Here is a 144179-nt window from a genome sequence, read left to right as displayed (position 1 = left end):
CAAATTAATATGAGCAAACTTGATAAAAGACCACCCAAGAATGCTACAGACAAAGTTTGGTGATCATCCATCCATTAGTTCTGTAGATGAAGATGTTTAAAGGTTTTTCTCTTTTTTTAGCTCTGCTGACCCCTAAAAGGGGCCAATTGGAATGACATGAGCAAATTCAAGTGTGACTGTCACAAGGATGCTACAGACCAAATTTGAAGTAAAACTGCTTAGTAGTTTCAGAGAAGAAGACGATTGTTGACGCATGACGACGGAGCATCCCCCTTTGATACTAATAGCTCACCCTGAGCCTTCGGCTCTGGTGAGCTAAAAAAAAAATCATTGGTGAAAAAGAGTTTTATGATTACTCTCTAAGCACAGCTGTTTCGCAGATTTTATTAAAGACAATCTTTAAATTGCATGAAAATAATACACTGCAAGGCGCCGAGGTAAAAATATAACGCTAGAATTATTTTAGGACAATATGTCGCTCACAAATTTTTTTATATAAATAAGGTTCAAGTCGGTATCTTAGTTTCTCCTTTAAAATAAATATAAATACAAAGACACATTCAAGTCCGTATTGCATAATCGCGATTGCAATTAGTGACTTAAGATTCAAACACAATCATTCATTAACTTTTAAATGTTCGCATTCATTATGTCACCATTTAGCAATTTCTTGACTACTTGACTACACCGCAAAATATAAACTTTATCAAATCTTAGGATTAAACAAGCTAGTGTCGTATGTAGATCATTTTCCATGTACGTGTAAGAAACTGTAATGCTCATTTTATTTTACTTTTAACAACAGAGAACACAGTTTTTAATAATAATTTCTTTCAGATTTGTCTATCTAGAAATAATTTTTTTTACAAAATATAACAAAATGTTCTACGATTACAACAGAGGTTTGTGTTGAACCATCTAATATTTTTGATAATTGAAGACCTTACTTATAAAAAACAAATTTATTCTTACATTATTTGAATTAGTAACAAATCAGCATCTAAAAGACGCCAGTTAGTTTGATGTGTGGTAGTGGTAATTTTTGTGATCAAATACAGACTATAGTAATAACCAGTCAACCTTACGCAGCAATTCTAATAGCGCAGCAAAGCAAATTATGCAGCAAGTCTTAGAAGTGCAGCAAGTCCAAAAGCACAAAAAGTTCAAACAGTGCGGCAAGTCCAAATATTGTAGTCAGTCTTCGAAGCACAGCAAGAAATATATTAGTCTCTCTTTCAAATTTAATAGTCACCTTGAGATTAGTATGGTTCAGTTGTCTTTAGCGCATTTATTTGTTAGTAGATCGGTAATTGTAACATATAATTTCTTTAATTGATATTTATGTTAACCTTTACAAACTCAAGGATTTTGTTAAAAATATGCACCTTTAAAGTAGCATTTCAATATTTTCATTGTCATCATTAGCTGAATATCTAATATACTTTTCCAGGAATGACTATTTAAATGGTCATTGACCAATAATTGATAATTCATTGGAATAATATACATTGTATATAAAAACTGTCTAAAATTAAAAAAGACTGCCTCGCCCATTTTATCAAGTGAACATAACTGCTTACTGAAAAAGGCTATTTTCCGGGATGTAACATTAATTACTGATTAATTGTTAAAGTCAAACATAGAAAGAATATACTACTTATAGGAAAAGGAGAACATATTTAAACTATTACCTCACACATGCCATTGACACTGAGGAAGGTCAGTCAGGTCTGTATTTAAAAAAAATATGATATTTTATCTCTGATTGACTGCTTTATCTTCTACGCAAATTAAAAAACTTAAGAAACTATGAATAAAAAAATAGATTATTGTTGTTGATGTATATTGACAGTTGACTAAATTAAGTGATAAAAATGTCAGCAAGGTTCAATTTCAAGTCAATTTAGCGCTCCGAGAGTATTCCTTAATCTTTACTAGAAATTCCAATTGATAACATGGTGTTATTGATGGGCAACTTCAAAGTGTTATAAAAAAACATCATCTGCTCGTTATCATGAAGCACTACAGCAATGATAAATTATAATGAATAGATTTCAGTGCGTTAGAAATTAGAAATATTACAATTCGAGGGGGCGTTCATTTATTTTGCCACATGCAACAATAGTTTAATTTATGTTGCTAGTCGTGAAATTGGTTCTTTAGAAATGCAGAAGAATACTCTTGCTTTTGAACACGCAGTTAGAAATTATTATGTGCCAGCTTCTTAATTTTGTAAAATTTTCAGTAAAACTTTTCGCCATTTTGATCTGGTGTTTTTATAATAAAAAAAAAATCTAGAAATATGAACTGAAATGTTTCCCCGACCTTTTATTTATTCTGACAAGGACTTGCCTTTACAAAATCAAAGCTTATAAATAACGTGCTTAAAGGGTTAGAATCTACCTTCAAAAGGCGGATACGATTGCGCACCGCTTAAGCCGGTGCTAGGGGCTTGAGGGATGTTGCACCTTTTCATTATCCCTCATGTACAGACTCAATCAAACCGAGTCTGCAATTTTCATGTAATTTTGCTATTTTTAATGCTTTCGAGGGATAATTTTCTCCAGATATTTGTCTTAGAGGAATAGGTTAAGACAGATAACTATATCATTTACAGGAGACAACACGGAATTATACGTTACACTGGGTAGCGTGCGTTTGAATCTAATTTAAGTAAGTAGAAAACATTTTCACAAAAGGAAAAGACGTTATAGGTTATTTCTGGTTGTTTGGATAATTACTATTTTTATTAAATGTCTTCAATTTTGTTCAACACCTTTAGAAGTGATATACGTAAAAATGTGTTTATTATTAAAGTATTATAAATTTAAGGGATTTAGTCTCTGACATCGTCCTGCAACGTAAAATTTACCTTGGTAGAATTTGGATGAAAATTTATTTATTTTTGCCATGAAGCCAGCTTATCCGAAGACATATAATTTCATTGTTGATAAACGGATGTTTATTGATATTTTTCTTTTTCATGAATTTAAAATAACAAGCTTTCATATACACGATCAACAGCAAAAAAGAATCGTTGATTTATTAGCAAAATTGGTTAACACTTTTCACTCACAGTTTGATGAGGAACTTACTTTCCACTCTAATTTGATCTAAAAAGATCTGTTTTATTACAATATTTGACATAAACAAGATAGTAACGCTAATGACAAATCATCAAATTGATTAAATCCATTGAAGCTAATGTATTAACAAGGAATTAAAACAGTTTTTATATACTAAATAAGCACATAAAGGCAATTGTTCATAACTGTGTTTAATATGTTATCGATGTTTTAGGAAAACTCTTTTTATGCCTTTCTTAAATGTTTTGTATTTTGTTTTAATCTATTAATTTGTTGAGTACTTAAAATTAAAAAATCATACAAAAAATGCACACCTAAGATAGGTTCTGTATGTTTTGTTTATGTCTTGTATACATATGTTGTTAACACAAACATGTATTTAGAACGTTGATTATTTCTTTAAAGTTTACTTTCATTACAATTATTACTGGATTAACATAATTTCAAATTATCGTAAAAACATAGTTTATCACAATGAGTGCAACAATCCATTGATATTGAATTGTTGAATCAAGTAATTTCACAAACATGAAGATTTTGTTTAGCAAAAATGAGGTGTATTTGGGAGCATTTTTATAAAATATCAATGTAATTGTATGCCTGTATTTAAAGACACACCATGTCTCAAAAATTCATTTCTTAAATGATTTAGACATGTCAAACATGTGTTTAAGATTGATGTAATAATAAATATAGATCATGTTAGGTATTCAACAACTGAAGGACGTAGTGCTTAACTTGCCTTTCCTTGTTGATCTTGTTTATCATATTTTATTGCAGCTAAGTGTGAGGATTTAGGGTGGCTAATGATTAAAAATTTATAATTACCAACTTTTTATTGACATTCAAGACAATATAAGAACAAAGATGAATATGGTTAAGCCACGTCGAATTAATGCAGTGCTAGACACTAGCCTGCCGGCATGACCATCGGTAAGGTACATGTACTCATCAAGGCCCCAAGCACATTTTTTTCGTAGGGAAGAGGCGTACAAATAACTGTTACAAAACAGATAAATACAGAATCCCTAAAGAAAGCCCAACACGACAAAACAAAAAATGATGGTTAAAATGAAGCAGACACGGCGGATAATATATATTTACAACATATTTGCGCTGATTTAAAGTCGCAGATAATTAGTTACAGAGTTAACAATTGAAAAGAAGTGTCATTTATGGAAGAATTTAGTACGTAGACGATCTAATTTCCGTTTTCTCTTTTGATACATTACTCTGTGAGGTTGGCAAAACCTGATTAAGGTCAGGACAATTTGAAGAGTATTTCACAAGAGTACCATGGGGAACGGAACTTGATTGCATAGTATTGTTTGCACCGGAATTCACATTGTATTTAATTAGAGGTATTTTGGTCTTTTAATTTACATTTATAAATCATTTAATATATTGAATAGGCTAGGGGGTCATTGATTTTCCCTATATGAATATAATAAAAACTTAAAAATCTTCCTTTTAAGAACCCATAGAGCTAGAGCTAAGATATTTAGCATGAAACATGTTCTAATGGATGTCTACAAAGTTTGTTCAAATAAGAGCCCTGGGGTCAAAATTGGCCCTGCCCCAGGGGTGTCATTGTTTTTAAATATATGTGTAAGTAATATCTAGAGTTTAGATAATAAGCATGAAACATCTTCTAGTAAGTGTCTACAAAGATTGTTCAAATAAAAGCCCTGGGGTCAAAACTGGCCCTGCCCCAGGGGTGTCATTGTTTTTAAATATATGTGTAAGTAAAAAACTGAAAAAATCTTCTTTTAAAAAATTTAACCCAACGAGCTAGACTTTTGATGTTTAGCATGAAACATCTTCTAATGGGTGTTTACCAAGTTTGTTCAAATAAAAGCCCTTGGGTTTAAACTGGCCCCGCTCCGGGGGACCTATATACAGGTGAGCGACTTCAGGGCCATCATGGCCCTCTTGTTGATATTTATGAAACCATTGTACATACTTTCTTGTTTTTGATGTACAGAGACTTGAAATTTGGACCTGTAATGTAATTTCTGATGTGAAACGAATTAAGATATCAACTGACTACTGAATGGGTTTAATATCTGGTCCTGAATTGATATGAATTTTGATATGAACTGGCCTACTTCTGATAAATTTGATATCGCTTTATCTACTTTTTTAGTCTTTTATGTACAGACTTGAAATTTGGACCAGGTGTGTAATTTTTGATGTTGAACTCAATTTTGATACCAGCTGACCTACTTTAGGTATTATTGACACCAATTGACCTACTTTCTTGTATGTTGACATTCAGATTTTAAATTTGGACCTGGTTTGTAAAATTCTGATGCCGTAATGAATTTTGATATCAACCGACCTACTTTAGATATTTTTGATATAATTTGACCTTCATTCTTTTCATTCTTGTGTTTTATGACATACAGACTTAAAATTTGGACTAGGGGTGTAATTTCTGATGCTGAATTGAATTTTGATATCAACTGGCCTACTTTTCATATTTCACAATGTTTGACCTATTGTCTTTTTTTGAGGTACAGTTATGTTACCATACAGAATGTATAAAAAATTTGTTGTCCCAAACTGTAAACTTCAAACATCCACACCTTACATGTTTTGCATGTGACATTTTGTGTTTTCATTCAAAAAAGTTATAAAAAAAAATGTCCAGTCGAAATTAATCCTGCTCTAGTGGTCATTTATTCTGTATTTATTCTACATAGTCTCATACGAACACACTTGCAACATTCATATTTTTAACAAAGCCTTTCCAAAATATTACTTTAGGGCAAAATATTTCAATTTATATTGTGAATAATTAAATGATGGGTTAGATGAGTGCTCTAGGGCCATCTTAGTGGCCCTAATGTTTTTATGGAGAAAAAAAGCTAAAACAATCAGTGTTGTGAAAGTATATTACTAGAGGGGCAAGTTAAAGTTGAGTTTAACTTGCCGAAAGAGCTGGACTTGCTTTTCAGCAACTTCTTTTGAAAAATAATTTCCAACACTGAACAGCAGTTGTTTCTGGTGAGCGACTCAGGGCTATCATGGCCCTCTTGTTTTCTTTGGGGTCAAATGACAATTGCAATTGTAACTCCTTAGTGCCAAATGTGTACTGAGAAATAACATGGAGTTTCACATGAATTCTCTGTAAACATTTAACATAAACACTATCAAGCAGATTCGAAATAATCTGCATAAATATATAATGCAAATGAATTATCCGATGAGCAAACGATAAATCTATTAGAAATAACTAAAGATGAACTGAGAAAGAAAGAAAGAAAGGAAGGAAGGAAGGAAGGAAGGAAGGAAGGAAGGAAGGAAGGAAGGAAGGAAGGAAGGAAGGAAGGAAGGAAGGAAGGAAGGAAGGAATGAAGAAGTTAGTTATTCTATAACATAATTGCAAAATTATTTTAAATGTGCCAAATGAGAGACAAATAATTATTTGTTTGGAGAGCAGATTGTTGGCGATAATAAAAGTCATCAGGAATAATATATAATTGATCATCAAATACACATGAGAAAACGCATGGTAGTCCTACTGATACATCAAAACATCTTATTAATAACTGAATACAATATTTCTTGTTTTGACACTCACAATCGTAATTAAAACATTAAGAATCATGCCAATGTGTGTTTTACCTATATAATTAATCTTTGATTAAATTGAAACATTATTATGGCTGGAGACGGTCATGATGAAAACATTTGTGTTGCATTTGAAGCAATATTTTTCATGCAAACTTGAATATAATAATTAATTATATAACCTATGACAGAAGACGGCCGTTTTTATGCATATAAACATTGACAATATTGAATATAATGTGAAATTTTGTGTCCAAAAAGAAAAACCTTTTTATTCCGCTTGAAACTACTTTGTAATCAACTAGTATCTATTATATTAGTGTTTAGTAGATAACATACCATTCATTTTGATAGTTGTTACATGGACAACGACTTATTTTTGGCAACAAACTATTATTATGAATGACTTTTTATTGTCAATTAAATGTAATTATACCTTTTTCTCTCACAAATACTTCCACTATATGAAAATTTTTTCAAAAGATGTTAATGACATAAAGTAGTGCAACATTCAAATATGTAATGCCTTCAGTAAAGTAACGGCGTTTGTTTTGTCCATAATGCTTTGCATAATTGAGCCTCATTTTCAGAATTCTGGAACATAAGTCAGTGCAACATGTTACCTTTTTCTTAATTTATGGTTAACTACCTATCTAAATCATATACGTATCATAAACTGTATGTGTAGTTTGTATATTTTCATTGATTTGTAAATTTTTGTTTTACACTTCACATAGTTTTTGTTCATAAGCAACTAATTATAAGTGTCATAAAATCTTAATAAACAATACATTTTTTAGAAAGGCATGGTAACCTCTTTAACTACATTTGATGGAAATAGTAATAATGTTAATGATAAAATATTCATATTAATACCACATAATAAATTTTATAATGTGGAGAGGCTTAAGCAATAAAGGATATAAATATATTGCAATTTTTTTTGTTGTTGTTCTAAACCAAAGTATAGAAACTGAGATGACTACGAGACTTTAAATGAAATAGATTGAATTTTATTATGATTTATTTTTAAAATTATGATCATCAATTTATTTTGTTTATTTATTTTACAAACAAAATATTAATACGGACTTAGATGATAGTTCGTAGCATTTTCGTCCTAAACTGCAATATTTGAATTTTTATCTGTCAAGTACAATTATTATCAACATAAATCATGGTTGAATAATACATTAGCCTTATAAAAGAAATTATTGAACAGCAGAAAGCAGATAGTCCAAGATAATAACATTCATTAGAAATCATATATAATTCATAACCCAGTACACCTGAGGAAACATGATAGCAGATAAATATAGCCGTTTAACGTATGGATATGTAAATATTTTAACTGTTTAAATTGCCACAAGATAATGATCTACAAAATTTATGAAAGCTTTTTACAGCACAAATAAGTGTTTCTTATTGCAAAATGGCAAATTGCTTCCCTTAAAAAGTTTAGTTTATACGAAATTATTTTAGCTCAATTTTGTTAAAGCTATATGCTTATTGAAACACTCTCAAATCAATTTCTGGATTCACAAACAACTATTTCTGAAGCGTTTTTAATGCTACGTTATGAATAAATTAAGTTAATATATATTTAACTGAAACAATGCCAGTTTCTTTGTTATACCATTGATCACTTGCATTCTTAACTTCTTTTGTAACAAATTGAAACATAATTTAATGTACTATATTCATAATATTACAAATAGAAACGAAATTTAATGTACTAAATTCATAATATTAATTATGACTAAGCCTATCAATTTTCGAGAAATTGATTATTACATTATTATAAGGTAAAATAAACGTTTTGAAAATTAAAATAATGATGATATTCTAATTATTTGTTAATTTTAATGTAAGACCGCGACTGGCATTTAATTGATATATGAAAGAGTAATTGACATTTAATCTGCCTTCTTTTGCCTTGTTGTCAGGAAACGACACATACCAGACCCCAACTGACATGCGAAACTTAATAAATAACGGACTGTATGTAATATACTACATGTCTGTAATGAAATTAATTTCGATTGCTAATACAGAAGACCCCAATCATAACATTGGTATGGACTGTTTTTAGGGTAATGCGCAATTTTGTAAAAAAAAAAAAAGAACTGATTGTCAACTCTTGAAATTTTGAATGTGATAAGAAACAATTCATTTAAATTTCTTTTCTGATTAACATTCGAATTTACTAAGAAAGCAAATATGTTCATTTTGGGCAAATATAAACTAAAAGTTTTCTATGCACTAATTATAGTGGTTTGCAGACAGTTTACTGTAAATGCTAGTTTAAACAACAAATAAATAACAAAAAATAGATGGTTCAACGTGGTCCAATTCATAAGGATGCTTATCACATAGGAGAAATAGTATCCATTATAGAACACAGAACCAAAATGTGTCTTTATCAGTTGTAACTTCCCTACAAAACACTGAAGGGAAATAGAGTGTGTCGTTACAGCTGTCACACGGCACTTGACACCTGTTGTATTAAACCCCTGTCACACTAGGACGGCGTTCTCACGGCGTCCAAAGAAAATTCAGAACGCCGAGGTGAGCGCAGTAAGATCGCAAACATCGCCACAGCATCGCCGTAGCATCGCAGTGGCATCGCATAGAACGCCGACCAACGGCGCGCATTTTGAACATGCTCAAAACAAACGCCGTCGCTCGGCGTTCTAAAATGAGCGCAGTAGCATCGCAGTAAGGACGCCGTAGCAACTCAGTAGCATCTCCTACAACGCAACAGGAGCGCAAAAAGGAACGCCGAATGAACGCCGTGGTTATCCACGGCGCTTGTTCGGAGACTGTGCGACGTCTTTACCGCGCTTAAACTGCGTGTGTACGGCGCTTTCACGGAGCTTTACGATTTCAACGCAGTGTGAGCGCCGCGAGAGCGCCGTAAATGCGCAGTGAAAGCGCAAAGAACGTCATAGAAGCGCAGTCCGAACGTAGACAATCGCCAACTAAAACGCTATCGAAGCTCCGTAGCATCGCCATGATCGCCGTGAGCACGCCGTGAAGACGCCGTGCAGTCTTCATGACATCAACAATATTACATTTTTTATTGCGACCTCGCGGCGCTTTGTTAAATTTAACAACGCCGTGCGAACGCAGTGAAATCGCATTCTAGTGTGACAGGGCCTTAATAATAAGGAAATGGGTATGTGCAAAACATAAAAAAATATTAAATTGATACATATATGTAAACCTTTATTTTCTTTATTGATTTACAGCACCTTGTTAAGAGCGAGTGTAGAGTCCAGTACATCCTATATAAAGGAGTCTTGCTTGAGATTTTCAAGAAGATTCAAAAAACGTTTGCAATGGTATACGCCATTGTCAATTACTGTGGTCATAGCATGAAATCAAGTTTATTCACGTGATTGTCATTGAGTGAAAATTTATTTGTCAAATGTAATAAGCTTTCATTATGATCTTGCTATCCCTAAAATCCTTGAATGTCTATGATGTAAGTATGTAAACATGACAGTATAGTAAGTACTTAACCAAGAGCATCTGATGAAACAAATAGTGGATTTATAGATGTGATATTGCTTTTATAGGATATCAATATCAGGATAAAGTTTTAATAAGACACAAATTCGAGATTATAATACTGTTTGGTATTCGTAACTGGTTCTTTTATTTGTCTGATTGAATTACTAAACTAATCACTAACTGTACTCAGATAACCACGATAGATAAATAATGTAATCATTTAACGTCAACAAATGACAGTGTAAACAACTTATGGCTTTAATGGCTGTCCTAATGGGGTTCTTTGCTGTTGGCCTCTGTTGCAGAGTTTTGTTGTGGGATGCGTTTACTGAATGCCACCTTCTTTGTTGATTTTGATATTCAAATGGTTCAATAGTCGGTATTTCAGTTTTTTCAATTCATTTTGTTTTCTAATATCATTTTGCCCCTTCCATTCTACTTTTCAGATATGGAAGTGTATAAGATTTTGTTGGTGCTTTTATTTTAATTCAATGCTAGTTCAGGTCTGTTTTGATGTAAGCACTTTTGCCAAATTAATATATTGTTCGTTTTCAATAAGGTCACTATGTATCTAAAACAAATTTAGGATACTTTTGTATTCAGATTTCTTTAATACTTGTGAGATAATTGTGTGTCGTTAGCATACAAATGTTGATTTCAGTTACAATTGCAGCTCTTCATTGCGTTAAAATGCAAATGTGAAATATTAAAACAAAAATTATAGACAACTCACTTGGTGTACAACGGAATGAATCGTTTGGAAGTAAATTTATTATATGAAATAATACAACATGACCGACGCCCGCATATTATATTAATTTATTTATTCTCTATTTGTATACCTTCAGTTGAAATAATCTTGATATCAGAATATTATCAAATTTGCATTGCAATAACGTGTTAAAGATAAGAATGCAATACTTCGCCTAACTTTCAAGATTTATTTCAATTCTGCTGCAATACAATTTGGAGTAGTTTCATATATAAAACTTAATGTAACTCTCGGAAAAAAATATTGTATATTGAATCTACTGCATGAGACATATTGGTGCATATTTTATATAATACCGAAACGATATCCTCATAAAATATTTATCAATTTATAACTTCAGGTTTAATTGTTTTGCTTTTGCTATCAGAGAAGTAATAATGCGTACCATTGCATTGATAATTTGGCAAAGTTTTCTTCTCCATATTTTAATAGTACGTTGTTGTATATTTTTATATATAAGAAGAAACACATTGTTTTAAATGTATTCTAAAATATATAAACATTCGCGTGTTATATAGTAACAGGTTGCTTCGTATAATATTAAGACTCCAGAAACACGAGTGTACCGCATTATTATACATTTCACCACGCTATAATCTTATGATGCTTTTATTGACACATATATGTGTTATACAATTATTTATAATATAAGACCAGTTTCATTTAAATTTTATATGCATTACTCTCGTCATGTTAACATTTTTGTACTGTGTGATTTCAAAACTTTTAATATTTATAATATAGCTTCTCTTTTCAGATTACTTTGAATTTTCAAGTACTTTGATCATTTAACAAAATGATATCAAGACTGGTGAAATTCAACTAAATAAATATATCACAGAAACATGTAATGATAGTCTCATTTAATGAACTTTATGACGTCAAGAAATCTCTAGGTCTTTCATGCGCAAAGGCAATGATAGATGTTAATAGATTTTTTTTCCCAAGACAAATATACATTGCTTATTTTATTTCAAAATTATCCTCCAAGGGAAAGATATTCTAACCCTAAAAATAAGTACAGTTTACAGTGCCGATGCTTTTCGCTAGCGGCAAATTAGGGAAATGTTCCTGGTGCGTACAACATAATTAGATATTATCTGTGTATTATATGGTTATGTTCTCTTTTCATGATTGTTGTTAGTAGTAAAAAACATAATTTTGGTGCTTTTACATTTTGTTTTTTCTTTGAAATGGAATTGATTGTAAATTACTTTGTTAGCAATTGTTATAAGGAAACATTCGATATAATTCTTTTAACAATTTGATATTCTATTATAACTTATGTATTAAGGTACTTATTTAGTAAATTCATTCGTTTACAATTCGATTAATTATGGTGTTGTTACTACACGTACACTAGCCCTATGAACACAATGTGTAAAAAATTAAAATATAAACTGCATTGAATATTATAAGCAATGATACATATGTCATACATAACGTAAACAACTTTCAGAAAATAAAAAGTGGCCATTATTTGTTACTATTGCATGTTACGATAATAATTTATCCATTTGATGTATAACGTCTATTTGCAACATAAATGAATAGGGATGCATTAAGTAAATAACGCTCACCCTTTTTAGCTCACCTGTCACAAAGTGACAGGGTGAGCTTTTGTGATCGCTTTTCGTCCGGCGTCCGTCCGTAAACATTTACTTTAAATGACATCTACTCATAAACCACTTAGCCAATTTCATCTAAACTTCACAGGAATGTTCCTTTGGTTGTCACCTTTAAAAATTGTTCAAAGAATTTAATTCCATGCAGAACTCTGGTTTCCATGGCAACCGAAAGAAAAAACTTTAAATATCTTCCTTAAAAAACCAAAGAGCTAGAGCTAAGTTTTTGGCATGAAACATCTTCTAGTGAGTGTCTACCAAGTTTGTTCAAATCAAAGCCCTGGGGTCAAAATTGGCCCCGCCACAGGGGGTCATTGATTTTCCCTATATGCATATACTAGTAAAAACCTAAAAAATCTTCTTTTAAAGAACCCAAAGAGCTAGAGCTTAGATATTAAGCATAAAACATCTTCTAATAAGTGTCTACCAAGTTTGTTCAAATAAAAGCCCTGGGGTCAAAATTGGCCCCGCCCCAGGGGTCATTGATTTTCCCTATATGAATATAGTAAAAACTTAAAAAATCTTCTTTTAAAGAACCAAAAGAGCTAGAGCTAAGATATTTAGCATGAAACATGTTCTAATGGGTGTCTACAAAGTTTGTTCAAATAAAAGCCCTGGGGTCAAAATTGGCCCCACCCCGGGGGTCATTGATTTTACTTATGTGTGTATATCAAAAACTTAAAAAATCTTCTTTGAAAAAATCCAAATAGCTAGAGTTTAGATATTAAGCATAAAAAATCTTCTAGTGACTGTCTACAAAGTTTGTTCAAATAAAAGCCCTGGGGTCAAAATTGGCCCCGCCCCGGGGGGTCATTGATTTTCCTTATATGTGTAAGGCAAAAACTTAAAAATCTTCTATGAAAAAACCCAAATAGCTAGAGTTTATATATTAAGCATGGAACATCTTCTAGTAAGTGTCTACAAAGTTTTTCAAATATAAGTCCTGGGGTCAAAACTGGCCTCGCCCCAGAGGTGTCATTGTTTTTTTGACTATATGTGTATAGTAAAAACTTAAAAAATCTACTTTTAAAAAACCCAATGAGCTAGAGGTTAGATGTTCAGCATGAAACATCTTCTTGTGGGTGTCTACCAAGTTTGTTCAAATAAAAGCCCTTGGGTTAAAATTGGCCCTTCGGGGGGGGGGGCAGAGGTCATTGTTTTTCATGTTTAAACTGGCCCCGCTCCGGGGGCCTATATACAGGTGAGCGACCTCAGGGCCATCATGGCCCTCTTGTTTATATTTCCTTTAATTTTTTATTTTATTTTTTTAAATGATTTATGCCCTGATACTTTTATCATATTTTTATCATAAGATGGGAGTGGATGGAAAAGAAAGTATATAATGAACAAATGAAAAAAGTAAATGAGTATATGAGACAATCAAGATATAAAAAAAGTTTATTAAGAATCTATTTGCTTACCAAACATACCTTAAGTTGAAATTTAAAAAAAAGAGAAAATTTACGGAGAACAGTCATGTTTGAATTGTATCAGTTCTTTTTCAGCTCTTTAAAATATGCTTACATTTACTTGATAAAACACCCTGTTTATCTGTTTGATGTCAAAGAATATTGATAATTGTTAATTATCTTGTCTAACACCTGTTTGTTTTGATAGATTTGGTACTTAAGCTTAAATGATTTTATATGACTCCTAAAATGTTATTTCACCTGATCAAGCAATACATGTGATTTAAATTGCGTTATAGCATGTTTTGTTCTTTGACAATTTCATAATTAGATACAACGTCGATAGATCATTTCCTGTGACTTAAACTTTATTGAATTGGAAAACTAAGACCGGTCACATAAGTGCATTTATGTGCATGACTAAATTAATATGAAACTAGTACAAAATGACTGGATAGTCTACGTTTATTTGTTATGCAATGTTTAATGATTCTGACCTGCTTTAGCTGTAGGTCAATGAAAGCGTTCAAGTTTACCAAATACAATGTTTTTTGATTGTAGTGAGATTAAAAAGTATTTTTGTCGCAGTTTCAGTATAGTTGATAAGAAAACCTAAACATAAACTTAAAGTTTAATTTATTCATGACAGAAACGAATTAAAGTTTGAAAATTGTTAAAACCTAATCTAAAAATTCTAAACGTTCACATTAAGTTTAACATCATTTAGCATTTCTTATCAAATTGAATAAATGCGTATCTTCGTCCGATTTCAACTTCAAGTGTTTATGTATCATGATGAACTGCTATATCGTTAAAATGCTGTTTAAACTTCATTAGCACCTATTAGTAAGTGAAAAACGGTAAATACTTATCTTGGTGCTTTTAAGTCATTTTGTTTGCCTTCATGTATTTTGCAAAAAAAAAACAGTTCTTCGCTTTTTTGTTTTCGACCTTAACTTTTCTCGGTCGATTCTCTTGTACAGATAACAATTTGTTTTGATGCAAGCATTTTTTGCTCATTTTCAAAACTGTTGTTTTCTTAAGGTTACAGTACATCCATCTGGTAGAATGCAAATTCAAGATTCTTTTTTATTTGGTTTCCTATACTATTTGTTACAGGCATTATTGCTGAATTTACTGTTTGTCGTCATCATTTAAATGCTGTATTCCAAAACCGTTCGTGATTTCTTTTCATTGCATTATAAATCAGTTGTGAAATATGTATGAAGATAACAATTATATGACTGACGCCCGTGTCTCTCCTTATTTCTCTTTTTACATTTCAATAGTTGAAATAATTTTCAGCAAATTATCATATTTGCATTTCAATAGAGTAACTGATGCAATACATTGCTAAATTTTAAGGTTTTATGCTAAAGTTGAAAGATATATGCTCTGTTGCAATTCAATTTGTAGTAATTTATGTGTAAATAAAACAGCCCTTAGAAACCGAGATCAAGTGTATTGTTTAGTTTATCACTCTTTTACAGTTTCTGTATATTGATTTAACATTTAAGCACACATATTTAACCGAAATTTTATTAAAACTCTTTAGCATTACAAAACAATCTTTTAATTTAAAAAATTTGAAAAGAACAGACAAATGTATGAACACTTGGCTAAAAAGTTTATTATTCTTATAATAAAAATTATTATTATTATTATGAGATCTGATCATTTAGATTTAAACATTTAAACAAACAAACAAAAAAAGGAGTTCAATACACTGGAAACAATGTTAATATCTACTTCTCTAGATGTATAATTAATATTCAATACATGTTTACATTTGTGTGCTGTGGTTTCAAAACTAGTATAGTTAAGTTTATGTTTATCATAAATGTAATAAAATGTACATACATGATATGTATATGCAAGTTGGAGACTTTTGTCAAGCAAAATTTCATATGTTTCAAATTCAAACTGTTATTATAGCAAAAGAGTGTTTTATATTTTTAAAACTTATTTGATGGTTTTTTTACTTAAAGTTGATTAGATAACCTGTATATGGTCACTGGTTTGAGTTGTTTTTAAAGATGTGTCATTCTTAATTTAAAGTTATAATATAAATATGAATAAGGAAAATTTGACAAAATTCAATCTGAAACAAAATGGTTCAACACGGCTATCATAGCTAGGTATTTCAGATTGCTTTCATCTTTCAAATAATCTGATCATTTAGCAAAATGATATCAACTTTGGTAAAATTCAACTAAATGAATACAGGAACTTATTTTGTAAACCTTATGACGTCAAGGAATCTCCCAGTTTCTCATGTGCAAATACAATGTACATCAACAAATGATCTTTTTCCCCAAGACAAATAAACATCCGCTTATCTAATTTCAAAATTATCCTCCAGGGGGATGATATTCCAATCCTTAATAAGGCAAAACATTATACGGTGCCGTTACATTCACTAGCGGCAAATTAGGAAATCATTTCTGATGCTAAAAACCTTAAATACATGTATAACCTATGCTCATATATGTTTATGATCTCATTTTATTAACTGAGAGTCATTGGTTCCGTAAATAATTAATTTGCAGCTTAGTACTATCATTCATCTTTAAATGAAATTATAATAAAATCTATTTTAAATTATTGCTTTAGCAATTGCTATAAAGAATAATACAATATGTTTATTTTTTTATTTTTGTTCTCAAGCGAAGGTAGCCCTTTTAAGAAATTAGTTCATAACAATTCAATTAATAATGGTGTTCTTATCAAGTATGAATACTACACTATGAATACAAAGTGCAAAACATTAATTATTTTACATATCATTTTATGTTAGACCTTTTGACATTTAACTTTTTTTCAAAAATCGGTTTAAGCGCATGATAGATTCTTCAAACTAATGTTAAGTAATAATATAAGTATCAATTAAGTATATTTTACAAAAGTCAATCTGACACAAAATTTTTCATTGTTGTCATCTTTCGAATAATGTGATCATTTAACAATGAAATCAACTCTTGTCAAATTCAACTTTTACAAGCTTTTGATAAAAAACCGATTTTGACTAAGATATTTAAGGTATATGCTATTGACTAGAATTAGCAGACGCTTCACTTTATCTTATATAATATAAAAGACGTTTTGGAAAGAAAATCCTTACTGAACCGATTAAATTTACAATAGAATAGAGAAAAACAGAATCCCTAAAGAAAGTCCAACACAACAAAATTGAAAATGTTGCAGGCTCGGTTTGATTGAGCCTGTTCATGGACGGTACTGGAAAGTGCAAGTTACCGTCCACGCCCCCCTAGCACCGGCTTAAGCAGAATTCAACATTTAACACGAAAATGGTGAAATTTTGAATTTAGAAACATCCGCAGATGTTTTCATACGACGGTTATCATGGAACCTTCAATGTGACACAGTAGTGCCATTCCATGAAAAGCGGCGTATGGTCCCCAAGTAAAAGAATGCTTTTGCCCTAAACGAGAAAACAATGGGCGGAACTAAATAAAATGGAATTTAGATAGGGGATCTGAGGTTATGATGCCTGCATATCACAGATAAGACGTCAAAAGACAAATTTAAAAAGCAGGCAACATATCCCAAGGGTGATTATACAATATTCAAGTAGGAATACTGGAACCACCCAAGTTGAAAATGGCCAAATAGAAGAAACTAAAAATACCACACAACAATAATGTCGTGCTGAACGATCTTCAAGGATCGAAAATATAACATCATTAATTAAATGTACGAGGAGACTTTTTACAGCCGCCACACGGCACAAATAACACGGATGTGACAATAAAATAGAGAAAAACAGAATTCAGCCCGCGCACATCACTATATGTCACATGGTATACCGAATTTGAACTACATGTATTAACCGTCAGTTGAACGCGTTTATTTTCATGATTCATTAATTTTTCATTTTTTCAAAAATTTAAAATGTTTAATGTTACATTACTCTTAAATAAAAGAACCTTTTAACTGAAACACCTAGTTCAGGTTCATAATAGTTTTCAATTATTATCAAAGGCAATGAGTTATGTTTATAATGTGAGTAAAAATGTCTCTTTGCAGTAGCAATATGTTTAATTCGAATATTATTTGAGTATAACGCTTAGCATTTACGACTGATCATTATAAATGTTGATACTTGTAACATATTATAAACTTTATAGAATTGTATCAATTAAATGTACAAACTTTAAATTTATTTGTTTAAATTTATTTTTAAATTGTATTTTTCTTATCAATCTGAATAATCAGTATTTTTTCAGCATCAAGCATCAGGTTGCTGTACCATGATGAACCAGAACATCTTTAAAATTTAATGGTTTTTTTATATTTCATAATTACCTAGGTGGATAACAGTGAGCACTTTTTCAGTTTTTTTCCTCTGACAATTTATATGATTATTACTTTATGATTTTTTTAAAATACGTTTTTGGCTTCTTGTTAATATGTTTTGCTAAAAATAAAGTCACGAATTACCACATTTGAGTAACCAATGTTTCAAATTTTACGCACTAAACTATCTCATTTATTCTTAAATATTTCAACAGAGGACAATAAAAGTATGGAACATAAATGATTTTGATCTTCTATAGTTTTACTATGCCATTGAAAAATGAATTGATCAAAGAAATCATTTGCAATACCTTTCTTCGTATTTGTAAATGAAACGATGTGTTGCGTGTTAGAAAATGACATTGTGCATGTTCATCTTTTATAATGTAGAAAATTAAATAAGATACGGAAGTGTGTAATTATAGGTAAAAATAAGTTATCGTCATGTTTTGATAAAAAGAAAACAAATATCGCTTCACATCTTTAATTGAAAAGTAATGTATTTGGCAACAGTGCATTCTTCATCCTTTTTTTTAAATAAAGAATCGAATTATATCCCCTACTCTTCGAATGCATATCAGAAGTAATTTGATGTTTTAATTGCAAATGAGTGTTGAAAGTATGGCACATTGTTAATTTTGAATGAAGGAAGAAACACTTACACGCTCATTTGCATGTTTCTTATATTCATAAAGAAGTATGATTGATATACCATTTCAAATCTTCATAACATTATCTGATTAAAGGAAAAAGAAGCTTTGATCGTGTTTATAAACTATAGTAAAAAATATTTACTGAAAAGACTTAATAACAGACTTCATTTCTTATGAAGAAATGGAAATGATGAAGCCATGATAAAACTAAGTCTCTAAAGAACAATATGTTTTAATTGTCTGTACACATGTTTAGTTTTACACCTTTCCGATCTTTTTCATAATTGATATACATAGCTAGCTGAAGCTCTCATATGTATACTTTTATCAATGTTTATGATCTGTTCGAGATGAAACCCTAAAGAAATAATAACTGGACAATGGTGCAAATATATGTAGAATAAGCGTTACCAGCGCTTTAATATTATTTTGAGGAATTGTTACTATTGTTATATTTAAATCTGTCTTTCTATGGCTTTAATTAATGTTGTTTTCTTTTCTTTCAGGACTGTCACTCATAAAGGAACGAAGGAACCCGTCCTATAACTACTCGTATACTATGATATCAATTGCAGTATAAACTTTGATTTTGTTTTTGACATTAAAAAAAGTATGTTGTAACATCCATTTTCATATTTTTGTGATCTACACGAATATAATATTCTTTTTATAAATAATGTTTTTAAACTGAAGTATGTATGTGTTTGATTCCATACTCATCAATTTCGTCCACGATGCTGTTGTAATTAATATTGCTGTGGCTTTATTTATTAAAAGAAAAATATTGCGTGTATACAAAATTGAATTTTCTTATAAACTTGTTCAGAATATTAATGTTTTATCACCAATATTTTTCAAAAGAGTATTCAAAATATTACTTTTCATGTCGATATTGAATAAGAATAAGGTTGTCCTTGCTTTCACTTTTTATATTATTTGTCACTAAACATATAATTATTAATGTTTCAACAGATAAATTTATATTCATTTATCCAAGAACCGAAAGTGTGTGTTATTATGATTGACGTTCTATATTCAGACGTGTGGTGTGACCATTATACACGCGACGTAACAACATAAAATGTGACGCAATGAAAATGAGAACGGTAACAAATCAGGCGCAATTTAGCTTAATATCAGGTACGGCAGCATTTATTTATTGATGTCGTATTAGAATCGAAATAATATATCCAAATCGGTGATTTTATCACTTGATAAAATCACTGTTTGTCGTTCAGATGCGCATCATTATATCACTCGGGCTAGGCCCTCGTGATATAATTCCTCGCTACCGAACTCTAAACAGTGATTTCATTGAGCGATAAAATCACAGTTTGTGATATATTATTTCTTAAATATCAGTTAGACGTCGGTGCGTAATGAAGGCTTTTGTAAGCGACTCTTTACACGTGCTTAATCATAAGAATTCAGAGCTAAGAAACGTTATTTAATTACAGAAATGTTTTCTTCCAAGCGATGTACTGTAAGTATTGTTGATTAGAATTTAGAATATCAGAAATGATGAAGCTTGCGTAACACAGCAGGTTAAAACCAGAACAGAACATTTTACCGCAATTTTGTCCGTCATACCGAACGTCATATATGACGAGTGTTTTGACTGGTTTTAATTTCCTCATAAAATCGAGAGGCAACCAATGAAAAAAAAAACTATGTTTGACATACCTCTACTCGTCTCTACATCGGCCAAACATCCTACGGCTGATCAATCGGTCGTGGGTCTCGGACGATGTCACAACTAGAACTAACTGCAGAAAAACATTTCAAAATATATTTTTGCTTTTAACGTATTATATGGTTTATACGTCTATATATATTTAATTGACATACATTGATTTACATTACCAATTGATAATATTATTTCTGATAACCTAAAAGACGAGAATAAATATCAACAAGGCAAAGACAACGTTCATAGGACACAGCCCTTCACATACCCACGCTACCACAGCAGGACACTAAGATATAATTCTATATCATTTATTTATTTTGTGAAGCAATACATCAATTAAACGGAGTAAATTTAAATATAAAGCATAATGAAAATCTCTTGTTATCACAAAATGAAACATAACATTACTGTTGTTGCTAATATATCATTTACTATTGATGTCAAACCACGGATCAAGAGATAAATATTACATACAAAAGGGTTCTGGTCAAACATATATATTATTGATTAATAGCCATAGTCGTATATTAAATCACAATAATCACAGAGAAATAATCAAATGCCTGTATGCCAACGTACTTTCTGACTCTTCATTGTACCGACGTGATAACAACGCATTTTCTTCTTTAAGTACAAACACTTTTGACGTCATCGAAGAAGCTTCCAAATTATATCTAACCTCAACTTCCCAATTGGAAGTACTTACATGCATTTTATAGACACAATAAAATAAATATCTTATTATGTTCTACACATTCTTACATCTTATTTTGTTTTGTTTATTTTTCGACCGATTTGCGAAAATATAAGTTTGTTAATCTTTGGGAGCGGTTTTTCCCGCCATTGAATCAAGATAGTTATAGCATCGCAACACTAAGTTCTCCTAGAGTTATTTCCTTACCTTAGCGCATTACAGTGCAATTTGTTCATGCAATTAAAGATTTGACTAAAATAAGTCAGCCGTAAATTGTGTACTGGAAAAACAATCGGAAGAGACCGTTTTCACCATCGAATGTCTATCTTACACATTTACAGAGTTTTCTTGTTATTTTAGAAGTTAAACATATTTCAGGTGTTGTCACTTCGTCGCATCGGAATTCTATCAAAGTCAATTTAAGATGCAAAACGCTCGGGGCGCTTTGAATTGGAATTAAATTTTCACACATTGACCTGTTTCTCCGCCCTTTTTGTTGATAGATTAAATACATAAATTTGATTTTCTTTTAGAACGAAAAGGTCTCAAAAATATTTATTGTTGATTTTAAACTTACTTGCCAGAAATGTGTGTCTATAATATGAAAAATGTGTTCCTATTAATTATTGTTAAGAAACAAATAATAACATTCAGCTAACAAATGGTTTTTATACTCAAAAGTTATATAATGTGTAAACGTAAAAGTGTTACCCTACCCTTCACATTTTCAACATGTGTTTGACTATTTTCCTACTTAGTAAGCCTGCTATTTTTTTTTAATGTGAGGCTGTTTTCAAAGTTTCTCGAATTTATTTGAAGGGTATATCGGTTGATATTGGTTAATATATAAATTAATAAAACATATTTTTACCGTGTGGATTTGATTTTATTTGATTTTATTAGACTTTGAGAGTATCAGGTACTATATTTGTTATAACATTTAGCATTATTAAGCCAATAAATACTTAAACTATAAATAATCATATAATTAAAATTAAACACTTTTACATGTAACAATCATTCCTAGCCAATTTGAATACTCGTCAAAGCGGAGGTAATGTATAAGTTTAGTCAAACCTGCTAAAATCAACACGAAACTCTAAGGCTTGCCTTTTTATTTTTTGATAGGTTTTGTTTGAACTCTAATTACATGTTTTTCGGCCGAAGACCGTCTGATTTCACCTTGACTTCCGCTAAAATTAACAGTAAAGAAATGAATATAGGCAGAATTTTCATTGGTCATTTTAACACTAATAGCCTGTTCGATTGATACTTTAGAAGAGCTTCCGTTATAGGTAGAGGTCTGTTCGATTGCGCGATGGCAAGAAGTGTTGGAAAAAGATACAAGTCAGAATAAATATTAAAACACAATAATGATATTTTCTAGCTGTTTCTGACAGCTTTTCAATAAATATATGATATTAAATACGACAGATCGCCTTTTTGATACTTTTGCGTCCGATAATTTCTTCTCGAACCGGGCATAAGACGATTGGAACGAACTTCGACTAATTTGCAAAATTCTCCGTTGAATTAGTGTACAGTATCTACTTAATCTTTGTTTTACTATAAATTCCTATAAAAAAACATTGCGGGTAAAAATGAACTGAAATATTAATAAAATTATTGAGGACGAATAGAATGTTCTGTTTGCGAATAGCATGATTAGTAGTAGCTTATCCTATGCAAGTTAACAAGTTTGACTTTGGCCGAGTATCTTTTTAAAGATACTTCTTGTTTAAACATTCCTTTTATACGTTTTCAATGAAATTCAAGAAGCCGAAAATTATATAAATTTAAAACGGAATACAAATACCCAACTTGGCACACTATGGGTAACCATATCTAAAAAAAAACAATTCCTAAGGTCGCCTACGAGGGATGTTCAAATATGAATGCAACTGGATCATTTTTTAGAATTGCTTAAAAAACATTGCCAAACTAGTTATCTCAATCTTTCAAAAGACTCATCACCATATGATATACAAATGTTTAGTCTTTTAATCAAAAATCTTTAATGCGTTTTCATAAACTTATGAGGTATACAGTTCAGACACTGGCAAATAGCCAAACCGAGATTTTTTCGCGTTTTGACTTTTTTCTTCAAGCAATGTGTTTTTAAGGCTCGAAAATAGGAAAAAGGTCACAAGGGGCAAGATATGGCGAATAAGGAGGGTGAAAAATCTCGACAACCTTTCCCTGTTTCAGATATTTTCGTAAAATGGCCACTATGTGTGAATATAGCTTAGTTTGTGTTAAGGAAAACAGGCGCAGCAGATGCTTATTTTACAACAGACTTGCGTTGATTTTAAATGGCAGATAATTAATTACATAGTTAACAATAGAAAGGAAGTGTCATCATAGAAGAACTTAGTCGGTGTACGATCAAATTTCCGTTTGCTCTTTTGAAATTCAGGTCATTTGGTGAAGTAATTCACCAGAGTACCATTGGGAACGGAACCCGATTGCTTACTATTGTTTGCACCGGAATTCACATTTTATTTAAATAGAGATAAATTGATCTTTTTAAATTACATTTACAGATCGTATAGAATCATATAGTATATTGAATGGGCTAATATTTGAAAGTGAAATACTCTTTTCGAGAATATAGTTATAAAAAAAGAATTCCCGTCGCTCTTACGAAAAATAAATCATCACATGATATGTTTTAATGCAGCATTCCTACATTAAAACCCATTATTCCTCAGAAATGCTTTTATTTTTGCTTCTTAAAAGCGTTTTTATTTTAGTGTACTTTCAAAGTATGCAAAATGTTACTCTTTGACCAATTACCTGAAACATCACTTTCATCTGTAGCCTTTTTGGCAATAAGCACATTTATAGTGAATTAGTATTTTGTATAGAAGTCAAAATACTACTTTGTTTACGTTTTGCTACCTTTATAATATAGTCATAGTGGTCATATACATTTAAATTGTAAAATGAATGTCTGCTGCAAAAATAAACCTATGCATACAAATAATCTAGAGTTCATTCATAATTTGTTTTACTTTAAGTTAGCAAAACTGATCAGTATCAGATACTAGCTTAATGTTTTATTTACAGTTAAGTTGCTTGAATTAAAACGTATCTTATTTAGAGCACAGAACGTTTTATTCATACATACATTAATTAAATGTTGTTGTTTATTACGTAAGGTAAGATTGATTACACATCAATCTGCAACGACAAATTATTGGACTTAATCTATTTTCAGCCTGAATACGCAATAACAATTTGGTAAGAGGAAATGAATTGTTCAAACTTCCTTTACGAAGACTAATTGTGCATTTTCAAAAACCTTTTTTAACCAGAAAAGATCATTAATTAAATTTATTGTATTCTTCACAAGGGAGAACAAAATTAATTAATATTTTCAATTAGCTCCTAATTTTCAAACTAAAAATTTGCCAATTAGAAAACGACAAAGCCTTTCTTCAAACAGAAAAATAAGGTCTCTTATGCAACCTCACTCGACTTCGTCTCGTGAGGTCAAGGCATAAGAAAGGTCACGTGATTATGGTATAATTTACGCAAACCCAGAAATCGTCAACGCAGCAATGGTATATCTATATCTTGCACAGTGCGTTAACTGGAGCGCAGGTATTTCCAAGTTCTGGAAACAAAGTGATCCATCGGTAGCATTAATCAAAACAAAATAACGTAAAAATTGCAGACTCGGTTTGATTAAGTCTGTACATGAGGATAATGAAAATGTGCAACATCCCTCACGCCCCCTAGCACCGGCGTCAGCGGTACTCAATTCTCAACACTTAATAGTGCTGGCAACAATGATCCAAAATATAACAACACTGAATTGAAGTATCAAAACTCCAGTATCCGCATTATGTTTCGGGCATTAAGAATAATTGACGGCTTTATATTGCTCTATTTAAGATACTTCAAAATCATGAAGTAACAAGAAAATGATAGTTATTGGGGCTTTTTGTGACAGTAAAAAAAGAGTTTTTTGATTAAAATGCTGACTAGTTTCAATTTAAACTAAAATAAAGCGCTTCAATATTTTTCAGTCGTTAGCAGGAATTATATCTGATTTCATACATAGCCCTATTAGTGGAAAACGGTCAAGTGTTATTAAAATGTTTATTTAAAAGAATTTTATTTAAATTAGTTATTTTACATTATTTTATACCCATATATGGTTATAAGTTACGTCTTTAACGATATTTATTGCATTAAGTCTCATGTAAGTTTGGCTTGCCAAATTCTTTCAAAATAATTCCCTTATGAAAAACGTTCAATATTGTCGAAAATAATTTATGTGTAATAGTTCAAGTGGTAGGACCTAAATCATGTAACTCGGTGACTAATGACGGCAAATTTATCGTAAATATGTACGAGTTAGTTTATAAATATCAACAGGGAAGGGTATTGTCTTGAAATATATTTATAACGTATATGACCAGTACTATACCTAGCCATATATTCGTATTCAATAGGTACAATAAGAAAGACGGAAGAACATGTTGCAAAAACGTTTTTGAATGAATGCCTATGACGGTGTCTTTTTTCCTCGCGTCAATCTGCACCAATTCCATTTAAATTTTGAGCTTCGGTAGTGTCTGTTAAAAAGATTATACTTTTAATTGTTGCAATGAAGATGACGTCAAAATAATGGAGTATGCATATAACAAGAGTGAAATCATTGTTCCTTTTCTTTCTTCTTGAAGGGAGGAGACTATGGGGTTCATATTATTCACTTTTCTTAAAAGCTAAGTCGATTTTGTTCTTAATCTTAACGAAACATTGGCATGCCCATGTGCGCTACAGTCAGACAGAAACAAGACTGCAAAGAAAAAACAACAGCAATTTCTTTAATAATTGGTCATACTAAAAGATGAGGACAAATTGTTTATGAGACTGTATATTTGTTTAACCATGCATATGATGTAAGTCAGAGGTCATTGTTCCTCTACTGGGCCCTTCTTGGGGGCATATGCAGTTTCAAGAGAATTATTGTGTTGTGGTTGTTTGTGTTTAGGTTTTAGTTTTGTTTGTGTTGTTGTTGTTGTTGGTGGTGGTGGTGGATTTTTTGTGTGTTTTATTTGTGTGGGATTGTTTTTGTTTTGTTGTTGTTGTTGTTTTTTGTTTGTTTTTTTTTCGTTGCCTTTGTTTGTTGTTTTTTTGTTGTTTTTTTTTGGCGGACAGATTTAGTAACCTCAATTAAGAAACAAGTTTACACAAAATGATTAAGTGTCTAAAACTACGTTCATTATCTTATAGTACTAAATAAATCAGAAAATTCGAACAAAGATGAAATACGCCAAAATTAAAATATGAATTGTATCCCTCTCCTGCTCCATGCAAAATTTCGTTTGGTAAGTAGGTAGATATTTTTGTATGTCTTTCTTAATTTGAAAGCACACATTTATAGATCGGGGTGTTTACTTTAATGTTGTCAGATGAATAGCTTTGTTAGTATTTTCATCTGTAATCCACCTTCCCATTGGCTGTTAGTCACCCTCTGTAGTATGCTTATCTTCATAGTAACGTAGCTGCATGGTGAGTGGATTGTTTTGCTTATTGATAAGAATCCAATGTCATAATCACTTTAGGTTTTATATAAATTTAACAAACTTGAATTGAATAAACTTATTTTAAAGATTCAAGTAGCATAATCACACAACATTTTTTTTAGAAACAATCTTATTAACTAAATTACAAAACATCATGTAAATGTCTGCAGGACATAAAAACACTTTTTTGAAGTTTAAAGTTCTAAACATGTATAGGAATTTTACTAGGCATTGTTTTGTTTGCACGTTTACTACCTCCTCACAGTGGTAACACACCTTTGTACTGTGCTAGTATACTTCTCCTGACTATGCAAAGAAGACACAGACATCACGCTGTCCAACACTTGATGCATAAGATAAAAACCTCACGTGACTGTCACATGGCACCTCGAATGCATCTCCTAAAACCACAAATTAACATACTGCAAGTATAATGGAAAAACAGGCTTGCTAAAAGTTTGGTTGTAAGTAATTTTATACAGTTTAAACTACAATATAATAAAGCGTACTTATACATGTCTTATATTCCAGTACATTGTCTAGTATCATTCCTTTCTAAATGCATTACCTGCAAAGTGTTGTTTTACTATAAAAATAGAGGCTATATTTGCAATTAATGGATTTTATAAGACAAACATGAAGTTATAAAGTACCTTTATCCGATTAATGCCCAAAACGTTACCTAATATACGTTTAATCATTTTCATCCTTTCAACTCTATATATCTTCAATGGACTCGTTCAATTTTTTTCTCTGTACAAAACCGTTTACAATTTCATGGAGCATTCCAAAATAAGTTCTGACTGGCAAACCGTCCGGCCGTGAGTGTATTCAATTGTCGCCACCAGGATTAAAATAAAAATCAAATGAACAGAACATGAAGGTTAATCACTTGTTGACATGTTGAAGGATTTGTTATCAATAGTCAATCAAAACGCGCGAAAAAGTACTTTTTTCTGCTTAGTTACTTCATACGGTTCTGCTGAGGTATTATATTATTTTGATTGTACACAGCAGACTGGCTGTAGAATTTCTATTAAAACACTCAATGTGATGATGTGTCATTTCTTCTTAATCTCACGAGTAATTTATTAATTAAACACAACTCTCGTACAATGCAGATGTCTATAGAGAATTCTGAAATTCAATAAAATATAGCTTGGCGTAAGCAGAACAACTCGCTTTTATTAATTTTTCATTATCAAAAGATCTTGTCACATGTAATACGAATAATGCTTAAACCCTTAATGTAAATGTTTATATATTTATTCCGTCTTATTTTGTTGTATATGAGCAGTTATTATCAGAATTGTATTTTTCTGTATAACATTACAAATTTAAAAATATATTATGCGTTATTGTTTATCTTTTATAAATTGATTTTAATTCATCTTCAACCTCCTATAAATATCATATTCGAACCAGATGCTTATAAATTGTTTATTATGTTAATTTGTTTTTGAATGACACCAACAATAAAAGAGTTCAAGAGTAAAACATATTACTGCAATAAAGAAGGTAAATAACTTTTTTTTCAAATGCGAATATGAAGCGAATAGAAACAAAATACATAAATCATAATTAATTTCAAGCAATACAATTTCAGGCTATAAACAATAAAACGATAGTTAAAGAGTACAACACTTTATTGCAATAACGAGAGTGAATAACCTATTGACATTCAAATGCATATGATTATAAATCTCGTTTTAATGCAGAAAGTAATCACTCGGGCCTATGACCTTATGACCAATTCCTTCGCAACATAACGTCACCCCGTTTTAGATAGCTGACAAATATTATTCTATTTTTATAATAATTGTAAAAGATAGAGATAAAATTCAAATGGCGCCGCATTAGTTTCTACTTTTTTCATATGATATAAAAAAGTATTATGATAAAAAAGTGTTATGAGCAGAAAACATTGGAACAAAATGCTTAATTAGTTATAAAGTTCCTCAACGTTTTTAAAAACTTAGCTATATACTAGTGCCGAGCACAAAGACATTTACAATCTTGACGTTTTGGGTGTTCTTTAAGAATTTCAATACTTATTGTTTCAATAAAATATGTCGTTTTTATGTAAGACGATCTTATTCTACAAAATAATATATGAGATAGTTTGGTATATGTAGTTTCATAACTTTCATAACTTCATAAAAACTACAGGTTCTTCAAATAATCTGTTAGAGTTCTTGTTTGACAAGATATACACTTCATCTTAATATATATCTTTATTTCTTTTATTCGGGAATGATTTTCTCATTTGTAAAAAACTCAAGTTATTTCGCTCTGTATTTTTCAGCTTCTCAACTTTTTGTACTTTACATCATTTGGTTTCTGCCTAGTTATGAACTGAGGTGCGGAGATTTTATTCCCTGTTCATGTTTCTTTAGAAGATTCTGCAGACTCAGCTGGAAACAAGTTTTTCTTTTTCGCCTTATAACACTTATCGTTGTGTTAAGAGTCTGTGCTTTACATGTCTCTTTCTCTGCATCCATCACGACCTAAATTCTTATCCTTCACGATATATTTTCAGTAATATGCAATTTCTTCAAGGCGTGATTTTCGAACACGAACGTTTATAAAGTTGTATATACATTTGGGGAATTCAGCATTAATCGGAAATGGGCAATACTTACGGAAGCATTTGACACGTCTTTAAAGAAGTCAACAAGTTTAACCTTTATGTAAACAAACAAATTTAACAACGCAAGTCAACATTTCGAGATGGCTAAATAAACTTGTATAAATTAGCTGTAAAAATGAGTGACATAGTTGTTAATTATAATAACAGACCATATAGAAGTATACTGACCACTATATAATCCGTTAATCTTTCAAATTAAATACAAAAATGTATAACTGATATTACATTGATTCCCTTTCCGGTTATTACCTGCATTATCATAAAAACACATTTAGAAATGTTTATTTTATGCTTTTCAGTGGATTACTGATTCATCCGTGAAAATTATATTTGATGATTTCACAGTGAAAATTATCAAAATACAATTTCACACTTTTCAATGACGAGACTACTTTTTAAGATTTTTCCCCACGTGGTACCTCTATTTTATTTTTGCTGACAATTCTCGCATTGTCGGGGCTGTTTAGAGAAAAGCAAATGTGAATTTGATAAATAACTAAATTTTCAAAGTAATAAAAAGAAGAAAACTTACTTCAATTCATTCAAATAACCAATCAACAAATATCGTCTCTAAATTTTTTGTTTCATTTTTACAGTCCGAAAAATACGATTTTCTTCCACATGCAATAGAGAGAAATAAGAATTCCTAAAGAAAGCCCAATACGGCAAAATTAAAAATGTTGCAAGGTCGGTTTAATTGAGCCTGTTCATGGACGGTACTGGGAAATGCATTGTTACAACCAGTTTTGCAATAAAAACGAGTTTTGCAATAATTTTATTGCAAAACTCGTTGCGTTGACATGATTTTATTGCAATTTGATCACAACCGGTTTTGCAATAAAATCGAGTTTTGGAATAAAATATTTTTTCTATCGGATTTTATTGAGATTATACAAAAGGCATTATAAAATTTATCTATGTATGGATTGACATGCACGGATTATATTCGGGAATAATGAATATATAATGCTCAAACAATAATGTACATTCTAAATTTCATTAGTTTTTTTTTTTATTTTTAATATAAATATGATGAAAGAATGATTATCATGAAATATCAGGACATGTACATTTATAACAACAACTGTAGTTTTGGAAACTCTTGTGCTCAAATCTCTGTGATATACATACATGACCTTTTAATTCAATAACGGAAGGTCATGTATGTTTATCACTGAGATTTGAGCACACGAGTGTCAAAAACTACAGTTGTTATTGTAAATGTACATGTCCTAATATTTCATGATGATCATTCTTTCATCATATATATTAAAAGAAGAAAAAACTCTAAATGAAATTTAGAATGTAAATTATTGTTTGAGCATTATACAGTCATTATTTCCGAATCTAATCACTGCATGTCAATCCTAATATACATAGATAAATTTGTTGTTCTTTCTTCAAAGTACTGATAGTTAAGACCTTATTAAAAGGTCATGTAAGTATATCACAGATATTTGAGCACAAGAATTTCCAAAACTACAGTTGTTGTTATCAATGAACATGTCCTGATATTTCATGATAATCATTTTTTCATTATAAATATATTAAAAATAAAAAATTATGAAATTTAGAATGTAAATTATTGTTTGAGCATAATATATTCATAATTTCCGAAAATAATCCGTGCATGTCAATCCTTATATACATAGATAAATTTTGTAATGCCTTTTGTATAATCTCAATAAAATCCGATAGAAAAAATATTTTATTGCAAAACTCGTTTTTATTGCAAAACCGGTTGTGATCAAATTGCAATAAAATCATGTCAACGCAACGAGTTTTGCAATAAAATTATTGCGAAACTCGTTTTTTTGTTCTTTCTTCAAAGAACTGGTAAGTTAAAACATTATTAAAACGTCATGTATGTTTATCACAGAAATTTGAGCACAAGAATTTCCAAAACTACAGTTGTTGTTATAAATGTACATGTCCTGATATTTCATGATGATCATTTTTTCATCATATATATATTAAAAATTTAAAAAACTTATGAAATGTAGAATGTTAATTATTGTTTGAGCATTATATATTCATTATTCCAGAATAATCCCTGCATGTCAATCCTTATATACATAGATAAATTTTATAATGCCTTTTGTATAATCTCAATAAAATCCGATAGAAAAAATATTTTATTGCAAAACTCGTTTTTATTGCAAAACCGGTTGTGATCAAATTGCAATAAAATCATGTCAACGCAACGAGTTTTGCAATAAAATTATTGCGAAACTCGTTTTTTGTTCTTTCTTCAAAGAACTGGTAAGTTAAAACATTATTAAAACGTCATGTATGTTTATCACAGAAATTTGAGCACAAGAATTTCCAAAAATACAGTTGTTGTTATAAATGTACATGTCCTGATATTTCATGATGATCATTCTTTCATCATATATATATTAAAAATTAAAAAAAAAACTTATGAAATGTAGAATGTTAATTATTGTTTGAGCATTATATATTCATTATTCCCGAAAATAATCCCTGCATGTCAATCTTAATATACATAGATAAATTTTATAATGCCTTTTTGTATTATCTCAATAAAATACGATAGAAAAATATTTTATTGCAAAACTCGTTTTTATTGCAAAACCGGTTGTGATCAAATTGCAATAAAATCATGTCAACGCAACGAGTTTTGCAATAAAATTATTGCGAAACTCGTTTTTATTGCAAAACTGGTTGTAACAGTGCATACTACCGTCCACGCCTCCTACCACCGGCTTAAGCAGTTTTAAACATTTAACATGAACTGGTAAAATTTGGAATTGAAACATCCGCAGATGTGTTCATATGGCGGTGATCATGGAACCTTAATGTGACCATTCGTATTTTTTGTATAAAATAAATAATATCACCGCCATTAAACGTTGATTGTCGAACTTATTTTTCAGCTCAAGACTTTTTGTACTTTATGAGAAATTCGACTCGAATGAGGCTACAAGTGGGGAAAGCATATTATGATATCAAAGTTGAAATTAAGGAAATTTCATTAAAACTTGTTTTGAAGCATAAAATAAAATGAAAATTTGTTTGTTTGTTTCGAAGATGTAATTTTATTTCATCTCGTGAGAATACTGTTTTTAAAGCTCAATCGATGAAATAAAATTTCATCTTACACACAAACAAACAAATAACCTCTATATTCAATGTATTATGAATATAACATCACTCTTTACTTCGATAATAAATTACATATTTAGTAACACATTTAACATTACGTTCAGTATAATACAAAGCAGCAAATGTCAAATAATAATAAACGTTTGTTATATTTAAGTAAAATGTAGAATGTGTTTATTAATTTGCATGTCTAGTCTTGTTATATTTTGCGAAATATAATTGATCTAAGTGTATTGTTTGCATGTATTGTATGTAATATTTCATGAACGTTTCGTGAAAAAATCAGCATGAGGCGGAAATTCTTGAAATAAGGGGGAATAGTAACGAAAGCCTTTTGCATGTCCTAATACAAGCAAACAGGGTCAACATACTATACAAACAAACAATTTAACAAAAACGCGTGTATATTTTTTTAATGTCATTAATCATTTTGACATTTGTTCCTTTTATCTATTGATGAGATAATTTGTATCAGAATGAGATGATTAGTAACACAATATAACATATTTAAACACGAAAGCAAACTATTTACTAAGAGGATGTTTTGATTGACGTGTAATATAGTTTTAGATAGGAAATGGCGAAATATAATCCACCTCATCAATGTAACGAATGTATCACAACAAAGAGTGAACGCTTTCTTGGTAGAAGTCTGGTTTTCTTGACATTTTTAACAGTTTTTAGCAGCCATGTTTTAAACATAGAATAAAAAGTCATCATAAAAAAATCATTATAACGACCTCACGTTTTAGTGAAGATGTGTGTTCGCTTTTCTACGTATAGCTATTATTTTGATTGATAATCATCACTCACCTTTATTATAATGCTCTGTTTAAAATATTGACGCTGCGTCTTCGCCAATATATGATACTACCAAGTCCTCCAATAAACTCATCAAGCCATCGTTGGCAATATATAAATACGTAACATAACACATATTTGTTTGGTTTCCGTGCTCTGCCTTGCGCCCTGTCCCGTTTTTGTTTGGGGGCCTCCTAGGCTCGTTGCCGATCGTTCTTGTTGCTGGGTCGTGTAGGGTTTTCGTTCTTTGAACGCCGCCTTTCCTTGTTGATCTTCATTATAATATTTTACAGTCAACACACTATCCCGTGGATAATACCGTTACCCAAGCTAAGATCTGTGAAATCTGACCACGTCTAGAATATGTTTTTTTAACAAGGTGCAATTACGATTTCCTACGTCTGAAAAGTGTTGTTGATCTATCCACAACACTCTTCGTGTTTTTTATCATCCTTTGAGTTCTTTATCATCCTTTGTTTCATGCGTAACTCATCTATTTTGATGATTGTATATCCTCGTGCAAAACTTCCGAATCGAGGGGAAATGGCGGCCATTTAATTTTTTAGCTTTAGAAAATAAACTACATTACCAGATTTTGGCCCATAAAATGTACTGTTACAAAGGAAATAGTACAAATTTCTTAGTCACATTGTACATTAGAATTAACAGTAAGAATAACTCCTATTGGCCTATGGGAAATCAACAGTACAAAAAAGTGAGGGGTAATAATGAAAGATGGAAATTAGAATTCAATTTACATTGAACTATGCGTATGTTAACAGAAAACAGATACCTTTATGTTTTTATGTAAAGTGAAATCTGAAATCTGAAATTTCTGACTGTTTATGCCCCTAATTTTATTACACAAACAAATTATTGATACCGCACTTTCCGCAAAAAGCACTGGAATGCTCTACCCTTTGTCCCGTAAAAGTAAAAACGAAATGTTGAAAAAAAGAAAGAACAGTCCGCACCACTAACACTACAAAATGTCAAGTAGTTAAATACCGTGTTTCCGTCTAGATAGTATATTTTTCAACACGTTTTTTCTCAACAGTGTGATTGTAGGACTGAACTATTCTGAAAGAGATAATTTTGTTTGGTTTCATGCGCGATAAAATTTGAATACAGCTCTTGAAACGTTTCTCATGCTCAAACAACTGCTTATTATATCATTTGTCTTATAACTAGTTTCATTTAAAAATAATTTGTCTTTTTCAGAGAAGATAAATCAATGAGCATTAAGCACCTTTTCTGTTTAAGTTCAATAAAAATATTAAAAATCTTATATACGTACGCGTATTATAGACTCGAATAAAATCGGATAATTGAGTTGATACCCGCCCCAACAACCACTCCCGCAGTGTTACTCAATTTATTTATCGAAGCGCTTTGATATATACTAGCATTTACTAGATGTTTAAATGAAATGATTAAGTATAGTAACTTAGCTGATTATTATTTATATCTAGTATGCTATATACTTGCTTACAGATTATATAACAGAATACGACAGTTTTATAAGCCGTTGATCTATACTAAAATTGAATTTTAATGAAAATGTATCACTGGAATTATTGAAAAATGGACATGCTTTTAAAATGAAAGCAAGAATCACCTTAAAGTTATATCAATGCATTATTGTACAAAAATGTTTTAAGTTAAATAAATTACGAACCTTACCATCACTCCATTACTTAAATTTATGAAACATTTCATGAACATTTCGTTTAACATTAACTGAATGATAATCTCTACTCTAAAGCAAAGAGGACACAGTATGAAGAAGTTAAAATATACATTAGGGTAAATTCATCATGATACGGAAACTTTGAAGGGGCAACACTTACGAAAGCATAGGACCTTTCCTCAAACAAGCCAACAGGATATATTGACCTATTATATAAACTGACATTTTAAAGAACCTTACTATGTGAATTCTTTGGAAGCATAAGTTTCAAAATGCTATTAATCATTTTGACATTTGTTACTTTTATCTCTCGATTAGATAATTTGTATCAGAATGAGATCATTAGGCAAGTACTATAAAATACTAAAACACGAAAGCAAACTATTAAATGGCAGGTTAGTTTGATTAATGTGTAATATAGTTTTAGATATAGCAAACGACGAATTATAATATACTTCATCATTGTAACTTATATGTCACAAAACAAAATGTACGATTTCTGGGTAGAAATCTGCCTAACTTGACATGTCATAAACATAAAATGAGCTGTGTTTCATTTAGAAATCAAAAACACAAACCATCCATACCGTTATTTTCTGTGTAATCTGATATCGATTACGATATTTTACATCTGAATAGTGTTGTAGATCTGTCTAGTTTGTTAAATAATTCTTTGTGTCATGTTTTAATCTGCTTTAGTCTGCTTGCTCTATTTTGACTAGTGTATATCCCCAAAAAATACGTTTTTTGAATACATTCGAAGCAATGCTATTTTGGGAAACCTATCATTTGATAGCGCTATCAGTTAATTGTAAAGGCAATGCTACTTTGAGTGAAATTATCACTTGTTTCTTCACGAATTGAGTTCCGATGAGATTTATTGATATTTGTTAATAATCAATTAGTAGAAAGTAAGTTATAATTATAACATTTGTGAAATACCTTTGTCTAATATTTCAAAATATAGTACGCGTTTATAACTTAACATCTGTTATTTGATCATAATAAAAAACGAAAAAGTGTAAGCCGCAAAGGGTTTTCTTACATTTTCTTTTTATGTACTTTTTTCATATCAGTTCTCACGTAGTGTTATTTCGTTTATTGGCTACCTGACATAAATATTATAATTCGATGAAATAAAAACAACTAATGGACAAAAATGTAGGGAAACCCACATGGCAAATCAATGTAAAAGCATACATTCTTTTATCCATATAACATATTTAAGGCATCGACAGATTTAAATGTTAACACTAAAATAACATTTTGATACTTGCCTTTATTTCAAATAAATTAAAAAAGAATAAAAGGAAAAGTAAGATTGATAAAAAAAATTGCCTGTGACATCAGCTGACATGTTTTTTGTACTGACTGAGGAAGAAACTGTTCAATATTTGTCAAATAAGAAACTATTATTTTAAAATTCAATATGTTCAAATTCATTCAAATATTAACAGTTATTTTTAAAATTCGTACTTTTTGATATCTAAAACAAACGTAAAAGTGGTAATTTTGCTAGGCAAGCACGAATGATAAAATTTGATAACAGCTATTGAAATGTTTCTCATGCTCAAACTACTGCTTGATTATATCTTTCAGAGCTAGAGAAGTCATTCCATAAGTAGTAAGTACATTTCTATTTTAATTTAGAAAACAAAATAGTTAAAAGCTTTTATACGGTATGTACGGTATGAATTCCAGTTTATTCATTCCACTCGGATCATGCAAACATTGATTTGAATGTATACCCGCCACCAACACCCAGTCCCACCGTGTAATTCAAATCATTAATTGAAATATCTAATTATATCCTAGCATATACTAGCTGTTTAAATGAGATCTTTATAAAAAGTATCACAAAATACAAAAGTACATGTACATGTAACATAGCTGATAATCACTTGTATCTAAGCTATATAACTTGTTTACAGGATATATAGCAGAATTATAAGCCGTTATCTAGAAAATGTATTACTGAAATTATTGACAATTGAACACGCTTTTAAAATGAAAGCATTTCATGTAAAAATCACTATATTATCGCTACTATAAAAATATTTTAGTAAATTAAAAAACCTCATCATCACTCAATTCAATGAATATATTAAACATTTAATGAACATTCCGTGAAATATTACCCGAAAAAATACATTTTCTACAACAAAGATAACACAATAAGAAATATGTTCAGATTAAATTCGATTTTTGGTTTGTTAAAAAACAGACAATATTAAAATAATGAGATTCCAAAATAAATATTTATCAACATTTTTATACCAAGATATACATAAGGAGAGATTCAGCATGTAAAATGGAGTGTAAATCCTTCAGGTTAGGGGCAACACTTGCGAAAGCACTTAACATGTCCTGAAAAGAAGCCAACATGATATCTTTATCTTTTATATAAACAATCAATTTAAAGAACGTAACATCGTATTTTTCTTGGAAACATGTTTTAAAATGCTATTAATCATTTTGACATTTGTTACTTTTATCTCCCGATGAAATAAATTGGATCAGAATGAGATCATTAGGATCATTATGCAACGTATTAAAACACGCAAGCAAACTATTAACTAATAGAATGGTTAATTGACGTGTAATAAAGTCTTAGTTTTAGCAAATGATTAATAATGATCCACTACAGCAGTGTAACATATCCGTCAAAATAAAGAATATACGCTTATTTAGAAAAGATCTGCTTGACATTTTAGCAGCCATGTCGAAAATAAGAAACTTTAGATTTAACAACATAATATCATTTAAAAAAAACAACGTTTTTTACTGTAGATATTTTTCTCTTTCTAATGAATAGCCATTATTTTGATTGATAATGCTCTGTTTAAAGAATCGATCAATGTATTGTTCGCTTTGTATTCAACTATTTGCAATATTAAATCCCATTTAGTATATGCACTTTTTTGACTGAGTTGTGGCCTTTACGGGTTGAGTCATCAGAACTGTAGCCATTGTTTTAACCCTGCGTGATGGTAAAAGGCGACTTAATGGAATTAAGCATTATTGAAGTCTATGCAACTATTGGCTCCAGCAGGTAATAGAGTTTTGACTCCTGGTGTTGCTTAAAGTTTGCAACATCCGAAGTTAGCTAAAGACAAGTTGGTGCGCCATAAAACAAAAACAACAACAAAGCATAACAACTTTGCTTATATGTCATAACGTTTGACATAAAAGCGTGAAACACGGGGGTGGAACCCCATGTTGATTAGCATTGATAAACAATATATGTGAATTTTCGCTCATACAGATGTGCGTTATAACTCGTTATTTGAAAGAGAAAATAGGTCAATCACAGGTTAACTTTCCATCTTTTTAAACATTTGTATACAATTCAAAGCCTTTTTTTAAAGAAAATCGAAATGTTATTCTACCCTCCTGACTTTCTTCTATATTTACCCATTTTTGTTCCGGATTTTTACGCAGTCTTTATCGAGATAGTCTTTCCGTCGGGGTTCTGGTATGCCCAAACATTCAATGTGTATAAAGAAATAGTCGCTGAACGGATTCAAAATACAGTTTTCATAAAATCTTACCATCAAAAGATGTTTAACATTCAAACAAACCATGATTGAAACATTTATTAAGATTTGGTTCAAAATAAAGGAAATGCCGCGAGCTCCATATTTGTTTTTGATATCTATATGGGGTTTCAACCGCGTTTGTAGGTTAGTGTAAATTTTTTACCATTTTATTTCCTTCCTGCAAGCAGTATTAATAAAGCTTTCATCCTTGATTTCGGAAAGAGGTATGTCATAATTAATGCAGGCCTATCTAACATACTCCAACTTTCCTAGATGACAAACTTCTCATTGATTCAAACACCACATATATGGGTCAGGTTAATATAATTGAAATTCGTTTACAGTTATTTCCACTTTATTTTACTTGAATTGATGGCTCAAAGACAAATCGTTTCCGCAAAAAGAATATTTATTTATTTATTCATTTAAATAAAAGCACAACACAAAGGCGTATATTTTTCTTCGTGTCGGTGTGTTATTATTTATATTTTAATAAACAGTCACCCGCTATAATATAATAATAATTACTTAACAAAAACACTGTTGTGTATCAATTCGAATGGATGTTGTTGTGGGGAACATATTATTTGATTACGTTATCAGTTGATCGTAAAGGCAATGATAGAATGAGTGAAAGTATCACTTGTTTCAAACGAATTGTGCCCCAATGAGAATTACTTATACAAGTTAATAAGCAATCATTAGATAGTAACTTACATTAATACATTCTTGGAGTACCTGTTGCCTATCATGTCAATTATTTTGCACGTCTACACTTAAAAATCTGTTATTCGTACACAAACAAAAGACGCGGAGTTTGCTTTTTTCCTCATAGTTTCTTCACGTTGTTGGACTCCACGGAGTGTTGTTCCATTTATTTTGAACCTTACAGAAAAAAGTTAATACACACAAACCCTTTTCCATTTCATCGTTAGGTTTATCAATATAAGAAGACTTCAATACTTGCTTTTCTGTTCATTTTCATTTAAATAAATCAGTGAAATGAATATAGATGGAAAAAAAATATATCGATTGCACCGTGTTTGGTATATATGTACATTAGAATGTCCCTTGTACTGACTGAGGCATTTTGTGAAAAATGTGATTGATACTGAAGGTATGGAAACCAAAGATTATCTACGTGAAGGTGTGAAAATCAAAGATTATCTACGTAAAGGTGTTTCATTATTGACTGGTAACAAAAGATAATTTGAAATATGAAAATGGAATGCCTTTTTGGATTTTCAGCTGAAATTAAGTTTAGCAATCGGTTTTTCTTGAAAGTTCTGTTGTTTGTAAATTCTGCTGAATTAAACAGGTTTTAAATGATATATCAGTATCATTCCGATATTGGAATTTTTAATAGTACTGTAATAATGTAAAGAAAATGAAAAATATTTTCTTTGAAAGAAACAATTAAACTCATCATCATGTTTTTTCTGATCAATACCACACACACATATTTTCCTTTATTGGATCGGAAATACGGAGGTTTATTTTGAATGAGTTATATTATTTAATGAATTTAAGTAACCAAATTTTAAAGATTTATGCAATTCAACTTAATTCTAAAGTAACAGTAGTTAACACTATGGGTTTTGCATAATAGTACTTACAAAGACAAGTCAGAAACAATCTACAATATGTAGCATAATAAAATAATGAACTTGAAAATAATTTTGAATAAGTCATTTAATCAAACAATGTGAAAATGAAATCATAATGCTTGATTAGAAAAAAAAATTAAACAATAAAGTAAAAGCTTAAAGCTTCCCATTAACATCAATGTTGCTTTGAATGTTTTGCTTAAAGCAGCACGCCTCCAGATTAATGTTTATTTACATGAACATTTTGGAAATGTATTTAAAATTCTACATTCTATGCTTGATATGATGTCTGGTGACTTATGGGCCCATTGGGCTGGGTGCTATAATTGTACACATGTGATTGTTATTTGTATGTCACATTATCACAATAAAACTTACTTTCACTTCATTCCAAATCACTACTTACATCGCTTTTGCTTTTACTTTAACTTTAATTTTAATTTATTTTACCAACTTGAATGTATCCGCATATAGAAATTACTGAAATGTCTTTTTAATTTATCGTAAACATGTAATTGATATAAGATGTGTTTGTTCTTTAAAGTCAAAGCATTTTTATATTTCTTAAACGATTCTTAAAATTTCTTTAAAAAAGTATTTTCTAATTTATCGGTAACATGCAATTGATAAAACATGATTTAAGGCATTTTTATATATTATCCTTAATTTTTGAAATATTAATCATAAGTCAATCACTATTAAAATAGGCAATCGTTTAAAATATATTGCTAATATAGCTCAAATTGGTAAATGGAATAAAAGCTATGATATAAGATTATTTTGTTTTGTATTATAACAGTGTGATAAATTGAAAGTGCGATGAATTTTCTCATAATATTTTGTTTACATTCATTACAATAAACTGAAACAAACACTGATTAAATACGAATGCAAAGCAAATATGATCAATCGCAAGAATATTATTATGTATGTGTCAATAAAATATCTATCTATATACGATATCGTATATAGCTATTAACATAACAATTTCTTGCTATAAAATTGCTATAAAAATATAGCGGCCCAAGACATACACGCTCGAAAATCGTTTAAAATACATAGCTTATGTAGCCCAACTTTTTAAATTGAATTAAAAGCTGTAATATAAGATAATTTTGACATCAGTGTGATATAATGAAAAAGCGATGTTTTTTCTCATAATATTTTGTTTACATTCATTACAATAAACTGAAACAAAAAAAAATGATTCAATACGAATGCGAAGCAAATATGATTAATTGCAAGAATATTATTATGGATAGATATAATTTATTGACGTATACATATTTGTACATAGTCATAATACAAAACACGTTATACATAAATCATAAGTCATGGTACGATCATATTGAAAACAAACATTGTTAAACAAAAGTATATATGGAGAATGTTCTTAAATCCATATTTAAACAATACAAAGTTGGCATTACTCTTATTAAAAAGTTGCAAAAATGACTTTCATATATTTAATATGTAGTGAATCAACGATTAAAATTACATGATAAATACCATACTGTCGCTTTTTAATGAGCAAAATTATCATGGGCATACTGGTAAAAATAGTCTTTAAATGGTAATATTAATAAGGTCATATCGACGCTTTGTAGCAAAGATGATGTATTTAGCAAGTCCAATTAATTCGGATTTATTTTTTGACTTCAAAAGCTGCAAAAATTTAAACATACTCGGCCTTCTGTAAAAATATGGCTTAATGAACTCCCTACTTAATGCAGTATAACAATTGCAAATGATAATAAAATGAAATTCATCCTCAATTTCTTGAATATTACATAATTCACATTTTCTTTCAGAACGTGGATTTCTATTAGGACCATACCTTTCTGCCTCTATCTTTAATTTATGAGAAAATAATCTAATACGAGATAAATTTTAAGGATTTAATGAATAAATTATCAAGATAAAATGCAGGTTCAAATTTGTCAATCAAATGTACATACAGATTAGACAAAAGTGGACTAGACTGAATGTCTGCGTTTACCTTTTGTATAAAACAATCAACTAATCTACGTTTGAATATTTCAACAAACTCTTTTGGGTTGTATTGCAATGGGTTGAGCCATACATCTGTGAATCCATATTCATTTAAAATAGAATGAACCTTAGCTGCCCAAGAGTTATATCCATTATCATGAAGACTTATTGATGAATAAAAAAAAAATTATGTATGTGTCAATTAAATATCTATCTGTATACGATATTGTATATATCTATTAACACTTAACACTTGCTATAAAGATATAGCGACCCAAGATGACATGCTCGTAAACGTTAACAATTAAGATAGAAGATCGGAATGGCAATTGTGAACACTTTATGAAGCTGCGATATTTAATACTTATACATTTTAAACTAGGATAACAGGTTTCGAAACTTGTACATATCGTTCAGTCGACTCTATCGAAGGAGATAGTGCCTCACGTACAAAGCTTTTACTTTTCATAGAATCTAATTTCCGTTTCCTTATAGAGTAAATGTGATTGTCGGGATGTCTATTCTTAAAGGCATAATTTTGTTAGGTAATCACGCGTGATAAAATTTGATTACAGCTATTGAAATGTTTCTCATGCTCAAACTACTGCTTGATTATAGCTTTTGTCTTTTTACCAGTTAGATTTAAAACAAAAATAATTTCCTATCTTTCTTTTTTTATTTTATTCCAAGCTCAAGAACTTAACCCATGGTCAAATCATAGAATTGAATTGAATTGATAACTCCGCTCCCGGGTTTGATACAATCCATTTATTGAAGCTTCTTAGTATAATGTATATGTGACTATTGTATTGATAGCAGCTCATATAATTGGGCAGTGTAAAGCAAAATGATATTTTCTTTAGATATAATGACTTTTAAATCAGAGATGCTATATTACCGATCCTTGAAGACCGTTCAGCACGACATTGTAGTGTTTGTGGTACATTTTAGTTTTTACTTTTCTGCATATTTTGACACTACCGTCAATGAACAGGCTCAATCTTGTCGTTTGGCACTTTCTTTTTGGATTCTTATTTTCTCTGTTTTAAATAGTTTCATAAAATTATGTCATGTCATTTAGTCATTCATTTAAATAATGCAAACAAGAAACACAAATTGAAATTAAAGCAAAACAATGTCATGCAATTATTTGCACAAATTAACATTTATTGAACTCAGTTAAATCAAGAATCAAAGATATTTGAATATTACTTCTGTTTTGAAACTTAAGATCATATATGTTCATATTCGACTATGAAAATCATTTTGTCTAAAATATTTGGACCATAGTAAAGAGATGCATAGGGCATTTCACTTTTGTCTATGCATAAGTACTAAAAGGTTATGAGTTTAAAAAATGAATGCGTACTTAATGAGCAATAGTTTTTATAAATAAAAAAAACTGATAACAGATTGCTGGATATATCAGATGAAAAGTTATTTATGGACAAGGTCCTAACAAATTTCATTTTGAAAACGAATACTTCAAGACAAGTGTCATCTATATCGCCGTGTATATATTATTGAATCCTCTTTTGTAAATGTTATAAAGCTGAAACAGCAAAGTACGACCAATTGTTTTAACAAACTTGTAATTGTTTGGAAGCGCAAATAATGAGATGCCTAGTTCACAATGGAAAGGAAGTGCCATATATCAAAGAATTTAGTACGTAGACGATCTAATTTCCGTTTTTCTCTATTGATACATAATTCTGTACGGTGAGGAATTCCTGTTTAGGGTCGGGACAATTGGTGAAGTAATTCAACAGAGTACCATAGGGAACGAAGCTTGATTGGATAGTATTGTTTACACCGGAAATCTTATTTTGCGTAGATTAAGATAGATTGGTATAATTTATTTTCTGATAAACATTTCATTAAGTAACTGGTCAAACCTTGAATTTTATTAAATATCCTAATTTACAAAAGCAGACTGTTGGAAACAAAGTTGATGTCTATCTCATTAAATTTGTCATCTAACGAGCAAATTTAATATAACTATCGTTTTTGAATATACACCTTAAACTATGTAACTGAATCAAACTAGATTTTTCTCCACGTGATGTTTTGTAAACAAAAAAGGTGAAAGTAAATTCTACTTGAAAGTACTCTTAAATGTGTTTAAACACAACTTTTGAACTGTATGTTATCTAAAGTACATCTTATAAAATCAGCATCACACGTTATTATAATAGTCACTATAAGTGATTATGTAATTCCTTTACGTTCTATTACATTAGAGAAAAGTTAATTATTCTTGAAGCAATCATTAAGTGTGACATTGATTCACAAAAGTGGTATTTGTATACATTACTATTTCTTGACATGTATTGCATGAGGTCAAGTTCTTGTATAGAACACATTTACATAAATTATGGAGTATAAACAAGAGGTAGCCAAAACAAAATCAGCAAAATAATTCAAATTTTATTCTGTAAATTATACATTTAATATGAATTATGCAATATAAAAGACGTATGTTCTGGCTATTTGCTAACAGTATGAGTAGATAGTATCATTACAAAACTGGCAGTTTTTTAAGGACCAGATTAGCTTGGCCAGACACAGGGAAAAAACATACGTTGTGTTTTCTTTTATTCAAATTAGACAAATTAATACGAATTTCCTGGATTTCAATATATTTACAATTCAAGTATCTGACCCATATATAAGCATATTAAATCATTAAACAAGACTTGGATATTTCACAATATTTACCGTTTTTAATCCTTTAATAACTTTTTACTTAGCTACGCATTGTATCAGGATAATACAAACTCACCTTTAGATAAACATATACAACCATTTTTTATGGCATTGCATAAGGAAAATGGCCCTTTGAGTAGCGGAAACATAACTTTTATGGAATTCACAAAGTCGAAATTCTTTATCCAGATGGATAAGTAATAGTATAATTTTACTTGTTAATTGATTTTTGATTAAATTGATTAAAAATGCATTCGTTATCTCAATTATCAACCACTCGGTCTTAAATGTTCAGCAGAAAATGGCCCATGGTACACAGCTTTTGAATTCATTAACTTGATCTATTATTGTTGTGGAGAAAAACTGTTGTTTTTTGTTTTTTAGCATAATTATGCATTACATTTACAAGTGCTATGGTTAGTATCTTTAATATCTTGTAATAAGAACAAAAAATGCGTTAAAGTAGATTGAGTAGAATACTTCACTCACAAAACGTACTATATGATCTATAAAACTGAATAAAAATACCAGCGATTATTATACCATTTCATATAAACATAGTCTATGTTCATATAATTAGTTTTATTGCACGCAGTCCCATTCGAATATTGGATATTAACACGTCTATATTTTTTTCAATTAAAACTAAGCTAGAGGAAATTAATTAACTAATTTATTTTTAAATGGTCATTATACATTCAACATCCCATATTTTATGCATTTGTCATTAAATTTATGTTCTTTTTGCAAGAGCAATTTCCTTCCCTGCATGGAGAACAAATATATTTAATTTGTTTGTCGATTAATAAACAATAAACCTTACAAATATGGTTATGTATGGAGTTAATAAAGATGCCAAAACCAGGAATGACATTAGACAATATAATAAATCAATTCTTACAGTGTGTCTAGTTGATGTTATCAAAACAGGTCGCATGTATAATGTAAAAATGTTATTGCATGAATTAACTCAGCTTTTCCATAATTACTTCCATTTAATTGAAGTGCATGTGTCCCAGTGTTTTACTATCAACGAATACGTGTTCAAACACACTCCCTCTTCGAATGATAGCATCACGTGGAATTGTAGTATACTCTCCTTATGACATACCAGTGGCACTTTAATTTGCGATTCCGTAAAAACGGTATTGTATGGCCGTGCATAAATTTTGACGTGACGTCATTTGTATTCTACAAACAAAGCGTAAAGACACGCTAAATGTTATCGTTACATTGTAAACTATCGGTGCATCAGTAACAAAAATGATTATTTTCACTGTAAACAGTTCTGTTTTAGTATATGGTAAATAGAATATTATATGCGTGTAGATTCATTGAAATCGTTGAATAAAATAGCATGGTGCTCGCCAGTGGCTCGCATTTTATACAAGTTACTGTCCACGTCCTGGGCACAGGTCTGGTCCTGTCAGACAGACCGGTTATGTAATACACGTGAAAATGTGTACCTGAGTGCATGCATAGACTTAAGCAGATATCAAACATGAAAACGGTGAACCCCAAGACTTTAAAATAAATATGTTTTGGGTCTGTTTTCTTTCATCCGGGATAATTATATGAATTTTTGTACATCAGTATGACAAATGTGATTCGAATTAACTTATTTATATTATACATGTAGATCTTTGATTTTGACAATTGTATTTATGTAAACTGTATACATGACTTATATCATATATGCACATTTATGTTTAAAACTATCTAAATGCTCTTCAGCTATGGATGAATAAAGATAATACCAGTAATAGTTTTGTTCTTTTCTTAAATGCATTCTAAATATTTACATTGGATTCAAAAGGAGCTTAAATAATAAACTTTAATTACACTATTAATGATTATTCAAATTGCACATAACTATAAAAAGATAATACATAGATAATACATAAAGAAAATTTGTATCTTATTTATCATCTTATCTTGGCCACACAAACACCGACCTCACAAGTAGAGTTGCAGGAAGAAAATGATAGTAAAGAACAAGACGTTTCACTTGTCAAAATTGTGTTATCAATACCTAACAATTATCACATGGATGTTTACATTTGGAAAGGTTTTCATTATAAAATATAAATAATGAAGATACATGTTATCCAAAAGTTGAACAAATGGGTCTAGAAGATTATGAGATATTTGGTTAGTGTTTGCATAAACAAAATTAAATTGTTAAAGAATTGCGCAGCCGTTCGGCCAAGTTAATTAATTAAATGCTTACTTATTAAAACGAACCAATTAACTTATTATTTGTATTAAACTGTCGATTTACTAGACTGATTAAATATAGCCGATTTACCGAAATAAACGTGTTATGATTCATTAGAAATACTGCAAATCTATTATACAAAAAATATTTTCAAACATTAAAGTATTGCAAAGCAAGAGATTGAAACATATAAATATTGATTTTACACTTTTGAAGTGCCAATATGTAGGTCTTTTATATGTAAAATAAAATTGTAAAAGCAAAATTGCAGGTTGCATATTTTTAAGAATGAACTGAATGCGCAACAGGCATATTCATTTTGTCTATTTTTTGTTTAGATACTTTTAAGCCTATTGCACCGGTAAAAGCGTTTTAAAATATTCAGGCAAAACAACATTTCATTTCAGCTTTTAGTTGCATCGTATTTCGACAAAATGACAAATAAGTATCTGGTTTCAAAACTTGTTCAAAAGTACCCAGAAATAATACCGGAAATATATACGGTACCGGTAGCGTTTCTATTGGCACGTAGGCTATACAAAACATTTGTTAATTACTTTAGTTCTGGGCATATGGTTGAGAGCGATATCAAAAATATATTTTCTACTTTAATGCCTATAGTAATTGGTCGTATCCCATTCGTCCCCTGTGTCCTTTATCAACTAATGTCCACATGTATTCTCTACGGTATATGGACAAATGATTTTTTCGCGTAATAGAACAATTGGCGGTATTTTTCTTGTTTTAAACATGCAACCTTTAGTTCAGCCATATGTGTCCTTTATGTGAAAGTAAATGCTTTCAGGGTCTCGATCATAATCATGGTAATATACAACATATCATATTATGGTATAATCCGATTTCGATTTGTTTAAAAAACAGATAATTAATTCAAAGAAATAACTCGTCTACAACAATTCATAACACAAGTCCACGTTTCGTTTTCATTCAAAGCAATGGTGATAAAAGAAGATAATAAAATTTTAATGATATGACAAACGTCTGGTATGGAACAGATACCAGCACCCGTATGTCATGGTCTGGAAAATGCTATAAACAGATACCATGTGATACATTTTAAAACCAGAAATGTTTATTCACCTTGATCATGATACGGACACATGTATTGTCATGAGAATTTGATCAAAAGAACATATGACATATGTGAATATTCCCAGTTGGTTTGCTGAAACCTATACACGTAACATTTCAAAAACAGTCATTCGCAGTATTATCTATTGATCATTGTTGATGGTGCCTTAAACTTTTATACCGAGCAAAACCTTGTCTATTTTGTTGCAAACTATGAATCAGAATAGTTTTGTAAAAATTCCAAACGAGAAAAAGAAAACTTATTATAGAATATGATATGTAGAACACTAACGTATCTTAACTGATAAGTGATTTTAAATAAATACTGCATATCAACAGAAGCAGATATAAACATAATAACAACCATTAATGGTTTAGTTTTATAGAAACAAGTTCTTGCAACATATTTTAATCACTTTAGAGTCCGCTTCCTGGTTTCAATCAGTCTGATGTCATATTAAAAGACATGTTGCTTGCCCAAGTAGGGCTCGAACCCAAAATTCCTGGGTTGGCAGGAAAGACACCTTAACCTTTAGGTCTACGTTCCCCTTTAAAATTCGTTGCTTTACACTACTAAAATAAACGTGTCTCGCAAAGTGTAAAAAGAGAATGAATAATGCATAATTTGCTCCTATTTCTCTGCCTCTGATTTTGTATCACTGACGTCAAGTGTAGCGCTGTTATATTTATGATTAACTTATGCGTTTTGTTATAAAAGCTGTGCAATAAATATGTAAAATATGCTTTTATTGACGATGTTTTTGTAAGAAACGGCACTATTTTGTTTAGAGGGATGGATTTTGTTTAAATCAAATAAAATAATTCATAATTAAAATAATTCAGACAAAAATAGTAACTAGCTCCTGCGTTCACCTGTGAGCTCTTTTACAACGTGTGAGTTCTTGATATAAAACATTGTAGGGACAAGAGAAACACATGAAATTCTACTTGAAAATAACATAATAAAAATATATACCTTCATAACTACAACGCGATTTTGACAAGTGAGAATACGATAATAAAAAGAACGATTCATGTATAAGTGGTTGTAGATTTTAATGCACTTAAAATAATTTCATTTATTACTTCTAATTATTATTTTACATTTATGTGAAAAATTATTCGTGAGAATAGCATTATAATAAAAAGTAAAAGCAGACTATAATCCAAATGAAATTACATTAGTTGTGTTAGATTCCCATTGATGATCAAGAAGTAATAAAATAACAAAAATATCAGACAAAACATTTTTTATCGATAGTTTGTTTATTCGTGAGAATATCATATAATAAAAAGTAAAGGTGGACTATAATCCAAAAGAAATTATTTGTGTTTGATTCCCATTGGTGATCAAGAAGTAATAAAATAACAAAAATATCAGACAAAACATTTTTGGGGAGGCTATGCCGACCCAATGTTAATACCGTCCGTCAAATCTTACTGCCGCGGTAATCAGGTCAAAAAATAGTACCTTGGTTTTTTCTAAGCTGACTCATCACTCATCACAGATATTTAAAATATGAAAATATTTTCATTCTTTAATTTCATATCAGATAATAATTCTCTGAAAAATTCTTGATTTTTGTTTGTTATTTTTTCAAAATCACTACTCCGTGACGTCATACTGCTGCGGTAATCAGGTTTAGGCATACGTACGTCTGTAATAAATAGTTCTGATATGAAAACCCTTTTACATAATAACTTTATCAATAATTTTTTAACAAAAAGCATAAATGAAAATTTATAAGTAAATGCTTTAATTAGGTTTCAAATATTCTTTATTATTTTTGATAACAATTTTCCAATTACTACGCAGCGACCAACTGTTTATGACAGGTCATTAACTAGAACGTTGCAACACCGTAGTCTCAATATCATGCATGTTCGTTTGTTGATATAAACCATTAATAGTCCTTAATATTTTTTAAAGACAAATAATGGTAAATTGTCGCTTACATCAGAGACATGGATCGTGCTTGCGTGATAACTAAGGAAAACTAACTTATTAGTACACCCTAGGAGGCTGTACGCGGAAAACGCTCATAAACCGCTATATCATATAGCTGTAAAGTGAACAGTTAAATGACAGAAATATGTGGTCAAATATGTTTTAACAAGGAAATAATTATTTCAGAGAAAGACGCAAAGATCAGTCTTCAATCAAATGAATGATCCCGTATTGTGTAATTAGAAAGTTTATTCAATTCTAGGGCAACGCATCATAATTTGATAGTCCATGTGTAATAAAATTCAAATTTTCAATACAGATTATGAGATACATAAAAAATATTAAAGAATAAGAGGCTTAAAAAACAACAACAAAAAACAACAAAAAACGCATATATATATATACGAATGACTTACAGTTTAGCATCGGGAATTCATCAACATATCTTACGAAACTTTAATTTGAAAACGATATTTGCGGGCGCTGAAGTGATTAATGTTTATTTGAATAAATCAAATAAAAAAACTTATATGTTTGTGTTCTAAAATTAATCGGCGGCATAAGAGGAATTTCGTATTCATTTTACAACACTTGAAAAAATACTACAGAAAATGTGTTGTTGTTGTTTTTTTTGTTTTGTTTTCAACAAAAGTGTGTGTGTTTTAAGTTTATTTATACTCGGGGCCGGAATAACCATACATGTATGTCCGAGATTATAGCATCGGGGACGTCTTTTTCAAGCCGAATCTTCCTGATAGCCCATTCTTCGTTCGTTGGTGGTAAAGGTGACGACAATACTGGCAAGGCATCAACTTCCTGACTGACGACAACAAAAACGGCATTCATTAGCGCCAAACCTCCAGAGTAAGTCACGACAGGTCAACCAATCACCTCTGGTACTTGAGATGACTTGACCTTGACCTGCCGTGTGCCTTCTCCGCGACGTGCACGCCTCTGGAGGGATTTGGAGAAGTTTCAACAAAAAACTTCCGAAACACGCTATTTATCAATTATAACATCATTCATAGCACTGACGCTTCGATGTTCTCATCTATTTGCGGGAAATGGTCGACAGGGAAAACCCTACGTAATAACAGCACACCCTGTTAACAATAGATTTTCCGCAGTTATATTTCAAGCTAGTGAGGTTTAAAAAATACATGTTGAATCTATATATTAACTACCATAAGTTGGTTGAGTGTTGGCGGTAAAAGAAGAAGATATAACTTCCTGATCAATTTTCACTTAGGTTGATTCAATTTTGAATAAGCTTTGCAGATATGTATTTTTTCAAGAAATATTTAGTTTTAATAAATATCCGAAGCCGTCAAAGTCAGCGACGAGTAATGAAATGGGAATAATTTTCTGAACAGATTTGCTTCGGAAGAAGACATCTTTCTGTCCGTAGAGCATGGATATTAATACTCATCACAAGACAGTATCTTATTGATCTCAATTATGGTACATGACATGTAAATATGTATAATTTTTATGTTCAATAAAAATGTTGCATAACTTGCAGTTGTTATTATCATTCAATGATATTAAAATGGCATAAAGTATTTATGATGAACAGTCCTAGAATATTTTGATAAGGAACAGTCAGTTGTAAAATGTTATTGTTATCTTATAATGAACAGTCGTCATACTTTCTGGTATGTCATTTATTATTGACAGTTTAGGTTTTTCAAAATTTGCAGGATTAGCAGTCCGAATGTAGACCTCAATGAAATGTTCTGGAATATTAACAAAATGAATAGTCAACCATATTAACCATATATATGAATGGTTGAACACAACAGTAAGGATAAATGACACAATGTGCATATCTTCTTATTTTGGTAATAATTGAAATAACAACACATTTTAAGCAAAAAGAAAAGAAACTATAAGTCTGAAACATTCTGTCATAGCCTCCCCATCAGTACATTCAGTGCTTTGATTTATCGACAGTTTGCATTACCAGTGTTATATCTGTTCTATTAAATAGAAGATATTTGTTTGTTTTTTTGTATGTAAGATCGAGATATATTTAATTTACATATACCAAGGCGCGGGCATGTTATCAAGCCATTTGAGCCGTGTCACGACAAATCCAAGATAGTGCGTTTGCGACCAGCATGGATCCAGACCAGCCTTCGCATCCGCGCATTCTGATCAGGATCCATGCTGTTCGCTTGCAAACCCTATGACAAGTAGGAACAGCATGGATCCTGATCAGACTGCACGGATGCGCAGGCTGGTCTGGACCCATGCTGGTCGCAAACCCATTATGTTGGTTTTGTCGTGACGCGGCTGATTTTATAGGGTTAACGCACGTTTTTCCGTGTTATAACGTCTGCAGAGTCCCGAGGAACGGTTGGTGCCCGAGCCCGGTAGGGCGAGGGCTCCAACAGTTCCGAGGGACTCTGCAGACTTTATAACACAAAATAAAGTGCGTTGACGCTATTATAGCATAAAATTTTAAAACAGATTCCTGAAGCATATTTAATACAAAGCACATACATTAAATCCTTGTGCTTGGACGGTATTTATCCAACTCTACATGTTTTACGTATGCGTTTTATTTTTCCGGGGCCAACAACTTGGGAATACAAATGCTCAGAACAGATCGAAATTTCCAATTTAAATTGATTTAACAAAGCTTAACATTGGAGATATATTAACTCCAGAAAAAACATTAAATTACTCTACACAAGACAAAACATGACTCTCAGAAATTCCTAGAATGATTTCAGATTGTTGGTTGAAAAACGATCAATGACATCAGAATCGGTTTTTTTTTCAAGCACACAAGTTTATAAAAAAAATCAGGCACTAAACATTATTCTTTGAAAGAAATATAAAGAGCATTTATAAATATGAACATCAATAAAACAACATTTTCTCATATTCATTTTGTGTTATCTTGTTTTGTAAGTTAATAGGAGGGTTTAACTGAATGACAGATATTTAATTGTTTACATTGACAACTGTCCGTTTCTTAGAAAGGGCGACAACTAAGATTAGCGGCGAGGTCTATACGCCGTATTTCTGGCATAGTTACTTGAATGCTGCTCGCCGTTTTATGCGGCTGAGGCCCACGAATTAATAATTTCAATATAACAAGAGCGCATGACTCTTTGGCAAACAGGCCAAACTGTCAAATTTAGTTTGTTTACTGGGCCCTATATGTATTGCACATAGGTAAAACCGGGCTATAACAAGAGCGCGTGACTATGTTAACACATGGTTTTGGTCCCGTTATAACATGGGCAAAAGAGGGGAAAATAGCCGATTTTATGCTATAATATATAAAAGACATTTCACTAGCGTTATATACGTTAAAGTGCGGTAAAAAATACTGTTTTTACTGTTTATTTTGAATAGAAGTATGTGATTAATTTAATCCGTTTTGATGCAATACTGATTTTATTGAAATCGTTGAATTAAACAATAGTTTGCTCGCCAGAGACTCGCTTCAAATTATTTTTTCAACTCGTTCAATAAATATACGCTCTATAAATACGAAAACTTACTTTAAAATTAGTTATGCCAGCGTACTCCATAGATCGCCTATATGCATGCTTAAATCATAATAGAATCTGCATTTATTCAAATTTTATTTTTATATTCAAAATCAATCATAAACTTTTATAGAAACAATTAAAGTATATTAACCGTAAACGTTGTTGTTTAAATGTTACAACAAAAGTACATGTAATTCTGGATAACCTCGTTTTTCTGCTTATCGAATAATACAGAATTTAACAAAAATCTCTGCAAAGCATGCAGTTGTTTAAAAGGTTATGATCTGGACAGATAGCAATTGTTTTTCGTTTGACGATATTGTGTTCTTATTTTTTTAAATTGATTCACTTGTAAGGAATGAGAATGTCTAAAGGCAGTTAAATATAGAAAGGTACGAACTTTTTTTTACATTATATTATATACTTGCTGAAATAACTGATATTGTAACTAGTGTTATTAAGCTCACTCACCTCTTAACATTTTACATCAATTTTTTCTCACATTTCAACTATATTACAAGTGCAGATAATAGTGTTATTGGATATTTATTAATGAAGTAATAGTTATTTCCCATTAAAGTTATTTTGTCAAACAGGATGTTTTTGTCATATAGAAATAAATGACAAATTTGTTGTACATTCGACATACTCATACAATGCCGTTACACGCTTTATTGTATAAGTTGGTTACTACCAACGAAACGGAACTATAAACGGGACTGGCTCTTGTTGCTGTATCGTGTGGGGGCTGCGTTCATGGAACGCCGCTTTTCCTTGTTGATCTTGTTTATCATATTGTAGTTCATTTGTTATTTCGGCGAGATATAATGTGAACTAAGTCAACAGTTTGTTGCCTTTGGTAAATTGAAACGACATGTATAAAAATGACAAACGTGTTGAACAAAATAACTAGGAATGAACCTTTGAAAAAACACACAGATGCAGTCAAAAACAGTGGCCCAGATTTTCTCGTTCTTCTGTCTTTGTCTGTTTTGTTTAAATTCGTTTGTTACATTTCTTTCCTCATAAGAATGTAATGAAAAGTAATTTTTATTATTTTTTTAATTTTTAATGTTTAGAATGTGTAACAATAATTTTTACTAATACACCTCCTGTATTGTACGTACATGTAGCAGGTCTGTCTTTCTCGGAGAACTCCATGGTCTGAGAGTATTCTGGATACAGAAGGATCATATTTCACAGATCATAACCGTATAAATGGGTTAGTGTTTTGTTTTCTAAATAAAGCAAGGCTTATTGTATGTTTATGACTGGTAGATACATGTATCATCACTTGCTTGAAGAATAAAAGAAAACCCTTCTCAAGTAAGCCTATAGTATACTTAAAACTTAAAAGGTAAAGACCGTTTAGTTATTGTTACTCTTTGATTATTTTTGTTACAGTAAGATTAAGTTGACAATTTCAGATCATCACAGTATTTGTTCGGGGTAATAAAATAAATAACATATGGGTTCGTGAATAACAGTAAAAATATCATCCATTGAAATAAAATACTACGCCTCGGGTAACAGTATTTTCCTCGGGACGATATTTTTATTGTTACCCACAACCCCATGTGTTATATATATACTGCTATAAAGAAAATAACTTACATGCATTGATACAATTGAGATTTTTTAAATAAATGCATGTTTTAAGTTTTTGTTGGCACAAACTGATAATATTTATGTACAAATACAAAATAACACTAAACCATTTTGTAATTTTGTATTATTTTTTTAGTAAAGAAGGGCTGCTTGCAAACCTAATCACAATATCAAAAAATGCATGGAATTTTTGACCATTATGCAAAATCTTTAAAACAGGCGCGAGTCAAAGATTTTTCTACCACACTTTTGACAAGGGATAATGCTGAAATAGTACCATCAACTGACCTATATATGCATGTTTATGAAACAAAATCAACTTTGCGAGAACCTCTATGGTCTGAACTTCGAGAAGAGGAATATACTTAATGGGAATATTTCCGTCGGACAACAGGGTGAATATTCCTTTTACATAAGATCAGGGGAAAACACAAGTTTACATTAATTCTGTATAAAGATAATCACACTTTTTATTATAAAACCTTTAATAACAAAATAAGCCATACAGTTCAAAGTTATACATAAAATAAATCATCAAAATCCTTGTCTAACACACCAGTTACACAGAGCCATCGGTAGTTTTTTTAGCCAAATTATGTAGTGAACCGATGACAACGTATTTAACACCGATATCACCTATTGGTCACCTGTTTTCCACCTATCAACTGCTATTGGGGAAAAATAAGTTGCATCGGTGAAAAATTACCGATTGGGAATTTTAAACATGGTTAAAATTCTCAATCGGTGAAAATATTTTACAAATAACCGACAGCAACCTATATGCAAGCTCTTTATCACCGATATCGCCGATCGGACAAAGATAACCAAATATGAATCACCGGCCATATCTGACGGAAAGTGTTTAACCAGTGATGACTAGCTATCAAACACCGATTAATCAGCGTTAGGCCAGATTTAGCTCCGATTTACAAACGATGAAAACCGATAGTATTTCAGCATTTTAATCATCGACCCAACCCCGTTTGAGTTTGCTTTCTGTCACCGATGGCCGTTTACACAGAAAACCAGAAAAAAATCACGCATAACAACCGATCATAACAGCGAGTAAATTTAAAATTAAATGACCGATTTGGGACCGACCGTCTGTGTAACTGGCCCCTAACCATGTAACTTTAGTCATTCTTTGTTAAACAAATATACATAATTATCATCTATGATTTTAAATTATTGGCAAATTAAACACTATGATATCTTAAAATCTGGAAACAAACTTTAGTGCGATTTGTTCCTACAACAATAATGATCAAGGAAAGCAGAGAAGTTAACATACACTTTATGTATATATTGAGAAAAGGAAAATGAAGTACTTAAATTTAAAATAAATTTACCGGCGAGCAAAGACCACGATCTTATATAGATACTTTCTTATTTAGGGGGTGACCAAATGATTTTGTAACAGCTTTAGAACCAACCCTACTGTATAAAGGATTTTTTTTTTATTTTTACGGCACGTCAACACATAACTGGCCAAATCGTGCCGAATGCTATATTAAATTTAAAATGTTATGTAAAATTTTGTAAATGACAATAAAAATGAGCCAATTAGATCCTAGAATACAAATTTATCTCTTTCAAATTATCAAGGATGTTTTTTGATGGAATTGTATTAAAGAGTTCTTTGAGTAAATTTACACAATAAAATCTATTACGGGCCTGTGAAAAATGACATTCAAGAAGAAAATGCTTGACAGTAAAATTTTCATTACAAGCTACACAGAAAGGGGCATTGTCATTCGTGATGAGATAAATAGTGGGTAATTTTAGTGTGTCCAATTCGGCATCGAAGAAGAACTGTTTGATCATTGCGGTTTGACCGGGATAGAGATGCTAACACATCAAGAGATGGGTTTACATCGTGAAGTTTATTAAAAACGGCATTGTCCCGTCCCAATTTGCTTTTCATTCAGATGATACGAGTTTATTTATAGCCGATCAGAAATCAGAAGCAGGTAACAATAAGTCAGTTTTTTGAAAATTTAATTATTGTTTAGCTAAAACATCTAATTCTTCATTTCCTCCTTTTTCTACATGACTTCCAATATAAGTGGTATGTACGGTTTAATTCTAATTTATATTAGCAACGTGTGGTTGAGGGGATGACGCATTAGAATCGCAGCAACTGTTCGTTAAAGGCGACCAGATGGGTTCGAATTACTGAGTATAGGTATCACTTAGCTCCGGCAGGCGTGGTAGGTTTGACCAAAAGTCCGTAGCACCCGAGGTTAGTCAAAATCATATTTCAAGTGTCGGCGTCATATGATTAAAACTGATTGGTGCCCCCCACCCCCCGTAAAATTAAGCCAAAAAATATAGTATGCTTTCTTCAAGAACAATATTATATCAGTCAGTTTTTATCTACTATTTGTCTTACATATTGAAAAGAAAATAACAGGGAGCAAAATTTTGCATAAGTAACTTATCACAAAACACCATTTGTCAATTGTATTGCTAAGATCTTGCCACGTGATGTCGTGTTTTTCATTTGGTCTTTTTAAATCAATAGATTGTTCAATGTTGTTCTGTAACTCGATTAATGTTTCACTACCAGAGTCTTTGTCCTGTGCATCTATAGAATCATCCTTGGGCTTAGTATGGATTTTCTCACATTTCAATATAGCTAAAAGCTTTCGAGTCAGAAGAACAAATTTCCTAAAGAGATACGGTATGCGTCCCCTATTTTTCATCGCATTTATCTTTGTATTAATGATGACTACAAAAACAATCAAGGCGTCTAGCATATAACAAATGAAAATCATAACCGATATAAGAGGCATTGGCTGAGAGTTGTGTGGCAAATGCTCGCTTACAATGGTCATATATACTGAAATGGCAAGTAGCATCGTAATTGAATATCCAACCCGCTCTCCAGATTTCTTCGGCAAAATAAATACCACTGGTGTAAGTAATGCGAGAACAATGATTGGCATAAATATATTAATCAGTAGAAACACTGGTCTTCTTTCAAACATAAGCTTTATCGTCATGGTACCATAATTAGACAAAACAGTGCGATTGATTAATATCCATGAGCCATGACTTTTGTCGCCAATTAATTTGTTATCTTCTATGCGAGTTTCAATCCTGAATTGAAATTTAAGATGTCCGACGATAAACATTTTTATTAGGCACGTCTGTATATCAAATGGATAGTAGGTCATGTCAAGGTCGCAAGTGGTGCGAGTTGTCATCAGCTCCTGAAAATATGCCTGTCCTTCGTTGCTGTATATAACAGTTTCCTGAAAATGTAAAACGTAATAACAATTAAAATAAAACTGAAAGAAAGCCCAAAACGACACCTCATTCTTTATCAATTATACATAATGTAGCAATGTCACCAATCTGCCTCTATAGGATTTTAAGAAGATTTAAAGCATTTTTGATACAGTAACTAATTTCCAAGCTCAAATAAATTTAGAAATGTTGGAGTCTCAACAGATGTGCAACTGTTCGTTATAATATTTTTCAAAATAGTTCATTCATTTGACACTTACAGAACTATCAGTTATTGTTTGACAAACTATTGACCATTTAAACACCTTGAAAATAAGACGGGGTAACCGTTTTCATCAAGATGGGTTATATTTAACTTTGATTTTGATCTGCTTATGAAACACGCATATAAACAGGCACAATCAAACCGAGTTTGCATTATTTACAATATTGCCGTTTTGACTGTCTTTTTGAGTCTTATTTCTCTTTATTTTACACACTTGCTAGTAAAATTGAAGAAAATAAAAAATATAAAAAATTGAGAGAAATAGGAATCCCAAAAGACCGTAAAAACGGCAATTGAAACTGTTAAAATGTTGTAGGCTCGGTCTGATTTAGCCAATTCATGGACAGTACTCTCAAGCCCAAATTACCGTCTACGACCCCTGGTACCGGCTTCCCTAGTTAATATTATCATAACACTTTGAATGTATCTTTGACTCGCTTCTTTTCATAAGATTCATACATCATTTCTGTGTATACCAACAATTTATACTATACACACTTTACACTTACCAATACAAATTATATATAATATTATCATGAAATATTTGCATTTCCTTCTCTCAGTTATATATTTCGCATATTTCCATTTAATGTAATGACATGAATAAGATACATGTTAAAGGTAAACATGTGCAATATCGTACATATGTTTGCCCCCATTATGGCGAGGGGTGAATTTAGGTTTGCCCTTGTCCGTCTTTACGCGCGTACGTTCTCGTGTTGTCACATGTACATCTAAAAGTATTTATGACTTCATGTCAAATTCATTTTTGAAAACGCACGACACAAAATATATAGCAAGTGCGATCCCTGAAGCATTAATCACAACATAATTGTTTGAAAATTGCAGACACTATTTGATTGAGTCACATTGACGGTTCCATTGTAAACGCCGTATGAACACTTGTTTCGAAATTCAAAATTTCATCATAACCATTCTGCTTAAGCCGCTGCTAAGGGGCGTTGTCGGTAAAGGAAGAGAGTTATAAAGAATCCCTTAAGAACGACAGACTCAACAGATTGTAAATGTTGCTGATTAAGCCTGTGCATTGACGGAAATGTTGAAATGAAAGTTACCGTCCACGCCCCCTAGCACCGGCTTAAGCAAAATTCAACATTAAATCATGGTAATGATGAAGTTTACTTGCACCTTTCTTGGTAATTGTGAGGTAACTTACACAATTTTGCCGTTTTGGACGGATTCGATTTTTTTCATGTAGATACTCTCTCAATTCAAAAGCAATGGTCTTGGCAAATTGCTGCATTTCGTTTCATATTTGACTCCTTTATTCGCATAGAATAATGTTTAGTTTTTTTGTTGTTTTTTTTTTTTTGCTTCCCTTTTAAGAAGGAATAAGGGCTATCCAGTGTCAAGTGTAATTAAACTGTAATTAATGCTTTTAAATCGCTGCTATCTAAAATATGAAATATGATAAAAAAAATCAACAAGGAAAAGCGGCGTTCAATAAACGCAACCCCCATACGACCCAGCAACAAGAACCAGTGTTAAGAGACTTAAAAGAGATAGAAGGCATGTGTGTTAACCAAAACTTATATCATATTAAATTTTTATAAATTAACATAAATACTCACATAGGAACGGTCAACATTCTGGCTTTTGCTAATTTCGGAATGTGGATTCGAAACACGAAGGACGGGAGTCCATACTTCACTCCAAGGTAACATTACATATTCTACGTCCGTGTCATTTTTAATCCCATTTAATGCTTTCGTCTTTCCACTAGACATAATAAAAGGTGAATTATTGAAATAAAACGTAAATAATTCATATGAGCCGAGTCATGACAAAACCAATATAATGGGTTTTGCGACACATGGATCCAGACCAGCCTGCGCATAGTCTGATCAGGATCCATGAATATTTGCTTACACACCCTTGTAGAGAAACTGACAGCGAACAGCATGGATCCTGATCAGACTGGCGCGGAAAGTTTGGTCTGGATCCATGCTGGTCGCAATTTGTGTCATGGCGCGGCCTCTTATATTCAATTCTTGTACTGGTTCAAAATGATTTTAATATATAATATTGAGACGTTACTGGAATCAAAAATGTTCTAACCTGGAATCAAAAATGTTCTTATCTGTTAAAAAAACACATGTGTTTTTCTTTAATGTTTACAAAACAATTTGGACAAATTCACTGGCAAGTTCCATGTAACATGTATTGGTTTTACATTAATAAATAAAGGAAAGTTACGGTATGTTATTTATGACCTGAGTAGGATCCATTTAAGTTTAATTATATCATAATTTCATAAAAATGAATTAAAAAATTGTAACGAAATACATACGGAATACACATAGCCAAAAGACATAGGATAACATTTCTTCTTAGTTTCGTCAATATTTCCGAGTGTATCAAGATAAGTTACAACTGATTATATTGAATGGCAACTCCTCCATCTCGACGGTATAATATGTTTACTATAGTTCATCAACAGGTTAACAGACAATTTTTGGACATCTTGTATCTTCGGAAGATTATATTCTTCTTCTGCTTTTGATATAGGACAAAAAGCAGAAGTAACGTCCATAGTGGATAACATAGCACAACCATATATCCTGAAAAATATGGGAAGGGTTTTAATACAAAGCGCAAATTTTGTTTGTGTTTTATCATGACATCGCAAATGATTTTCCCTATCCAATAAAATCACGCGGCTATATTATACATTCGTCAATTCTTTTTTTTATGCTTTTACAGAAATGAACCGGCTTCGTGCTTTTAAAATGGGGGCTTTGCCGGGGCTCTACCGGGATCAACCATAGCTCCATCGTCATCTTCCAGGGTTCTGCCGGCCTTCACCGGGGCTCTGCCGTAGCTCTACCGGCTATATCATGCCCCGGATCACCCCGGACGTCTATCGGGGCTCTGCCCGGATGTAAGTGAGACTGTGACTTTATACTTGTATATTGTAATCTGTGTCATTCTAAATAAAGTATATGTTCTGTTCTGACAAGCGTTTAAACACATCTTTCCCAAACCGGGCTAACAATGCCTTTCAATATTGATCATCAATTTAACTTTTGATGTATGATCGTGCCATGCAAAATGTGTTTAAGACACGGTTCTATTATCACAATCACATTATTTGAAAATATGTGTGTATCTCAATCATTAAATATGCGAATCCAGTCTAAACTACTATATTACTCCTCTTTCAGGTAACCTTATAATCGTGATAAACATGCGTGGTATTTAAATTCTTACCTCTGCGTACAAAGAGTGTCCCATTTCGCTTCATCGAATTTACAATATACAAGGTTATTTCACCCTCTAACTGGTTTACCTAGAGGCCCATCACGGATGTGATCTATCACAAATTCACCAGCTAGCAGCTTTTGTTACAAGTTCATAGCATAAACAATATTTTGAATAGATAGGCAAATGTTGGAAAATGTTCGTATGAAGAAGGGATTTTATGAAACATCACATAATTATGTTTATATGACATAACTGAGATCAAAGTTGACCTCTAATTTAAAATCTTACTTTTTTTAATCGCCAGATATGTACTTAATTCTAAAAACAGAATACAAGCAGTTCTGTTAATTCGGCATGAGTATCGTGGTATATCATCTCCGTTATCAAGTGAAGTATGTCAAAAAATCATGAAAAAATATCGTGATCTGGAGCACGGTTCCCAAAATATAAAAATGTTTATTCGGACTGCACTGGTAAAGACAACTTTTCTCACAACTCGTATTTCTCTTTAAATGTAACGGATAGGTACTGCTCTTTATGTCTGAACTCCTAATTTTAAGACAGAACAAAATATGATACTGTAAGATTTGTTTTAATTTTTCTGAAAACGAAAAAATATCATGTTTTTGGAAATTCAATCGATGAGGTTTCCAAAAATCATCTAAATTTTTGCTTAGGCACCATTTGACCTAAATTATGTTGGTGTGTAAAACCAAACAAAATAAACTAATCGAATTTATTAATCATAATACTTTTCTATAAATGTTACAATTAGTGCATTTTGTTCATGTTCTAAAATGTGGAGAGAGAATTAAAGATATTTTAAGCGTCGGAATAAATGCGACATTTTTCTGAAGAAAAAAAAACATTTAAAGTATGTTAGATGCGGAGCAGTGTCTAATTTGAAATTAAGTAAAACCTCGTTAATAAAGGGTAATTTTGTCTTTCATACAAATCAACTAATTAAGTCATTATTACTTGATTAATGGCCAGCAAGCAAAAGATGGTGAAGCTTCATGTTCAATGTGTGCCGGTTCAAAAACTAAATCTGAATACAAAAAAAGGAGAGTTCATGCATTTTATGAGAATTAAAAGAGCTCCATAGCACAGGTCAGCTTGGTAAATTGCTTAGTCTATGAGAAAACAATGCGTCTACATGTTTTTCGTTGTTACAATGTAGTCACTTTGTACAATAAAAATGATTATAACAAATTATTTGAAATACTTTGCACACAAATTAGTATAGACCTGCATAAAAAAGTAAAAAAAAATCTTTCCAGCCCATTTATGTAAAAAAAATCGTTCAGTCCATTATTTTTAATGTTAATGAATTACATACGTTTCATTTTAATCCTCAAACTGTAAGATGCTCATGAGTTCCAATCTGTTACGCACACACCAGTTTTCTGTTTTTTTGTTCTTTATATCTTACTTACACATCATCGCTATTTTATGAATACACTTGCTGAAATAAGAGACAACTCCATTACACCTTCAATAGAAGATACTGTGCAAGATTTACTCTATATGCACATAATTTAAATTGTCCTTACTAGTTTACCTGACGAATGTTTTATACCACGGACGACACGGTATATTATATGAAGTCATAAAACGGGTTTACAAAAAATTTATTTAAAATATTGAAACTGTAGACGTGTGAGAAAATCACTTTTACGACTTTACACATAAAGAATTTGTCTATGTTAACAAGTTTATATATTTAAAATTTCTCTTAAAAGTCCACGATGTATAATTTATAAATGTCTTGTAATTTGCATGATATTTTGATTATTTTAATGCTTCAAAGGGATCACGTTCTATCTAGATATTTTTTACGTTCTACACAGTTACAACGTCCTCAGGTGGGTACATTTACTACATTGTTACTTCATCTTACAATGGAGTGCGTTTACAACAATGAACTTCACCTTACTGTTGGATACGTTCACAACACTGTTGCCACTTCCTTCGGCGGAGAGGTTAACTACAATGTCACTGTTTTGTATTTTTGGATGCATTCACTAAAATGTTACTATACGTTGTGTATTTGGGTGCATTACTTTAAATGTTTCTACGTCGTACAGTTGGGGGACATTTACTAAAATGTTACTACGTTGTACAGTTGGGCGCGTGCACTAAAATGTGTCTACGTCGTGCAGTTGGGCGCGTTCACTAAAATGTTTCTACGTCGTGCAGTTGGGCGCGTTCACTAAAATGTTACTACGTCGTACAGTTGGGTGCATTCACTAAAATAACACTACGTTTTATCACATAAACCGCGGCGCAGGAGTGTAATAAAGCCATTTAATAAAAACGATATTACACTAGTGTAATAACACTTTGACGTGACGTCATTTGCGCTATATATAAACATAGCGTTAAAGCGCGCAAATGTTAGCGTTACACTATAGGCGCGTCATTGAAAAAATTACTGTTCTTATTTTATATATGTGATAAATAGAATATTATATTCGTGTAGATTCAATACTAAATTTATTGAACTCGTTGAATAAAACAATATTATGCTCGCCAGAGGCTCGCATAATATGATTTTATTCAACTCGTTCAATAAATTTAGTATTAAACTACACTCATTCAATATCCTCTACACACAGTTGGGTGCGTATTTCCTCTATCGATGGGGTCCATTACCTCATTCTTAACACGTCTTATGTTTTTTTGTTTGTTTTTTTGTTGTTGTTTTCTTTTTTTTTTAACTTATTATATTGCTGAAGTAAATAAAAAATTTTAAAAATCGCACATTGAATTTCATCATTTATTTATATTTTAAATAATGTGAAATAATGGAGAGAGAAAATGACCGTTATGAAGTAGTAATCACATGCGGATGAATAATATTTATTTTGTAAGTATTAAGAAGTAGTAAAGTGTAATTAATATAATTTTTAAAAGGACATTTGTTTTTATATGATTTAATATTTTAAGTTTTGGGACAGTTGAGTTGACTTAACAGTTGTTGAGACGGACAAGTGTTCACACATAAACGTGGCGACTCTTTACATATGCATTTGCCGCACAATATAAAATATATTGGGAAATCGCTGACAAAATATATATAGAGGGGGAAAAGCAGACGATATTGCTAGATAGTAATGTCAACTATACAACTTAAATTGCTGTTAAAGTGGGCGTTAAGAAAATTGTCATAAATTTGAAAGTATGCATCTTACCATGTACATGTATATAATAAAGTTATCGTAACTTATAAAAGGTATTTTAAATTCAGTATCTTTATAGATTTGAAAAAAAAAATCTTTTTTTTTTTTGCTATAAATACAGTCAACTTATTAAAGTTTCCACGTGCCACTTGTGGATGCACGTAACACTTGTATATACACACGGTACTTATTTATTTAGTTTAATCATACACCAGGCACTTGTATATTTAATTTAATCATGCACATGACACTTGTATATTAAATAAAAGTAAATATAGGAAACGCGGACAATATAAACATATCGTGAAAAGGCAGATGGTATAGATATAGAGGGAAACCTCTGATGATATAAAGTTATAAAGCAAGCGATAAAAAAACTACAATAAATTAATTATATAAATAAATATATATATATATATATATATAAATACTGACAAAAATACCAATAAAAATAATAATGATGATGATGATGTTAACAATAGTGAAAGTACTATTTTTTGTTATAAATACGCAACTCCCTGTCAACAGATTCAAGTATCCAGTTGTCACTTAAGTATTTGCACTGACATTACATATTTAATTTAATCATGCACATTGCACTTATATATTTAACAAGTATAAATGTTGCTGCAATGCAGCAATTGAGAAGCTCCGCGCAAAAATGCGCTCATTACAGATACCTTACCAAATTATTCCTACGCACATGTCATGTTATATTCAGATTAAATACTATTTTAGATTTTTTCCGAATGTTTTGTAAACCATTTATTGCATAATTATACTTATCTTATGCACTGTCCATAATTAAAACGAGTTGAAAGATATTTAATATATAAAAAATGCTTTCACTGATGCCTACCCCTGGTAAGGAAAGTAATTCCATTGAATACAAACAAGACTTACAAGACTTGTAAATGTTATGTGACATGACTGTACTGTGTTCTGTTTGTGTCACTACTGTAGTCAGTAACATACGATGATGCAACAACATGCACAGTCGTTAATTTCCTCTTACCATGGCAACGAGGGGACATCTCAAAATTGCCAAAAATCACTAAATTTGACACTGTTCTTATAGTGGATTCTAATACTTTTTAATTATTGCAAAAAGTATAATAAAGATTTTTTAACTACATTGTTGTTGTTATTTTTTTGACACTATGTAAAAGTGTTATTACAACACGCGCTTGAACACAATCTGATTCTTATAATAATAATAATAATAATAATAAGCGGACCAAGAGCGTGGTAAAAAATGTTTTATTTCTCATACATGTCAGGGTCGTTAGCTACTAGTACTTATTGTTTGTTTGTGAACACAGAAATATGGAAATGTCATTATTTTTTTAATGATTTATAAATGGCGTAATAGCACATAATAGAAATGACATTTGAAACAAAAACAAAATTGAAAGGATAATTATAACAATTGATATAAATGTCCTTTATAGAGCACTGTACAAATAACATTCATAACATTACATTTACATGTTAGTAAATTGATGCAATCTCTAAATGTCGCCAAACGCAGAAACAATGAAAGTATGAGTGAAGACTTGGAGAAGGCAGTAACAAAGTCAACCTATTGGTCAAGCCAATAAACTGAGCTTAACCAAAATTCACCAAATAAAATTGAGTACATTATAATAATAATTGAATTCTCTGAAATTTGTATGTGTTAAAATCGTGCTTTGACTCGAAAAAATGAAAAATATGTCCCCCCTATTTAAAAGAATGTAAATGAAAATGATGGACGGAAATCAACATTGTGGAATCTTTTCATGATATCTAAGTAGTATCACAAAGATTTGTTTAATGTCAATTAATTGAGTCAAACAGCATACTTTAATGGTAAGTTAAAGGCACAGTATGACTTAGAAACGATTTTTTCTTTTTCATTAGAAAGGGCAAACTCGAGTTTTATGGCATTTATATAAAAGTAAATAGCATTTATATAATAGTTCATAGCATGCCAGATGCTTATCAGCAAGTAATGAATGTGATTTTTTTGTCATAGAAGTAGCAAATTTAAAACAAAGTAGTTTTGGACTTCCGTAAAAAATATGCAATCACTCTGACTACTGATTACCAAAAATACTCCGAAGCGAGAGTTGTTTGTAGTCATTTGTAAATGATAAACGTTTTGGAAACTGTAACACAAAAAAATTACAGTTTGTGAGTAAGAATAAAAGCATTTCTACGGTACTACACTAATGGCCATTAACTATAATTAAAGAACATATGTTGGATTTATGAATAGAGAAATGTTAAAAATGAGAAAACTATGATGATAGACACACAATAAAATAACTACACCGCGAAAACTCACTATATTTGTAATCAGTTATTTTTTACTGCTTCTAAAATTACTTTACCAGCAAAAAATTTACCTGAGCTGTATTTATTCAGATAGATAAGTCATTGTTGACAATATCAATCAGTCACTTCGTTTCCGTCGGCGTTTCTGATTTTAATAGAACGGTAAGGATGGACACTACTATATACGTAATGCAAATATTTCAACACTCATATGTTTCAAAAAATTCATATTGATAAATGCATATTTAGTTTTATCAAATCGTTTTCCATAAGAAAGATGTATACGATGTCGATCAAAATAGTTTGAAATTAATATGTTTGTGATTAAAATAATTTTGTACATTATACCATGTTGTGCCGAACAGCTTTGAGAGAGGCCAATACAACATGAAAGTTCTATATTAACATTCTGCTGATTCATTATTTATAGGTCATTCGGATAAAATTGACAAATTTCAATTTTTCAATAAATCTACAAACAACACTAACAAACGATGACTTTAATTATAATAGCAAAGTGCTTTGAGTTTTTATATATTCTGTCAAAACTGTGATAGTTTAATATTAATTATGAATTTGAACAGTGCATAAAAATGATTTGGCTGCAGGTTTGATAAACAAATAATGAGAAATCAACAGGATAGAATATTTATTTTATTTCTATTGCAAATTCGTTTCTCTACGTAACATAGACAATTATATGTGCTAAATGCTTTCATTATTAAAAGAATAATAAATCATTTTCAGCCATATAGACTAGTATTTGATAACATTTTGCTATACTGTTGTGTTGTACAAACAGGAAATGTATACTTAAATCTAAAATATATATGAACAAGAAAAGGTTATGCGTGTCAAGATTTTTATGTATCACGTTGCTGCTTCATGTATGATATTCATAATAAATGACCCACACTCAATTAACAAATTAGATGGTTAGCGGCATTTAACATTTGTAATTTTCCGGATGATTTTTTTATACTTTCGAATACAAATATAACGCGACCATTTTCTAGAAATGCATACAAGATAAAGGAAATATTATAATACTTACTCAATGCTACAAAGGTAAGTTAAGTTTTTGGTAATAATTTTAATAAATGATATTGTTCATTATAATTATGTCATTAAATAAAAAGGACGAATTTCAATTTTTCAGTGGTTCTCCAAACATCACTTACAAATAGTGACTTTAATTATAATAGTAATTGGGTGCTTTTAGCTTTAATATATTCTCTTAAACATGATAGTTTAATATTTATTATGTATTTGAACAAACCTTTCTTTGATTTTGAACTGTGCATATAAATGATATGGCTGCAGGTTTGATAAACAAATCATGAGTGATCAACATTTTGATTAAATTGGAAATTCGCATCTCTAGTAAAAATAGACAGTGTTATATGCTAAGTCAGCACCACAATTTATTTGCAGCAATATGGACTGGTATTTGATGACATTTTACTGATATGCATACTTATATCTAAAATGTATACAAGTACAAATGTTGCTGCAATGCAGCAATTGAGAAGCTCCGCGCAAAAATGCGCTCATTACAGATACCTTACCAAATTATTCCTACGCACATGTCATGTTATATTCAGATTAAATACTATTTTAGATTTTTTCCGAATGTTTTGTAAACCATTTATTGCATAATTATACTTATCTTATGCACTGTCCATAATTAAAACGAGTTGAAAGATATTTAATATATAAAAAATGCTTTCACTGATGCCTACCTGGTAAGGAAAGTAATTCCATTGAATACAAACAAGACTTACAAGACTTGTAAATGTTATGTGACATGACTGTACTGTGTTCTGTTTGTGTCACTACTGTAGTCAGTAACATACGATGATAGAAAATATCAAAGTCTGTTTTTTTATTATTATAATTGTAACAAATATACAAATAGTAACAAAAGGGACTAATATTATAATATAGTAATATTACATGCATTTTTTCATGTCAAATTAAAAACAATGGTTTCTTTTAATACTGAAGTAGAACACACTCTGGAATGAAAAAATGGGATGAATTTCAACAAGACCAAATTCAGGATTTTTTGTTACATGGGGATACAGTATTTATCAATATAATAGAAGACTGTTACCTGAATTTTAGGCAGGTATGAGGAAATTCACTAATATCATATTCGTGCGAGTCAAAGATATTAAAGCTATTTGACATTGGTGATATATAAAAAAACTATTGTTAATTGATTTATTGGGAGATCAATATACTTTTTGTTGAATTGCTTTAAAACCATTCATAAAAACATTACATTTCATATTCAAACTGCAGATAAAAGTTTCTGTTGTTATCAATGATGCTATCTATCTATAGCCTATGCTTAATGAGGGTCCATCCGCTCGTAAGGCCACAAAATGCAGCTTTCGCTGTCGAGTACAGACCCCCCGGACATACCAGCCACCGGTCATACCCTTATTGAGTTAATTTTGAAGCACAAAGTGGTATGCAATACCATTGACGCAAATGAAATGTAACCTTATATACTAAAGTTTAATTATTTCAAAACAACCAATATATCAACATGTTATTATTAAACATTTAATTTCATAAATATAAATTAAGAATAATTATCAAAAGCAAATTTATTAAAGTCTTATACCTGAAATCGTCTTTATATTGACAAATCCAATCTCTAATAGTATACTATATGCTGTGTGTAAATGTAATTCAAATTGTAACAAATTATAATTTCATGTACTACTAAAAAAGGGAAATAACAAATTTATAACCTAAGTGTCAAAAATCAGAACATTTATAGCTATTTATAGCTTTCGAATTCATGTACAGCAGAACTGCTTTCCGGTTCTCATTCATTAATATGACATGTTGCGAATCACCGAAGGGGAAACCAATATAGAAATCGAAAGGAGTTCTTGAATGCGGATTTATTTTTAGCTGTAAATCGAAAGGATTAATTGATCAAATCCGGGCCCATGGACAAAAAAAATAGTAAACACAAATAGCTCCGCGCCTGTGGGCGCGGAGCAATAAAGAGTATATCGGAAACGCGGATTATATATCCAATAGTGAGAAAGCTGAGGGAAAACGCGTTATAGTGTTATAAAGCGGGCATATATAAAGCTATCATAATTAAAAAGTGTGCATGTGTATAATTAAGTTTTTTTACGTTAAATTCTGTAGATCTTGAAAGGCATTTTTATAGTTTTCTTTAGGAAGTTTACTATAAAGACACTGGAATATTGCAGAACCGATGAGTTTGCATTGAATAAATTTCAGACTTAAAAAGTATTTTTCTTTTTAGCTTTGACAACAAAACAAGTCTCCAAGGGCAAGGACAGGTAAATACGAAGGTTGGGGTAGCATAACGACTTTTTCCTGTTTCAGAAAATCTTGCACTATAGAAGCATTGTGCCATGACGCGTTGTCATGATGCAATCAGACAGCGGCCAAACCTGTTGCGGGTCTGCATTTTCGAACGCATTTGTTAGGTTTTCGAAACAGCAACCTCAAATATGGGTCTCTGAGTTGTAAAGAAAAAATCATACATTTCTTTCTCCTATTAGCAATGCATGGCCTTTTTTGTCATATTTTGTAACCCAAATCTTGTTTTTGTGTTTTCGGTTTGGCTCATAAAAATGAAGACATGTTTGCTAAAGACCGTGCATTGTAATTTGGTTCTATTTAAGCAACAACTGAGCGCACTGCACGCGATCCTTTAACTGCTCATCGGTCAGAAAATTGGTAGTGCAGATCTTTCTCATTTTCAAATCACGCTTGAGAATTGTATGAGCTACTCCAAATTAAATACATACGATATTTGCCATTTGCATTGTGGTGTAAATTGCCTCGGTATCAACTATTTCTTTCACTTTGGCAATCATTTTGGCAGACGTTTTAGGCCGACGGCATGGGTGCATCTTCAGTCGATATAAACCCACATTTGAATTTATTTATCTACGCATACAGTACTCGAATAGACAATGTAGAGTGACCTATAAACACAGCTAAAGTGAAGGAATTATAAATGAATGTGGTATGAATGTAAAGTTAACATGCATATTTACACGATAACCTTCATTTGTGTGTGTGTGTGTGTGTGTGTGTGCGTGTGTGTGTGTGTGTGTGTGTGTGTGTGTGTGTGTGTGTGTGCGTGTGCGTGTGTGCGTGTGCGTGTGCGTGTTGGTGTGCGTGTGCGTGTGTGTGTGTGTGTGATGGTGCGTGCGTGCGTACGTGCGTGCGTGTGTGTGTTTTCACAATATTGAACAAAAAAAAAACGTTGTATATGCATTCATATTTACATACTTTTCTTCTTGATAAGTCTAATATTCAGTCTAATATTAAGTCTAATATTCATAATGGCAGGAACAAGTGGTTTCTATGTCTTTGGTTTACTGCACGGTGACGCCTTTAATCATCTATATTTGACACGAAATTTTGTTAAATGATTCGTGATCACCATGCTCTATACATTCATTTCATGTATAAATCACATGTTATAACTTTAAGTCGCATAGCATGGTATTAACTTTTAAGCGGGGGCAACCTTCACTTTTTATTTATTAATATTTTATTATGTTATCTTAACGCGGTGATATCTATCGACTTTGGAATATAAGTCTCCCAGAAATACAAATGCACCGAAGCTGAACAATTTATGTATACTCAACATATTTATCTTTCAAGACTTTGTCCATTTTTGAGATAATCAATTCCGGTCTACATAAAAAAGTAACGTTTAAAACAAATCAGAATGAATTTAAAACGAAATTGGTGGACAATATTGAGCACGGAAGTAAATCCTTATAAATGAAATGAATGTGTCACAATGAATCAGTATAATTCCCTGATGTTTCTTAACTCCAATTTCGGATAACTCTTATTACTTTATTTTTTAGAAAATTTTCATCCTGATTTATTGGTTGCGCTAGGGAACCGGAGTAATTTATGGCAATTTTAGTTTTTTTATGTGACAAAACAAATACCTTCTTTCTCAACAATTAAACAAGATTTATTCTGCATTAATTTTCGAGTTCTTTAAATCGAGAAGAATGAAAGTAGCCTGGTGTTAGTTGAGTTAAGGCATGAATTTTTGTTATGAAAAGGATACTCTTTTGTCAGAATTATATATCCTGTTTAATCATGTATGCAACCGGAAAATACCGAAGGATGTTCCCTAACTTTACCAGAAGCCAATGTAAAAGAAATAGCAAACTAATTCGCATTTATTACAATCATGTTACATGTATGATAAATAGATATCTCGACTTGCCATTTAAGACGTTATTTCTGTCCTGCCGATTTTCATATTAGGCTGTTGTATTTTGCACCGTGTTGTCACTAATGTATAACAAAATACAAAACAAAGGAAATTATATTGAGCAAAATTGTTTCATTCAGTGTTAAATGATATTTTTATCAATTTTTCAACTGTTGAAAATAATGTGTCTAACTGGATTGTATTGTTGTTTTATGTCAGTGCTGCTCGAGGAACAGCTGGATGTACATCTGGTCAATAACCAGTGTTTGTTGGCAGCTTTACACCGGTTTTCTTTCTTCCATTTGTTCAGTGGCATAATCAAGAGGACTGTGAGGTAAATCAGCGGTGTTTATCGGCTTAATAGAACTGTTTCGGAGTTTTTGTGCGCATGATTTGTTGGTAATTGTTTCTCATTTATAAACATAATTTTTAAAGTAGCGGGACTATATACATATCTGACCGCGGATGAAAAGAATATATCATAAATAAGAAGAAGTATCGTCAAAAGTACACGCCAATGTAAGTAAATGTGCATTAAATATTACGAGAAGCACATGCATATGTGCACTTATCATTTAAAATAGAAAATATTTAATAAGAACACTGTGACGTCATCATTTGATGACGTCAATAATGAGTGCGCATATCGTTGTGTGGCAAAAAATCAGTTTTCACTTAGGTTGATTCAATTTTGAATAAGCTTTGCAGATATGTATTTTTTCAAGAAATATTTAGTTTTAATAAATATCCGAAGCCGTCAAAGTCAGCGACGAGTAATGAAATGGGAATAATTTTCTGAACAGATTTGCTTCGGAAGAAGACATCTTTCTGTCCGTTAGAGCAATGGATATTAATACCATCAACAAGAAGCAGTATCTTATTGACTCAATAATGGTACATAGACCATGTAATATATGTAATAATTTTTAAGTTCCAATAAAAATGTTGCATAACTTGCAGTTGTTATTAATCATTCAATGATATTACAAATGGATAGTTTTATGATGAAGCAGTCCTAGAATATTTTGATAAGGAACAGTCCTTGTAAATGTTATTGTTATCTATAAATGAACAGTCGTCATACTTTCTGGTATGTCATTTATTATGACAGTTTAGGTTTTTCAAAATTTGCAGGATTTAGCAGTACGAATGTAGTACCTCAATGATAATGTTTCTGGCATATTTAACAAAATGAATAGTTCAACCATATTAAACCATATATATGAATGGTTTGAAACAACAGTAAGGAAAATGACCACATAGTGGCATATCTCTTATTTTTGGTAATAATTGAAATAATCCAACAACATTTTAAGCAAAAAAGGAAGAAACTATAAGTCTGAAACATTCTGTCATAGCCTTCCCCATCAGTACATTCCAGTGCTTTGGATTTATCGACAGTTTGCATTACCAGTGTTATATCTGTTCTATTAAATAGAAGATATTTGTTTTGTTTTTGTATTAGATCGAGATAATATTAATTTACATATACCAAGGCGCAGGCATGTTATCAACCATTTGAAGCCGTGTCACGACAAAATCCAAGATAGTGCGTTTTGCGACGCAGCATGGATCCAGACCAGCCTTCGCATCCGCAGCATTCTGATCAGGATCCATGCTGTTTCGCTTAACAAACCCTATGACAAGTAGGAACAGCATGGATCCTGATCAGACTGCACGGATGCGCCAGGCTGGTCTGGACCTGCTGGTCGCAACCCATTATGTTGGTTTTGTCGTGACGCGGCTCATTTTATAGGGTTAACGCACGTTTTTTTCCGTGTTATAAACGTCTGCAAGTCCCGAGGAACGGTTGGTTGCTCGAGCCCGGTAGGGCGAGGGCTCCAACAAGTTCCGAGGCACTCTGCAGACTTTATAACACAAAATAAACGTGCGTTGACGCTATTTATAGCAATAGAAATTTTAAAACAGATTCCTGAAGCATATTTAATACAAAGCACATACATTAAAGATCCTTGTTTGCTTGGGACGGTATTTATCCAACTCACATGTTTTACGTATGCGTTTTATTTTTCCGGGGCCAAACAACTTTGGGAATGCAAATGCTCAGAACAGATTCGAATTTTCCAAATTTTAAATTGATTTAACAAAGCTAACATTGGAGATATATTACCTCAGAAAAAACATTAAATTACTCCTACACAAGACAAAACATGAACTCCTAGAAATTCCTAGAATGATTTCAGATTGTTGGTTGAAAAACGAAGTCAATGACATCAGAATCGTTTTTTTTTTTTTCAAGCACACACAGTTTATAAAAAATCAGGCACTAAACATTATTCTTTGAAAGAAATATAAAGAGCATTTATAAATATGAACATAATAAAACAACATTTTCACTCATATTCATTTTGTGTTATCTTGTTTTGTAAAGTTAATAGGAGGGTTTAACTGAATGACGATATTTAATTGTTTACATTGAACAACTGGTCCGTTCCTTAGAAAGGGGCGACAACTAAGATTAGCGGGCGAGGTCTATAACGGCCGTATTTCTTGCATAAGTTACTTGAAAATGCTGCTGCTCGCCGTTTTATGCGGCTGAGGCTCACGAATTAAATAATTTCAAATATAACAAAGCGCATGACTCTTTGGCAAACAGGCCAAAATGTCAAATTTAGTTTGTTAAACTGGGCCCTATATGTATTGCACATAGGAATAAACCGGGCTATAACAAGACGCGTGAACTATGTTAACAACATGGTTTTTGGTCCCGCTTATAACATGGGCAAAAAGAGGGGAAAAATAGCCGATTTTATGCTAATAATATATAAAAGACATTTTCCACTAGCGTATAGAATTACTTAAAGTGCGGTAAAAAAATACTGGTTTTTACTGTTTATTTTGAATACGAAGTATTGTGATTAATTTAATCCGTTTTGATGCAATACTGATTTTATTGAAATCGTTGAAATTACCACAATAGTTTGCTCGCCAGAGACTCGCTTCAAATTATTTTTCAACTCGTTCAATAAGATACTACGCTCTATAAATACGAAAACTACTTTAAATTAGTTATGCCAGCGTACTCCATAGATCGCCTATATGCATGCTTAAATCATAATAGAATCTGCATTTATTCAAATTTTATTTTTATATTCAAAATCAATCATAACTTTTATAAAACATTTTTAAAGTATATTAACCGTAAACGTTGTTTTTGTTTAATATGTTACAACAAAAGTCATGTAATTCTGGATAACCTCGTTTTTCTGCTTATCGAATAATACAGAAATTTAACAAAAATCTCTGCAAAGCATGCAGTTGTTTAAAAGGTTATGATCTGGACAGATAGGCAATTGTTTTTCGTTTGACGATATTGTGCTTCTTATTTTTTTAAATTGATTCATTTGTAAGGAATGAGAATGTTCTAAAGGCAGTTAAATATAGAAAGGTACGAACTTTTTTTTACATTATATTATATAAATTGCTGAAATAACTGATATTGTAACTAGTGTTTTTTAGCTCACTCACCTCTAAAACATTTTATATCAATTTTTTTAATCACATTTCAACTATATTACAAGTGCAGATAACAATGTTATTGGAAAATAATTAATAAAGTAATAGTTATTCCATAAGAGTTATTTTGTCAAACAGGATGTTTTTTGTCAAATAGATAATAAAAGACAAATTTGTTTGTACATTCGAAATACTCATATCAATGCCGTTACAACGCTTTATTGTATAAGTTGGTTACTACCACGAAACGGAACTATAAACGGGACTGACTCTTGTTGCTGGATCGTGTGGGGGCTGCGTTCATTGAACGCCGCTTTTCATTGTTGATCTTGTTTATCATATTGTAGTTCATTGGTTATTTCGGCAAGATAAAATGTGAACTAAGTCAACCGTTTGTTGCCTTTGGTAAATTAAAACGACATTTATAAAAATGACAAACGTGTTGAACAAAATAACTAGGAATGAACCTATGAAAAACACACAGATGCAGTCGTCAACAGTGGCCCAGATTTTCTCGTTCTTCTGTCTTGTTTAAAATATGATAAACAAGATCGACAAGGAAAGGCGGCATTCAATGAATGCAGCCCCCACCCGACCCAGCAACAAGCGCCAGCGGCAAGGAGCCCAGGAGGACCCCAAAGAAAAACAGGACAGGGCATAAGGCAGAGTACGGGCAGGCAAACCACTACATCAGAATACAATAAAAATTAGCTAGCTTATAAAAAAAGGGGAAATTAAAACAAAAAAACAAAAAAATAAATGATTTAATATAAGGCCCATAATGTCAAAAGGCACATGGAAGGGGACATGAGACACGGGGAACGGGTGGGGGGAAATAAATAAAAACTAGGAACAAAGGGAAGATACTTACCGTAGACGAGAAACAACAAGAGGACACGAGCAAAAGTGTCACCAAAACAGTAATAAAAACAAATAGACATACATCTGAGGAACACAGAGGGGCGCCGCCTTGGAACGGTCAGCAGCATAATAATGACTACTGGGTAGTTTAAACCGGTTAATGGTGCCACCAAACTCGCTCTTAGCCCACCATGTTCCTATAAACGAGACAGTGTAAATAAAATGAATCCCCCGCCAAGTAAAATTCTAACAGTTGTTATGGTTACAAAAGGTTAAATAAGTAAAACATACCCAAATGATCATGTAGAAACATATAAAAGTAACCCATGACCATAACAAAAGTTACTCGATGTCTTAAAGGAAGACAGAGCAACAAGAAAATTACCCTACAAGGGCCCGACGAAGCAAGACAGAAGACAACCATTAAGGCAATTCAGTCCAAAGGGCTTTAAAGAACTGTCCATCATATAGTCTCCCACTTGGCCCGTCAGATTTAATCAAAAGAGGAAAGCGTAGTGTCCAACTGTAAAATGGGTTGAACACTAAGCATGCGGTATGTCTTAAAATAGTAGGGTCATAACCCCTTTTAATAAAACGTTTTATAATTTTAGTAAACACAACAGAAAAATTACAATGACCCAAGATCTTACGAAAGTTTGTAAACAACATCACCGTAAAAATCAGGCTGGCTAATCCCTTGTCGCAGAAGTGTTTTTAGATCACTATTGAATTTTGCAATTAAATCAAAGTTACGATTGTAAAATTTTGTAAAATATTACGTAATTTATAAATAGCGGTAGCCCTGTTTTAGAAGCTACCGGTAATGAAAATATTTCGCTCGTTAAAATCCTTTACGTCTCTACAAGCTCTAGCAAAATCAATTAACTGAGATATATAAACCCCGTAAGATGTTGCGTGCGGTACGTCTCCATCCAAATGAGGATAATTACTATACTCTAAAATCACAAGTCATTCTCTTTTATCATAAATTTTCGTGTGAATCGAATTGTTTTTGATAGTGTTATGAAGATCCAAAAATGATGTAGTTAAATTTCCAAGAATTCGTTTTATTAAGTTGTAGCTCCTAGTATAATATTAGACACGCATTTGCATCATAAAAAGAATTATCTAAATTAAAATGTCATCAAGATATCTGGAAGTGTTATTAAATGCTGATATAAACATCTTGTTGTGTATTTTCAAGAGAGACTTAACATAAAATCTCTTTCATAGCAATACAAAAACAAATCGGCGACCAGGGTGCACAATTAGTACCCATAGGAATTCCTATAATTTGCTTGAATAGGGTATTACCAAACCTGACATAAATATTGTCTAAAAGAAAAGAGAGTGCTCTACAAACTTCGTCACAGGTCCACATCGTATAATTGTTTAACAATACAGTTTTGTAAAGAAGGCTTTTTTGAGAGTTACATGCAAGAAATGTAACTTTTTCCCGTGCAAAAGGTTTTCTGAATAAGGGAAATTAGTTTATCATTAATTAAATTATGTGGCAGTGTAGTATAAAGGGTAGAAAAATCGTATGTACTGACAGTTGAAGCCCGATAGTTTTATTAATTTTTAATTTATCCAGAATTTCACCGGAATTCTTAATAGACCAAAATAGATGTTTGCCTGTATTTTTCGTATACTTTATCACAGTATCTAATTACATGTGTTTTAATGGCAGCCAAACAAGACGTCATAAAATAGAAAGTTTTAGTTGTTGTGCTAGATGTAGAATTAGCAATGAAATCTGGCTTTGTAAGGTTTTTAATGTAATTTAGGAATCCAATACATAATAGGAAGTTTTAGTTCTTTTTCATCGATTCGGACTTTTAGACTGGAAATATTAGTAACATGATTGTTAACAATGTCTTTTTCAGATAGCAGTAGTTTTAGAATACGCATTAGTGCTATTAAAGTTTCTTTATGTAAAACGTTAATGTAATGGATACGTCATACAATTATGATATTATTAGCCGCCTTGTCCGCTGGTACCAAAACAAATTTTGAGTGAAAAGCTAGAATATCCTTTTTCAGATGTCTTAAAGTAAGTCTCGGTTTAGGTGGAAGAAGATGTTCATTTCCACGATAAAAATTAATACGTGAATCAATAATTTTTGAAAATGTTACGTTTCCAAGTAGCTAGAGCATTACTATCAGCATTTTCACGGCGACACCATTTACTTGAAAAAATCCTCAATTGTTTCAGCAATCTGACAACGACAAGCATTAAAATTCAATTTCTGAGGGAATTCTGTATTTAGGTCCTTTTAAAGAATAAATTACGAATTCTTTTGTCTGCAATAATATCAAAATTACCAGTGATAATATGGCCAAAATCTGAATTACAGAAATTAGAAGTATTGCAGTCTCAAGTAGTTGGAGTATTAGACTGAATGTCTAAGTCAGAGACCACTTTGTTGTAATTAAATATGATATTTCTAACAGGTTTCTTATATTTATAGCAAATAATAGGTATCTCAGAGTTTTTGAAGTATAAAGGAACTGAATCAGTGACACGTTTAAATTCGTTTGTTACATTTCTTTCCTCATAAGAATGTAAAGAAAATAAATTTTTATTATTTTTTAATTTTTAATGTTTAGAAATTGTGTAACAATAATTTTTACTAATACACCTCCTGTATTGTACGTACATGTAGCAGGTCTGTCTTTTTCGGAGAACCTCCATGGTCTGAGAGAATTCTGGATAAAGAAGGATCATATTTCACAGATCATAACCGTATAAATGGGTTAGTGTTTTGTTTTCTAAATAAAGCAAGGCTTATTGTATGTTTATGACTGGTAGATATCATCACTTGCTTAAAGAATAAAAGAAAAAACTTCTCAAGTAGGCATACAGTATACTTAAAACTTAAAACGTAAGGACAGTTTAATTATTGTTACTCTTGGTTTATTTTTGTTATAGTTAGATTAAGTTGACAATTTCAGATCATCACAGTATTTGTTCGGGGTAATAGAATAAATAACCTATGGGTTCGTGAATAACAGTAAAAATATCATCCCTTGAATTAAAATACTACGCCTCGGGTAACAGTAATTTCCTCGGGACGATATTTTTATTGTTACCCACAAACCATGTGTTACAATATTAAAAATTGCATGGAATGTGTAAAGATTATACAAAATCTTAAAAACCAGGCGCGAGTCAAAGATTTCTGTACCACACTTTTGACAAGGGATAATGCTAAAATAGTACCATCAACTGACCTATACATGCATGTTTATGAAAAAAAAATCATATTTGCGAGAACCTCCATGGTCTGAACTTCGAGGAATATACTTAATAAGGAATATTTCCGTCGAATATTCCTTTTACATAAGATCAGGGGAAAACACAAGTTTACATTAATTCTGTATAAAGATAATCACACTTTTTATTATAAAACCATTAATAACAAAATAAGCAATACAGTTCAAAGTAATACATAAAATAAATCATCAAAATCATTGTCTAACATGTAACTTTAGTCATTCTTTGTTAAACAAATATAAATAATTATCATATATGATTTTAAATTCTTGACAAATTAAACACTATGATATCTTAAAATCTGGAAACAAGCTTTTTAGCGGTTTGTTCCTTCAACAATAATGGTCAAGGAAAGCAAAGAGAAGTTAACATACACTTTATGTATATATTGAGAAAAGGAAAATGAAATACTTAAATTTAAAATAAATTTACCGGCGAGCAAAGACCACGATCTTATATAGAGACTTTCTTATCTAGATTTAATAAAACTTTCACATAGTGGCCAGAAATGTCCTACTTAGACCTTAATTCATTTGACAAATTAGGGGGTGACAAATGAAATACTTGAATTTAAAATAAATTTACCGGAGAGCAAAGACCACGATTTTATATACAGACTTTCTTATCTTGATATAATACTTAGACCTTAATTCATTTGACAAATTAGGGGGTGATCAAATGATTTTGTTACAGCTTTAGAACCAACCTTACTGTATAAAGGATTTGTTTTTGTTTGTTTGGATTTTTACGGCACGTCAACACATAACTGGCCATATCGTGTCGAATGCTTTAATAAGCTTAAAATGTTATGTAAAATTTTGTAAATGACAATAAGAATAAGCCAATAAGATTCTAGAATACAATTTTATCTCTTTCAAATAATCAATTATGTCTTTGATGGAATTGTATTAAAGAGTTCTTTGAGTGAGTTTACACAATAAAATCTATGTGAAAAATCATGACTTTCAAGACGAAAATGCTTGACAGTAAAATTTTCATTACAAGCTACACAGAAAGGGGCATTATCATTCGTGATGAGATAAGAGTGGGTAATATTAGTGTGTCCTATTCGGCATCGAAGAAGAACTGTTTAATCATGGCGGTTTAGCAGACATAGAGATGGTAACCCATCAAGAGATGGGTTTATATCGTGAAGTTTATTAAAAAAAAGGCATTGTCCCAATTTGCTTTTCATTCAGATGATACGAGTTTATTTATAGCCGATCTGAAATCAGAAGCAGGAAACAATAAGTCAGTTTTTTTAAAATTTAATGATTGTTTAGCTAAAACATCTAATTCTTCATTGCCTCCTATATCTACATGACTTCCAATATAAGTGGTATGTACGGTTAAATTCTAATTTATATTAGTAACGTGTGGTTGAGGGGATGACGCATTAGAATCGCAGCAACTGTTGTTAAAGGCGACCAGATGGGTTCGAATTACTGAGTATAGGTATCACTTAGCTCCGGCAGGCGTGGTAGGTTTGTCCCAAAGTCCGTAGCACCCGAGGTTAGGCAAAATCATATTTCAAGTGTCGGCGTCATATGATTAAAACTGATTGGTGCCCCCCACCCCCGTAAAATTAAGCCTAAAAATATAGTATGCTTTCTTCAAGAACAATATTAAATCAGTCAGTTTTCATCTACTGTTTGTCTTACATATTGAAAAGAAAATAACAGGGAGCAAAATTTTGCATAAGTAACTTATCACAAAACACCATTTGTCAATTGTATTGCTAAGATCTTGCCACGTGATGTCGTGTTTTTCATTTGGTCTTTTAAAGTCAATAGATTGTTCAATGTTATTCTGTAACTCGATTAATGTTTCACTACCAGAGTCTTTGTCCTGTGCATCTATAGACTCATCCTCGGGCTTAGTATGGACTTTCTCACATGTCAATATAGTTAAAAGCTTTCGGGTCAGAAGAACAAATTTCCTAAAGAAAAACGGTATGTGTCCCCTATTTTTCATCGCATTTATCTTTGTATTAATGATGACTACAAAAACTATCGAGGCGTCTAACATATAACAAATGAAAATCATAACCGATATAAGAGGCATGGGCTGAGAGTTGTGTGGCAAATGCTCACTTACAATGGTCATATATACTGAAATGGCAAGTAGCATCGTAATTGAATATCCAACCCGCTCTCCAGATTTCTTCGGCAAAATAAATACCACTGGTGTAAGTAATGCGAGAACAATGATTGGCATAAATATATTAATCAGTAGAAACAATGGTCTTCTTTCAAACATAAGCTTTATCGTCATGATGCCGTAATTAGACAAAACAGTGCGATTGATTAACATCCAGGAGCCATGACTTTTGTCACCAATTAAATTTTCATCTTTAATGCGAGTTTCAATCCTGAATGGAAATTTAAGATGTCCGACGATAAACATTTTAATTAGGCACGTCTGTATATCAAATGGATAGTAGGTCATGTCAAGGTCGCAAGTGGTGCGAGTTGTCATCAGCTCCTGAAAATATGCCTTTCCTTCGTTGCTGTATATAACAGTTTCCTGAAAATGTAAAACGTAATAATAATTGAAATAAAACTGAAAGAAAGCCCAAAACGATACCTCATTCTTTATCAGTTATACAAAATGTAGCAATGTTACCAATCTGCCTCTGTATGATTTTAAGAAGATTTAAAGCCTTTTTGATACAGTAACTAAGTTCCAAGCTCATATAAATTTAGAAATGTCGGGGTCTCAACCGATGTGCAACTGTTCGTTATAATATTTTTTCAAAATAGTTCATTCATTAGACACTTACAGAACTATCAGTTATTGTTTGACAAACTATTGACCATTTAAGCACATTGAAAATAAGAAGGGGTAACCGTTTTCATCAAGATGGGTTATGTTTAACATTCATTTTGATCTGCTTATGAAACACGCATATCTGTTTCAAAACAGGCACAATCAAACCGAGTTTGCATTATTTACAATATTGCCGTTTTGACTTTCTTTTTGAGTCTTATTTCTCTTTATTTTACACACTTGCTAGTAAAATTGAAGAAAATAAAAAAATAAATAAAATCGAGAGAAAATAGGAATCCAAAAAGACCGTAAAAACGGCAATTGGAACTGTTAAAATGTTGTAGACTCGGTCTGATTTAGCCTATTCATTGTCAGTACTCTCAAGCCCAAACTACCGTCTACGACCCCTAGTACCGGCTTCCCTAGTTAATATTATCATAACACTTTGAATGTATCTTTGACTCGCTTCTTTTCATAAGATTCATATATCATTTCTGTGTATACCAACAACTCTATACTATACACACTTTACACTTACCAATACAAATTATATATAATATTATCATGAAATATTTGCATTTCCTTCTCTCAGTTATATATTTCGCATATTTCCATTTAATGTAATGACATGAATAAGATACATGTTAAAGGTAAACATGTGCAATATCGTACATATGTTTGCCCCCATTATGGCGAGGGGTGAATTTAGGTTTGCCCTTGTCCGTCTTTACGCGCGTACGTTCTCGTGTTGTCACATGTACATCTAAAAGTATTTATGACTTCATGTCAAATTCATTTTTGAAAACGCACGACACAAAATATAGAGCAAGTGCGATCCCTCTAAAGCATTAATCACAACATAATTTTATGAAAATTGCAGACACTATTTGATTGAGTCACATTGAAGGTTCCATGATAATCGCCGTATGAACACATGTTTCGAAATTCAAAATTTCATCATAACCATTCTGCTTAAGCCGCTGCTAAGGGGCGTTGTCGGTAAAGGAAGAGAGTTATAAAGAATCCCTTAAGAACGCCAAAATCAACAGATTGTAAATGTTGCTGATTAAGCCTGTGCATTGACGGAAATGGACAATGAAAGTTACCGTCCACGCCCCCTAGCACCGGCTTAAGCAAAATTCAACATTAAATCATGGTAATGATGAAGTTTACTTGCACCTTTCTTGGTAATTGTGAGGTAACTTACACAATTTTGCCGTTTTGGACGGATTCGATTTTTTTCATGTAGATACTCTCTCAATTCAAAAGCAATGGTCTTGGCAAATTGCTGCATTTCGTTTCATATTTGACTCCTTTATTCGCATAGAATAATGTTTAGTTTTTTTGTTGTCTTTTTTTTTTGGCTTCCCTTTTAAGAAGGAATAAGGGCTATCCAGTGTCAAGTGTAATTAACTGTAATTAATGCTTTTAAATCGCTGCTATCTAAAATATGAAATATGATAAAAAAAATCAACAAGGAAAAGCGGCGTTCAATAAACGCAACCCCCATACGACCCAGCAACAAGAACCAGTGTTAAGAGACTTAAAAGAGATAGAAGGCATGTGTGTTAACCAAACTTATATCATATTAAATTTTTATAAATTAACATAAAATACTCACATAGGAACGGTCAACATTCTGGCTTTTGCTAATTTCGGAATGTGGATTCGAAACACGAAGGACGGGAGTCCATACTTCACTCCAAGGTAACATTACATATTCTACGTCCGTGTCATTTTTATCCCATTTAATGCTTTCGTCTTTCCACTAGACATAATAAAAGGTGAATTATTGAAATAAACGTAAATAATCATATGAGCCGAGTCATGACAAAACCAATATAATGGGTTTGCGACCAGCATGGATCCAGACCAGCCTGCGCATCCGCGCAGTCTGATCAGGATCCATGCTATTTGCTTACACACCCTATTACAAGTAGAGAAACTGACAGCGAACAGCATGGATCCTGATCAGACTGCGCGGAAGTTTGGTCTGGATCCATGCTGGTCGCAATTTTGTCATGGCGCGGCTCTTATATTAATTCTTGTACTGGTTCAAAATGATTTTTAATATATAATATTGAGACATTCCTGAAATCAAAAATGTTCTTATCTGTTATAAATATGTAAAAAACACATGTGTTTTTCTTTAATGTTTACAAACAATTTGGACAAAATTCACTGCAAGTTCCATGTAACATGTATTGGTTACATTAATAAATAAAGGAAAGTTACGGGATGTTATTTATGACCTGAGTAAGATCCATTTAAGTTTAATGATATCATAATTTCATAAAAATGAATTAAAAATTTGTAACGAAATACATACGGAAAAGCCTAGCCAAAAGACATAGGATAACATTTCTTCTAGTTCGTCAATATTTCCGAGTGTATCAAGATAAGTTACAATTGAGATATTGAATGGCATCTTCCTCGACGGTATAATATGTTTACTATAGTTCATCAACAGGTTAACAGACAATTTTTGGACATCTTGTATCTTCGGAAGATCATATTCTTCTTCCGCTTTTGATATAGGACAAAGCAGAAGTAACGTCCATATAAAAGTCATACATAGCACAACCATATATCCTGAAAAATACAAAATATGCCTTATGAAATATCTGTTTAACGTAGCCAATGTGATTGTTTGTTGATAACTGGTAATGCGAATGCCCAACATCTCACTTACAGGTTTTGTTGAGTTCGATGACTTTTTGTCGCAGTTCTTAGATTTTGTTTGTGTTTTATCATGACTGAAATAGAAACGCAAATCATGATTTTCCCTATGCAATAAAATCTCGCGGCTATATTATACATTCGTCAACAAAAGGAAATTTTCGTTCAAATCTCTATACTTGTTTTCTTATGCTTTTACAGTTTGGATAAAAGGGATATGGGAAGGGTTTTAATACAAAGCGAAATCATCGCAAATTGTCGTGATTCTTTTGAAATGAACCGGGCTTTGCCGGGGCTCTACCGGGATCAACCATAGCTCCATCGTCATCTTCCAGGGTTCTGCCGGCATTCACCTGGGCTCTGCCGTAGCTCTACCGGCTATATCATGCCCTGGATCACCCCGGACGTCTATCGGGGCTCTGCCGGGATGTAGGTGAGGCTGTAACTTTATACTTGTATATTGTAATCTGTGTCATTCTAAATAAAGTATATGTTCTGTTCTGTTCTGACAAGCGTTTAAACGCATCTTTCCCAAACCGGGCTAACAATGCCTTTCAATATTGATTATCAATTTAATTTTTGATGTATGATCGTGCCATGCAAAATTTGTTTAAGACACGGTTCAATTAACACAATCACATTATTTGAAAATATCTGTATATCTCAATCATTGAATATGCGAATCCAGTCTAAACTACTGTATTACACCTCTTTCATGTAACCTTATAATCGTGATAAACATGCATGGTATTTAAATTCTTACCTCTGCGTACAAAGAGTGTCCCATTTCGCTTCATCGAATTTACAATATACAAGGTTATTTCACCCTTTAACTGGTTTACCTAGAGGCCCATCACGGATGTGATCTATCACAAATTCACCAGCTAGCAGCTTTTGTTACAAGTATTCACCAACACATAGCATAAACAATATTTTGAATAGATAGGCAAATGTTGGAAAATGTTCGTATGAAGAAGGGATTTTATGTATATAATAGGCTTGTATATAAACATCACATATGTTTATATGACATAACTGAGATCAAAGTTGACTTCTAATTTAAAATCTTACTTTTTTTTAATCGCCAGATATGTACTTAATTCTAAAAACAGAATACAAGCAGTTCTGTTAATTCGGCATGAGTATCGTGGTATATCATCTCCGTTATCAAGTGCAGTATGTCAAAAAAATCATGAACAAATATCGTGATCTGGAGCACGGTTCCCAAAATATAAAAATGTTTATTCGGACTGCACTGGTAAAGACAACTTTTCACACTCGTATTTCTCTTTACATGTAACGGATAGGTACTGCTCTTTATGTCTGAACTCCTAATTTTAAGACAGAACAAAATATTATACTGTAAGATTTGTTTTAATTTTTCAGAAAACGAAAAAATATCATGTTTTTTGGAAATTCAACAAAAAAACTCATCGATGAGGTTTCCAAAAATCATCTTAATTCTTGCTTAGGCACCATATGACCTTAATTATGTTGGTAAGCCAAACAAAATAAACTAATCGAATGTATCAATAATAAAACATTTCTATAAATGTTACAATTAGTGCATTTTGTTCATGTTCTAAAATGTTGAGAATGAATTAAAGATATTTTAAGCGTCGGAATAAATGCGACATTTTTCTGAAGAAGAAAAAACATTTAAAGTTTGTTAGATGCGGAGCAGTGTCTAATTTGAAATAAAGTAAAACCTCGTAAATAAAGGGGAATATTGTCTTTCATACAAATCAACTAATTAAGTCAGTATTACTTGATTAATAGCCAGCAAGCAAAAGATGGTGAAGCTTAATTTGCAACGTGTACCGTTTTAAAACCTAAATCTAATAACCAAGAAAAGACAGTTCATGCATTGTTTGAGAATTAAAAGAGCTCCATAACACAGGTCAGCTTGGTAAATTGCTTAGTCTATGAGACAGAAATGAGTCTACATGTTTTTGTTGTTACAATATAGTCACTTTGTACAATCGAGAGATACGTGAACAAATTATTTGTAATACTTTGCACACAAATTAGTATAGACCTGCATAAAAAAGTAAAAAATTCTTTCAAGCCCATTTATGTAAAAAAAAAATCGTTCAGTCCATTATTTTTTAATGTTACTGAATTACATACGTTTCATTTTAAATCCACTAATTCTATCCTCAAACTGTAAGATGCTCATGAGATCCAATCTGTAACGCACACACCAGTTCCTTTATATCTTACTTACACCTTTACATCTAAGATCATCGTAATTTTATGAATACACTAAGTCTTGCTGAAATAAGATACAACTCCATTACATCTTCAATAGAAGATATTGTGCAAGATTTACTCTATATGCGCATAATTTAAATTGGCCTATCTAGTTTACCTGACGAATGTTTTATACCACGGAAGACACGGTATATTATTTGAAATCATAAAACAGGTTTACAAAAAATTTATTCAAAATATTGAAACTATAGACGTGTGAGAAAATCACTTTTACGACTTTACACATAAAGAATTTGTTAATGGTAACATTTATATATTTACAATTTCTCTTAAGTCCACGATGTATAATATATAAATGTCTTGTAATTTGCATGTAATTTTGATGATTTTAATGCTTGAAAGGGATCACGTTTTATCTAGATGTTTTTTACGTTGAGTGCGTTTACTACACAGTTACTACGTCTTCAGGTGGGTGCATTTACTACATTGTTACTTCATCTTACAATGGAGTGCGATTCCAACAATGAACTTCACCTTACTGTTGGATACGTTCACAACACCGTTGCCACTTCCTTCGGCGGAGAGGTTAACTACAATGTTACTCTTTGTGTTTCTTGATGCATTCGCTAAAATGTTACTACGTTGTGTATTTGGGTGCATTAACTTAAATGTTACTACATTGTACAGTTGGATGCATTCACTAAAATGTTTCTACGTCGTACAGTTTGGGGCATTTACTAAAATGTTACTTCGTTGTTCAGTTGGGCGCGTTCACTAAAATGTTTCTACGTCGTGCAGTTGTGCGCGTTCACTAAAATGTTTCTACGTCGTACAGTTTGGGGCATTTACTAAAATGTTTCTACGTCGCACAGTTTGGGGCATTTACTAAAATAATACTACGCCATACAGTTGGGTGCGTTCACTAAAATGTTAATACGTTGTACAGTTGGGTGCATTCATTAAAATATTTCTACGTCGCACAGTTGGGTGCATTCACTAAAATAATTCTACGTCTTACAGTTAAGTGCATTCACTAAAATAATCCTACGTTATACAGTTGGGTGCGTTCACTAAAATGTTATTTCTTCTATCGATGGGGTCCATTCACTCATTTGTTTTTATATGATTTAATATTTTAAGTTTTTGGACAGTTGAGTTGACTTAACAGTTGTTGATAAAAGAAGTCAAAATATACAGGTGCGACGGACACGTTCACACACATAAACATAGCGACTCTTTACATATGCATATGTCGCACAATATAAAATATATTGGGAAATCGCTGACAAAATATACATAGAGGGGAAAAAGCAGACGATATTGCTAGGTAGTAATTTCAACTTACAACTTAAATTGCTGTTAAAGTGGACGTTAAGAAAACTGTCATAAATTTGAAAGTCTGCATCCTACCATGCATATCATAAAGTTATTGTAACTTATAAAAGGTATTTTAAATTCAGTATCTTTATAGATTTGTAAAAAAAAATCTTTTTTGCTATAAATACAGTCAACTTATTAAAGTTTCGACGTGCCACTTGTGTATCTGATTTTATCATGCACGTAACACTTGTATATTTAATTAAATCATACACAAGGCACTTGTATATTTAATTTAAACATACACACGGCACTTGTATATGTAATTAATTATAATAAATTAAAAGTGTGCATTCTACCTTGAATATAATGAAGTTCCAATATCGTAAAAAGGGTATCTCAATTCTGTATATTAATATATTGAATCCAGTAAATAAATAAATTAATAATAATAATGATGATGACGTAATTCCCTGTCAACTGATTCAAGTATCCAAGTGCAACTTAAGTATTTGCACTGGCATTTATATATTTAATTTAGTCATACACATTGCACTTATATATTTGATAGTGTATATCGGAAGCGCGGATAATATATAATACATACAGTGAGAAAGCTGGGGGAAAACTCGTTATTATGTTATAAAGTGGGCTATCATCAATTAAAAGGTGTGCACGTGTATAATTACGTTCTTATATTTGTATTTTAATCTTAATTTGTATAGATCTTGAAAGCCATTTTCATAGTTTTCTTTAGGAAGTTTACTATAAAGACACTAGAATATTGCTGAACCGAGGAGTTTGCATTGAATAAATTTCAGACTTAAAAAGTATTTTTCTATTTAGTTTTGACAACAAAACAAGTCTCTAAGGGTAAGGCCAGGTGAATAGAAAGGTTGGGGGAGCATAATGACTTTTATCTGTTTCAGAAAATCTTGCACTAAAGAAGCATTGTGCCATGACGTATTGTTAGGTTTTGGAAACAGCAACCTCAAAGATGGGTCTCTGAGTTGTAAAGAAAAATTAATACATTTCTTTCTCCTATTAACAATGCATGGCCTTTTTTGTCATATTTTGTAACCCAAATCTTGTTTTTGTGTTTTCGGTTTGGCTCATAAAAATGAAGACATGTTTGCTAAAGACCGTGCATTGTAATTTGGTTCTATTTAAGCAACAACTGAGCGCACTGCACGCGATCCTTTAACTGCTCATCGGTCAGAAAATTAGTAGTGCAGATCTTTCTCATTTTCAAATCACGCTTGAGAACGGTAGGAGCTACTCCAAATTAAATACATACGATATTGGCCATTTGCATTGTGGTGTATCTTGCCTCGGTATCAAGTATTTCTTTCACTTTGGCAATCATTTTGGCAGACGTTGCTGTATTAGGCTGACGGCAAGGTGCATCTTCAGTCGATATAAACCAACATTTGAATTTATTTACCTACGCATACAGTATTCGAATAGACAATGTAGAGTGACCTATAAACACAGATTTTAAATGATTTTCAATGTAAAGTTAAAATGTATATTTACACGATTACCTTCATTTGTGTGTGTGTTGGTGCGTGTGTTGGTGCGTGCGTTGGTGCGTACGTGCGTGCGTGCGTGCGTACGTGCGTGCGTGTGTGTGTTTTCACAATATTGAACAACAAAAAAACGTTGTATATGCATTTATATTTACATACTTCTCTTCTTGATCAATCTAATATTCATAATGGTAGGAAAAAGTGGTTTCTATGTCTTTGGTTTACTGCACGGTGTCGCCTTTAATTATCTATATTTGACACGAGATTTTGTTTAATGATTCGTCCTCAACAATTCACCATACATTCATTTCATGTATTAATCATATGTTATAACTTTAAGTCGCATAACATGGTATTAACTTTAAGCCTAAACATCAGATGGGAGCAACCTTGACTTTTTATCTATTAATATTTTATTATGCTATCTTAACGCGGTGATATCTACCGACTTTGAAATATAAGTTTCACAAAAATTCAAATGTACCGAAGCTGAAGAATTTATGTATACTCTACATATTTATCTTTCAAGACTTTGTCCATTTTTGAGATAATCAATTCCGGTCTATATAAAAAAGTAACAGTTTTAAACAAATCAGAATGAATTTAAAACGAAATTGGTGGACAATATTGAGCACGGAAGTAAATCCTGATAAATGAAATGAATGTGTCACAATGAATCAGTAAATTCCCTGATGTTTCTTAACTCCAATTTCGGATAACTCTTATTACTTTATTTTTTAGAACATTCTCATCCTGATTTATTGGTTGCGCTAGGGAACCTGAGTAATTTATGGCAATTTTAGTTTTTTATGTGACAAAACAAATACCTTCTTTCTCAACAATTAAACAAGATTTATTCTGCATTAATTTTCGAGTTCTTTAAATCGAGAAGAATGAAAGTAGCCTGGCGTTAGTTGAGTTAAGACATGAAACTTTTTTATGAAAAGGATACTCTTTTATCAGAATTATATATCCTGTTTATTCATTCATGCAACCGGAAAATACCGAAGCATGTTCCCTAACTTTACCAGAAGTCAATGTAAAAGAAATAGCATACTATTTTGCATTTACATGTATTACATGTTACATGTATGATACATAGATAGCTTGGCTTGCCATTTATGAAGTTATTTCGGTCTCGGCGGTGTTTATGCCGATTTTCATATAAGGCTGTTGTATTTTGCACCGTACTGTCACTAATGTATAACAAAATTTTAAAAAAAGATAATGACATTGAGGAAAATTGTTTCACTTCAGTGTTAAATAATTATTTTATCAATTTTTCAACAGTTGAAAATAATGTGTCGGACTGGATTGTATTGTTTTATGTCAGTGCTGCTCGAGGGAGGAAAAAGAACAGCTGCATGTCCATAACCAGTGTTTATTGGTTGTTTTACACCGGTTTTCTTTCTTCTATGTGTTCAGTGGCAAAATCAGGAGGTCTGTGAGGTAAGTAACAGGTGTTTATCGGCTTAATAGCACTGTTTCGGAGTTTGATGCTAGGATTTGTTGGTTATTGTTTCGCATTTATAAATATAATTTTCAAAGTAGCCTATATCTGAATGCGGATGAAAAGAATTATATCTTAAATAAGTAGAAATATCGTCAGATATACACGCCCCTGTATGTAAAATGTGCAGTTTTAGGAGAAGCACATGCATATGTGCACATATCCTTTTAAAAATATAACGTTATTTCGAAGACGTTTACAGAAGTATTTTTAATAAGAACACGGTAACGTTATGATTTGATGACCTCAATAATGAGAGTTAAAACCCCTAAAAGCATGCAATAAACAGAACAAAAATTGTTTTGTATGTAAGATTTTATTTAAGACAAGCTTTAATACATGTATTTTCACTCGAAGCTACGTCACTCGTCAAAATAATACATTTGGTGTTTACTCTGTGAAATATATTTTGATCTTAATGCATAACAAACAAATATCCTCTGTATAGTTACTATATCCCTTATTAATGAAGACTTATCGAGTTCTTTGTTTTATTGTTAATAACAATGAACTTCGTCTTTGCTTTGTCTTTGTGCCTGTTTATGTTTTTATTCGGTTGAATCCCGCACTTCCTAGTTGATTTATGTTCCCATATTCTTTAAGGTTCACTGACATGCTATCGTTGTTGTCTTAAGGATAGAGGTTAATATAAATGCTTGATCATTAGTTAATAGTTTTAATTTTTTGTCGCATATTGTTTTAGTAAAATAAACAACACATTGTTGTATGCTTAGAAATCAAAGTGTGTCTTTAGTGCTTCAATTGTCAGTGCGCTATTCTTCGTATGTTTTACGTCGCTTATTCTTTACCATTTTAACTGATGGTGCTTAGTGACACTTCATCATTTATACACTAACACAGGAAAATGAAATAATCTTTCAAAGATTGCTAATATTTGCAGGGGAAGCTGATTAAGCTAGTCTTATGAAGTGTTTGAATGCATCAGGAAAATATTAGGTTGCATGTCATTTTTACAACCACAAGGAAGCAAAACAAAAAAAATGATACAATAACAAATAGGAAACAAAGTTGCATGTGTATCAGAGCTGATAAAACTTCAAACATGAATCATATGTTGATAATTTAGGAAGATTGTTTTCTACTTATCTTTTGCTTGATAATACATTATAAGACAGCTTAAAATTGTGATAAAAATGTGACAAAAAACGTTATAAATTTAAAAGAGAGCTCTACACTAAAGAATTATCCTTGAAACCAAACGAGTTCCAGAAAACTGTTTTCTCTTTAGCATGTGTGTTGCCCATCTGAAAAAAAGACAAATAAAGTCATTGAACATATATGTTTTAAACAGAATTTGAAAACCAAAGATCAATAAGGAAAGGAGGCATTCAATAAACGCTCCCGCTTACAAAACATGAAAACAATATCAACAAGGAAGAGTTACATTCAATGAACGCTTCGCCACCGGAAATAAGCACAACAGTGCAGCAAATAATAAATAAAGCAGTTCATTAAAAGTCATGCACGATACCAAATAGAAGGCATGATTTTCCGCAAAATAAAACAACAATTGTATACAGTGTATTTCAGTTACATGCATATTTGCAAGTAAAAACATTTAAATTCGTCGAAACATAAAGAAAAAAGGCCGTTTTTCATTAAAAAATTCTATTGAAAATAAAATATGAAAATAATACAAAATCAACAAAGAAGTGCGGCATTCAATTAACCCACCCCAAACACAGGACTATCAGCAACTGTTTAATTCCAATGATCATTTCTAGTTCTAGTTTTACTTTATAACTAAGTTAATTTTCACTTAATGTTATTTCAGGCAAAATGAGACACATTTAAAACCCCTAAAACTAATGATTATGTCATGTAAGTGTCATAAGGTACACAGTACTTACACAAATTCACGTGTGTATTTTTCAAAATTTCATACCATAACTAACATAGAGAAAACGGAATCCCAAACACACATAAAACCACCAAACTGAAGTGTTGCAGGCTTGGTGTGGCCTGATACGGACGGTATTGGAAAGTGCAAGCTACTGCTCACCTTCCCCAATATTCAACCCCACCCTACCCGTACCGGCTAAAGCATGTTTCAACATAAGAATTTGATAACTGTAAAATTGGCAATTAGTAAGAAACATAGAAGTCTAATTTAAATTTAAACAACTGTTATGCAAATGCACCTGTCTTTCCAGAATGAGTTAGTTTTCATTGTGAAGGTCCTTTATTTTATTTATTTCTATTATTGAACACAACATAATTTTAAAAAAATGAACTAAATGTTAAAAACAGGATCAATAAGGAAGGGCGGAATTCAATAAACACAACTCAGCAACACGGGACCACCGGCAAGGAGCCTAGCAGAACACCAAACAAGACATTTGTTCTAAACAAACACATGATTTTTTATTTCTTATTCTTTATTTATAGAGTTGAAAGTAGTGACATATACATTTTGTATACAAAATGTTTATCATTCTTACCCTCTGAACACTTGATTTACAGAAACTAGGTACATTAAACACCTTCTCGTCTTTGATACCAGGTGTTATATTCTGATATGAATACGTCACCATTTCAAAGTAGTTGTTCCCTAGAATGATAGAGAAAAAAAACTTTTTTAACTTGTATAATATCTGTTAGTATCATATCTAATACATTTAACAAAGTAGAAACATTGAAACATCCTAGTAAGATATGTTTTGTGCTTATAATGATATTGTACCTTCAAGTGCATTACATAAGATAATGTTAGTATAAAACTTACGGTTCATGAAATAGATATCCACAACAGGCACGCAATCATCAGTAATTGTCCGTATTTGTTGACCTATGTTTCCCTTCTTCACTGGTGAAAACACGTAGTCAGTAAAGGTCATCTTCTCTTTCAGTCCAATTTTGTAACTCTTCATACGTTTAGCTCTGTCTTTTATATAAAAAAAATAATACATTGTATTTGACTTTGATGACTTCAACACGAGACATGCTCAAACACTTCCAAACCGACCAAATTATAATCATAAGATAATTGTTGTCCCTGTTAAAGAAACAACGCTACCTACAGTCACTTTATTAAGCAAAAGTTTTTTTTCTAATAAGAGAATTATGTGTACTTAACCTCAGTTTGTCAAACACACACAAAAACAATCATAAGGATCTGAAATTGATTAATTATTGTTCTTATGACATGAAGGAATCAAACAACAATAAAGTTTTGCAGAAAGAAATAAGACTAGATTTCACAATTGCTAAGTAAGGCAATGAAAGTCAATAAATGAAAAATAATGATATGATGTCAATGGCAGATATGGAACGATGACAATTACAAGAATAATGATGAAAATTTTCTTTTAGATAAAATAGGAAAAATATTACCAGGGACACAAAACTCGCTGTCTGACAATGGCGAAAGTTTTTGCACCTGGCAGGTTGAATTTTTGATGAAATAGCCAACTCCCTGTAAAACATGAAACTATTTTACACTGTTTATTTTGTATATTCATTAAATGTCTTTTACGTTTATATTTTCAGTTTGAAAAGCAATGACAATACTATAGATTTACCTTAGACATGAAAAATTAAACATAAACATTTTGACACTTTCAAACAAATTAAAATAAGATAACACACAAAAAATAGACGTAACACTTTAACGTTAGATAATTATGCAAACCTTTCCGAAGAAGAGTAATTGTAAATAACCAGTGGCAGGAATATATTCACGTATTCTCTTATTTGTCCAGTCGAACGAACCATCCATATTTATCTGTTAAATATATTAACAGCAAGCAAAAAGTAGACTTAGATCATATTTTTGTCTATTTTGTAAAGGAAGACAAAATGTTATTTTGAAAAAAATCAATGAACTTTTAAGTTCACCATTTCAATCATATGTAAAGGAATTCAATGCAATCTTTGCTTTTGATTAATATTAAGATTTTTTGTGTAATGACAATAAATTGGGGTAAAAATTAATGCATCTTGTAAGAATTATATTAAAAGGTTGAAAGAGAAATTTATTTTTTCTGATTCTATTTAAAATGCAAATAACAAGATAGAAAATTATGTTTGATCTATTGATTACCTCAGTAAATAAGTCAGAACCAGTCGCTCTTGAATAAAGCATACTTAGTTGTCCTTCAAGCTGTTTTGGAAAACAGCAAACATCTGCATGACATGATGGCCACATAACAAACAGTATGATAACTAGCAATGAGTCACGGACTGGAACGATTATTCCCATGATTGTTTCCTGCAATAAGTCTTATACGAGTAGACCATTGTTTGTCAAGTCTAAAGTGTTATAGGTGAAATCGTCACAAAATTATAATACGTATTTGTTAAATTAACTTGCCATATATACGATATTATGTTGTTGTATTAAATATTGTTATAAAGAAAGCAAGCATATGAGTATTTGCGAATATTAAATACTATTGACTTTATTATTTCATGATTTCTTTCCATTACTTAATTACGATCATCTTTGTCTTTTAAAGTTTTTCTTTCTTCTTGTTTGCCATTTCATGTAATTTTGCCATATTTTGTTGAATTAAATGTGCTTTGAATGGTACATGAACATGTCCACATGTTCAAATGTGAAGACAATATATCAATATATCTATCTTTGTTAAGTACCTTTTTACATACAATGTTAACGTTTGTGCAGAAAGTATTACATACATTTTCCGTTTATTAATCGATTGCTCTGCTTTGTTATACAAATGACTCTTTATTTTATACTTTTGCCAGAAAAACAAAGTGCAATGTACAATACCTATCCATTATCAAGAGTACAGTATTAGAAAAGGTTTCGGTGGCAAGTTAACGATCAAAACGAATGTAGAACATATTCGTTGATAACGATATATGAAAGCTGAGTCCGTACTCGGTGTTTAATTATTCTGACATAATGTTAAATGTAATATGTCAGTAAATTCTTTGTGAAATAATGAATTTTCCTATAAAACAAAACCGTCAATTTTATATAGCAGTGAAACAATGTCCATAAAATAGTACCAGTATTGTCATAGACCCATGTAGTATATGATAACGCCTTCTCACAAAAGAAAAACAGTGTTTGATTTTGTTCAATGTTTATATGGCAGTGTTACAGTAATGCTAATCATAAGAAAGACATTGTTGAACATTCGATATAAAATAACAATACAACATACAATATTTAATGACTTACCTTTATCGACTTAAAATGTACTGCTCACTTAGCTATTAAGTACTTCTTAAAATGTTATCTTTTTCTATTTAAATAAACTCCAACACATCTCCATTTATAGCCCTTCAAAGTTACGTAAACTTCCCGGAAGTTAAACAAAGTAGTTAGCTTTATGAATCAACACAGCTTGAAAACAAGGGTCTTGCAAAATTTATGTCACTAATTGTTTTTATGTATAGGTGCCACTATGCATGACACTTCTTGAAAATTATTTGTACAAAATAGTGACCAAAATATTCTAACAGAAATTGAAAAGTATGCCTTTCTTAATTGAGTTGTTTACTTCAATCGCAAGAAGTCTATTTTAAGGAAAGATCGTAGCTAAATTAAAGCCCATGCAAAGCTGATATTTGGTAAATTACATAGAAAATTGTCCTTTCAAAACTGTTTAGCTTTTTCTAATATAAAAAGTTAGATTAGCATAGCGAGGAGGCATTCATCAAGACTGTAAGAGCTTGGACATTATATGTTGAAATTCATAACACTTTTGGTCGCCATATACGAAGGCAGCAATCTTTCTTGTGGTCAGACAGAATACGCATTGGTCGCTTCAATAATTAGATTTGTCATTAAAAAATCTTAGTAAAGATACACAGATTGTGATAGAGTTGTTACCTTTTAGATTGATTTTTGTTCATCTTTAGAGTGCCAGCTGCTCCACCAGGTCATAATGAGTTTGATTCTGCAGCTTATTCGTTTGACGACCCTGAGTAATATGAGCCGCGTCACGGCAAAACCAAGGTAATGCGTTTGCTACCAGCATGGATCCAGACCAGCCTGCGCATCCGCACAGACTGAGCAGGATCCATGCTGTTCGCTATCAGTTTCTCTTCTTGTAATAGAGTTGGTAAGCGAACAGCATGGATCCTGATCAGACTGCGCAGATGCGCAGGTTTGTCTGGATCCATGCTGGTCGCAAACGCACTATGTTGGTTTTGTCGTGACGCGGCTCATGTGTTACTTCTAACATTCGATAATGTTTTGCATTCTTTAACGAACAGTCAGTCAAAACTTCATTTCCTATTCGTCAAACAGACTAAATTGTAAATCTTTTTTTCTTCTTAGTAATTGAATATGTGATTCATTAAGACCAAATACTCTTGATATTTGTTTTACAAATACCATTATTTAAAAAAAAACGAAAATAAAGATCGGCAAGGCAAAGGCAACGTTCACAGGACGCAGCCCCTGACAAACCCAGACTACCACAGCAGTGAAAACTTTAGATGTTACAAAATTAAACACAGAACAGAATATTTTGCTATAGACCCTCATATTACAATATCTTCCTTACAGAGTTATAATTGTCTTGTCAAAATATCACAGATAAAAGATAACAAATCTCTTCCTTTCTTCCTTAAGGTTTGTAAATATAAAACTTATAAACTTCTTATGATATATCTCTACGGGAAGCTTACACAAGTACATTATCCGTAAACAGCAGCTGAATTGATGATAGTGGTGATATTGATGTGATGTTCGAGAAGGAAATTATTATATTAGCTGATTGTCGTATATGAGTTTTTTATGTCTCCATTTGTATAGTTGGCAGCTTATTGCGATAGGGGTTCGTCCGTACGTAAAAAAATCTGGAAGCATAGTGATCCCTCGGAAGCATTAATCACAACAAAACTACAAGAGAATTGCAGACTCGGTTTGATTGAGTCTGTCTCGTTAAGCTAGTTTGAAAACTGAGTTCTGAAAAAACAAACATGAAAGGAAAATTGTATACGGGCATATGTTGACCGATCAACGTAAACATAACAACTTCAAGCTTGTCCGAGAAATAACTACATGCAGATAAAGATTATACCTACCTTTCAAGATAAATGGGATTTTGCTTGTGTTTGTTTTATATCCTATATCGATTTTCAATATTATCAGTATTTTAAAATTCAAGTTTCTATTACCTTAAAGTTACATTAAATAGATATGTAAAAATATTTTGCCGTCGGCCTGATAACCAAGCATTCTACTGTTTTATTAACCTTTTTAACAGTATTGTTGTAAATCTCATTAAATATTGTTCATAAATTACGATTTTAAACGGAAAACCCCACGGTAACACTAAAGTTCGTATGTTTGTTGATTTAATATTGATGTACGGATGACTCGAAGGCAGAGTTTCTCATGAAACCAAATTTACTAATGAAATGTCGCTATTTTTGTTTTTAAGAAATTACTTTAATGTAGCTTTAACCACCTTACATCTTTAAAAAACAAACAAATAACTGACGAACCATTCAGTTTACAGTTTATTGTATAGTATACATAGGTTTGGATGATTAGTAGACATATATTTTATCAGCAGATTTGTAGAAATGAATCGGCACTAGCACATGCAGTGTAACATATTTATAAAGTTGTGAGCTAGAACATGACAGAATGGTCATTTTAAAAACAGTTTGTAATGGCAAAACTATTTCGGAACCAGTTTAAAGTGACGTGTGATTTTTTCCAAGGAAAAAGAACATAATGTTGTCAAGTTATAGATACCTTGTATCATAAACTTTTTAAATCATGTCCGGATTTAGACTTCTTTAAAACCTTTACATGCATGATATATGAATTTCGTAATATATATAGTGTACAAACTACTTTAAGGCGTGAGTTCACACTTAAAGCTGCACGCCTCAAGATAAGCAAAAATATTTCGATAAAATCAAACCTGAGAAAAATGTACTTAAATTTTAGGAAAGGTATAAAGATTCAAAATTCTAGTAAAAATTTACATATTAATGACCGAATTTTTCAGTATTTATAACTATATTTCTACTGCGTTACTAACGCAGAAAGAGCTATTTTTGCATATTTTGACCTCTTTATAGTAAGTTATATAGGCTGAAATGCCATTGATAATGTGTAAATAGCATTCTTATGGTAACTTTACAATACCGTTATATTATATATATATAATTAGCATGAATCTGGAGGAGTGCTGCTTTAAATGTTTTAGAAAAGTGTCATTAATAATTTCAATATCAGATATGTCCCATATTTTCAAGCTTCTGACTATTGATCATACTATGAAAACAGCTAGTTGTTAAATATGTTCAGGTTATTTTTGTTGTTTTTTTTCTATACTGTTAATACATTTTTTTTTCTAAACTCTTAATACACATTTTGCTTTCACTTTAGTCTTTCAAAAAGTTATGTAAATCTCATTTAGTCATTTATATTCCTTGCACATAGAAACATATCTTTATATATTTCACATTGTCGAAAGTGCTGATCTAATCACTGCGCTTTAAACAAAGACATTCCAGAACAAACTGGTGCCCTCTACTTTTGAGTTTATTTCCTAAAATAAAAAGAATAAACATCAGCGATAAAAACAAGTTCAACCAAATATTACATGCCTCCAAAAGAATTCAAAAGATTTTAAAAACAGTAAATATATTCAAGATCAAGTAATAATTTACATGTTATGTGCGACTAATGATTGATAAAGCGGGATTAATCACCACTGTCGGTTACCGACGACATATATTCCTAATACATTTATATAATCTTAGATAATAAACTAGAATCATGTGATAAGAACCATAAAAACTATTTTGCAAAATGAAAATCTTGAGGATTGCTTGGATCAAAATAGTTCTTAGACAATTTTTACTATATGCTACATTTTGACAGTATGACACTTTCATATTTTGAACATTTGATAACGATCACTATCTTATTTGGAAATGAATACCTTCTTGGCGCTTGATTTGCAGAAACTTGGTACATCAAACACCTTTTCGTCTTTAATTCCAAGAGTCAAGTTCTGATATGTGGCCAAAATTGTGTTAAAGTTTTTAAAGTTTGCTAGAAGAATAACAAAATATTTCAGAATATATTTTAAAAATGATAAGAAATGATAAGATGTGTATAATAGTTAATATAAGTACATGTATATAATAAACAATAATTTCAAAGAAGCATAGTATCTAAATACAAAATACCATTATTTAAGATTTGCAATACTACCTTATCATAACTTACTTTTAAGATATTATTTGTTTCATGGTTAAGATATGACATTTTTTTTGGCTCAATAATTTAATGCACGAAAGAAAGAAATTGTACATAAATGTATAAAATTTTGTTTTGATAAAGATTCATAAGGTAGACCTTATTTCATTATTATAAAAAAAACATGTTCTACGAGTTTGAAAAATAAATTATAAACAATTTATATTGCAAAATTCAAAATCTCATGCTATTTTTTTTTCGTTTCACAACGCACCAAAACAATTTAGGTCATACGGCGCCAAAACAGGCAAGATTTTGGTTAACCTCGGGTGTTAAAAAATAAAAACATCATCAGGAAAGAGAACCACCTCATCTGCTGGAGCTAAGAGATACGTAGATTTATTGATAAGGTACAGTAATAAGTTATATAATGCTTACACTTCGCATGGAAAATTAAATCAAACACCGGCACACAGTTGTCAGAAATTGTCCGCAACATCTGCGTTTGGTCAATTTTATACAAATAATCAGTGACATTTATCTGCTCTTTCACACCAAGTGTGTAACTTTTCATACGTTTAGCATTATCTGAAAATCAATTATTTCCTCTACATATTAGTGAGTTCAATAATTTACCGATAATAAATGAAGTTCACCGTTAATTGAAATACATTAATTGAACTAATTGTATAAAAATAGGACTGGAATAAAAACAACATTGAAACTGGACTAAATCCGCAAATAGTTTTTGCAAAATATAACCAGATCAATAAGATTAACTCTTATTATAACTTTAATGTACTCTATGACTTTGTTCTTGATGGACTGAGCAAATATAATTTTAAATAGCTAAAACATATTCAAAATTCTGCAACAACGGATGGCGTTAATGAAGATCTTCAAAGTGGTTTATATGTTTTGCTGATGAAGGTGCTGGTGAGATAGACATGTTTAGAAAGCTTATTTACAAAGATACTCTCTGACAAATGTCATGAAATTCATTTTTTTCATACATACCTGGAACACAGAATGCTCCAATTTTAGGAGGCTCAAGTAGTTTGATACTGCAAGTTGAATTCCGGATGAAATAAACGACAGCCTGCCAATCAAAACATTTAAATGATTTAGGCTTAAGAAAATTGCAAAACATTAAAGTTTAAGATAGCAATTCTGTCTACAAGTTTCATTAATAATTGTTGAAGATAAATCTAATATAAGCTATACCAACGTTCTATTTTTATTATAAGAACTATATTGTTATCTTTGTGTATATTCTTTTAATATATATTAAATAATTATAATTTTCTGTATAATATATAAATAATCTTACAGTATGTATACTTCACTTTATTTACCAAACCTACTGTTAATAATGAACCTTTGAATAAAATCGGAGAACAGTGGCTTGTCTAAACAATGTAGTTACGATATTTTTTTTTTTAATAATACCTTTTCGAAAAACAGCAATTCTACATAACCTGTAGCTGGAGAGTACTGTCTCAAGCGTTTTTTGGTCCAGTCAAACGATATGTCAAAATCTCTCTGTAAAATTTTGAAGAATACATGTCATCGATTTTTTTCAGGTATAGTTATATATCTTGCTCAATTCATTTCAGTTTTTCACATTTATACAGAAAAGTGACTTTTGTACTGGTGATATATAAAATTCATCATCATCATCTGAAGTAATTGCATCACTCCGCAAGGAGTATACTCGCAATCAAAATTCCATGTATATTAATCATTCTTAAAATTTTCATTTAAACGTTTTTTTTTTTTTTTTTTTGTTATATTTCTTTTTGAAATCAGATTTTAAATTTTGGAACTAAATTACCTCTATATAAGGCCTATATATTTTTGCTTTTTCATTTGGCATGAAATGATTGGCATGACATTCAAATTGGCTTGGAAAACAGCATACATCTGCATGATATGCTCTCAACATCAATAACACAATGGCGAGAGATAATGATGTTCGCAGTGAAGTACTCATTTCGGCTGGTTATAGAAACACAGGTGATGAATATAATGCTGTAATGACATTATCACAAAAGTAAGATATAGTAACCATACTTTTAATCACATACTTTATTCAAAAATAGGAATGAAAAGATAAATAAAGGACAGCCACGTTAAATGAATTCACTCTTCAAAAGCATCCAGTCACACAAGACCATCATTAAAATTGCAACTTGAAGTGAGAGATGTAATTTGTAATTTTAATAGATATGCGTGTAATTAAAATTACAAAAGAAAGATCAAAACGCCTTCCTGTGGACAGTGCTTTGGCACCAAACATTTATTGATTTAAATATGAAAGCTTTTGAAACTTCTACTTCTATTTCGTCTTTAATTAATATACGCACACAAGCTGATACATATACTGTACATTATTAAGTCATGTTTATCTTCTTTACTCCACTTATTTAAAACATTTATTTCAATTATTTCTCATGTTCTTAAAATTATGTTAAAACTCGTTCAACGTTCTAGCATAAGAATATGGAAATTACTTAAATTAACTGTTTTTCAATAAAAATGTTGCATCGTATATAGCTTTATACCCTTTATAATGCACGTTATGGAGTTCATAATAGCGAATAAGATAATATCTGAACGAAATACCGTGCAAAATTATAAATCACTCATTCAAAAGATTCACATTACGAAACAATATTTCTGGGCTTTATTATTGGTGTTGATATTGTTTACGTCTTGGTAGCTGTTCCAGTCGGCTTGAAGATATTCTCCCTTTTTGCACAGATATTTTGAGAATCAGAAAAAAATCGGAAACGTTCCAAAAGTTTTATGTTTATATTTATTATCATTATTCAAGTATAAAAACTAAATAAACACAGTAATTATCTGAAAAATATAATTTACTATAGAAGCGGTTAAATTGGTCAAATATTTGTAGGGTAACGTCTAGTAATGAATGGGGTGTTACAGGCGCGAGGGGTTTGTTTTAGACTTTTCTTAGCACTCTTAATGTATTCTGATATAAAAGGCAATCTATATGCATTTTATAACTTTTAAAGATGAATGGCAGATTTTCCTATAGTAATGTTTCATAACTAAAGGCAAAAAGAAGAACTAAGGAGAGATCGAAACATAAATGTAGAATATTTTAAAATAGTCGCTTTATCTTTTGTAATAATAAATCAGTCTTTCATTGGTAAATGCATTTAAATATTTAAGTTTACATTTGTAGTACTTTTATGTTTTCAAAATATCGTCGTGTGCATAATTACATAATTCACTCTAGTGATTGAGGGGTGCGGTAGTCTAATGTCTAGAACATTTATGAATAAACATTGTAGCTACTCAACCCTGAACTTTTGTCAAAACAGAAGGGGAAAATAATAAAATTAAAAGCTGATAGTTACGTTAATGTTGAAAAATTTAACGACCATTTTTAAATCATTATTTACTGAACAATGCCCAATCGAAATAGAAAATAAAGAATAACAGAAATTCACAAAGAAAGCCCGAAACAGTGTGACCAGGTGGGCTCCAACCCATTTTTAAAGATAATAATGGGCAACCACACTGGCACAAGCAGCAGTCGAAGCAGCATGGTCCAATACAACAAAGTCCAGTTGTAATTGATTATATTTATATATTAAATTAAACAAATACAACATATTAATATACAACAAAAGTATAATGCATATATGTATGATATATGAGTTTAAACACATATAACAATATTATGCTATAAATTTCCACTGTGGTCAGGTCAGCCAGCCTAGAAATATCCTTAGTCCTTACTTAAAATAATTAATAAACATATTGACAAACTAAAACGAAATTACACAAACAATACATATATTTACATACCAATTGTGGATCAGGTCTTTTATATATAATACACCACTGTCACTCTGCTCTGATTCTTACTGTGCTCTATTAACTGTAAATGGTTAAATGACAGGTGATTATATAAGATAGTAAATCCTGATTGTACCAATATATATTTGTACACAAATACTGAATTAATACAAATAAAGCATTGCTCATTTGTGACTCAAAAGAAGATGAATCAATATTAATAATAATAATAAATAAGACCAACCAACCTCAACCTTTAATTATTAAGAACACCAAAATAGTTAAAATTAATAAAGTAAAGTTTAGCAAAGTTGATACACTTTTAACTGCTCAGTAACAAGACTTGTGCACGAGTGAACAAAATGTCACATGACCACAATAATTGGTTCGAAAACAGCGGTAAATCAAATGCTTGACTAAAGGGAGATTATAGAAAACTCTGCAAAAATAAAATGCAAAAAGTTTAAAATAAACGAAAAGAGCAAAAACACTAACTGGTTACAACAGCAAAATGGAAAATGTTGCAGGCTCGGGTTTATTGAGGCTGTTCATGGTATTTCCAGCAAAGGTCCACGACCCATAGCACCGACTTAAGCATAATTCAACATTTAATGAAAATGGTGAAATTTGAATTTAAAAACATCTGCAGATGTGTTCATACAGCGGAATCTTTAATGTGAGACGTTCGTGCCATTCCATGAAAATTGGCGTATGTTTCCCAAACAACAATAGCGTGTAACCTTAACAAGTAAACAATGGGCGGAACTAAATAAAATGGAATGTTAAAGAAGATAAAAGGTTATAGAGCCTGCATATCACAGACAAGACCTCAAAAGACAAATTTAAAACGCAGACAACATATCTAACAGTTTATTATACATATTCAAGTAGGAAAACTGTAACTACCCAAAGTAGAAAAAAAGATTGTTTAAAAATAAGCGTGATTGTGAAGACAAATGTTTAGAAAGATCGTTATATGGCAAAAGCTTATTGCAGAAAATATTGGCACACGATTTATTCAACCAGAAAGATGTACACGACGACAAATATGTATAATGTATAACTGCACATAATCTTTTTATTCTCACATAGGCTTGAACTAGGTGAATCTGAGCTCACATCTGACCTTTTTGTTCTTTGGCAATGACCTTATAGGCAATATAAACCCAGACTTTTAACTACGATTCTTTCCTCTTTTTTTGCATACTATCGTGTATTTTTTGCTAAATCCCCTGAAATTCGAAAGGCAAGGCTATGTTACATTAAAGGACGTGGTGATACATAAGGGTAGAAAATGAAAACGTCTCAAACAAAATCAATATAAGATGTAGACATACTCAGTACATTGCTATGTATAGAGCACACCATTGGATCTAAGATTCATTTAAATAACTTGAAATTATTATCTTTAAGAGTTTCATTTGGTTTAGAACACACTATCGCATTGCTAAACATAACCCATTAGTTATTCATTACTTGTTTTCAAGTTTTCAAACAAATATAACTATCAATTATTAGGACATTCTTTTGAAAAATAATATAATTTGCTTGATTTTCTTTCCTGTGTCGTTATCCGCTATATATTATTATTATATTTCTTCAGTCAGAACAGATGTTGCTCGACCATATAACGGGAAAATATACCATATATTGTTATTAAACAAAATACTTTTATACGAAGGTGTTATCCATTCTGACATTTTATTAATACTGCATACAATCTACTTTTTAAAACTTTCTTTTGAAATGGAAAAGTATTTACTGTGTCCTAGAAAAGAAATTCAGAAATGATGTAACTTGATTTTAAACTTCCTCTAGAAACTAGCAGATATAATAACGTACCTCTTGGACAACAAATTTGTAAATCATGCAATATGAGGCAAGTGGAGAATGAACATCACTTTCTTCAAACAATTTATCGCACGATTCTACTGCCATTGGCCGACTTCGAGTGAACTTGATAGTGATTTGTCGGCAGATTCAAAGAAAACTTCATAAACCCAACCTAAATATTTGTATTGGGCAAATCATAACTATATTGTTTAACATATTTTTCTATATAATTTGTATTTCTGATAAGTAACACTTTTATTTATTCCTAACTTTATTCGAATTTATCAGAAAAATATATTTTACCAGCTGTTGTCGCAATGTACTTACACATCATTACTACTTGGCATTGACTGCTACTAGAACATAATCTTCTGACAACGTAAACAATATGGATAAAAGGAAAACAATTGGTAATGCATCTTTGGTTTTATTAGTGACATCATCATGTTGTAGGTAGTTACAAATCATATTATGTTAAGAAGAGTAAGTTTGGAACTTCATAATGTATATGATAATAACATATAACTAGTTTGTGTAGAAAATAGTAACAAATTTGCAAATCATATTCTAGTTTTGTTATCAAAGTAATTTAAATGTGATACGGCAGAAAAACGTGCTGCAATATTTACCGTAACAAGTTAAATTATTGTACGTTGGAGTTGCACATTTTATGTTTAATTGTTATTGATTTGTATTTTACTGTTTGTAGCAATATCGAAATTGACAATTGTGTTTAGTCAAGACTTCATAATTCTGATCTGTAACATCCAAACTGTCCAACAGTTTCAATCAGTTTGATAGGATATCAGGTCAATATTCGGCAAACATTTCTCTCCAGAACATCTTTTCATGCAATGGTTCTTTTGTGAGTTCGTAGTCCTGTAACAGAAAGTTTACAATGAGTATCAATTTATATGTCTTGATGTTACGATATGATTCAAATGATAACATATTAGATCAAGTTCACGCTGATATTAATGATGAACAGAGAGTATAAATTACGGTCAGAGCTGCATTACTGGTACTGGTACTGGTACTGCAGTACGTACTGCAGCGATTTTGCAAGTACTGGTACTGATACTGAATTACTCTTACAAAATTTTGCTACTACTGGTACTGGTACTGCATTACTGTCTTAAAAAGTGGTACTGCTACTGCATTACCCAGTACTTTTGGTTTTGATAAAATTAAAAATAACATCAATTTTTCTCATTAAATAAAGCTGTAAATTACATTAACTACATTTTATTTTTGTGAAACAGTAAGTTATCAAATCTAAAGATAATTTGCTGCAATATTCCTTCAAATGTTAACATAGTATTCATCATAAAAAGCACCAAAGACTTTAAGTAAAAATTAAATTAAGATAAACAGACTCAATAACTCTTTACCCTAAAATATCCTTATTAAAATCTTTTATTACTTTGTATTTACTAGTAAAAGAGCAAAATAAACACTAATTAATTTCTTCTATTCTAAAAAAATCCCATTTCAAGTGAAAAAAGTGGAATTGGAAGATGGACAAAACCCCACCAGTTAAAACCCCACCACTCAAAATTTTATATAAAATTTTAACTGGTGGGGTTTTATCCTATTGTTTGCACCATAAAAAGTTGTTATTTACTTTGGTATAAATTGAACAGAGGTGTGAAGGTGTGAAAGGCAACAAAAGACTGTTGTGTTTTAAATGAAAGATGTTTGCATTGTATTTACAGTTGACTGGTTACTAAACAATTAGATATGACATGAATATTATATGTTGTAAATATTGTTTGTAAAAAGTATGTTAAAACTATAAAGTTGTAAATATGTTATGTTAACTTTAAAGCAGCATGCCTCCAGATTCATCCTAATTTTCATGAAAATTTTGAAAATGTATTTAAAGGTAAAATATTGTTAAATGAACAAAGAAAGTACTTGACACATTACAATCAGCACTTAAAATCCACGTAAATTACCAAAAAGAGGTCAAAACATGCATAAATAGCCCCTACTGCGTTAGTAACGCAGTAGAAATATAGTGATAAATACTACAAAATACAGTCATTAATTGCACATAAGATATAAATTATCACTTGAATCTTTAATTTGTTTACTTTTCTCAAAGTTTTAGTAATTTTTTTCCAAGTTTAATTTTCTTGAAATATTTTGGGTCATCTGGAGGCATGCAGCTTTAAAGTAAATTATGATTTTATTTCTTTGCTGAATAATATTTGCAATTATTTGTTTGACACTGTATTTATTCAAACTTTGATGAATATATAAAAGTAATGGTACTGATACTTAATTACTTCACCAAAAAAAGTACTGGTACTGCAGTACCGAGCTAAAATCTAGTACTGGTACTGGTAATGGTACTGCATAATTTGCCAAGTACTGGTACTGGTACTTAAGTACTACACCCTTAGTACTGATGCAGCTCTGATTACGGTTATTCATATTCATTAAATCAAGCAAAAACATTGTTCAAGTAAACAGAACAATTAAGAGATTATACAGTGTAATATTGTTTGATGCAAATCTACAATGAAAATCTCGTTCAATATTTACCCTCAATGCATGTTTGCAGATTGCAGGAACATGGAACACCGATGGATCCGGTATATCTGGTAAATAGTTTTCAAAATGTGCTGCAAACAGGGTCATTGTGTCTGAAACGAACAAATAATATCGAATGTGACGTTATCGACTTTTTTGTTCCACTGAGGAATTCGAACTCACAGCGTTGAGGGACAAGTTGTTTGACGTAAAAAGCTTGGCCATAGACGCCCCTAAGCAGCCAGCAGTTAGGTAACAATTTTAATTCTTGTTACACCTCTTACTTTTTATGATGACTCGATGGCAGAGTGTATGAGGTATTTCCTATTTAACATTATCGCTGTGATGAAACTCGAACAAGAACTTCATTTGTAAGAGGAAAACATTAAACACATTTTTTCCTTGCCTTTCAAGTAGAAAATCAAAATGTCAACTTGTTTTTTTACCTTGTATGATGATGTATGTAAATAGCTATTATGGAGAATTATGTAAACAATTATGATGTAGAATTACGTAAACAGTAACTATGTAGAATCACTATTACTCCAGAAACATAGTTTAAAAACAAATAAAATAACTCTTTGAATATTCGAGAAAATATTTAGCTTAGAATAACACGTTTGAAGGTATCAATCAAAAAAGGAGTATACTTGATTGAACAATGCTATGCTTAGAAGGTTTTTCAAGTGTGTCAAAATCCATTTTACATGGAAGACAATATAATGAAAATGATTTGTTGGTCCGCTAATGCTATTTTTTTCTTTATAATATTTAACCATTTATAAATTGCGTTAAAATTATTGTAAGACGTTACCTTTACTCGGGAATCCAAATGATGTTATGCTGACAGGAGTACAGTTGTCAGTTAAGCTGACGTAAACGGATACGGAATGTTCACTGTGTCCGTAATCAGCAACATTAATGCTGGGCTTGAATCCGAGTCTGTATTCGTCGTATCTTTTCCATGTATCTATTGTAGAAATTTAACAAACCTTTGCTAATGGTAACTCATTCAATGAATCATTACGAAGGATGTGACATGTAAGCTTATTTTCTGTATATCCGCTTCTCAAATTATATTTTTGTACTTTTTGACGTTTCTATTTAACAAACAAAAAAACAAAAGAAAAAAAACAACAAAAAAACGTGAGGTTATTTTGCGTTGATGAGTACAATATAAAGTACTCAGTTGTCAAACCTATATATGACGAGGTGCTTGCCAAGTCTAATATGGGTTAAGTTTTGCGGCTGCGAACGGGTCCAACAGAGTCAATGTTACTGTCAACGATTATAATTAAAGACTTCTTTTTCACAGATTTTCAGGACTCTAAGAAAGAAAAAATAATAATTTGTATAAGCAGTTCATATTGTGCATACAGTGAAACAAGTTTATTGATAACATTTTATTAAGTGTGAAATAATACGGTTTGTTTGTTATCCGTTATAAGATTTGTTTTCATAAGAGAGATTTTCTCACCCGGGATGCAAATCGGTTCCGGCGGAAAATGGCCTGGTTCAAACAGTGTACATTGTCTATTGTTCAAAATCCTGAAACCAACGTTCTGAAAGAAATGATAATATCAAGTGTTAAACTCAAGGAAGGTTTGTACACACATATAATGTTTGTGTCTGCACTGGTATGCAGATTGTTTACACATTGTGTGCACATTTTACAAATCTCAACAGCGTGAAGTAAAACGGTAAAATAGATAATTATATCATCACAGACGCTATTATTTGTTCACGTTAATAAATTCTAATTGGTTCATTTACATATCTGGTGTACAATTACCAATGTCAGGGACTTTGGAATAACTTATTTTTATGACGGAATCCAGGTAAATTTTGGAAGGCTGGCTGTCCTAAGGATAAAGGGGTACACGAAGTTTTTCTCCACTACTCACCATTTGGTGTGACATGTAACTCAACCAAAAATATAGTAACCGTTCGTATGTTGGAGAAAAAACAACAAATAAATATATTGCCATGGTTCGTGTTTACTTACCGCATTGAATAGCTGAAGAAGTGTAACATTATCCTTGGAGGAAAATGTATCTTGCCTTATTTTTTTCTCCACGCTGTCAAAGAATATATCAATGGTAAACTGAAAGTATAAATGAAGCATGTTTTAAGCATTTTCCATACAAAGTTACCAACAGATGAGCAAGGTTTTATTATTATTTGCATTTCGAATAAAAGAACTGCAAACTTGTCCAACATTGCAAATTCACTTATATTCGTGGGCATGAAATTTCGTGGTTTTATCAAAACGGGCATTTTCGTGGGTTTTTTAATTCGTGGATTTTCGTTTTCTTGTTAAAAAAATCAGTGACCTAATGCAAAGTAATCTTAAACTTAATCGTCGAACATTTTTACTTACAACATGTACATGTAATTTTCTTTGTTTGAGAGTAGCGAATAAGATGTACAGATATAGAGTATCTTGGGTGTGATTTGAATACAATCAATGGTACTATTTCCATTCCCGATCGAAGATTGTTAAAAGCACAAGAAACTATTGATTTTTTGATTGGCCTTATTGACAAGAAGTTTAAAGTTCCCGTAAGAAAAGTTACTAGTGCAGTTGGTCAGTTTATTTCTATGACGACAGTCATTGGGCATATATCTCAAATTATGACTAGATATTTAACTTTAGATGTATTAAATGCACGGTATTGGGATGAGCGCATTTTACTCAGTGCAGAGAGTTATGAACAGCTTTTATTCTGGAAAGGTTACTTGTCGTGTATAGACAAGAAAGATCTTGAACGATCTCATATCTGTACAAAAGTAGTGTATTCTGATGCAAGTGACACAGCTTACGCTGGGTATGAGGTTAATACCTTAAATGGGGTATCCCATGGCGTCTGGTCAGAAACAGAACGCACCAAATCTTCCACTTGGAGGGAATTGGTTGCTGTCTACAGAGTATTGTTGGCTCTAGGACATTTCCTTAAAAGTCAATGTGTTAAGTGGTTTACTGATAATCAAGGGGTTAAGGTGATAGTTTTAAAGGGTTCTATGAGGCAAGAACTTCAAGAAATTTTTCAGTATTGCATGAAGAATGCTATTTCCTTAGAAGTAGAGTGGGTCCCCAGAACACAAAATGAAAAGGCAGATTTTTTATCGAGGTTGTCTGATTTTGATGACTGGGGAATTTCGTTTGATATATTACAAATGATAACTGATCGTTTCGGTCAATTAGATGTTGATTGGTTTGCGTCATATTATAATGCTAAACTGACTAAGTTTTATTCAAGATTTTGGAACCCAGATTGTTTTGGGATTGACGCCTTTTCGGAAAGCTGGGAAGGGCAGTTTGGGTTATTTGTACCTCCTATATCTGTTATTCATAGAGTAATTATGAAATTGGCTTGTGATCATGCACATGGAGTATTAGTTATTCCTTGTTGGAAGTCCGCCTTATTTTGGCCGTTTATATGCCCGAATGGGTGTTTCATAAAAGAAGTTGTAGATTGGTTTGATTTACCTACGGAAAGACATTTTTATATTAAGTGTAAAAATGGAAAAGGTATCTTTGGAAATACCGATTTAAAATTTAGAATGTTAGCTTTAAAATTACAGTTTACTCAAGGGAAATAATTAAGTTTGTATTTCTATTAAGTAATAACCGGATGGTCTCCCTTGCAAAAGAAAAATGCGGTATCGCACATTGCAGTATTGCTTTATACGGCGGGATCGCCTTTTGTATTGCTTGTTACAAGAACATAATGCTGTATAGCATTTTTTGTTACATAAAAATTACAACAATAACAATAGATAATAATAACAATGCAACAATTTGAGTTTGCGCTGATTTATATTATTGTCATTTTTCTTTTTTACATTTATTTCTTCAAATTTACGCTGAAGATATTGAAGAACTGCCGGATGTTTTGGCGGGAAAAGTGGACTTGCTCCCGGACCTGTTGCGTAATTCAAGAGCACGAGGAACGGACAAAAAGTATACTTTTACGTTTTCAAAAATGGGCTCTGTGTAATGGGTTGGGGAGTAGGGATACTTTGACAGCTTAAATACTGACAGTTGCAATTTATCTAGCATCTCTTATTCAGACTGTAAATTTGCAAAGCCCCACCGTTTCAGCTTTTTATTTCTATTAAATGGTTTCACGAAATGTATGGATTAATTTCGCCTACAGAATCAAAATTGGTTTTAAATGTTCTTGAAGCTAGTAAACGACTTCTGTCAAAGCCAGTTAAAAGGAAAGAACCTATTAATGTAGAAATTATTAATAGTATTTATGACAGATTGTATGTAGAGTATAATATAAAAAGTCAACGAATTATCTGCGCTATTTTGATTGCATATGCAGGTTTTTTAAGAAGTTCTGAACTTTTAAAAAATTCGTGTTAGAGACATAGTGTTTAATTCTACTTATATGTCTGTTTTCATTGAAAGTAGCAAGACAGATAAATACAGAGATGGGGCTTGGGTATTGATCGCAAAAACGGGTACAAAGTTATGCCCAGTTGCAAATGTTCAGAAATTAATATTGTGGGGAGAATTTCTGGATGATCATTTTCTATTCTGTAATATATGTGCAACAAAAACTGGATACAGAAGAAGGAAAATAAATAAGCCAATGTCGTATTCTAATCTACGAGATATTTTTATTGAAGTGTTAAAACCTCATGTTGATAATGTTAGTAATTATTGTTTGCATTCACTACGTTCAGGAGCAGTGAGTGCTGCAGCAAATAAAGGTATTAAAGACAGGATTTTTAAGAGACACGGACGTTGGGTTAGTGAAGGTGCTAAGGATATGTACATTAAAGACAGCGTTCATGAGCGTCTGTCAGTGTCTTTAAATCTCGGCTTGTGAATTGAATTATGTTATAGACAATTTGTACACTTCCATTAATTCGTTGTGTTATGTTAATAATTTTCATTTAATATGCATTTTGAAATATAAGTTGGTCCACAATAAATAATTAATACATGCCCGTTCTTTTTGGTTCATCTGACTGTCTAGACGCTTACTCAAATACAGAATTTGTATTGCAACTAGTTGTTGTTTTATATTAAAACAGTTTTAGGTATAGTCATACTCTTATGTAAGGGAAGGAATGGTATAAAGGAAATATCTTTACTTCGCACAGCGGTTGTCAATAAATTTAATCCTTGCCTCTGGGCATAACTCTAATATAGCACAGTTACTGCCGATAATTGACTGCAATTAACACATTTATGTGACATGATATGCACCTCCATTGGACACACTGCCCCTATAATTCGCCGATGTAAAAAAACATCGCATAATTTATACGACACCTGGCCGTTTTAACCAGCGAGTTTAAACGTTTATACCCTGAATTGTACGGAATGCCGTTAGGGCCATCGCCTATGAATGTGTTAATCTGAAACGCGATAGTCGATAGTACGATGGTGAAAACACGAAATCACGAAACTACGATGGTGAAAACACGATAGTACGATGATGAAAACGCGATAGTACGATGATGAAAACGCGATAGTACGATGATGAAAACACGACAGTACGATGGTGAAAACGCGATAGTACGATGATGAAAACACGACAGTACGATGATGAAAACGCGATAGTGCGATGGTGAAAACGCGATAGTACGATGATGAAAATACGACAGTACGATGATGAAAACGCGAAATCACGAAACTACGATGGTGAAAACGCGACAGTACGATGGTGAAAACACGATAGTTTATCGCGTTTTCATCATCGTAGTATCGTACTGTCGCGTTTTCATCATCGTACTTTCGCGTTTTCATCATCGTACTTTCGCGTTTTCACCATCGTAGTTTCGTAATTTCGCGTTTTCACCATCGTACTATCGACTATCGCGTTTCAGATCAACACATTAATAGGCAATGGCCCTAACGGCATTCCGTAGAATTGGCCTTAACATATTTGACAGTAACTACACGTAACGTCACAGCGACTGTGTAAATTTACATGCATATAAATAATTCTCGGTAAATAACAGGAGTATATGTGGATCTTGTAAAAGTCGGTGGCCGTCTTTGATGTTTACGGAATAGCATTCGCACAATTACCGATTAAAATTCATATAAACTGGATCATTTAAAAACGACAAAGGAAAGTACAATAAATCTGTTTTAGCGATCGTATTTTTTTATAGTTTTGTGTACTTACGACATTAATATCAAAGTCTATTTTTCTAATTAATAAGAGCAAACTGACAATTTTTATTAGCGCTAATTATTGCACTGCCTGGGTTCCCATATTTACTCGATTATTTCAAGTATTATTGTTAAGGTGACAACAGACACTTTCCGTGGTACTCACATAAATGTAATTTAAACCAAGTTATTTTAGTAATAATTGTTATTTATTTAATCTTTATGCATTAAATGTCGCTGATCAGCATAAAAAATAACATATTTGAAAAAAATGTTTTTGTAAATGATTGATTTTGAATAAAAATCCTAAAATTTTAAATCGTCATATCAAAGTCATTTTTTATTTTTTTGTCATCAAACTTTTGGAAAATAACCTTACTTATATTATCTGGGGAACCGTGTCTCAAATTTTTTCTATCTTTTCTCAAAAAAATATTACGTAACGTCAAACATTTTATGCGACTTTTTTCACCATACATATTACGTAATTAAAGATAATTAAGTCGCTGATTGAGCAAACAAAAATCTCTGACACGGTTCCCTCCGTAAATGAATTTCCTTTCATGTGCTTTAAACCGCATGTTAATTGCTTGATTATTAAAAAAGTTATGCCGATTCAAAGTTAGTCCGACCCGCATCAAACGAAGTGTCATAAATCGGCTGTTCTCTCTCGGACCCCTACGTTTCACGCTAAATAATTGCATAATACACAAATATCGCACCAGAGAGGGTCACAAGTTGCGGTAACATACTCTAACAACATTTTATGACCCAGTGACATCTGACCAATTAAAAAGCTGCTGATTAATATCAGTTTATAGCCGAAATTTCTTCAATTCTTAACGTGATTTACTGTTCGTCTGGTATCTTTCGCACATGTCACGTGACTATCGGTAAAATTTGAGGCACTCAGTGGGGGGAAATGGAACGCATTTGCGCACCGCTAGCGGGGTATTTAATTGTTTCCTTTTTGAAGTTTATTATTATTATCATCAGCATTATTATTGTATTATACCAGTGTCACTCTGCCTGTGTATTCGTGTATGAAATTCCGTTAAAATATAAAATAAAATAACAAAAAACTGAGCTTCTGACAGTCTTTTAAAGTCCATGGTAGATGTACAAATAAGAACAGGATATTATATATTTTTTCCACCAAATTGATAATGCTTCACATATTTTAATAGAAATAAAAGGTATTACTCCATCATTATGATATGGCCTTCTTGACTTCTATTATGAATATCATCTATGCACGGCATAGAGATTCAGTTTCTACCGGGATAGACAATAAATTTCATACTTTGTCCCAGATATATTAGTACTGTGCCCGATTTACTGGCGAACAATTTATTTTCACTGAAAATATATTTTAATATCTTTTTTTATTCAGAGAGAAATAATCATCCTTACACAATCTAAAATGGTTTAGAAATTTGTCAGGGACACCTTACCACAAGTCATATAGGCGTTCACATAAAAAATGTTGTCTGTTTTTGTTGTTGTTTTACTCAACATTGTTAGAAAACGAGGTTGAATGTAAAGTAAGCCCTTGAATCCGTACAAAAGTCTATCAACTCAATGTAATATGTATCAGATTAACGGGACAGACAAATTATTTTCACACATTATGGATATTTTAGCAACTACATTTTTATTCAACCCCGTGGTTGTGCGATTTGCCGCTATGCTTAATTATTTATGTTACGTACATTGGCCGACAATTTCTTAATTTATAAAAAAGGCTAAATGTTGAGATATTCATAAAAGATGTACGGTAGTTGTACAATACATGTATTACGAGAAGTATGGACCTGTAATTCACGGATATATGGAACTACCGATTTCCCTCATTGATGCCTCAACAGGGGGCGGAGCGTTATCGATAATCGACAGGTTACGCGAGTAGCAGTTACAAATAGTATAGGTACCGTTTTAAAACGTTTAAAAACACATTTTTTGGACTAACTGCTTCCAAAATTAAATCACGAATGTGTTCAGAAAAGGTTGATAAATCTACTTAGCAAAAAAACTCATTTTAGGTATTTTCAGTGATAATTGACTCCGTTGTCACCTTAACACAATCAAGTCTTAGTAGACTACAACGATCAAGTATGTATATGCGACATTTGTGACAGTAAATTGAGGACATATAATCGAGTTTTCTTTTAAGTTTCTTAAATATTGCACTCGGATTTAATATGTCACTAACCTGGTTATCTGTCTGTACTTACATCCATTTCACGAAATATAGGCCGGAAAAGAGCCGACGCATGTTTGTAATATATAGAACAGAGACAGGGTAAGAAGTATTTGTTGGGATAAAAATTCGTCGGATCTTAAATTCGTGGATTGACCTACCCACGAAAACCACGAAAATTCGTGCCCCACGAATAATAATGATTTTACAGTATATCGATAGGTCAACTTGTTTATTTGTTTCCATATATGAGATTAAAATTTAATTATAACTTATTTACCCCTTCTTTGCAAATACTATAATTTGATATTAGAGTTTTAATTAACAAACGCAAAAAGACCAAAATCATATAATTTAACAATGTAATAATATTGAATAAAATATAACTTACCATTTCTAATTCCTTTGTTGTGTTATAAGCATAAGCATTTACTGATGTTTGTTGTAACTGCCAGTTTTGTGGGAAACAGCACCTTTTTGTCTTACAGTGGACAACAGCCACCAAGACGAGAAGATAAAAGCCTTTCAACATCATTGTTGGCTGGATCAGGAGTAAGTAAAAGATGCGAGAAGAGATCAAATAATAACAAGGAGTTGTTTATTAAGTAAAATCATTAAGATTTTTTGACTGATATGATAAATTCGTTTATGCGATGCAGCAAACTTCCTTCACTTTAGATACAAATGAAATATTTTATGAATTAACAACAACCGTTTAAATAGTTAATATAAACATCACAAGTATATAATGCAGACAGCAAAGTTAATGTTCGGTATTATTAGAGATTTTACTAACATACAACAGATACAGTTAAACTATACAGTTTGTCATTTTTCATGCTATAAATTCTATTATAAATAAGATTCTAAGATTTTTATCTATGTTAGATATTAAATTATGATTTTCATTCATATAATGTAAAATTCCGATGAATCGATATCATTATAATTAATATAAGTATGAATAATTTAGCAACATTTCATTTTTTGATAGAAATCAAACCAATTTTTTGGCATTTAATTTGATCTGTACTAGATGAAATATTGTGATTTTTTATCATTTACGCAGATATATTTATATGTAGACCGACAACTTCCATATGTAACAAAATAAAAAAATGAAAACTTACGATTTCACTTGATACTTTACGTCCAGTCTGGGTTTGAACCGCTTTGAACAACAGCGCATTCAAAATGGATATATAGTGCCAGAGAGATAGATATTTATACATGGGAACACAATCACGTGTATATTGTCCACTCATTACGATGTGGATATAAAATTAAAACATTATGAAGGGGGTGGTCAGAATGTATAAATTAAACTTAATAAAAATATATAATAGAAAACATTATAGTTACCTAGATAAAGTTTTTAGAACTGTATTGCAATACAATAATTTCAAGCAAATACTGTTTTAATTGTACTTTAACCGATTTTCTAACGATATTTTTCCTCATTTTAATCTATTTATGAGTTTAGAATCAATTAATATGATCTGTATTTCTAAACGCATTCAAATGAAATACAGTCGATCATTTATATTATCACATCCATTATAACTATAATGAAATATGTAAGAATGGATGACTGACTGTAGATTAAAGTTTACATACATGCATAGCAAGAAAAATGTAAAACATACTGAGGGGAACAATCCTTAATTATGCATCTCATATGCCCCTACGTTATAAAGCTGGTAGTGTTTAATTTCTGTTACTCGGTTAGTTGTCCTTTTATATCTCAACAGCAATATATTATTAGTAACAAATACCTGATTTGCTACTTTTCAACAGGAATGCAATATGGCGGATGTTTCAAAAAATAGTTCATGTTAGATGTTCAATTCTGCATAAACCGGTGTTAGAGGGTGTGGACTGTTGCGTACAATTACCACTAACGTTCATGAACAGGAGGCTGCAGAAGTTTCAATTTTGACGTGTTGGGCTTTGTTTTGGGATTCTGTTTTTCTCTATTTTGTGCCATTTAGAAAGATGTTAATGAAACTTCCTGAAAACCCCATAGACTGTATGTTATTACTGAAATATTTAAACAATAAAGAATTGACGCATAAAAGTCTGATTAAGATCAACTAATCAAATTTAAGCACTTAATTATAAGATTAATTGAGGATAAAGACACTTAGAAATTGAGCTGTCTGTCACATGATATAATTACAACAATTGCTTGATAATAATAAAGATAAAATATGCTTATAAATACATCAAATAAATAGTTTAAGTGTTGCGCCAATAAACTTATTTCTAAAAAAATGTAAAAAGGCGTGTTGTTAAAGAGATATGATACAATTCACGTGAATCTTAAACATACATTGTAAAACTTTTTATTCTTTCTTTTTCCTTTTTGTATCTTAATCATGCGATTTATATTATTAGTCAAATCGATATGTTATTTTACACAATAAAATACGCACAATGACTCAAACTCATTCATTCTGACGTTCACGAGATGACCATCATCCATTTTAACTCCACTCAAGGTAAGGTGGTTGAAACCAAATACAAATGTTATAAACTGGCGTTTTATTGTCAATTATTGATTAGTAACACGAATAAATTGTCTCACATTTTAAAATAAATTGCAAATCATTTCGCTCCATGTTTTGTAAAATATTAACGAAATGGAGATTTAATTTCTGTGGATATTTTTTTGATACATTTTATTCACTTCCTACTTTTATATGTATATAGACTAATGTCTAGAAAATCTATAATACGTTATGAAACGTTTAAAACCTGTACAATGTAAATTTAAAAGTTTGTTTGTTTTTTTGGTTTTTTTTGTTTGTTTTTTTTTGAAAGGCGCTGTTTTTTTCTTGTTTTTGTTGTTGGTTTGTTGTTGTTGTATTTTTTTCTTTTCTTTTTTTATATAATATAAACTGAATAATATATCCTTTTATGTCTCACTTTCCAGTTCTGTCAAAGAACAGGCTCAATCAAACCGAACCGGGCCTGGAACATTTTCAATTTTGTCTTTTTGGGCGTTCTTTAGCAATTCAGTTTTTCTTTATTTTATTCGCTACAATAAGTGAATTCATAGAAGTCATTGACATTTACCAATGGCAATGTTTATACGAATAAATCAGAAGATATTTCTTTTACCTAGATAAATAAAAGTCGTTGGAGTTTATCTTTTAACTAAATTAATGAAATTCGTGTAAGTTCTTTTTAATTGTAAGTAAAATACTTACCTAACAAGTATTTGCCAGTTTTGCAAACTTTATCCGTTTCATGTAAATCACCAATGTGATTGAATATATAAAACGTTTTCTTTATAACGATAATGATAGAAATCAATGTTATCAATTGATATATCTTAATAAAGCAATAAGCTATAAATATCCTATTATTATAGTAGATTTTCAAACCAAAACGCTTCAGAACCTCTTGAATTGTTTTCCTTTAATATAAGTGTTTGTTATTTACAAAACAGTGAACAGGGATGTGTGTGCTTCTGTAATATAGAATACATAGTGAATGAAAAAAATCCTTTAACAAAAACACAGGTCCGATTTCTACAAAACGTGCCAGTATTGTTTCTTTAGGTGTCTGTCTTTAAAAATGTTCAAATAATTTGATTCCATGCAGAAACTGGTTTAACCAAAGGAAATAATAGAAAGAAACTTAAAAACTTTTTCCTCTAGAACCAATATAATTGCCATAGTATTTGTGTTAGGACTTCTTTGGTCTTTTTTACTTTCTCTCGGGCTAGGAAATAAGCATCTGTATTAAATATGCGATCAAGTTAAAAAAGCAAGCGTTTATATTCAAAATTATGGTCATTTATAATTATTAAATTTGATCAATCGATTACGTCAGAAAGTCAGAACCGGTCACACTTGGATACAGCAGTATTCGCTTTCCTGCAAGCTATTTTGGAAGAAAGCAAACAGCAAACCTATGCATGACATGCTGACCACACCAAAGATAACATGATAGCAAGCATTGTGTCACATATTCCTTTACCGTCTACTGTTCTTATTTCCATTAATCGTGTTATTTTTGTTGCAGAAGATTTTCAGACTGTTGTAACCTGTACGCGTTATATAATATTGTCGTTATCGATTAATTCAAGTTATTATTGAAAATAATAAGATATGTACATCTTGATTTGGTATGATGAAAGGCCAGCATTTTATTACAAGCTCTGCTAAATGGATCATGTTTGGTTTGCAGCTTCCACAAAGGAAGTGCTGGTGCTTTTCACCAACCTCCTTGGTGTAAGACTTGAAGAAGATCATCCAGAAAGGGGCACATCAAACCCTTGCAAGGTAGTTTGGCATTTTTACTTTAGATTTTCTTAGCCACAAATTAGTGGAAGAGTAGAACTTAAAGTTGACTATTACACCAGTAGCAGTTAATGCCTCCGGTGGTTTCTTGAACGCCTCCTTTCCTTGTTGATCTTGTTTTTGATATTTCATGTCAAGTTGGCCGGAACATAAGCTGTTCAAACTTCGTGCTCATTTTACAAAGACCTTTGAACTGTGTCACCAAGTTATGTGAAGAACTGGGTTCATTTTTTGACAAATATATTCTTAAGGCCAGACTAGAACGCATATACAATGTTGGTGAAAAAGGTTTGTCTACTTCCAATTTCCCACCAGCTGTTGTCACATGTGAGTGTAAACCTCAAATTGTCACCTTTGATTCAGGTTTGTGATAATAGTAATTGATTATAATGTGCTAGAGATTTTGTTTTCCGGACGCAAGAAAATAGAGAAAATAAGAATCCCTGAAGAAGACCCAACACGGCAAAAGTAATCTAGAAGATAAGACTAGAACTCCTAAATGGTGGAAGTACTCGTGTTGATGGTGTTATCTGCCATTACATTGAAAATCATAAAGTTCCTGCAGGAACGTTCACCTGAGTTCAATGCTACTGTTATATTGCACAAGATTTATATGAATGTTGAGTTGATAGAACGTTTATCATACGAGTCCTGTGTTACAGCCCTTAGATGTTGGGTGCTTTTGACCGTTTGAAACAATTTTGTAATTCTGTGAATAATCGTTTATGCGTGAAATATTATGATATACAAGATCAACAAGGACATGTGACGTTCGATGAACGCAACCCCCAAACGACCGAGCAAGAAGAATCAGTGGCAAAGAGCACAGGAGGACTGTCGATAGAGCATTACACCTTATAACGTTTGTTCACTTAGACGTTCAGCATATGAGAAAGCATTTCTAGTGAACAATTTACAGTCGGATTTCCGCAAAACGGGCATCTATTTATATAACCATACTTTTGAAGATTCTTAGGTCTTACAACAATACGTCAGTGTAAATATTTTAGATACCTGTAGCTAATATGTTTCAAAGGTCCCCTCTACAATTTTTCATCAACAAAGCAACAAATATCACTGCCATAAACAACATCAACCAAGAAAAGAAAAATCTGGAAACAAACTGATCCCTTGGAAGCATTAATCACATCAAAATTACATGAAAATTGCAGACTCGGTTTGATTGAGTCTGAGAATGAGAGATAATGAAAAAGTGCAACATCCCTCACGCCTTCTAGCACTGGCTTCAATCAGGGATGTTAAATTTTCGATCCTTAAAGATAGTTCAGCACGACATTATTGTTGTGTTTGTGGTACGTTTAGTTTTTACTTTTTTGACATTTCTCTAGTTGGGTGGTTCCAATATTTCACCCTTAGGTTATGTTGCCTGCTTTTTAAATTTGTCTTTTGACGTCATATCTGTGATTTACAGGCTTCATAACCTCTGTTCCCCTTTCAAAATTCCATTTTATTTAGTTCCGCCCATTGTGCACACACATTCTTTTACTTGGGGACCATACGCCGCTTTTCATGGAATGACACGAAAGTGTCGCATTGAAGATTCCATGATAACCGCCGTATGAATACATCTGCGGATGTTTCTAAATTCAAAATTTCACTATTACCATGATTTAATATTGAATTCTGCTTGAAGCAGTGCTAGGGGGCGTGGGCTGTAACTTGTACTTTTCCATTATCGTCCATGAACAGGCTCAATCAAACCAAGCCTGCAACATTTTCAATTTTGTCTTGTTGGGCTTTCATTAGGGATTCTTTTATTTTCTCTCTATTTGAGCGGTACTCAATTCTTAAAACATAACAGCGCTGGCATCAATGATCCCGCAGGACCAGAAAAATATTACAACACTGAAGTGAAGTACAGGGCAACTTTCAACAGCTGTCACACAACACTTGGCACCTGCTGTTGTGAAGTATAAAAATCTGGAAACAAAGTGATCCCTCGCAAGCATTTATCACAACAAAATTACAAGGTACATAAGTACTATTGTCAGTGGCAATGTAATAACTGAGGAGTCTACAGTTGACCAGGTTTATTTATTTATTTTTGTTAATAAATTGTTGGTCCATGTTACTATTATTATTGGTTAATGTAAGTACACTATTTACATGTGCAGTCACCAATAGTGTGAAAATAAATTAGTCGATCACTAGCGTCGTTTGAGGGCACTCCTTTAAAAAAATGACCGCTTCCGGGTGAAGTGGTACTTTAACGGTTCCGGAAAAGATAAACTGGAATAACGGGTTAAATGAACCTATGTCATAACTAGTTAAGACAGTATGTACAGAAACTATAACGTGATTTTACATAACACAGGCAAAACAATCCTTAAAGGTGTAGAAACTGGTCACTCAAGGATATACATGTATTCTACATCATTGTGAAACCTTATTTTCATTTCTTTGATTGATATAAAGGTAAATCGATATTCGGCGTTTCTGAAATAAATAAATGTTACTTTATGAAAGAAGATATAAAAGTAAGGTAAACAATTTACGTGAAAAAGAAAATGATATTACATAAGCCTTTGGCAATTTCTTTTGTTTATAAAGTGAATAGAGCTTTTTCTTATTTCATTTCAATTGTCCAACACTTATAATAAGCTTTTTTCAAATGTACAAATGATATATTTGAGAATTAATATCGGTCACATCAGTGTTAAAGACCGCTTAAAACAATATTATTTAAATTCTACTCTAGCGTTTTTTTAACCTAAATTAAGGTTTGTTCCATTGAAAGACGGACAGGCGGACAAACAATACCATAACATAATACGTGATGAAGGTCTTAGGCGTATAAAATAATATGCCTGTGCAATACTGATCGATAGTAGCAGTTCCGTTGATTAAAGTGACATTGTGCTCATTTTTTCACTGTCAATTTGAGTTGAATAATTAATATTTTTCCAAAGATTGACTTTTAAAAAGATAATTGACCAACGACTGATAAAGAAAATTGTTTATGATACAATATATAAACGATCTAAATTATAAAAATACTGCGCCACTCTTTTTCAGAATTGCACATTACCAATATTTATAGACAATTCCGTTGGTTATGTGGATTATTGATTATTGGTTATTGATTATTTTTTCTTATTAAAATGTAAAATTGAACCAATTAAGACAAAATGTCAAGTTATTATAAGTCCAAGTAGCGTAGTGGTTAGGAGCGTTCAAGTCTCGAGATTTAATCTGCAAAGGGGTACAATAATCTATTTTATGCAGGAATACATGTACTATAATGTAATCCGGTTACAACTTATATCAAATACTTCTGTTCATAAATCAGATATTTAATTAAGTGTGTACGTTTCCTTATAACGGATGAAGTGTTTTAAGATCTACTATGCTCAAATTTGATATTCGAAAATATTGATAACTGTTACACAGTCTTTTTGTAAACATAAAATAAACAGGTTTTCACTTCATACAAAGTAGTTGTATTAAAATTCTACAAACTATAGTAGGTCACAATATGAATATATAGTATCATTAAAAAACTGGCAGTTTTTTTAAGAAAAGACCGAGGGACGGATATGCCGATCCGAACCGCAAACATATGTCAGATATTTTTTCTTGCATATTCTACCATATTCCATTATACTTTAAATTCTTTATCTTTATTTTCAATGAAAATTAATATCATTACAACCGTAACTACTTTCTTACAACAGCGTATGAATTACAACTTCATTCATAACGGTAAAATGACGTCATCCTAATCGTGCCATTGTACAGTACGCGACTCATCTGGAACCCCCATAGCAGATGAAATTTCCGGCATGGAAACGCCAGTCTGATATGCAAGAAAGCGACTTTCAGCTTAGCTCAACACACTAAGCATTCATCAAATAAAAACAGCATGACAAAACTCCAAAAAACTGTAGTTTAGCTGTGACTGATTACTAGCACGAAATATAAGGCTGTGTTGTCAACGCGTACATGGTATGTGGGTAAATGCTTGATGGGTAACAATAACTATCTTTATAAAACCATGAATATTTTTTTCTATTTTGTATGTGTCACCCGGTGAGAAAAATGTGTAGCCTGACCAGGATTTGAACCCGGGACCATCGGAATACCATACCGCGACTCTTACAACTGAGGTTTCCGGCTGCTTACGCATCACCCCTAAAGAGTGGACAGTTTTGAACCGTGACATATGTTTTGCAAGAATATTTATTTATGCATTTCTGTCTGATATAAAGATATGAATATTTCATTGAGAATGCGGATAGGTTCGAGTTACGTCATCAAGCTAATCATATATTCACGAATTCGAAAACCTAGCTAAACGCCGTTTTCTGGTACTTTCTGTACACAGCTCTGGGGAATTTACCTAAAGGGCGTGTAGTAACGATCTGTAGGTTTTTGGCATTGTTTTGGATTAAAGTGTTATTAAACAATTATTTCTTTGTAAGAAACTAATTAAATATCACTGTATGAATAATTCAATGTAAAAAATAAAGTAAATACATAAGTTAATGCAGAAAATATCTCTATTTTCATGGCAGATGCAACAACGACTGTTTTAATTACTGATTTTTATTACAAATAACTTTTGTTTTGGGAAAATTTGCGAAAGATAGTACTGGAACATAGTTAATTTTCGAACACATCAAATTTTCCTACCATAGACGGTAAAATAATAATAGAAAAGGGAAATATCACATAACAGTGTTATATACTTAATTGGGTGTAATTTACCAGAGCTAAATTCGTAACGTACCGGAAAACGGTGTTTCGCTAAGTTTTCAAAAAGGTCAATACATTCAAGCACAAATCATCACGGAGACGACGTCACATATTGCGGCTGTACTTTTCAGTGGAAGCAACTGCTGTGGGGGATAACAAAAATAAGAAATTTTTATAGTACACAATTCTATATAAAAGTGTTTTCGTCTAATACAAAAAAAATGTTGTTGTTCTTTTTTTTCTGGGGGGTGGTGTTTTTTTTCTTCTTCAAAATGCTTATGACAAATGTTTTTGAAATGATTTGGAAGTTTCTTACTATGATTTATTCGAATGGCATCGAACTATTATGTTATGTGTATATATGATATTATTCGTATGACTCTGCAGGAGGGTAAATAAGGTTTTTTATGAGATACGAAAATTTGTAAATATGATTTCATAAACGAATGATGATGGGTGAATAGCTGGAGGTTTTATTAAATCTATTTTGATGCTTTTATCTTTGTTATGTAATAATTAAAAAATGTTAATAAGTTAAAGAAAACACTAATAAAGAGAATCCTTAAATATGTTTAAAATGTAAAATTTGCAAATTTGCTTGCCGTCGCAATAGACCGTAATACTTTTAACACTCTGTGCGTTTCAGGCATGAACATGACTCTGAAATAAGCGATATACAAGTTCATATTCCTCTTGTAACTGCATGACACAAATATCGCCACTGACGAGATTCAAGCTCATAATGGTGACTATTAAGCTAATGGTATTTGATTGTCCACTAAGCAAGGTTACTTGCACATATACTTTTGTTTTCTTCTGACTATTTAAACAAGATAGAAAACAGAAACTATTAGGTTAAATTCATCTTTAGTTTTATTATGGTTATGTTTTTCAAAGTGTCAGTTACAGATTCAATTATGATCAATATAGTAAGTTTGATAGATGAAATTGTGTTTGATTAGAAAGTAAATTGTAAATATATATTTGATTTTTTATAACGATCTAAACATGTTAACAAAGTAATGATCGAAGCATAAAGTTACAAATTTTCAAAACATATGCTATAACTGTGGCAAAAATATGATTGTTTCAATAATTTATTACTGTACGATGATGTAGCACAGAGAATGTTTAGTACATGATTGATTTGTAATTTACTGTATGTTGCAATATCAGAACTGTTAAAGCCTTCATAATTATAATTTGTGACACTCAAACTGTCCAGTCATTCCAGTTGAAATAGATATAAGATCAATATTCGGCAAACATTTCTCTCCAGAACATCTTTTCGTGCAATGGTTCTTTAATGAATTCGTAGTCCTGTAAAAGAAATTTTAAATTCATCTTTCTTTTTATTACGATATGGAGGAAAGTGTATGTTATCAGTTACAATTTGCGTTGACATTATTGACGATAAGAAATAATTAAGTAACGCTATATATAATTGTCAAATCAAGCAACAAAAACACTCTGTTATACGATCCAGAAAAAGGTTATACAGTATACTATTGTTTGTTGCAATATTTACCCTCAAGGCATGTTTGCAGATTGCAGGAACATGGAACACTGATGGATCTGGTATATCTGGTAGATAGTTTTCGAAACTAGCTGCATACAGGGACATTGTACCTGAAACAATATGGCATAGTATCGAATGTGAAACATCATCAAAATGATTCATGGTCATCCTTTATTATTAGAACAATACAAAGCTTCTTTACTTTATATAAAAACCAGTCTTAGTGTAAATAATTAAAAAAATAATAACTATATAATTACAAAAACCTCTGAAGATTTTTCGAGTTTCTTATTTACGTATCTTGAAAACCATATCATCAGGTAGCTGACAAACATTTTAATAATGGAATTGTTTTGTCGTTTCGTTAATTCTTTTGTTTCTTTATATTTAAAACATTTATAAATTGCTCATGATAATATTTTTGTAATTATTGTAAAAGTGTACCTGTGGTTGGAAATCCAAATGACGTTACGCTGACCGGAACACAGTTGTCAGTTACGCCGACGTAAGTGGAGACTTTTGCACTGTATCCGTACTCGGCAACGTTAATGCTTGGTTTGAGTCCGAGTCTGTATTGGTCGACCCTTTTCCATGTATCTATTGTAGAATTTTTTGAAACTTTTGACAATTCAAAGTATTTTTTCAAGTACAATACATAATAACTTCCTTTGGATTTGTTACATGCATCAACTACAAGGATAAAAGCATGCCAGCTTACTACTTTGTTATCTTAAAAGTGGACCACTTTTGTTTTTGTTTTTTTTTATCTTGGGACAATCCTTCTTGTTAATTATAGTTATTATGCATTGTTGAGTACCAGATGAGAATCTACATAGGAGGACAGTATCAAAGTTTAATTTAAGTTTGGTTTTGCACATAGGAGGACAGTATCAAAGTTTAATTTAAGTTTGGTTTTGCACATAGGAGGACAGTATCCGAGTCTAATTTAAGTTTGGTTTTGCACATAGGAGGACAGTATCAAAGTTTAATTTAAGTTTGGTTTTGCACATAGGAGGACAGTATCCGAGTCTAATTTAAGTTTGGTTTTGCACATAGGAGGACAGTATCCGAGTCTAATTTAAGTTTGGTTTTGCACATAGGAGGACAGTATCCGAGTCTAATTTAAGTTTGGTTTTGCACATAGGAGGACAGTATCCGAGTCTAATTTAAGTTTGGTTTTGCACATAGGAGGACAGTATCCGAGTCTAATTTAAGTTTGGTTTTGCACATAGGAGGACAGTATCCGAGTCTAATTTAAGTTTGGTTTTGCACATAGGAGGACAGTATCCGAGTCTAATTTAAGTTTGGTTTTGCACATAGGAGGACAGTATCCGAGTCTAATTTAAGTTTGGTTTTGCACATAGGAGGACAGTATCCGAGTCTAATTTAAGTTTGGTTTTGCACATAGGAGGACAGTATCCGAGTCTAATTTAAGTTTGGTTTTGCAGCTATGAACGTAATTGAATCAATATTGTACTCAACGATTTATAACAACATCATTGTTTAATGCGGCCTTATAGGGACAAACATATAATTAGACAAACATCCAAAATGAATAGTATGTTGTACTGCATTAAAATATATGTACTTAGAGTATGATAGGGATATTTATATGCATTTTTGTACTTCTGAAAAATTATAAAAATTAGATCAAATAATGATCGTATTGTGCTTACGTTGGAAGTTCATTCGGTACTTTAAAAGTAAGAAATACGGTTCATTTTGAAGTATATGTAATAAGACTTTTTTAGTTTCGGATATTTAAGAGAAATGTTCTTACCAGGGATGCAAATTGGTGTCGGTGGAAAATGTCCTGGCTCAAAGAGTGTGCACTTTTTATTGTTTAAAATCTTGAAACCAACATGCTGTAAGAAATAATAATATCAAATATTAAAGACGAGAAAATGTTTGTACGTACGGTTTTTATGATGGTTAAAAATCAAAACAGACATCGAAGTATGTGTTATCGGAAATGACATAAATCTTAACAATGTGATAGGAAAACAAAAAAGATTAATTTTCAATAAATTACTCGCATTTTAACCCCTTAATTAAACGTTTATAATACAAATGTAGTTATATTGTATTTGAACAAATTTATAAATTGCACGTCCTGTATTCTGTTTAGATACCATTACAGTATGAAGTTACAAGGACAATTAATTGTTCACACAATTAAAGACGCAATTATTTTTATTGTTAAAAATTTCTAATGCAAGGGCTCATTCACATATCATGACATCAGAGACTTCGAATTCTTTCATTTTATGGCATTATCCAGCCACCTTGCATCGGTTTTTGTTTGTTTTGTTTTTTTAGGTGAAAGCTCGTATTTGATGCAAAACCTGAAGGTCTCTCCCAGAAGAAAAGCTGGAAATTTACCACCTGGCCTTAACCTTGTGACTTTAAATACAATAAAAATAAAGTAAATGTATCGATGATTAGAGAAAAACAAATAAATAAACGAAATTAACAATTTATGTTTACTTACCGCATTGTAGAGCTCAAGTATTGTTAAATTATCTTTAGACGTAAAGAAATCTTGTCTTATTTTCTGTTCCACACTGTCAAAGAATATGTCAACGGTGAACTGAATGAGAAAATGAAATACTCAAAGAAATCAACGGATGAGCCTAGATTCATGTTTGTTTGCAATTTGAATTTTAGCACTGCAAAAATGCTTAACATTGTACATGATTATCTATATGCCTACTTGTGATTTTATTTTTAGCATTCTGCATATTTCAATACATGAAACTTATGCATAAGTGCAAATTACAATATAAGTAGGTACTTGTATCATATTCATATGTCATGAGTGAAAATAAAGAACAAAGAATGCCATTAAACAATGTAATATAATGTAAAAATAAATATATGTTACCATTTGTAATTCCTTTGTTTTGTTGTTAGCGTAAGCACTTATCGATGATTCTCGTAACTGCCAGTTTTGTGGGAAGCAGCACTTCTTTGCCTTACAGTGGACAACAGTCACCAAGACAAGAAGACAAAATCCTTTCAGCATCATTGTTGGCTGGATCACGGCCTAAACAGATGCGAAGTGGCAAATTAAATAGAAGAACAAGAACTAATTTAGATATAAGCAATAAGATCATATTAAAATCTATGTTATTATTTCGTTTATTTTGTTTACTATATAGGTTTTCAAGATTAAACTTGGTAAAGAAATATGAACCAATAATAAGTGAAAATCAAAGTTTATGCATTATCGCTTAAATAGTTTATTTTATTTGAAAAACTATAAAGTCATACGAAATTATTAAGAAAAGTGTAAAAATTAGTGGTTTGTGTTTTAACAGCCAGATTTAACAACAATATGTATCTCGTTTAAAGATTTTGACGGCAGGTTATATGGCCCTATAGATATATATATTTATATTTGTTAGTTTTTTTGTTTTTTTTTGGCATATACCGCATAACATATTTATTTACGCCCATGTAACATGTCAAAAATCTTCATAACGAACATGGAACATAGCAATCTTCCTCTACTTGGGAAAAAGTAAAATAAACTATATAAATTTACAAAAACCCTTAACATAGTTTTAATACTATAAACAAACTAAGTACTTTGTATTTAGTTATTTGTTAGCATATTAGCATACAATTTAATTAAGATTTAGATTTTTACTGCATGAAATATTGAGAGTTTACATCACAATCACAATATATTTATACTATAAACCCCCATATTAAACAACATGAAAATACTGATTACTTACGATTGTTCGATACTCTATGTTTAGTCAAGATTTGAATCCGCTTTGCATATCAGCACATTTATAAGTTTATATATACATGTATAGATATAAATACATGGAAAACCAATCACGTGCATATTGTTCATTGTTAAAGATGCATGTATGAAACATAAGGGGATTGGTCAGAATGTACATGTTTATACTGTTATATTAGAAAACATTCTAGCTACTTATGTATTTTTTTATAATTAACAATGATTTAATTTAAAACAATATCATTTGAGCCGCGTCACGACAAAACCAACATAATTGGTTTGCGACCAGCATGGATCCAGACCAGCCTGCGCATCCCCGCAGTCTGATCAGGATCCATGTTATTCGCTATAATTTTCTCTACTTGTAAAAGGGTTGGTAAGCGAACAGCATGGATCCTGTTCAAGCTGCGCGAATGCGCAGGCTGGTCTGGATCCATGCTGGTCGCAAACGCACTATGTTGGTTTTCTCATGGCGCGGCTTATTTATTTTAAGCAAACATGTGCAAATTGTTTTATTTGTGCTTTTGAAGATACCTCATAAATCTATGTTCCTAATTTCTTCTAAATTCATTCAGTAATAACAGCCATTGGGTCCTTCGGTTATTTGTAAAACAGTGCATTTTTATATGAAAACAAATTCGCAGTACAAGCAAGAAAATGATAAATTAATTTTATTTTAAAATTTGACATTATATTGTCTGATTGGTAGTGAAGAACAAAATTTAAGCACTGTTTCTTAAATAAGATTCTTTTTAAAATTTAACCGCCTCCGTGGTCGAGGGGTTAGAGTCGATGACTTCTAATCCAGTTACCTTTCTGGCGTGGGTTCGATCTCCGGGAGATGCTTTGGTAGTTTAGAACGGAGAAAGCTAGTACTTGTGACTCTCCAGGAACAATGGTTAGGAAACTACCCGCCTATATGACTGAAATACTGTTGGGAAAAGGCGTAAAATGAAACAAACAAACACAACTTTTTTTTAAATTTGAATATGATAAATTTACTAAGCGATCATATACCTGAAATTCAACATATTTAGTATCACTATAATGAATATACATGTAGTTAGACTTTATAAGATAGGATGATTGACAGTTTGTCACGAATATTACATCATAGAATAATACAATTATACAATACAATACAACATTCTTTTATTTCGTCAATACAACAGACAATACAATAATCAAGTAAATAAATACATATGTGGGTATCAAATAGAAAACAGTTACATGTTTTACGTCAAGTATGATAGATAATCAAGCGAAAATATTACATATAAAACACTAGAAACATTTTTAAACCTTAAAACTTAACATAAAATTAGGTATGGGGACAGCGATTTTTAACTGTCTAATTTCTATAGGAGATAAAGTGAAGCACGTGTAAAGCGTGTGAAACTTATTTACGTCATTCATTACTATTACTATGAAATGCGATTGAAGTAAAAAAAAAACTAAGGTGTAAATGTGTTCATGATGTACGCTATATATATGATATGATTTTTTAGGATTTCTTAAGAAGTTCTTGGTATTTAATGATCAAATATTTAGGAGTGTAACTCATTAGTTTATACCTAATACAAATGATATCAAAACAAATCGTTAACTCCTTTTGGGTTGTTTTTTGTTTAAATCTTAGTAAATTAAAATTAACATGTTGGGGTTTTTGTACTTTTCAGCAAAAATGTTAGAATTTATGCAATGTAACGAAATTGTAAATCAAACGTCTTGAACATCCCCCGGATAGTCTTTTGTTATCTATATTATTTAAATTATATAGACCAGGATGTATACAAAACGGATTTAGATCAATCATAATATGAGAGTACTAAATAATAATAATAATAATAATAAACTGCGGATAAAGACACTTAGAATTGAGCTGTCTACAACAATATTAAAGTACAACAATTGTTTAATAATTGTAAAGATATCATTGTTAAATATACAGGAAATCCCGAATGTGAATTAAACTGATGAATTATTAAAGTGTTGCGTTTTTGTTTGGACTTTCCAATGTGTTTTTAGAAAATATTGTTTAATGGAAAATACATACTTTTTTAATAAAGCACGTCATTAAAATGATATTATGATACATTCATATGATTGTTAAACAGACATTGTTCATCACAACTTGTGTCCTGATCTTTATCATCAGATGTCGGTTTTTACAATCGAATCAAAAGGAATAATATGAGTCGCGTACCAACTCTATTACAAGTAAAAAGTGATAGCGCAGGCTGGTCTGGATCCATGCTGGTCGCAAACCCATTATGTTGGTTTTGTCGTGACGCGGCTCATATACGTTACGTTGTTTAATACAATATACTACGCCTACTGCCTCAAACTCAGTAGTCCTGATATTTGTATGATTGCCATCATCCAATTTTATCTTATCTCTATGTGGAAGTAAAAGTATATACTAGCGAAGACGTTTGCCAACGATTTCTCAAACTGTGTACTAGTCCAAATATATTGCCGTATTGTGCCCGCTCAATTGTTAATAACCTGTTTATTTTATATCTTAAAGTTAGTTATAGCGGAAACACAGAATAAGACCTTATATAATTATATTATTATGGTTTGACAGGAGTCGTACTCGTTTTTGTGAGGCGCTTTCAACGCTTTCAGTAAAATTCATTCGGATAATGTTGTCGTTTACGGCTTTCATCATTTTCGTTACATGGAAAAGGTCAAACACACTTACAAGGACAAATATACAAAGGGAAGACAACAATATGAGAATATGCAATAAATATATTGTTCATAAAGGACAATCTGAATTAAACAAAATAATTGCAAAGTTAAAAACAAAATTATACTTGATCAAACTGTAGATCTTTTAAAGAAGAAATGAAGGTTTCACGGAGTAATTTCCTATTGAAATTTATATATATTTATAATAGCTATCATCTTAAACTACATTATGGTTTATGTCATATATATAATATTGTTTTATCATCTGTACTGATCATGTTTAAATAATTCAGACTGTTCGTTTATAATAGCTTCTAGTTTTCTTGTTCTGTCATCATTTCCCAGATCGGTCTTTGACCCAATGTCATCCATGCGTCATCGTTTTCCTGCAATTGTAAAGAAAGATATGAAATAATTAAATCTTTAATTTCGCCGAAAATTTTGATTGATATCAAAGTTGAAAAGCTGACTTACTAGTAGAGAGTCAGCCTCGTATGTTAAATTTATAGGGTGTGATCATTAACTATGTCATATGCAATAACCTTATATTGTTTATATATTACTGTGATAATTGATAAAGGACAGTCCGAGTTGAAAGTTCACTAAACAATTGCATAATTTGGAAACGAACTAAATGTTTGTAAATGTTTCCTATCAGAAAAGAATGTTTCACGGAGTTATTCATATACATGTACATTTAAAATAGCTATTATTTTTAACAACATTGTGTTTTATGTCGTAGGCTTAATCTTGATTTTAATGTATCATCTGTTCAATTATCCTTTTGGTGACGAGTAATGAACACGGGATAAAGAATATTGATTATAAGGTTTTCACAGACCCAATATGAAACTATATGGGGTCTAAAGGAATTAAAAGAGGGTTTCCTTCTTAAATTTTCATAGTTGATCAGTGGCAAACACAGTAACTGATTTCTTTCATCGACCATATTCCATAACTAAGGATATTTGACTCTGACGAGATGGATTGGATATAACTCATTTATGAAACATACTTCTATACTATGTTAAATTATCGATACATGGGCTTGTTTATTCGTACAATATCTGTTAAAGTTGTCTGTAATTGACATGGTTAAGGTCTACAAGGAAAATAAGTTTCTTTATATCATAAAAGGTGACCTGCCACAATGTGACTGCTCTTATCCAATGAATAATACAAGAAAAAAAATATTTATACTGTTCATACCTCGTTGTGCGGTTTACATATTTTCGGGACGATGAAGACTTTTGGATTCGGTTTTATCGGTAGGTAGTTCTGAAAGAATGTAGTTACCCATGCCGAAAACGCTGCAAATATCACATTTTGTCACTTAAAGATTAGCATATATTAATTTTCAAAAACAAAAATGTTGAGACAATGTAAAGAAATATAACATTAGTTTTTTGGAATTTTAGAACATTTTACTGATTATACACAATTATGTGCAATGAAGTCAACAACATAAATTATAGTTATGTTGACAATTACATTTAAGTCTAGAACTGTGACTCATTTAGAATTACTCTACCTAATTCTAACGATGAAATATAAACAGACTTAAGAAAATACTAGTTTTATTCCGTGAGTGTATATATCATACCTCCAGACTCTGTTGCAAACATCCTAAACGAAACCGGAGATTTGCCGGAAGCACTAAGCACGAATTTCATACCGGAGAAATAATACTCAAAGTCCACCACACTGATACTTGGTTTGTACCCAAGACGATACGGTTTAGAGACATTTGCATTATCTGCAGGCAAAAACAAAAATAAACATTTTAACTTGCATGCACAGCATAAACATGTGATCAACTCATTCCATGCTGTTCGCTATCAGTTTCTCTACTTGTTAAAAGGTTTAAAAGCGAACAGCATGGATCCTGATCAGACTGCGCGGATGCGCAGGCTGGTCTGGATCCATGTTGGTCGCAAACCCATTATGTTGGTTTTGTCGTGACACGACTCGTTTTGACTCGGTAAACATGTAGACCAGGATGTAACTGAACAATTTCAGAGCATTTATAAGATAAAACAACAACAACTGATGTATTAATTTAAAAGAAAATCGTTTGTTTGTCTTATCTGTACGGGTGTTTCTACAACATTGTATTTAAGCTGTAATTTTGTACTACTGGCCCGTTCGCTTAGCTCATTAGGCAGAACATCTTAAGTTTGCAATCCAAGGTTCGCTAGATCGATTCTCGGACGAGGCGAATATCCGTCAGTCACAATTTATCATTGAAATATAGTTTAATGGTCGTTTGCTCACATCGCTGTTTCAGACATCATGGGATATTAGTAGTCTGGTTAATTTTCCAGGAGAGCCGGTTAGGTGGCGCAAAGATTTGACAAAATTTGTTACAATCGGAAAACAAACCATACAAATAAAGCAAAGTTTTTAACCGTGATACATCAAGAAATTATTGTTCACAAAACTTAAGTTATGTAGTCGAATTATCAAACAGCTAAAGAAATGTGAATTGTTGCTGGCAATTCTGCAAGTATCAATACTTTTTACTTTACTTGTAACTAGCGATATATCTTATTTTCAATACAACATTGAATAAGTTTCATCAAATTGGCTTCTATTTGGTTTGGACGTCAAAATTTCGGTGAAAAGAAAATCAAATTACAAGTTTACTTTGACTTATAACACATCTCTAATCGAAAATCATTTCAAAGAAGGTAGTTTCGTGAAAACCAAAGAGCTAGCAATGCTATGTGACAAGATTAAGATACTTAATAACATATCAATATATATCAATTAACGCTAAATTACGCAAGTACCTCCAATATTCGGCAGGGGTTAACATTGGCCTTTTAGCGTTTACTTGAAATTCAGAACTACCTTATAAAAATTAATCATAAGATGTTGAACTCAAAAAAGGGTCAGAACTCAAATTTCTGGCTTTTAAATCTGACTCATATTAATGTTTCAAGCATGAAATCAAATCGCTTTTGGGAGCTGGAAGTGAAACTAGAAATATATGTTCATCTTGGATTTATCTTCTAAAAGCTAGAATAAATTAATCTAGTAACATAACTAACTAACTATTTGTTGCACAGAGTTTATCAATGTTCACAAATTTATTTCAAAGAGCTAGTTATTGCAATAAATTTCAATTACCTGGAGTGCACCACTTCATTTCCTTTCCAATATGAATTTTTGTGCAGTTCTTACCATTCAAGATAACGTATAGGACTTTCTGAAAGAAAGGCAATATGAACAAGAAAATGATATTATATATTTTAAAATCGTGCAGGGCTTTTCTATCATTAGCATACACATGTGGCAGATGCTTAAACAAATTTTACAATCATCTATCTTTTGTATGAAGGCATACTCCTTTTTGTTGTTAAATTACTATCTTTCTTCTTTTTATCCATTTTTTATATTTAGTTTCCTGCTTTCAATGTCGCTATTTTTTAATTATAACATAGACGTTGACTTAAATGATTTTCAGCTGCTCTGATGCATTTTTATATACAGATTCAACAAGAGCGATCAGTGATCACATGTGTCGCCCCATGATAGCCAATTGCATGTTGCAGCTACTGTGTAGCAAGAGACACACAACTCATTAGCAGATAAGAACGCATTTTTATTCAAAGGCAATTTCCCAGTCAAAATTCATTCAACCAGTAAACCAGTTAAACGTTCGCAAGTACTTGAGGAACGAATCAGTCTTGTAACATTTCATTCAAATTTCATCAAAAGATATAAGAAAAGTACTTCGGTGAAATCTCAAAAATAAAAAATTATAAAAGGGCCATAACTCTGACAAAAATCAGTGATTCTTATAATGCCGTCAATATGCACAGCGAGACGTGGTACTTAACTTTATGTAAGTAGATCCGGACAAGTTTTGTAAACGACGGACATACAGACATTCGATAGAGAGGTGATTCCTTATATGTCGCTCCGTTTTGTTTTTTGTAAGATACCTGAATTCAAATCTCAGGTATTTCAATATTCATTGGCTAAATGAAATACTGTCTATAAATCCAGACAGAACTCAGAACCTACTTTTATAACCGCTTGACCAGCTTGGAATTGTTATGAGCATATCTTACCTGTTTAAAGAGAGCCAGATAGGTCAGCTCTCCAGACGGTAGGACTATATCCATACGCATTTTGTGGACTGTTCGGTCAACATAAATACGACCTGCTTCCTGTAGATTAAAAAAAGGTTTTACCATCTTGAAAATAAACCATAACTACAGACCCTTTATGTCTTTATTGAACAATACGAGTACATGTTTTAATTGTTCATTGGAAACAACACGAAAGATTATTTATCGTTTCGCTTCGCTATAAACTTAACAAAAAGACATCATGATCTAAGTTAAATGCGGTAATCAATTCCACTGAATTAATTCGAATCAGGCATAAAGAACATTTGCTATTTTCTCATCGAGAATATTATGAAATGTGCATAGATAAAGAAAGCAATGAAAGACTTATAATGAAAATATGTCTGCAAAACCATGTAGTACAACAGTTGGAATGACGCTGGCCTTTTAGCCCGGCTAGGTTATCGCAAATGAAAAGCATTGCAAACATTTTCAAAACGTGCCGCTTAATCAGGATACAAACCAGTGTTCCTCTTTGATCATGTGAGGTGCCATGATGAAGTTTATGTATTGGCATTTAAAAATAGCACGGAAAAATAACATTTTTATGACAGTGAGGAGCAGAGCATTAGAAAATGAATCTAAGTCCCTCTCCGTCTTTAAATAAAAAAAACAACTAAGAATAAAAAAAATAATTATGAATAAACCCTCGAAGAATTTATAGAGAACAAAGGCTCTTTAATATACTCATTAAAACGTAATGGCAAGATAAAGACGGAAGTGCACGATAAAGAATAAGAGATGAGAGTACAATAAATGAAGCAAAAAAGATTGGATAGGATAATAGAAAACAGCGACATGGTAGAGAAAAGAAATAAAAAGGTGACACTAATGATGACTTTGATGAAAGGCAAATGTATCCTTGTTGTTCAACAAATGACGGTGACCACTTAGAGCGGATAAGTTGTTACAAAATAAAAAAATATTTTACTTGAAACGATTGTTTAATAGTTATATAACAGTTTTAAAACCGATGAAATCTACAATAGTTTCCGCTAAACAAAATGTAATATAACTTGCTCTAAATTTATTGTCTTTTTTTTCTAAAAAAAAGCATTCAATTATATATCTATTTTTCAAACAATATACATACTTGACTTATCTGCACTTTTCCGTGTCCATCACTCGACACGTTTACAGCGCTTAAATCACTTTGCCAATGTTCCGGAAAACAGAAATGTTTCCTCGGCGGTGGACACTCGCACCACGCGATTGTACATATAATTCCAATTAAGTATGCAACTTTGAGCATCATGGTTTCTGCAAAATATGAACACTATCATTGTGGCAATAGTTAAGAAAGTTTTTAATTATATGAATATTAAAATGTATAAATGTATAAACAAATCAACGTTTCTATCTTTTTTTGGTGAGGGGAAGAGTAATGTTATTAGACTGTAGTGACATTCTAGATGTCCATTACTTTAATTGTATGTTCCTTATTTATATTTTGACCATTTTACAATAAAACTTAAAGCAGGACGCCTCCAGATTCATGCTAATATTTATGAAAATTTTGAAAATGATGTAAAAAAGTAAAATATTGTTAAAGTGAACAAGAAAAAAAATCATATTACCAACGTTACTTACATTCCATTTAAATAACCAAAAAAAGGTCACAATATGCGAAGATAGCCCTAACTGCGATAGTAACACAGTAGAAATAAAGTTAGAAATACTCGTACTGTAAAATCGGTCATATATCGCATATTACATAGACATTATTACTATCATGTGAAATATTTTTACTTTTCCTTAAATCTCAGTATTTCTTTCGAAAATACCTTTTTTCTAAATTACCTTTTAATCACATAGAGACATGCAGCATTAAATAACAGTCATGAGTTTTCCAAGATACAACATAATTATTATATACGAGCATAAGCATGATATGTATGCTTTTAGGATAAAAAAACAATGTATATGCCCTTAAAAGTGCCAATCTAAAGATTTAAGATTTACTAAGCTAATCTTTTATACATGTAGCAGAAATTTATAAACATTTTTACTGGATTTGGCCGCAAAACAAATACAAGTTGTTTGAATGACATTGTATATTTTATTTAAATTGTGTTACGTACAGTGTTTTAAGTTTAAAATGTTAAAATATATTATCTGCCTGTTTACTTAATATATATTTATTTAACTTTAGAAACTGTATAGGAATAATCATAATTTTTCAAATTTTGAGCATGATATGTACTAATAATATTGTAATTTGTTTATTTAACGAATTCTTAATCCAGCTATAGTTGTTACCTATTTAATTTTCAGCTATAGCATCGAGGTAAATTAGATCCCATTCCCATATTCTCCCGTTTACCCAAAACGTGCATCAATATTTTACATTTATATTGTACAATATGTGTGGTACTTGCCGGTAAACAGAATCTATTTTTTTTATTATATTTATTTATTTATTTTTTTATTTTTTTGGTACTCTCATGTCAACATATCAATTTTATATTTAACAGCTAAGTAAAACATTTATTATAAAATAGAAAAGAATAAAGCATCAATGCATAAAGTATTTTATTTAACTAACGATACATTAAGAAAAATATTAATTGTAGCATTACCTTTGTCAATGTTACCTCTCGAGCCCTTCTCTAGCCGTCCGTTAACATTAGATGACTTTGTCTGACTCTTTTTATAGGCATATTTAGACAAATGCTACTTGAAAGAAATCCTGTTCAATCGATTGAACAATTGTGTTTTAACAATTTCATGAATTCACACTTTTGAAAATAATGGGGGCTATTTTTTATTATGTTTAACAGTGTCTTTATCCGGGTTTGTATATTTTAAACAATATCAAATAGTCTCGTGATAGGTATGTTTGATTGTTTTGTAGTTGTTTGCTGTTTTAAACTTAAATAAAAACACTTAATCAACTTACAACAATGAAATAATGCTTAATATTTCAACAGCTTCTTTCAGTAGTTTTACAGGTACAAATGAATTTATAAGAAATATCAGACGCTGTATACAGTACAATACAAAGGGTTTATGTAGGCATAGAAGTTTTTTGTATTTGATGCAACTCATTGTTGTGATTTCAAAGTAAAGATTTAAGTAAAGGTATGTAAGGAAGAGCAATATATAAGAAACACATCGCTTTTAACTACATTTGGATGCATTTACATTTAAAAACAGTTTAAGCAAATGTTCAAAATTTAACTCTCGTAAGATTGACCAATGGGGTGTCCGTGGCCGAGTGGTTAAGGTCGTTGACTTCAAACCACTTTCCCCTCACCGCTGTGGGTTCGAATCCCGACAGGGACTTTGGATTCTTTCATGTGAGGAAGCTATCCAGCTAGCTTACGGAACGTCGGTGGTTCTACTCAGGTGCCTGTTCGTGCCTGAAATAATGCACGGAAGGGCACCTGAGGTCTTCCTCCATCAGTAAAGCTGGAACGTCGCGATATGACCTATACTGTGTCAGAAATGTAAAAACTACATAATGTTAAGGAAATACGATTCTTGTCCAAAGAAAATAATTTAAAAAGTATTTAGAGCTGTTCTCGAATGTACTTCTTCTTTCTCGTTAGTCAGAAAAAATCTAAGCTAAGTAAATTAATGTTGGCAATAAGCATACTTCAGTTCAAAACAACCGCTGACACATGTTTTTTGATTGTCCAGCTTGATCAGCTAACGTGGACAAAATTGTTGCAATATTTATAAAAATAAAACAACAACGTAATAAATTACATATTCGAAAGTTGTTGTTTCTCTGACACATTGTTTGTTTGCTTCATTTTACGCCTTTTCCCAGCAGTATTTCAGTCATATTTCCTAACCATCGTTCCTGGAGAGTCACACCAGTACTAGACTACCTTCCTCCGTGTTTAACTACCAAAGCATCTCCCGGGGTTCGAACCCACGCCAGAGAGGTAACTGGATTATCTACCACGGTGGCGGTCTCTGACACATTGAAATGCATAAATAAGATTAACATTCTTATTTCATGAGATAATTACCATAGTGTTTTGATGAAAAATATAGACACAACGTGAAAACATATTTTTATGTCATATGATAATGGTGACAGTGATCATGACGATTTGAAGCATGATAAAAAATAGCATAATGGGAAGATGGAAATGATTATACACAATCATGTATTGTTAAAATTTATGTTAACAATGAAGAGCATAGGTTTTAGATAAACACAATAACAGTTGAAATAATACAACAGAACAATGATTAAAAACGTGATGAGTATTACTCATAAACAGCTTTAACATTGTCACAAAAATAATTTGTAAGATGATGATAATATAGAGCTATTCATAGTGACAAGAAACCCAAGACAACATGAACAATAAACACTGTTGTTTTTAACATGATTTGTTTTATAAAATGAAGAGAAATTAAGAGAACATGACATGATTAATGTAATCATCATACATTTATTCCCTGCGGTCTGGAGACCGCAGGGTATTGGTACGCGTTTAACTTTTGAGGCATGGAGGAGCACGTGACCTGTTTTCGGTACATGGAGGAGCATGTGATCTGTAAACCGTATATGATTGGTTAATTGACCTTTTCGAAAACCCAGCTAAATACCGTTTGCCGTTACGTTACGGATTTACCTGTAGGGAATTAGTCCGAATTATTCCTAATTGAGAACAAAAATCTATTACGTGATATTTCTAATTTTCTGCCATAATAAATAGAGTTATTTTCTGCATAAACTTGTGTGTTTACTTTATTTATTTTTTGCTCGGAATTATTCATAAAATGGTAGGCCTGTTTAATCATTTTCTTAAAAAGAAATAATTAATAATTGTTTTATGTTCGACCTTCTCCGGTCTACAACGGTCACATGCAG

The 144179-nt window shown here is 31.5% G+C and overlaps 7 protein-coding genes across 11 annotated transcripts; all 7 read right to left on the bottom strand.

Moving 5' to 3' along the window:
* Positions 1 to 55816: 55816 nt before the first annotated feature.
* On the bottom strand, positions 55817 to 60615 carry LOC132748086 (acetylcholine receptor subunit delta-like). The gene is made up of 2 exons (XM_060737632.1): positions 60474 to 60615; positions 55817 to 58621 (listed from the first exon to the last, which is right to left on the bottom strand). Exons 1-2 carry the CDS (start codon positions 60564 to 60566, stop codon positions 57737 to 57739), a joined length of 978 nt encoding a protein of 325 aa, XP_060593615.1. The 5' UTR covers positions 60567 to 60615; the 3' UTR covers positions 55817 to 57736.
* A 20505-nt stretch (positions 60616 to 81120) lies between these two features.
* Positions 81121 to 88277, bottom strand: LOC132748085 (5-hydroxytryptamine receptor 3A-like). 2 transcript variants are annotated; one of them, XM_060737629.1, is made up of 4 exons: positions 88055 to 88277; positions 85575 to 85837; positions 84867 to 85013; positions 81121 to 83002 (listed from the first exon to the last, which is right to left on the bottom strand). In XM_060737629.1, the coding sequence occupies exons 1-4, from the start codon at positions 88101 to 88103 to the stop codon at positions 82118 to 82120; spliced, it is 1344 nt and encodes a 447-aa protein (XP_060593612.1). In that variant the 5' UTR covers positions 88104 to 88277; the 3' UTR covers positions 81121 to 82117. The 2 variants fall into 2 exon arrangements, with proteins under 2 accessions (XP_060593612.1, XP_060593613.1); XM_060737630.1 differs by lacking the exon at positions 88055 to 88277 and adding an exon at positions 86688 to 87335.
* Positions 88278 to 92791: 4514 nt separating this feature from the next.
* On the bottom strand, positions 92792 to 97805 carry LOC132748081 (uncharacterized). Its single transcript, XM_060737626.1, has 7 exons — positions 97668 to 97805; positions 96558 to 96725; positions 96147 to 96239; positions 95849 to 95930; positions 95241 to 95399; positions 94957 to 95066; positions 92792 to 93759 (listed from the first exon to the last, which is right to left on the bottom strand). The coding sequence occupies exons 2-7, from the start codon at positions 96714 to 96716 to the stop codon at positions 93685 to 93687; spliced, it is 678 nt and encodes a 225-aa protein (XP_060593609.1). The 5' UTR covers positions 96717 to 96725; positions 97668 to 97805; the 3' UTR covers positions 92792 to 93684.
* Positions 97806 to 99948: 2143 nt separating this feature from the next.
* On the bottom strand, positions 99949 to 121565 carry LOC132748082 (uncharacterized). 2 transcript variants are annotated; one of them, XM_060737628.1, is made up of 8 exons: positions 121420 to 121565; positions 105504 to 105576; positions 103498 to 103694; positions 103113 to 103205; positions 102681 to 102762; positions 102102 to 102251; positions 101404 to 101516; positions 99949 to 101007 (listed from the first exon to the last, which is right to left on the bottom strand). In XM_060737628.1, the coding sequence occupies exons 3-8, from the start codon at positions 103654 to 103656 to the stop codon at positions 100954 to 100956; spliced, it is 651 nt and encodes a 216-aa protein (XP_060593611.1). In that variant the 5' UTR covers positions 103657 to 103694; positions 105504 to 105576; positions 121420 to 121565; the 3' UTR covers positions 99949 to 100953. The 2 variants fall into 2 exon arrangements, with proteins under 2 accessions (XP_060593611.1, XP_060593610.1); XM_060737627.1 differs by having other exon boundaries at positions 103498 to 103661.
* LOC132748080 (uncharacterized) lies at positions 107734 to 119686 on the bottom strand. Its single transcript, XM_060737625.1, has 7 exons — positions 119338 to 119686; positions 118599 to 118748; positions 111871 to 111969; positions 111343 to 111427; positions 110680 to 110835; positions 109878 to 109978; positions 107734 to 108206 (listed from the first exon to the last, which is right to left on the bottom strand). Exons 1-7 carry the CDS (start codon positions 119470 to 119472, stop codon positions 108138 to 108140), a joined length of 795 nt encoding a protein of 264 aa, XP_060593608.1. The 5' UTR covers positions 119473 to 119686; the 3' UTR covers positions 107734 to 108137.
* A 6523-nt stretch (positions 121566 to 128088) lies between the features above and the next one.
* LOC132748079 (uncharacterized) lies at positions 128089 to 132650 on the bottom strand. 2 transcript variants are annotated; one of them, XM_060737623.1, is made up of 7 exons: positions 132496 to 132650; positions 131637 to 131803; positions 131244 to 131342; positions 130533 to 130617; positions 129197 to 129349; positions 128762 to 128862; positions 128089 to 128553 (listed from the first exon to the last, which is right to left on the bottom strand). In XM_060737623.1, the coding sequence occupies exons 2-7, from the start codon at positions 131778 to 131780 to the stop codon at positions 128485 to 128487; spliced, it is 651 nt and encodes a 216-aa protein (XP_060593606.1). In that variant the 5' UTR covers positions 131781 to 131803; positions 132496 to 132650; the 3' UTR covers positions 128089 to 128484. The 2 variants fall into 2 exon arrangements, with proteins under 2 accessions (XP_060593606.1, XP_060593607.1); XM_060737624.1 differs by having other exon boundaries at positions 131637 to 131798; positions 132496 to 132646.
* A 2598-nt stretch (positions 132651 to 135248) lies between these two features.
* Positions 135249 to 141936, bottom strand: LOC132748078 (uncharacterized; the record flags this gene model as incomplete). 2 transcript variants are annotated; one of them, XM_060737622.1, is given in 7 exon segments in its annotated part: positions 135249 to 135592; positions 136407 to 136516; positions 136810 to 136962; positions 138339 to 138417; positions 139286 to 139384; positions 140439 to 140605; positions 141925 to 141936. In XM_060737622.1, coding segments are annotated over 6 exon segments (617 nt in total), but the record flags the coding sequence as incomplete, so codon positions are not given.
* Positions 141937 to 144179: the final 2243 nt, after the last annotated feature.

The sequence above is a fragment of the Ruditapes philippinarum genome, unplaced genomic scaffold, assembly GCF_026571515.1.
Source record: "Ruditapes philippinarum isolate M1 unplaced genomic scaffold, ASM2657151v2 ctg6308_1_1_1_1, whole genome shotgun sequence".
Lineage (NCBI taxonomy): Eukaryota > Metazoa > Mollusca > Bivalvia > Venerida > Veneridae > Ruditapes > Ruditapes philippinarum.
Note: the sequence above shows the minus strand (reverse complement) of the source record. Positions and strands in the feature narration are given on the sequence as shown.

Coding starts and splice junctions, on each gene's coding strand:
- LOC132748086 (XM_060737632.1), bottom strand. CDS start 60,566: ATGTTACCTTGGAGTGAAGTATGGACTCCCGTCCTTCGTGTTTCGAAT. Junction 58,622..60,473: donor AGAATGTTGACCGTTCCTAT/GTGAGTATTTAT, acceptor TTACATTTTCAG/GAAACTGTTATATACAGCAA.
- LOC132748085 (XM_060737629.1), bottom strand. CDS start 88,103: ATGAGCATCTTACAGTTTGAGGATAGAATTAGTGGATTTAAAATGAAA. Junction 85,014..85,574: donor TCTTTTGGCTAGGCTTTTCC/GTATGTATTTCG, acceptor TATTATGTCTAG/TGGAAAGACGAAAGCATTAA. Junction 83,003..84,866: donor AGAATGTTGACCGTTCCTAT/GTGAGTATTTTA, acceptor TTACATTTTCAG/GAAACTGTTATATACAGCAA.
- LOC132748081 (XM_060737626.1), bottom strand. CDS start 96,716: ATGGGAATAATCGTTCCAGTCCGTGACTCATTGCTAGTTATCATACTG. Junction 96,240..96,557: donor GTTCTGACTTATTTACTGAG/GTAATCAATAGA, acceptor TATATTTAACAG/ATAAATATGGATGGTTCGTT. Junction 95,067..95,240: donor GGATATCTATTTCATGAACC/GTAAGTTTTATA, acceptor CTATCATTCTAG/GGAACAACTACTTTGAAATG.
- LOC132748082 (XM_060737628.1), bottom strand. CDS start 103,656: ATGAGTACTTCACTGCGAACATCATTATCTCTCGCCATTGTGTTATTG. Junction 102,252..102,680: donor TGGAGCATTCTGTGTTCCAG/GTATGTATGAAA, acceptor ATTGATTTTCAG/ATAATGCTAAACGTATGAAA. Junction 101,008..101,403: donor GCAAATCAAGCGCCAAGAAG/GTATTCATTTCC, acceptor TTTTTATTTTAG/GAAATAAACTCAAAAGTAGA.
- LOC132748080 (XM_060737625.1), bottom strand. CDS start 119,472: ATGAGTGGACAATATACACGTGATTGTGTTCCCATGTATAAATATCTA. Junction 111,970..118,598: donor CAACAAAGGAATTAGAAATG/GTAAGTTATATT, acceptor TTATACTTTCAG/TTTACCATTGATATATTCTT. Junction 110,836..111,342: donor GGAACCGATTTGCATCCCGG/GTGAGAAAATCT, acceptor TTTCTACAATAG/ATACATGGAAAAGATACGAC.
- LOC132748079 (XM_060737623.1), bottom strand. CDS start 131,780: ATGATGCTGAAAGGATTTTGTCTTCTTGTCTTGGTGACTGTTGTCCAC. Junction 129,350..130,532: donor GACACCAATTTGCATCCCTG/GTAAGAACATTT, acceptor ATTCTACAATAG/ATACATGGAAAAGGGTCGAC. Junction 128,554..128,761: donor TCTGCAAACATGCCTTGAGG/GTAAATATTGCA, acceptor TTTCTTTTACAG/GACTACGAATTCATTAAAGA.